This window comes from Rhinolophus sinicus, chromosome 14, assembly GCF_057876585.1.
Source record: "Rhinolophus sinicus isolate RSI-liver-muscle chromosome 14, RSI-T2T, whole genome shotgun sequence".
NCBI classification, from domain to species: Eukaryota; Metazoa; Chordata; class Mammalia; order Chiroptera; family Rhinolophidae; genus Rhinolophus; species Rhinolophus sinicus.
This window is the reverse complement of record NC_142514.1, coordinates 84,092,193-84,236,371: the sequence shown is the minus strand read 5'-3', so window position 1 is coordinate 84,236,371 and position 144,179 is coordinate 84,092,193. Positions and strand designations below refer to the sequence as shown.

Below are 144,179 nucleotides of genomic sequence, written 5' to 3'. Positions count from 1 at the left end.
CTATATGTGTGTTAGTAACTACTGTTACGGACAGTGTAGCATTAGAGTCTGAGCTCTGTGAGAGCAGAGACTACACTATTTTGTTCACTTTTATATATCCAATACCTAGAAATAGTAGATCCTCATATGTGTGTGTGTGTGTGTGGGGGGGGGGGTAAACAAATAAATAAATCAATGAATAAATAAAATATTTTACAGTGGTACAGTAGAGGAAAAGATCTATTTACCACAAACACCAGGCAACTGCTACATGGAGGTACTGGGGAAACTAATTAATAAACTAATTTCTTAATGAATAAAAAGATAATGCAGATAGGTTTCCAATAATGGATATATATCTTCTGTCAGGCCAACCCACTCTCAGATAACAGCTATAAACCCTACCTAAAATACAAAATATGATAATCTCAAGGCATTCTGAAGGAACTGAAAGAAACTGGAAGTAAACCTACATTTGAAAGAAGTAAATGGCACAAGGTAATTTTTTTTTGTTTTGATACAGTTTTTGTTTGAAGCTAGGCCCCAGTTGCAACTTGCTGGTGGCTAACATTCTAATAAAAATCCATAGTCATACTAGCTTGGAGGGCGTAGGACAGAGTTTGGGGAGACCACACAGCTGGAAGGTGAAGGGGGACATCCTGGAAAGGTAAAAGCCATAGGCAGGGTAGAGAGGAAGAGATTCTGTACATAAACTTGCCCAAAATCTTGGGCCGATCCTTGAACTACATATGCATGAGACAGACTACAAATAGTTCAATTAAGTCTAAAGGAACTGAACTGGTTCTTCCACTACAGGAAAAACAGGGCTAGCATTTGAGTTGAAGTCAAATTAACTACCTACTTAAGAACAAACAAACGATGAAAACACACTCTTCAGAGAGACTACTCTTTAGTGTCTCTGCAATGTATCAGGCACAATGTCCAAGTCATGTAAATTTATTAGATTTATACAGAAACAGGGAAATGCAATCTAAACTTGAGACAAAAGGCAATAAGTACAGACTGACGTTGAGATGACCTAGATATTAGCAAATAAGGATTTTAAAACAGCTATTACAACCATCTCAAGGATTTAGAGGAATACATGCTTGTAATGAATGAACAAATGAAAATATTAGCAGATAAATAGAAACTGAAGAGAGGACAAAATGAAAGTTCTAGACATGGAAAATATAGTACTTGAAATTAAAAATTTGCAAAGTGACTTTAACAGCAGTCTGAAATGAGAAAAAAATATGTAAGTGTGAAGACAGACCAATAGAAAGTATCTAAGCTAAAAAAAAAAAAAAAAAAAAAAAAAGACTGGAAAAAAAAAAAAGGCAGTGAACTATGAGAGCACCGAGGAAAGGTCTAATACACAGGGATGACAAAAAGATATATACATATTTAAGAGATTTTATCCTAAAAATGTATATACCTTTTTTTGGCACCTTCAGTATATATGTTGATAATCTCAGAATAAGAAAAGAGAGAAAAAAACTAATTGAGAAAATAATTGTGATAATTTCCCCAAATTTGGTCAAAGGCACAAATTCACACATATAACAGTTGACCCCCAAGCAGGAAAAATAGAAAGAACACTATATCTGGGCACATTGGAGTAAAACTTCTGAAAACAACAGTTTAAAGGAACATTTGAAAGCAACCACAGACTAACCACATTCATGAAGTGGAATGATATGAATTAACAATGATTTCTTGTCAGAAACAATAGACACAACAAAACTGGAATGACATCTCTAAAATGTTGAAAGAAGAAAAAAGTTGACTCACTGCAATGAAAATAACCTTCAAGAATGAAGGCAAAATAAAGACATTCTCAGATAGATGAAAACTAAGAGGATTTTTATCCACCCACTTTCAGTACAAAAAATGCAAAATTCTTCAGGTGACAATAATTAATACTAGGGGGAACACTCAAATCTTCAGAAGTGAATGAAATACCAAGAATGATAAACATGTGGTTAAATATAAAAGATCATTGTCTTCCTGCTAATTCTTTTAGAAATATGCATGACTGTTTAAAGGAAAAATTATAACATTTTTGTGGGATTTATAACATTTTTAGATGAAACACATGTGACAACTAAAAAACAAAGGAAAGGATTTTAAAGATTTATATTCTTTGAAAAGTTATGATTTTTATGTGAAATGGTCCAATATTAAATCTAAGTAGACTGAAAAATTAAGGATGTATATTGGGATTCCTAGAGCAACCACTTGAGGTAATGCAAAATGATATCATTAAAAAGGTAAACCCCATTAAAAGGGAATTCTCAAAAAGATTAAATTAAATTTTTAAAAAATTATGGAATTAGGAACAGAGAATCAAAAAACAAACACACACAAAAAAACAGATGGGACCAATGGAAAACAACCAGTAACATGGTTGGTTTAAACTTAATTATATCAATAAGTGGATTAAATATGAATGGACTATGCATTCCAATTAGAAGCCAGAAATTCTCAAAATAAATGAAAGAGCAAGACCCAATATAGTCTCTTCACAAGAGATAGACTTAAAATATAAATATATAGATGAGTTGAAAGTATATGATAGTAAAATATATATTATGCAAACAATAAACCTAAGAAAGTTAGAGTGGCTATATTAATATAACATATAATAGATGCCAAGGACAAAGAGTATTACCAAAGATAAGCAGAGACATATTAGAACAATAAAAGCACAAATACACAAAAAGACACAAGAATCATACATAAGTACTTATTAGTACGTGCTTAATGAAAAAGGTTCAAAATACATTAGATAAAAAGATAACATAAAATTAAAGAGACAAATCCACAATGATAACTGGAGTGTTCTCTCAGCAATTGATAGAAAAAAATAGACAAAAATCTGAATAATACTGTCAACCTCCTTTATGTAATTGACATCTATAGAACATTACACCCAACAATTGCAGAACAAACATTGTTTTTAAGTGTATATGTCACGTTCACCAAGATAAACCATGTGCTGGGCTGTGAAACAAGTATTAATACATTTAAAATGATTGGAATAATGGACTATGTTTCTCTACCCACAATGGAATTAAATTAGAAGCCAATAACAAGACATGTAGAGGGATAAAATCCAAACATTTGGAAATTAAACACAATAATCCATGGGTCAAAGAAAAAAAAAATCACAAGACACATTAGAAAATATTTCAAACTGAGCTATAATGAAAATATAGTACATCAAAATTTGTGAGATATAGCTAAAGCAGTGCTAAGCTTTTAAATGCTTAGGTAAGGAAAGAATAAAGGAATAAAAGCAATCACCTAAGGTTCTACAGTAAGGCTTAAAGAAAGAAGAGCAAAGCAAATCCATAGTATGTAGAGGAAGGAAATAATAAAGAGAAATCAATGAAATAGAAAACAGATAAATGATAGAGAAAAGTGACACATATAAAGGTGGTTTTTTTAAAAGGATAACCAAATTGTCAAACCCTAGTTAGACTTACCAAGAAAAAATTGAAAGAAATTACCAATATCAGGAAAAAAATGTATGAATATATTACAGGTCCTACAGAAAATATGAACAACTTTTGGCTAATAAATTCTACAATACAACTTACCACAATGGACAAAAGATAAAATAGAAAAATTTACTATCCCTATATCTATTAAAGAAATTGAATTTGTTATCAAAAATCTTTGCTCAGATACAATCTCAGGGTCAGATGGTTTCACTGGTGGACTTATTTACATGAGAAAAGATACCAATTTACACAAATACTTACTCAAACAAAAGAGGAAGACACACTTCCTAATGTGTTTTATGAAGCCAGCATGACCCTCATACTAAATCGTACAAAGACATTTCAAAGAAAGAAAACTAAAACAGTAGTCTTGTCAAACTGGCCACCTAGTTTGATTTTCTTTCCCCACTACCAGCAGTTGCCCTGAATTTGAGGGCAGAGAGGGGAGGGCAGGCTGGCTGGCAGGTGGGCTATACTGTCATACTTTATGACAGCCCCCAACTGAAATGGAAGGCAATGCAATTCAATCTGACCATCTTCAGGTTCTTGCAAGATCTGGACAGAAGCCAGAAGTGGGTGAAGATATGTAGGAAAGCTGACTTAGAAGATACAACACCTAATTAGCTAAGTAAACATTATTACCAAAGACTGGGAGAGCTCTATGTTTTGTAGAACTAGTACTTATAGGAGAGTCTTTGAGACTATGCTGTGCCCGCAATGGTTGATTTTACCAGTCATCTGAATGAACAGTTCACATGGTAGACATTGAAAATGAAAAAAATAATTGAGTGATGAAATCAGGACACAAATAGAAAAGAGTGATGAAACTTCTGAACAGGAACAAACACAAAAATAAACAACAGCAATACTCAGAACTCCAATGCAGAGGAAGAAGGTAAAGAAAAAGGTGAAGATATTTTATCCTTAAACTTTGAAGAGAATGAAAACGTTTACCAAAAGTCTTCATTTGAAGTTTGATTCTTACAAAGCACATGTCTGCAGAACATTAATTAGCCTGACAACAATCTCAAAAGGTCTCTTTTCTTATGGTAATGCCAAACACTGCTGGGGTGCAGGGTACATTCTGATGAGACAGTTTTGAGAAAGTGCTTTGAGAATAGCTGTCAATACATCAATCTGAAAACATTGCAGCAACAGTTGCTTGAGATCTGCAAGAGCTCCATTGGGAAGACACAGGGAAGTGAAAGACTCACCTTTTTCCACCATCACTGATAATATGGTAGACATAGCAAGGGAAAGGTAATCTCCAGTATTGGTGAGGTTCATCGATGAATCCCAAGACCAGAGGGAAATGTGGGCTTTCTACCTTCTGAACCTGATGCAGAAATTTGGCTGTGAAATTTCCCACTAGAGTAACTAAGAAGTGGGGAAAGAACATGGAGCATTGGTGTGGTCTGACTTAGACTATGTCTAGTAGACTTTGTCCCTAAATGCAAATCGTCATAACTAGACTTTTAGAGAAAACAAATCCCAAGATATCTATCTACACATTCTGTTCTTCCTCTGCCTTAAATACATAGTTGTCAAAAGCGGTGACTGCTGTGGGAGTATCTGTGGTTTTGGGAGCAATGGAAGATGTTTGTTCTTTTTTCTGTCGATCACAGCTGCTTTATAACTCAACAATATCATTGAAAAACAATTTAAAAAAAGGCAAACTAACGGAAGGAAATTTGTCTCTCTCAGTGTACAAGATGGTGTGATGCTTTTGAAATGTTTATGAACCCCTGCAAAAACTGATTTTATGCTTAGATGGCTTAAATAATGATTTAAATGTTAGCTAGAATAACTTTATAGCTGGTTGAGCTTTTGTTTTCTGTAGCACATTAACAGATTTTGTTTCAATTATTTCATTGTTGTCCATAAAACAGTGTCTTATTTTTTTAAAAGAACCCTTGGGAAAATTCTCCAGGGCCACACGACTGATGTCTGCTTTGTAGCTGGCAGCTTCACTGCAGAGTTAAATTATGTGATAAGATGGAAAATATTTATGTTTAGCATAAATTTTGATTGGAGAAAGCCATGAATTTGGCACCAAAATTGATATTTAAATGAAACTTCCTGGGAAATTCCTCAGGGCTCAGCAAGACAATCCAGGATCTCAACTAACCACTGAGCACTAGTATAAAGAAATACTTAACATTTGTCATGCGGAGCGGCCTGCGGGGTCTCTGCTCCCCTCCCCACATAAGAACGCAGGACACGGTGAGGCTGAAAAGGAACACCCACGGAGCCATAGGTAGGGAAGCCATACCACTATACTCTCACTGGCAGCTGGGTTGGAGACACAGGAAGCAGGAGCAACACAATCCGCAACCCACCGTCCACTTGTCTCTGCCAACCAACCTCACTTGCTAGCTGCAATCTGCCGTGCTAACTGCAATCCTCGCTTGCCAGCTCAGCCACCATCTTCTTGCTAGGCCCCCATTTTCTGCTAGCATAGCCACAGCAGTTATATTAGTGGCCAATAGCTCACTGGTTACAGCTGATGGCCATCCAACCACAGTTGATGGCCATTTACTACCCGAGTGAGCACCTTTCCACATGAGGCCAAGAGCCTGGAAACTGCACTTCTGGTTCTGTCCTACAATGTTCCAACAATGAAGCACATTATTCAGGATCTTAAAGATGTTTTCTGAGAACAGCACCTCATAGTTATTAAATACTATGGTATTTAATACCTGGTAGACTCATTCATAGAACAGTTCACACTCAAAGCCATGCCAACAGGTACCAATGTGACATATCCAATCCCGGCATACTCTTTGCCAACCTTCTTGGTCAGAAGATTAAGTCAAAACACTGAAAAAAGACATAGAGCTTCCATCCACATGTACAAATCTCCCTTCACATTTTTCTTAACGTCTGTGCATTGCTGATGGTCCTGTATCTTCTTCCTTGATGAAGTTTGAGAATTGGAGCTATGAAATTGGGTGAAAACATCTCAAGCATAACTGAAAAATACTTTAATAGACCAGAAGTCAAGTAGCATAAGTCTGCTTAACATATTTACATAAAATGTGATTTTAATATAATAGTAGATACACGTGTCAAACTATACATACTCGTATAAGCCAGAACTTCCTAAAAGTATTTTAGAAACCACTGAAAATATCTAAGAGAAGGTTTGAAAATAGGTTTTATCCCTATTTTTGATATTTGGAGAAAAAGCTGTAAAGTGTGTATGGGTCACTTAATCACTGAATATTTCCTGTGGGTTTTCCATTGAATGCATTAAACATTAAACACCTGTGAAATGGCCACTGTTTGAACTTTCATTCTTAGATGACCTCTCTTTTCAGGACAGAGCATTGTTGGTGGCACTCTGGGGATAATTTAGTTAAATCATTTTGAATATAACATTATTATTGCCATGAATTGAATTATTAGGTATTAGCTACCAGTTTTTGAAGAAGTAAATGCTGGGGAGGTGTGGGAAGAAGAAACATATTTTTAAAATATTACGATAAAGTTCAGGACTAGCCATTGACTAGGATGTGTTTTAAGTGCTGTTAATAATATCTAATGGGCAGTTAAAGAAATTCCACAGGGTAGAAGAAACTGTGAGCTTACAGAGATTTCAGTGTAAATTTTGTCTCCATGAAGTGAGTGTAAAGAGAAAATTGAAGTTTAAATAGAAAGCAACCCACATTTTGTTGTTATCTACATTCATTTCTTGAATTTACACCTTAACTGAGTCATAAGCTTTCCAGCAGGTGTACGTTGAACACTTCTGTTCCATGGTCAAAACAGAATCGGGGCCAAGAATATTGATTATCTATTTGACTGTTCTCTCTCCATGACCATACCCACTGCATTGTCTTGATTTGTACCTAGAAAAATAGGAATTTTTTAAATATAGGAATAATACAGAAATGATTGCCATTAATTTAGGTTAGAAAAATAAATTTTGTACAATGCATTTTAATCTAAATAATATACAATTTAAAAAAATAAAATTACAAAGAAATATTCTTCATGATCATAGATGCAAAACTCCTTAACAAAATGTCAGCAAACTGAGTCCAGCAATATATTTAAAGAATGATGCACTATGAAAAAGTAGAGTTTATCACAGGAATGCAAGATTGTTTTCACATTCAAAAGTCAATCAATATTATTAATCATATTGACAGAATAAAGGAACAAAATCATAGGATCTTCTCAATAGATGAATAAAAAACACTTGACAAAATTAAAAACACATTCATGATATAAAAAAATAACTCTAAGCAAACTAAGAGTAGAAGAAAGCTTCCTCCACATGATAAAGGATATTTATGAAAACCTTACAGTTAATATAGTGCTCAGTGGTAAAACACTAAGTGTTTTTCCTCTAAGACTGAGTACAGGGCAAAGATAACCCATCTTAATATTGTAATGGAGACCCTAACGGCCACGGGTGTCCAAACTGCAGCCCACGGGCCAACTGAGGCCTGCAATCCATTTTTAATTGGCCTGCAGCAAATTCCAAAATTATATTTAGTTTATTTAAATAAACCAGGTGAGGCAATATGTACTTCACCTCGAGTAAGTGGCCCGGCTGTTTGTGTATTTTACCGCATATGGCCCTTGGTAAAAAACGTTGAAAAAAGTTTGGACACCCCTGCGCCTCGCCAATAGAATAGGACAAGAAAATGAAATAAAGAGGATAATGTTTATGTAGAAAATTCTAGGGAATCTATAAGCAGCTATTAAAACTAATAAGCAATTTTTTGAATGTTGCAGGATACACTGTCCATATTTCCAAAATCAATTTTTTAATGTACTAGCAACAAAACAATTGATTTGCTCCTAATAAAAATTTAAAAAAGCCATTTACAAGAGCAATTAGGAAAAACACAAAATACTTTCATAAATTAAATAAAAATAAATAAAAAAACTCAAGACCTTTACACTAAAAAATTATAAAATATTACTGACAGAAATTAAGGAAAATTCAAATAAATGGACAAATATGCCATGTTAATGGATTAGAAGACACAAGAAATTTTGAAAAAGAAGAACAAATTTATGCTACCTGAACCCAAAATTTACTGAAGCAACATTAATCAAGACAGTGTGATACTGGCATAAGGACTGACAAATATCAATGGAACAGAATAGAAAGCCCAGAATTAGACTTATGCTTAATACAACCAATTAATTTCCAACAAAGGCACCAAAGCAATACATTTGGGGAAAGGAAAATCTTTCCAATGAAAGGTGCTAGAACAATTGGATATTCAACTGGAAAAAGATTATCTAAAAGGAACCTGGATGGTCTTCAGCACTGATTTTGTCCAATACAGCAACCTGTGTTATTTAAGATTTATACGTTAGTAATGTAGTATCAGATAATCAAAGCATCGTTCCACTATTATGGTAATATTCCTACTGCAGAGGTATTCTTGTTTTTATAAAAATAAACTTTTAAAATTATAAAAGTAACAATTTTCATTTATACTTCAACATTAAAGTATAAAGTAAACAAAAATCACCGATGATCATACAACCCAAAAATCACCAAAATTGACATTTTGGGGTGGTCTTTTAAATCTTGTGTAGTTGACGTCATAAAAATTGTATAATTCATTTTTAACCTAGTATTATTTTGTATGTAATTTTCTTTTTTTCGATACTCCTTGAGATTTTATTTTTTTGTTTGCATGTAATATGACAATATTAGCTTTCATTTTAACATATTTTCATGACATTTGTGATCGCATTTCCTGAAGACATAAATTTTAGCAGCAAGCTCTATTCAAATTTCACTTCCAGTAGACATCTATTTCTAGAATATCTGTCAAATTCATAATAACTCTTCTTCTATGGAAATTGCCCATTTCACAATTCCCTATCCAAAATGTAACTTTACTGTTGAACAAGCATGACTCAGGGAAATAATCATGGAACAAATTTATTTTTGTCTTCTACTGTTACTTTAAATGTATTTTGTATGCTTAATTCTTCTCTTGCCCCTGATAAAATTTGGTCACAAAACTGAGCATTTCAAAATGATGTTTAAGTAAACGGTTACAAGAAAAACCACAGAAACAGTCTCCAGGAAGTCAAATTAACAGGAGGTAATCTGTTCCCTGGCCATCATTGATTGTTAAAGTTCTCACAACATGAACCGAATGGCCCAATTATACTCTCACTCAGTCAAGACCAAGAGTTAAGTGTGCCTCTTCATGAGGCCTGCAATTATAGCCCAGTTTGTGGACTGAAGACTAGAGAAAGGAAGTTTTCAGAAAGAAACAAGACAAAAGGAACTGAACAAGGGAGACTCACATATGGACCAACAGAGCTTCCTGGAGTCTGTCAGTTGTTAATTGCTGGTTTCACTTCCTTCCAGAACTCCAGCTGAATCCCAGCCTTTGAATTCTGTGAAACCTCTTGATCATTATAATGCTCAACTCCTAACATATTTTTGTCAAATCAAGTTTCTGTTAAAGAGGTACAAAACACAAAAATGAATATGGCTTGTGGGAGGTTTTCTCCTGCAAACAACCTTCCTCTTCAGATCTGTATATTCTTTGGCTTCGCCTATGGAAGAGAGCCCTTCTCTATTTTAGACCCTCAATCTAAGGGTCAATGTCAGCTGTAAACTTGCACTAAGGTATTGAATGTAGAGTTATCCAGATTATCTCTACTCTTTTGAGGCTCTAATGTTAAATTTTAAGTATATTTTCCTGAGTTGAGAGAGTATATTATCAGAAAATGCATACAATTTGATATTCGGTGATACCTTCAGATTAGTGTTTAATTCTAATCTCTTTGTGTTGTATTTGGAAAGGAAATCAAGTTTTATTTGCCTTACTATTGTTTCCAGTGCAGTCAATAATTTTAATACTGTGAGAATAAAACACTTGAATTTTTTTGGCTTTTGCATGTCAATGACTTCTGTTTTCAGAAATTTGCTTTGGGGTAAGCATGAATTTACATGACATATTTTTAGTGACTAAGGCAAAAGGAATGACATACACTCATACTGCTAAATAAAATTTTTCCAGTATAACCAATATAATTTTTATTGGTTTGTGTAGTTCTGTCTTGAACACCACAGATAGCAGACAGTTAACACAATCCTAAAATGTCCTGATAATTAATTTTTCCACATATGATTGAGAAAATTACCTTTACAATCATATTGCAGATTCTGTTTACCTAGGGTGAAATATTTTTAGCTTAGAAAACCAATTTGCATAACATATTAGGTTTTGGAAACTTGGTTTCTCTGCACTTCTGTAAGAAATCCACTCTCAAACAATTGTGAAACTTCATTAAATTAAGTGAATCAAGCAAAAATTATTCAATAAGTATTAGGTGTTATAGAAAAAAAAAAGATGAGACATGGCCTTTGCCCTCCCTTGCCTTGTAAAACAGTTGGGAGGAGATATAAAGTGGCAGTAATAAAACAGGACAGTGCAGAGTGATGTGTGTGTTGATTTTCAGAAGTTCTGAGATTGAGAAGAAACGGAACAAATGTAAACACGGAAGCTAAGAACAGAGAACACACACACAGAGAACATCTTGCATTTCTGACAACTTTTCTGTCATTTCTTTCTTGGGACTCTACTGAAATGAACTGAAGCTGAAATGGTCAGAGAGACCTTTTTAGAGATATGGGATTTGATTTGGGGCCTGAAGGAAGAGATGGGATTTGAAAGGATAAATGGCTAAGTGAACATTATAAACCAAAGTATGGTGATGAGAGTATACTCAGTTTTGCAGAGAAGCAATTAGTCTTGCTAGAATATAAGTGCATGTTGGAAGCCATGGAGACTAATACTGGGTGAGCATGGTTAGTAAAAAGAAGTCAGAGTATTTAAACATGAAAACATAGCGAATCACTGAGCAGAGGAATAAAGGGATGAAAATTGGGTTTGGGGAGATTAGTTGGGCAAGGTTATGGAAGGTATCCTGGAAGGGTGGAGGCCGGAGCCTGGCAAGCTAACTAGGCCATTGCTGTAGTAACCCTTCCATGAGGCAATGAGGACTTGGACTTGGGCAGTGTCATTACAAAGAGGGAGGATGGATAAGAGCTATTCAAGGAAGAAAGTGTCTGATCTTGAGCAAGCTTAGGTAGAGATGATAGTTGAACCTCTTGCCTAAAACAAGTTGGGAGGTATGTGACTGGGGCTTCGGGAAGAGAACAGCATGGAGAAGTAGACTGACAGATTTAGCACTCAGTGGCATAGAAGTTACAGCTGATGCCAGGAGAATGAGGGAGATTTCTAAAAGAAGGAATGTGAAAGGAAGAGAAATGTGAGCTGGAAAGCACCCACATTTAGGGCATATGATAAGTAAGATGAGCTGATGCAAGAGGGAACACGTGGCCCATAACGTGAGACACAGGCGGTCTTGCCTGAGAATTAAGGGAGCAGAGTGGTTAATGAGAAGGATGTCATCAGTGCTGGAAGAAGCTAAATGGTGAAGAGGATGAGGACCTTTGGGAGCAGAGCTTCAACAGTGATCTGGGACCAGAAACAAGATCACATAGATAAGAAGCGATGAGGGGCTGGGCAATGAACATGGGCAGAATAATGTATCAGTTAGGACAGGCTCTGATGGACCCTCTCCCTAAATACTGGAGCCACCCAGACTGGGCTATTTAACATGCAGAAGTTCACCTAAGTCTCCATGTACTGGATTGAATAATATCCCCCCCCAAATTCACATCCTTCCCAGACTCCCTGAATGTGAGCTTATTTGAAAATAAGGTCATTGCAGATTTAACTAGTGAAGAGGAGGTTATACTGCAGCAGGGAGGGCTCTTAATAAATTATGAATGAATTTCTTATAAAAAGAGGAGAGGACACAGAAAGACACACATATAAGGAAGATCAGCATATTAAGAGGAGGCAAGGACTGGATTTAGGCAGCTGTAAGCCAAGGCAAGCCAAGGATTACTTGGCAACACTAGAGGCCAAGAGAAAGCCACAGAACTGATTCTCCCCTAGAAGCTTAAGAGAATATGACCCCACTGACACATTGATTTTGGACTTCTAGTCTCCAGGACTGTGAGAAAATACATTTTGTTGTGTTAAACCACCCAGTTTGTGGTACTGTTATGGCAGCCCTAGCAAACTAACACACTCAGTTACCTCATCCTTAAAGCGAGGATACTAACACTTTCCTCATAGGCAGGGTTAGCCATATGACATGAAAAATGCTTAACACGGTGTCTACCCCTCAGGGAGAGCTGAGTTACATCTTGTCATATATTATATTATTCTTTGAACAATTTGATGTGGAGGAAAAGAAAAAGTAATCCTAGAAAAACCATACATATAATGAAGTAAATGTTCTTTCTCAATACGACTTATGTGTGCATATTTAAACACAGAAAATAAATAAAATCTCCAGGGAGAGGGACAGACTAAACAATTTGGAGATGATATATATCTTCATGAAAGACCAAATCTAATGCAAATGAAAGATTTCAAGAGATGTGACTATAAAGTAATAGACTATATACTTTAATGATTTACTATCATTTATAGTTCCAAATTAATATGCTTCAGAAAAGACACTCTGAAAGGTTAGATTCTTATTCTAATAACACTGCCATTACTTCAAAAACTTTAAAAATTTTCTTCCAAACCAGGTAGTCCCAAACTATGCAGACAAAGGTTTCACCACCTATGTATGGCACACCTCATTTTCGATGAAAAGAAATATTTTCCCAGGCTGTTCACTTCACTGGCATGACAACAAACAACTTCTGACTATTTCCAAACACCAAATCCACCCTCAAATTATAAACATTAGCACCACTGAGGGCATTTTTAAAAAGTGTGCCAAATATTTATCAAAGTTCATCTTAAGTGCCCAAATACGGAGGAAAACATACTGAGTTCAAATAAAATATTAATCTTGTTGGTATAAATGCTTGATGACTTCAAACCAGGCAAACTTTTTGACATAACTTTATTTTCATTAATTTTAATTTCTTTTCATTATGTATTATGTATCAATTCTTCCCCAGATACTTAATGGTTAGCTCTAACTGGCTACTCACTGATACAATGATGAAATTTTCAGTGGTGTTCTTCCAATTGACGCCCACTAAGCAATTTCAAAGTAAGTAAATTTAAATACATAGATTTATATATTCCTCCCCATATCTTAGACCTCAGTATGCACGAGGATAAAAGGCTTTATTTTTCAAAGACTTACAAAAAATAGAAAGGAATAAACAATGATTTCAAAGTGCTGAATAATCTACTTATATTATGTTCAGAAATTCAGAAAGGAAGGAGGAAAAGCAAAAGGCAGAAAGATCTTCTTTTAATTTGTCCCTACTTTAAGTAATTTTCCCAGAGATTCCAGACAGGGAAAAAAAAGATCATTACCAAAAAGTTACTTTGTTTGAAATGAGATATTTTTAAATGGGCCTCTCATTACATATGTACCAAGATTTTTTCACTTCCTGATCTTCACCTAGGAGTAAATTAAATTCTTTATTTATCCTTCTACTGTACTATGTGCATCATATTTCACAGTAAAATACTAAACTGTATTTTATTTGAGCTTGGAAATCCAGAACAAATATAAGGAGGTCAAAATAAAAGAAGAGTCTCCCTTGGAGAAGCAAGAAATGCTCCCTGTTTGCAGAGAGGAAGTTGCATTTTGTTGTGCAACTTGTTGGTTTCACAGAATCCTTGGCCTAATTCTAAGAGATGACATCTATTACACCATTGTCCAACTCAGTGTCTTGCTCAATCAGCATCTGTTCGTTGGATTTTAAAAACTGTACGTATTCCATTTCTTTGGTCATCAGACAAGGTGGAGAAACTAAGAGAGGCAGCTGAGTGCCCTAGTTGGTACAACCATTTCTCAAACTTGGATTTGGGTCACATGACCTTGGTTATGAGGAAGGCCTTGGTTCACCCAATCTTATTTTTATAATTCCCTTAGCATTTATGAAACATATATATATGTAACTGAGAACACACTTATATTATATATAATGTATTTACTGAGTACACACATATATTATGTAATATATGATATATTTTACATATATAATGCATATATTAAACATATTACACATAATACATAATATAATATTATATCATATGTGTATATAATGATACATGAATTATCCATATATCATATATGTACATATATGAAATACATAATCATTTATACATATGATATATATATATATGTTTCAGATATCTAATATTAGTATGTATTCAGTTCCAGGGTGTTTGTTACCTGTTGACTTATTGTTTCTAATATGTATTCTATTCTCCCTTAAACTGATGTTAAGTTCTTTAAGGGTAGAAACAATGTCTTCTATTTCTTAATACACGTGATTAATATAATAAAAGAAAAATGATGAAAATTGTAAACTTGGGTCCAATTTCATATTTTTTCAATGGGCCAGATGTTCTCATTATATTTCCAGTTACCCCAGATATGTACTCTATGAACTGGAAAAAGTTATATTAGCTAAGATGGTATCAAAAATGGCCATTGGAAAAGTGTACATTCAGAATTTTATTTTTTAAATGCAAAAAACAATTTCCAGCTGAATTCAATCTATGAAAGATTGGTCATGTAACTTAAGTGGACAGAACTTTAAGATGGAGTAGAGTTATAGGGTAACATTCATTCTGCATGTGACATAAAAAAAATGAGACAAAATGGGTGAAGGAAGGTGGTCTGGGTGAGTTCTCCAGGAAATGACCTCTGCTAGCTGCAAGACTTTTTCTTGGACAGCAGCGTTTTGTGGGTAAATTGAGACTTACTTGTATTGTTTGGGTCTGATAGAAAGTTTGGATCACCTAAATCTGATTATTAAATTGAATTCACCAATAGACTTCCAGGAAATAGGATCACTGGAAACATCAATCAAAATAACGTATTCCTATCAGAGCAGCATTGAAATATTAATCAGGTTGGCTAAACTGCTGAAACCAAAGTTTCAAAATACAATAGCTCAACACTGAGAAAGTTCAAAGTGGGTTACAGATCACTGGGGTGCTCTGTGCTGGGTTCCACGCATCCTTACAAAGAACCTGGGCTGATGGCCGCTTTGAAATCTTTAACATGTGGCTTTCAAGGATACTTGGGTAACACCATCCCACTTTTCACCAGAAAAGTGAAAGTATGAAGGAACAGTTGTGAGCGGTTTTTATACATCAGGCTTGGGAGTGGTGCACAGCTGGGCACATTGCATGGCCATGCTTCACTACCATGGAGTCTGGGAAATGTATCTAGTTGGGTGCCCAGGAGGAAGGGAAGAAGAGACTTTGGTGAACAGTTAAAGTCTCTGCCACAAAACTCACTCAACCAGCAGGTTTTCTTCCATAGCCTTTGTGAGTTTTGAGACTCAGAAGTGTTACAAACACAAGAAGGCTGTTTAGGAGAGCAGCAGTTAGTTTTTAGGGATCTGGAGTCAAGCGGCATTAGGCTTGGTGTCCGTGGCAGGGTTTGTCCCACCCTTGTGGGACCACAGCTCTTTCAAGCAGAGAAGAAATTTTCTCCAAGTTTCAACCTCCTGCAGTCCCCTATGGAATGCCATTGCAGCTGCCAAGGCTACAGCACCTTAGGGAATGAACACAAAGGAAAGAAAAAGAAAGCGGGTGATTCTCCCCACTCTCTCTGGGTATAGGGAAACCTTTTTACTTCTCCTGAAGCCCTAACAAGAGGACTTCTCCTGGAGCTCTCTCTGTTGTCACCTATGTCCATGTCCATGCTCTATGCTGTCCCCCCAGGGGACACAGAGGAAAAGACACAAGAAACTAATGGCCTGTTTGATCACACTTTATACTCTCATCTGCTTCCCCAATGCACCTGCTCCTCTTTACTTTCCAAACTCCTCCCTGCATGCTGTGTTCAGTAGCTACATTTCATAGGAGACACTGGATGAAGTTCGTTTACTCCACCTTATCCTGAACTGAGCCCTGACTTCTTAACTTTCTACTTGCTTAAATTTTTGTTCGACTATAAAAAAAAGCAACAACAAAAGTTTCCGTGAGCATTCTTAATGTCGATGATGAAATAATATTGTGTAACTGACAGCAGTTGGGAGGGAAAGGGGAAAGGGGAAGTAGTTTAAATGTGATGATTTCTTCATCTTTCATAGCTTGGGTTAAAAAGATATTTTAAGTGGCTAAAATTCAGGAAAAATCCAAGAAAAGCTAATAATGTTGGTTGCCTGAGGAGCACTAAGTGGTTGGGGAACAGGGGTGTAGGGGGACTTTTCACTGAACACATTTCAAGAAGAGTTTTCAGCCACGTGAATGTATTACATTAAAAAAAAAGTGGGAAAATAGAGGTAGATGCTTGCCTATTAAGAGAGTCCTTCACAAGTCCATTTTGTTTGTTCTTTAGGAGAAATATTCTTTAGAAGGTTGACATTCCCATATATTTTTTTAAATTTATTAATATTTAAGTGAAACAATAATAAAAGTTTGCATTTATTGAGCATTTATAGCTCCAGACTCCATTTTAAAAATATCATACATAAATGAATAATATATATTAAACATATATATTTCCCATTTTATAGATGAGGAAACTGAAGATAAGTGAGGTTAAGTAATTTGCCTAATGTTCACATCTGGTAAAGCAACCAAAGTAGGATTAGACCCACGTAGTTTAGTAGTAGAGGTAAAGGGTGAAAAAAAATACATAATCTACTATAATCTGATGGGAAGAGGAGGAAGAAAAGGTGTGAAGACAGAGAAGTGTATAGTTTAGGACTGCTTAGAGTGGATCAATAGCTACTCTGTTTGGAGGACGAAGTTTATACCAGTTATAATGATAGAGATTACGATAAAAAAAAAGCAGAAACAACCCTTTCAAATTATGAGGGCCAAGCAAAGGCAACACAAACCACACCAATGAAATACCTTTTAAAAAGAAGCAAAAAAAATAGAAAGAATAATATAAATTTGATATAAGTAATACTGTATACCTATTATATCAACAAGTAGAAATAGTTTAAATTCTTCTATTGCGATAAGAATCTCACAGTGCATCATAAAGTAAAACTCAACAGAGAATCCCTGAAACAAAATGATTCAGAAAGGTTGACAAAGAATGGACAAAGATACGCTTGGCAAATACAAACAAAACAAAAGTTGATATTTCTTCTAAAGTCATGACCTTAACATTAGGCAAGATTAAATTAAATTGTAAAAACATTCTGTAATACAAATTGACATTTTTAATTAAAAAAATAAAACCATAATTAAATCTAACATACTTGAATATCTGTGTACCAAAAATATACACTCAAAAGTCGTAAAGCCCAAACTACAAATAGAGAAATAGGCAGAAATACATCATTTGTGGGAGTCTGACCTCAGTCAGCTTGTATTAAAGTGCATTATTTATTCAAATTATTTTTTGTTTCTACTCACCCACCTTTGCCATCCTTCCCTGTAGGCGGTATATATGTTTTTATCTTATTCACTTTGGGTTTGACCATTTCTGCTTTGACCAAAGAAATGTGAGTCGATGTGACATGGACCATATCTGAGCACGAACTTCCAATGGACCTGCATGGTTTGGCCCTGCCTTTCTTGTTCCTTCCAGGACTGGGCTCAGCGTGAGGTGGGGGAGGCAGCGTCACGCAAGTGCAGGGTCAGATACTGTTTTTCTTTTTAAATTTTGATGTTTTGTCCATCATGGATTTTTGTATTCATTTTGATTTTTAAAAATATTGAATTAGAATATTATTTATCTTGATCACTGTGTTTTTTGGAGTCCTCTTAAATTTTGCAGGCAAGGCAAGTCCCTCACTTGTGGCCCTGGTTCCAGCCCCATACATGGGAACAGCATGATGCTAGGGGTGGCTACTCCTTCACCCCACATCTGAGAGAAAAAGACCTGTGGAGCTGGACAGAGCAGAACCAAGCAGATTCCAGGTGAACAGCAACCGATCTGCTGTTCTCATGCACCATGAGCAGGTAATAAGATTTATTGTTTAAATCAATGAGATTTTGAGTTTCTTTGTTATGCAGCATGGGCTACCAAAACCTATGGCAGATCTAGTGAACAAAATTAAGTAAGATTATAGATTTTTAGTAACATAATAAACATGGTACATCTTTTTCATATATACCACACTATTCCCTAACTACAGAGAATATACCTGTTTTTTGTGTATTCAACCAAAATTAACCACATACTGGGCCACAAAGAAAACATCAGTATGTGTCCCAAAGTGAAATAGTGTACATAACATTTTTTGACTCCACTGTAATTAAACTATGAACGGTTAACAAATATAGAACCTCCTCCCCCTGAAAGCTGAAAATTTGAAAAGAACCTCTCTTTTAAATAACTTCAAAATGGAAATAAAAACGAAAATGGCAGAATTTCTAGAAGATAACAATAGAAAATGTTAACAAAACACTATGTATCAAAAGCTACGGGATACAACGAAAGCAGTGCTCAGTGCAAATTCAAACTTAAATACTTATACAGACAGTCCCGGACTTACTATGGCTTAACTTATGATATTTAGACTTTATGATGGTGCAAAAGCGATACGCATTCAATAGAAACCACACTTGGAATTTTGATCCTTTCCCTGGCTAGCAATATGCCATATGATACTCTCTCGTGATGAGGCAGCGAGCTGCAACTGCCAATCAGCTACACGATCATGAGGCTAAACTAACGATACTCTTACAGTGTATTCATGGTGTTTGATGATTTTGTCCAGCTATAGGCTAATGTAAGTGTTTTGAGCACATTTAAGTAGGTTAGGCTAAGCTATGATGTTCGGTAGGTTAGGTATATTAAATGCACTTTCAATTTATGATATTTTCAATTAATGATGGGTTTATTGGAAGGTAACCCCATCATAAGTCGAGGAACATCTGTACTAAGAAACAAGAAAAAATGAAAATAAATGAATGAAGCAACTAACAGAATGTACAGAAAATAACAGAACGATCAAAAGGAAAGCAGAAGAAACTGATAATGATAAAAGGAACAAAAAGTGAATTAATACACAGAAACATGGAGACTGATAAATACATCTAAGACCTAGTTAATTGGGAAAAATATAAAATGATTAGCAAACATAATTAAGATGAAATTAGAAAAAAGTGTCAAAAAGCAAAATAAGCTATGTGATGGAGAAATTAAAAGAATTACAGGAGGTATTGATTAGCACTGCAATTATTTTTTTAATTGTATTAGAAATATAAAAGTAGGTCAAAATGAAAAAAAAGTTATAAAAAGGAACCAGAAGCAGAAAAAAAATATCTAAAAGGACTAATTGCCATAGGAAAAAAATACTGAATATAAAAAATTGACAAAGAGCTGCTTCCCCAAAGTGTCAACAACAGTTTTATAGTTATTTACATTCCACCAAACACTTAAGGAAAAGATAAATCCAAATAAGAAGAGCTTCTAATTATTCTGTATAAAGCCAACATGACATTAATTGGGGGGGGGGGGGGGGAACATAAATTAAACCTGACTCTAAAGAGAAAACTATAGATTAGTCTCATTTACAACATTGATGACGCAATTCTAATAAAATATTAAGATTCAGAATTAAGCAGCATATTAAAAGAGTGAGAGATCATGACCAAATGTCATTAATTCCAGGACTTTAATGAAAATACCTTGTATTTCCTGGTCACAGAAATTTCAGCTTTTTAAATTGCCTAGGTGGGCAATTTGGAATGATTCTAATTTTGGTATGTAGACTAACTATATTTAGAACATGGATTTCCACAATATCGTTTTGCAACATTGTTTTTAGAATCACAGCTTTCACAGAAGGAAAATACTCTTTACCTTTTTAATCTGATTTACTGTGATGGAAATGTCTCCATTCTAGTAGGTGTTCTGAGGAGCATTTCAACATGTAAATTTCGGTGCAATACATAGGCACGGCTCTTTCTTCCTCTTATTTCTGTTATTTCTCTGAACTGAATTTGATTGTCTTCTTCAAAAACAATCAGTAGTGCTCTAATTTCTCTCTCTCTCTCTCTCTCTCTCTCTCTCTCTCTCTCTCTCTCTCTCTCTCTCTCTCTCTCCACAAACAAGATTCCAGCAGAAGTGTAGTTGCATGACATCTGAAAAAAAAATAGTTGAAAAGTGTTGTCAAATTTCAACCTATTTTTGTGAACATTAAATGAGCTAATATGTAGTACTTGGCACAAAGCCTGGCATGAGGAAGAAGCTCTGTGTTATTTAAAGGACACCAAAAATCTGAAGAAAGAGATACTATTATTTCTCCCATTTTAGAACTAGTGTTGGAGCCACTGTTTAAACCATGTTTTCCATATAATGAATCTATTGAACTCACCCCATCACCCAGCATTTAGAACTGCTAAAATGTATAACGAGATGAAATTAGGTTGCCTAGGCCATGTGACTCTATGATATAGTACTGTATGGCGAGAAAGATAATAAAGTGAAGAAAAAAAATGTCCTTGATGATGTTGTTCTCAAAGGATCAATACCATTTTATAATCTAATTGATTTTAAATGCTTTATTCTGGGCCCTATCTGGACAATTAGTAGGATCTAAGACTTATGGGTGGGTGTTCTCTCACTTGTGTGTAAGTAATAAACCAGAAACTGTTTGTGAGTTATTTATTTTAATACTAAGCTCTAAGAGGAAGGCACAGGGTTGAAAGAGACCTCTATAATAGGATTCATTTGGGGTATTTCCTGATTTCTGGCAGGAATGTGGCTAAACCATTCCTTGATTGGTATATTAACTCAATATCAAAAATCTGCAAGGAAAGAAATCACACCACTTTCATTTGCATTAACTCATTTTTGTGTTTCATAACTTTGGCTATTGGGAAAATGTTCAATTCCCTTAAGAATATAGGCTTTCAACACAGCGAGTACCATTAGCTTTATCAAAGCAAACATAAGTTAAATGCAATGAATTAGCCTAAACCTTATTAATCTTCAAATCCTACAGATAATGCCTAGCATAGAACATCACAAATAGTAGATGCCAAATAAATGCTTATTAAATTGAATTGGACTGAAAAGCAGGGGGCAAGTTACTGAGTTATCAAAGTGCATTACCAACTTGAGGCTTCATTGCTGTGTCTTACTTTTTCATTTTCTGAAATCAACACTTAGATTACATTTAAAAAAAATATGTGGAACAAGAAAAATGCTGACTTTCTATGAAGTTCATTCAAGTATTCATTCAACAAATATTTATTGCATATAGTCAATGGTATTGTAATAGCTATGTACGATGTGAGAGGGGTAGTAGACTCGGGGGTTTATCACTTTGTGAGGGGTGTAAATGTCTAATCATTGTTTTGTACACCTGAAGCTAATTTAAAAAATTATTCAAAATATTTTTTGAACACCAAGTGCTAGGCACTGTCCCAGGTTCTGAATATTTAAATGTCTGCTGTTTTAAATAATAGTGTGCAATACTAAGAACTCCAATTGAGTCCATGTAAACTAACTAAAATTTCCTGATGTTAGAGTTTAATGAGCTGCTGCTCAGAGTTTGCTATGAACCCTTCATTGAATGTGGTTACATTCTCTAATACCACTAATTGTATGAAGTCAACTCTCTTAAAACCACCACTAGGTAACCTTCACCTCCTCATCTAGAACCTTAAAGTTAGTAGTGAGTTAAGTAGACCGTGTGGTTGTTAGAAAGAATTAACAGACCAGGAATTAAAAAACTGGTGTCACCACTGTCAAGTCACTTCATTCTGCAGAATCAGTTTCCTCATCTGTAAAATGATTTAGAAAAATGTTAAAGTCTCTTTTAGTTCTGATAGTCTATAATCTTAATTAAAATCTATTTAATACTAAGTTCTAGGAAGAAGATAAACTCTACCTTGAGTTTTGGCTCAATGCCTGTTAGTGATGCAAAAAATTTTGCTTTCCTGTATTGTGACATCAGACAATACATTGACTGTATACATATACATACACACGTATGTATAAATATTATTTTTAAAGTGGTCACTAAGTGTACCATCTTACAGGTGATTCAACCCTTCTAATTTTGCCAAATATACTTGATTTAGCTATAGCGTGAACTTCTTCCCTTTGTAAATTTTCTTTACAAATGGCAGACGGGTTGAAAAAGGATGGAGTTGGGGGTGGGGGTGGATTAGTGCATATTTATGTTATGACCAAAACTTAATTTTTATTTTTCAAGTTAAAAGATTTCAAATTTCAAGGAGGGGCTTCGTTTTCTGCATTATAGTTGGATTTTAGATAGCTCCTCGGGCCAATATTGGATATGAAGAAAGTCAGCAAACCATGGAAAGAAACATCTAGTTAAAGTCCTAGGGGGAAAAATAACGGAGACTTTTTACAATTTAGATAAAAAGAATACTGCAATGAAATAAGAGCTAGATCAGGGGATGGCATTGAATAGGTCACTAGCTAGCCCTACATCAAGGTTATTTTGGATTCTGGAACCGCAGGAGGTCCAAATTCTTGTTGCAAGACGGACTGGGTGAATGGGAAAGAAGGTCTATTTCTGTTTTAGCAGCTTTCAAATAAGTCTGCAAGTAGCGAGCTATTCAAGTCACCTGACTTACTCAGAAAAACAAACACCTCAAATTAATAAATCTAAAATGTTGAGATATTTACGTCTTTCAAAAAATGATGCAAACATCTTTACTAAAAGTATTTCATTCGAAGCCAAAGATCTGAACTATGAAGGAATCCATCTAACGGAGTTTTTAGCACCCCTTGCTCCTTCCACAGCGGGTCAGGATTGCCCCTCAGGCCAGGGCTTCAGCACAGCCTGCTGCCCAGCGCGCCCAGCGCGGCCCCGGGTAAGGGGCTCCAGTTCTCCCAGGGCGCGCGCCCGGGCCCGGGGGCGGGGAGCTGTGGAGGTGGTGGTTCCCTTGGAGCACCCAATCAGCAGCGAGAGCTGGCGGTGGCGCTAGTAACGTAGGCCGCGCTTTCCTCCGCCCCTCTGCGGGCCGACTCTCGGCGGCGCCAGCTTCGCGAGCGCGGCGCTGGGGAGGGAGGCGGGGGCTTTGGGACCCGCCGGCTGTCGGAGGGCGGCGGGTCGCTGGAAGGGGGAGAGTGAGCATGCGCAGCGGCTCCCCTGAAGCAGGGGGAAGAAGGAACCCGTGCGCGCGCGCACGAGCGGCCCGCCGGCGGCCGCGGGTGGAGGGGGCGGTTCCTCGAGTGTCGGCAGCCGGAGGGTGGGCAGGCTGGCGGCAGGTGCCGCTGAGGCCGCCGCCGCTGCCGCCTCCTCCGGGTCCCAGGTCTCCTCGTCCTCCGGCGGTGATGAGCTGGACTCTCTCTGGGGCCGCACCTGCTGGCTGCCCATCACTCCGAGCCTCCCGGCGTGACCTCGGCCTCCTCCTGCCCGATCCCCGCGGCGTGGTTGTGCCCCTGAGAGGCAGGGGCAGCGGCCTCCTCCGCCCCGAGTCTTAGCTCGGGGGCGGCGCGGGGAGAGCGCCGGGTCCCCTCCCCTCCCCCGTCCGCTGTCCTCAATGTCTCCCCGGCGGGGAGGGGGCTGCCTGGGAGACGCGCTGAGCGGCCCCCCCCGGAGGCCCATCGGCCGCAGCAGCAGCGCCCAGCCCGGCGCCCCGCAGCCTTGCCCGGCGGCGGCGGCCTGGAGGAGCTTCGCAGCCGCCGCCGCCCCCGGAGCCTCGCAGCCGCCGCCACCCGGCGCCCGAGGAGAGGGCGGCGGGCGCCCCCCTGGGAAGATGAAGGCGGAGGGGGGCGACCACTCCATGATCAACCTGTCGGTGCAGCAGGTCCTGAGCCTCTGGGCCCACGGGACGGTGCTGAGGAGCCTCACGGGTAATTGATGCGCCCGGGGTGGGACTGGGGATGCGGTGCCGCCCCTTGCCTCCTTTCTCCCACCCGAGCAGAGGAAGCGCTCCTCGCTGCCCCACCTCCCAGTGCGCCCCCTCGGGACTTCGCGGTCCCGGCTCCTGGCGAGGAAGGTGTTAATTAGATCCACTCCGCGCGGGTTCTGGGGGCGCAGACGCCCGCCACACGTTACCGGGACTCTGAGGCTTCTGAATCGCGGGGGGGGGGGTGGGTGGGTAGGAAGCCGCCACCCCCGCCTTCTGTCCTGCCTGCTGTAGTACGCGCAGAATGGCACTGGTGCTAAGACTTGAGCACAGTGAGCTTTTATTTATCCCCTTTACCCCCACGCGTGCACATACACATAGACAGTCGCACACATCCTGTGTTTTGCTGTTTCGATCTTTTTTATATTTAGCCCTTTTTTCCGTCTCTCAAATCTCAAACTGAATGTAGGACTTAAATTTCCTGCTCACAATGATCGATTTGTTTCAACTGTTAATCTTTTTGCAAATATAGATGACAAATTAAGATTATAGTGAGTCAGGGGCTGGGCCAAGGTCTAGTGCATAATAAGCATTTTAGTTTTAACCATATATCTCTTCCCTCTTCTGTTTCCTTTTGTCTCTCTCCCTGTGGCCTCAAGCTGCTGCTTCTGTGACATTTGATAATTTTGTGTATTTCCCTTCATTTGACAAGGTGGTCAGGAGAGAATTGGATTTAACTACATTATAATTAACATCAATTTTCTAGTTGTAAAAGTGAGCAATAATACTCATATTTTTATCGAATTTGTAGGTTTGCTTTGTGAGGAAACATGGTTAAGTTAAAGTGGAAATGCTTATATATTATACTCTTGAGTTCTGAATTTAAAACATACCCTCTAAAGATAAGTGTTTATAAGAAACAGATTTGTTTGCATTTGCAATTTGGTGACTCCTCAGTGCCTGCTCCTCAGAAAAAAAACTTAAAAACATACGCAGGGTTTATTTCTTGAAAATGTATAAGGCAGCCAATTTTGATAGAACATTAGTATTTCAAAATGCATTATGTCAAACTGATTAGAATTAGGAAGACTATATTACAAATATAACCTGCCTTGACAGGATACATACACATATTTGCACATATTTGTGTGTGTGTGTATGTGTGTGTATGTATATGTAATATATAACATCTATATATACATATATACAATGTCAATATATTTTAAAATCTGGCATTATATGGAAATCAGATATTCAGAGATAATTTTTTTTTTTTTTTTTTTTTTTTGGAGTTATATACCCAAAGGATGAGTTTAAAGACACTGGTTTCCTTGAATGCAGAAACTATAAGTAGATTCTAGATTGGTTCATGGTGTCTTCACTTTTAATACATGGTTGGTTAACTTGGAGCAAACTGACCTTACATGGTGGTTTCAGGTCAAGAATATGTTCTTAGTTCTGAAAAACTACATTGACATAAAGACCATTTCATGATTCAATTGAATTTAGAGATAGACTGCTTTATTTTACTTATGGTTTTGCTTGTATTTGTCCACTGTTAATATTTCAAATGTATCAATTATCTTTATTTGAATGAAATGAAAATAAGGACTTAAGAATATGTGTATATAGTTATGTGTTAACAACTGGCTTAGTTCATCAATGGATATTTAGAAAAAATTAGCTTTGGGAGACAGAGTAAATGTAACTTACCTCTCTTGGCCAAATTTAACAATATTTCAAAGTATTTACTTAAAGATTCTATTCATTATATAGTGGCTTCCAGTTCCCTAAGTCAACCATTAGGTTAATAATAGTTTCATCCCAGGGTTAGCTCTAATTATCTCCTGATACTATCTTAATAATTATCAGTTGTTTATCGGACTTTGCCATTTCATAAAGGACATCAGAATCTAGGACTGAGGTGGGAATGAGGGACAACTGAAATAACTAGAGTGTGAGTGTGCAAAATTCTGTTTGTCAGGGTAAAAATGGAGACAGAAATAGAAATACCTTTCACCAGCAGGTGAATGTCTCCCACGTTAGGAACCACATCCCATCCAAAAGTGGACTTTGGAAGTGGTAACACTAATGTGGCTCTTTGTGGTCGTCTGCGTGCTGGTGACATTGGTGATCCCATATGTAGCTTAATCTACCTATAGTGCCATTTAGAACTTAGTCTATTGAAAGCAAATACTATAACTCCTAGAATGAGACAGCTATCATTTGTTGAATTCCTGTGGTGTATCAAGCACTTTTCATATATTCTAATTTTTAGAATAATTCCAAAGTAGATTTTGAAAGACTCTCACTGAGGTAAATTAAGTTGTTCTGAAATCATATAGCTAGTAAATGGCCGAGCTAGGCTTAAAACCCCAGTCTTTGCCTGCAGGACTACTCATTCCCCTTTTCCAGGACGCTTTAAGCTGCTTCCTCTTGTCCCTCTTCAGACAAAATGAATTACTTGCTTCATCCTGCTAATTCTGCTCCTTGTACATGCTTTTAAAATTATATTTTTCAACGACATTGTAATTTTTATTTGTCTCTCCTAGACTGAGGTTTTGAGGGTGGAATCAATGTCTCAATCACTGAATTCTGGAAACCTTGTATTATATAGTACCTGGCACATAGTAAATGCTCAATACATATATCTGGAATTTTTCAAATAATACTGAATAGTTGCGTGATGTAAACATTCTAGTGGTGTTATTTTTCAGCTCCATCTGTTGGCGTGAATATGTTGTTAACTAGGGAATGGGGTGTTTAAGTAACTTTTGTAGATAATTGTCATACCTTTAAAACATACAAATGTTTATTGAATGCACTTTTTCTACTAGTTAACCATACTTTCATGTATTTTATTTAATCTTTTCAACAATCTTGAGAGAGATTGTTTACTCCTATATTACACATTCAGACATTGAAGCAGAGCAACTTGCTTAAATGTAATAGCTAATAACTGAAAATTTATTACCATTTTTTAAATTATGATAACATGTTATTAAGTCAGAAGGCATTTTTGTCATCATAATAAAGTTGAAAGAGAAGCAGGTGATACAGAGGAGCCATAGTGTAGAACCGGACTGATTTGGATGTAAGAAATGAGTGTGAAGGATTTGCAGAAATCTGATTAATAGGAATTTTGGTTAATTAAAACCAATAAAGGGGGAATGTATTATCATCTTTATTTTTTTCTTTATACAGAAAACAAGTGTGATTTATTCTTCTCTTTGTGTCTTATCCCATACGTGAAGTGGGAAAATTTTTATGTTGACCTTTTTATCTTAGAGACCGACCTTTAGAAAGTAGTCTTGTGTATGTATTACTTTGAAAGAAATACATGTTTCACAAATGATAATAATGAGAGCTTAACATTTGAGAGCTAGAAGTTATGTTGTTCAACTCCTTCAGTTTAGAAATCCCGCCTATCACACCACTGAAGTGTCATTGCAGGGATCAAACAGTTATTTAATGAGAGAGGCAGGACTTGGAACTGACCTTCCCTGACCCTTAGTTCTGGGCCTTTTCCTTTTTTTTATTCCATGTAGCCTTAATTTAGCTCAGGCAGGTCTGATAGATGATAAAACTTAATGTATTTAAGGAAAGCTTGGTATTTGTTCCAGTGAGCCCAAGAATGTGTGAGTGGAACTAATTTTTGTCCAGCAAATAAAAGATATTAGAAAATGCAAGATCTTATTGAATAATAATGCTTTCTAAAGATTTAAGTTGCCATTGCCTATGTAAAAGTTAATGATCCCTATTTAGTATATATCCAGTTTTAGAAGTCCTACCAAGTTCAGTCTGCATTTTATTATTTCTCCCTCCTGGAAGACACTAGGATGGGGACTTTTACACACACACACACACACACACACACACACACACACACACACGGCTGACCTTCATTCCAGAGTAGATTATTAATGTCTGGAGACTCCAACTCTGTCACTTAATCACCATTGCCAAAGTTCTCTTCTGTATCCATCGCTTGCCAAAGTGTGTCATTCACAGGACTCCTCAGTTGTTGGTTAGCTGTGCATTGCTTATGTGCTTCTTCAGCTTACTAAAGTAGCGACTTAAATGGCTTCCTTTCGTTCTGAAAGTTTCCCTGAATTGTTCTACAGATCCCTGCCTCCCAATCTAAAGTTAGAGTCAGTATGTATATACTCTCAGTTTTATGGGGAAGTTGACTTTTTTTTTTTTTTTAATGATGTACAGTGAAAAGTATTCTTTTGATTTACCTTAATTTTCTTCAACTACTTTGGCTCCCAACCTAGAGTTCTGACCCAAATTTGGTTGCTAAGGGTTTAGAGAATTTTTTACATAGAAATAGGCAGGATCCCAAAACCCCTGGATAAACACAGATCCAGGCTGGTGTTGAGAAAGGGATAATTGGTCCCTGGGAAAAAGGCAAAGGCTGGCTTTCGGCTTGTCTCCTGTCTGTGTCAGCAGAGAATGTGGGGGCAGGTGCTCCTTTCTTTCTGTTGGGAATAAGCATTGGGATGCTGGGAATTCACACTGGAATGAAGGTCAGTCGTGTGTGTGTGTGTGTGTGTGTGTGTGTAAAATATATGTTTGTTTATTTTTACAATATACATATACACACTATTATAGCTCCATTTTGACCTTTATAATTACTAAGCCACTTTAGTGTTAATATTGTCATCAAAAAGGAGAAAGGGGGAACAAACGTTGGTATCTGCTGTGTGCATTTGGAGTTGTTCACACCTCCTGCGGGTATAGCCAGCGCCTTCGTCTTAGTGCTCCCAAACAGGTGTGCTTTTCTCAGTGTTACTTTGTACCCTAGTTTCCCATTAGGTTAAGTTCCCATTAGGTAAAGTCTCTCGTCTTAAATGCTCTAGTATAGAGGGTGGGTTTATGTAAAGCTATCTTAAATATCACATACAGGTATTTATGTTTTGTAAATGTGTTACTTTTCAGTGTTTGTGCTGCACCCCCAAATTTACTATTGCTGAAATACATGTGAAAAAATCCTGTACTCTTCTGTGGTACAGAGCCAGTTAATAAGGGCTGGTATGATTTGTACTTTATAGGAATTTGCTTTTTGAAAGGCTTATCTATATATTTTATTGAGAATGAAACTACTGTAATTTTTCAAAATCAGAATTGTCATCTTCAGGTTTTTAAAATTCCCATTTCAGTATCTTGAATCATACATCCATAGCCTCTAGCAATACCGAAAATAGGTGACATGTTTTAAATTTAAAGCAATTTCTGGATAAGTTGTGGGACTGTGGAAGCTATGATTTTGACTTTTTAATAGTAAACTATCACAATATAAATTTATCTTTGTTCAGGTGAGAGGCTAATTATGTATTTTTAATGACTAAGTCTTTTAGCAATAAACATTAATCAATCATAGAGTGAACAGTGGCAGTAGAACTATCAAATTTCAGTGACCTTAGCTAAGTAGATTAAGCCTCGAAAGAGAAAGAGATTTTTCACCAAACTTCATGCAAGTAGGAAGAACCAAACTTTTACCTGGATCCAGTTGCTTGTGTTCTTATAATATAAACCTTGGACTATAATCTAGGAGCATGTTACGTACTTATTGTAGTAGGACTGGGAAAAATGAAAATAGATTTGAAGGATATAGATTGCTAGATCAATTAATATTAATTAACATACCCAGTATTGCATTTCATTTGATATGCTATCTGAATACTTGAACATAAATCAGTTTTCTAAATTTATTTCATAATCCTGACGTGGCTTGTAATTAATTCTTATGTTAAAAAATTCACATCCAGGATTCCTTTTTTAGAAGTTTTAGTAATAGTTAACAACATTTAATACTTTTTAGTGTGCTGGGTATTATTATTTTCTTTGATCCTTATAATAATCCCATGAGGTAGAGACCATTATTGACTGCATTTTTAAAAGTCAAGAAACAGACGTAGACAATATCTTGCCCCTGCTTACAAAGCATGTAATACAGGACTTGAAAAATCACCAGTCAATCCAATTCAGCAAACATTTGAGTAACTACAGTGGACATGGTGCTGTCAGAGATACAGAAATAACACATCATGCCTGTTTCTAAGAACCTTATGTTCTAGTGAGTATGAATTTACAAATCTTTCTATTAGTTATTTCTTGCTGAGTAACAAATTACCCCAAAATTCAGTATCTTAAAACAAGACACATTTATTTTCTCACAGTTTTTGATGTCCAGGAATCTGGGAAAGGTTTTGCTTGTTCTGGCTCATGGCCTCACAGTAAGTCGAGCTGTCAAGTCTCTGCAGACCTGACTGCTGCTGGAGGGTGGGCTGGTTTCCAGGCACGTTCATGTGACCATCGGTGGGGGTGCTCTCCATGGGGCTGTGCACTCACAGCTTTGGCCAGATAGAGTGGGGGGAGAAGGGGAGGGGGTAGGGGGAGGGAGAGGGAGAGGGAGAGAGAGAGAGAGGGAGAGGGGGAGAGAGAGAGAGAGAGAGAGAGAGGAGAGAGAGAGAGAGAAACCAAAACAGAAGCCACAGGATCTCTCATCACCTAATCTCGGAAGTGATATATGATTACTTGTGCTGTGCTCTGCTGGTCACACAGACCAACTTGGGTAAGTTGTCGAGGGAATTGTACAGGGTGTATAGACAAGGTGAGGATCACCTTCTAGAGCCTGGCCATCACAGCCAGAAGGCAGGTGTGGGGAGGAGGGAATGAGGCCCTGAAAGAGACACCTAGGGGTACCATAGTGGGCGAGAGGATGGAGGATCTGTAAGAGGAACAGAGGCCTGGAAAAAGCGAAAACTATCTTGATATATTGATGAATCATACTAAAAAGCAGTGTCTAGCCTTTTCAAGACTGAAGGGCTTTTCAGTCTTGCTGGGTATTTCTTGATCATGCGTTATGTGTCAGTCTTTGTGGTCAACACTGATAAGCAGAGATGAAAATGTCATTCATTGTCTGTTAGGGTCTTCAGACACCGACTGACCTTCAGGCTAAGTAGTACTTCTATGGCTTTTTGAGTTCAGGGACAATTAGGTAGGTAGTGGGATTTTGAAGACAGCAGAAGAGGTAGAGTGGAGAAATAACCGGTTTATAGGATGATGGAGAGAGGAGAGGTGAATGGCTTGTAGGATGGTCCTGGACTTGATTAAGTTTAAAAGTATTACACTGCTTTTGAATATCTATATCTAGCTAAGCTGTTTTCATCATTAACGTGAAACTAGATTTTCCTTATAAAATTCTCCTGTCTCTCATCCCCTACCATCAATTACGTTAATCTGACGTGGTTTCTAAACCTTGCTACATATCAGACTCACTAGGGCTGGTAGAAGGTACATCCCATTGGTATTAGGATCTTTGAGAACCGAGTATAGGAAACTATTAGGTTGGTGCAAAAGTAATTGAAGTTTTTGCAATTATTTTTAACCTTTTAAACCACAATTATTTTTTTAATTGTAATTTTACTTATTTTTTATTGGGGAATATTGGGGAACAGTGTGTTTCTCCAAGACCCATCAGCTCCAAGTCATTGTCCTTCAATCTACTTGTGGAGGGCGCAGCTCAGCTCCGAGTCCAGTCACCATTTTTCAATCTTAGTTGCAGGGGGCGCAGCCCACCATCCCATGTGGGAATTGAACCGGCAGCTTTGTTGTTAAGAGCTGGTGCTCTAACCAACTGAGCCATCCAGCTCCCCCTCCGGAAGCTCAGTGGCAGCTCATTGTCTTCAATCTAGCTGTGGAAGGCGCAGCTCACTGGCCCATGTGGGAATCGAACCGGCAACCCTGATGTTCAGATCTCGTGCTCTAACCAACTGAGCCATCCGGCTGCCCCCAAAACCACAATTACTTTTGCACCAATCTAGTAATACATTTTTAACTAGCTCTTCAGGTGATTTTGTTATTGAGAGTTCAAGGATTAGGAACACGTGATCTTAAAACGTTAAATTTTGTGATGAATCTGTAGCTATTTAAAATATATAATGTAAGTTAATATGAAGTATTTAGTATAGCTAAAAACTTATTAAAATTTCAATATAAATGACTTATTTATTTCCAATAGGATGCTATAGCCCAGTTTTTTAAAGTGACTCTCTTTTAACATTAGGATCATATTAGAATTTATTTTTAAAAAATATTTATATGAGCTCTTAGCTGTAGAGAATAATTGCTATTAAACAATAGTATTTTAAAATTTTAAAATTTTTTAATATTAAATCTGAAGTATATGGGAGAATTAAACATTAACAAATATTTATGTAAATACATACATAATGAGCAGTTATTGGAATTTTCCCTCCTCGTATGATTTGGATTCTGCTAGATTTCTGTATGCAAATAAAGAGTCTAAATAAGCATTAGGGTCTTTGAATTTATAAGTCAAGTAACTGAATTTTACCCTTGAAAAGCTGCTAATTAGCATTTGTACTCCAGACAAGCCACATATTTCCAAGGCCTGGGTTTTTTCATCCATAATACAATCTAATGCCAACAATTTTCATATTGATGTTAAGGGAGAGCTGATTTAGATATTTTAATGAGTTGAGAAAAAAGTTTAGAGATTTTACTATGAGTTAAGAGAAACATTTACATTTGCATATAAACTTGTTTCTTTAATCTTTAAAATTAAGAAACTTTCTTTTTTAAAGAGGGACTCCTTCAAGCCTTTAATATGCTATTTTGTAGCATATTACAAAACATGCTAGAAAATCTTTGTTTCTCTTAGGCCTTCCTAAAATTTGGATTAGGAAACTGGTTTTCAATATCTGAACATCCCTTCCAGTTCTGCAATTATCTGGGTGGGTTGGTTGGTTTTAACCCCGGTGTGGTGTAACTGCTCCTTGAGGACTGCTGTCAATAATTAATATCTAAGGTGTGACTGGTCGTCACAGAGTACATTACTTGCTAACTTTTTCTGGTTGTGCTTTTATTTTCTGACTTGGCATTCATTTGGTCTCATTTAATTTTAGGAATTTCTAACATTGGGAGTTTCATTATAAGTTCTGCTCATTGATGTAAAAAATTCATTTTTCATTATTAAGTGTAAATACCTCTTGTAAATACTGTATCATGAGATTGTATAACATATTATCATTTGCTGAGATTTTTTAGGTCAGTGATTGAATCAAACAAATGTGTTACTAACTTACTTGTATAAGATGCTTGAGAGCGTATGAGTAATAACAATTGAACTATTGTATAATTGCTGTTATAATTTTATAATAGATTCAGATTTTGACTTCTAAACCCTATACTTTTATAACTGAGTCATCAGTTATGAGGAAGAACAAATTGAATGGCATCTTTTAGGAAGAGTACTGTGGCTTTATTATAGAGCAATTTTTGAACTATTTTAAATAGCTTAAACTGATTTCTTTAAAGCAAATCATATTCACATTGTTTTAAACTGAAAATCTGTTTTCCTAAGAATTTTATTCAGGGATGAATACTGTAATTTACAGTTTAAAATGATATAATTAGCTAGTAAAAGGGTAATTTACTTTGAGTGGGTAATAAACAGTATTGCCATAAGCTTTAGGAGAGGCAATATATTAAAGTATCTCTTGAAGGTGTCACAATTAAATTTAAAAACTAGTGTTTTTGCTCTCTTAAGAAACAGAAGCAGATAACTATTAAATATCTACAGTAGCTTTAATTTCTGTTAAATTAGGTTTCAAGTGCAAATAGAGCAACTTATTTTTAAATCTGATTAAAATGTTAAGGGTGATTAAAAATAAGAAAACATGTCTATCTTTACCTTCATTTTAACCTTCTCTGTTGCTCATTTCTTTGTGTAGAGTTAACCTTCCATCTAGTATTAGTCCTTTTGTCTGAAGAACTTCCTTTAATATGTCTTGTAGCACAGGTCTGTTGGCAGTTAATTCTCCCAGCGTTTTTCTTTCTGGAAAAAAGTCTTCATTTCACCTGCAGTTTGGAAAGGTATTTCTCTTGAATATGGATTTCTGCCTTTACCATTTGCTTTTTTCCCCCTTTCAGTCTTTTAAAAATGTCACGCTGTTGTTTTCTGGTTTGATAGTTTCAGATGAGAAGTTTGCTGTGTTTTTTATCTTTGTTTCTCTGTGTGTAATGTCTTTATTCCTCTGGCTACCTTCAATATTTTCCCTTTATCTTTGGTGTTCAGTCATTTTACTATGATGTATCTAGGTGTGTGGGCATGGTTTATTGTTTTATTGTTGTTTTTTGGATCTTTTGGGAGGTCTTTATCTTCTTTGGGATTCTTTGAAAATCTTAGATTTGTGGTTTGATATCTTTTTATTTTTAGAAAAATTTCAGCCACTCTCTTCAAATATTTTTCTTCTCCATTTTCTCTTTCTTCGACTCAGATTACGTGATGTTAAACTAACGTTTGGAATTGTTCCATAACTCTTGGATTGTTTCTCTGTTTGCTCCTCCTGTTATATTTCAGTTTGAAAAATTTCTATTGGTCTGTCTTTAAGTTGACTGATTCTTTGCTTAGCTGTGTCAAGTTACTGGTGAACCCATTAAAAGAATTCTTCACCTCTGATATCATGTTTTTGGTGTGTGTGTGTGTGTGTGTTTTAATTTCTAGCATTTTCATTTGACTTTTTCTTGGAGTTTCCATCTTACTGCTGAAATTTCCCATCTGTTCATGTGAGTTGTCTACCTTTTTTGTGAGAGCCTTTAACATGTGAATTATAGTTGTTTTAAAAGTCCCTGTCTGGTTGTTCTAAAATCTGGGTCATCTCTGGGTCTGGTTCTGTTGATTTATTTATTTCTTAACAATGGATTGCTTTTCTAGTTTTTGAGTGTGTCCCATGCATTTTTGTTAAATGCAGTACTTTGTATGTCTAATAGTAGAGACTGATGTACATCGTATTTATGCCAGGAAATGGGCTGCTTCTGCTCCAATGGTAGTGTGAAGAGCTGATTTAATCTACTCAGGAGTGCGCTGAGTTTGAGTTTTGTTGTTACGGTTCCCTTCAGCGTACCACAGGCTTCAAATTCTCTGGAAATTGCTGTTGTGGCCTCGTGCTTAGGGTGGGGACGAGGTGCTGCAGGGTTATTCTCAGGGTTAGTGCTCCATTGTTAGGTGGGAACTGTCTCTGCATGCCTGTGCCACAGAAGGAAGCGTTGTCTGTTGGCGCACTTGCCCCCCCAGCCCCCCCTCCGTTGCTTCTTTCTTAGTGTTAAGCTTATGGTGGGGGCAGGGGGATTTCTGTGCTGCCCTTGTCCACTGTTAGTCTTTAGCCACCCCTGGATCTTAGGGTCTTGGCAGTGGGGCTCTCAGTATTTTTGCCATTCTGAACGATGGTAGCCACATTCTTCCTTCTATGTGATAACCTTGCCTGCTTCTTGGCACTTTCTCTTATTCAAAGCAAAAGCCTTAAGCCATTGGGGGATAATAGCAAATTCTGTCACCCTCAGGGTGACTAGAGCTTTTACAGTTTCATATTCCCCATTGCGTGGAATTCCGATTTGATCATTATGCGTTATAGCAGTTGTTTCTCATTCTTGGCTATGCAGGAGAGTCATCTCCGGAACTTCAAAAAATTCTGATGCCCAATTGAGTCAGAATTTCTGGGGATGGTATTTCTTATAGGCTCTCCCAAGTGACTCTAACACACAACCAAGCCTGAGAACCACTGGCTTACAGTGCTTCACTCCCCATTCCTCACCCTCATTCCATCTCCAATATGTTTATCATTTGGCTAATCCTGTTTACTTTTTAAAAATTCAGGTGTAGCCATGTATTCTCTGGTGATCTTCCTTGCTCAGGACTGTGTACCCCATGGTATCAGCTACATGCTATGCTCTGAAGAACCTGGGGTATTAGAATATATGCCATTGAGGTGTCATTAATTAAACACCAAAAATGTCACCTGTTATTAATATGTGAAACTACCATGACAGTAATTTTCAATGAGGTGTGGGGTGGGGCGAGCCAGCCCCCAGGACACATGTCAAAATCATCTAGACCAGAAGTCAGCGACTTGTTCTGTAAAGGGCACTGCTCCACATACGCAACGCGCAGTAACTGCACTAAGGATTTTTGGCTTTGTGGCCATATGGGCTCTGTCACAGCTACTCAACTCGGCCATTGTGGCATAGCCAGCAACAGTATAATAGCCATCGACAGTGTAAATGAGCATCTCTGTGTTGCAATAACACTTTATAAATAATTAAATTTGAATTTTGTGTAATTTTAATGTGCCTTGAAATATTGTTCTTTTGATTTTTTTCCCCAACCATTTCAAAATGTAAAAATCGTTTTTCATTCACAGACTGTACAGAAACAGGTGGTGGGCCAGACATGGCTCATGAGCCATATCTGAGACGGACCCCTGGTCTGGGGCCTTGTTCCAGATATAAATGCATCATCTTCCTGAGAATCGAGTGAGCCCCTATGTGGGACATATCCCCAGACTGAGAAATCAATGCTGTTAGAAGCTAAGGAGAGCAAGTTCCACATCTTAGATTTGCTAGAGTGAAAAAGAAAGTTTGAGATACTGAGATAACCTAATTTGAACATGGTTATTTAAACATAATATGCACCATTTCTATAAAGAAAGTAGAAAATTATGAACAGTCCCCAAATATATCCTTATCAGTATGTTGTTTTCAGCTTGAGACAGCGTATGTTGAATACATAGTAAGTTTTCAGTATCTACTTGCTAATGATATTAAAGGGTTAGATACGCCACAGAGGATTAAAAATATATATTTAGTGTTTGTCTAATGAGATAAGTTTTCTTGTTTTTTTGACTTTGGATTTTTAAATAAATATCTCTATGTTCCTTTAGCCCAGAGTAGTGATTTCTATCTCTGTTGCATGTCATGATTATTTGATTGAGTTGATAAAAATATAATAGTTTAGGTCCTTGGCCAGAGAGTTTTAGTTGCTCTGTGGGTAATTCTCATGAGTAGCCTGGGTTGAGAACTGTTGGCTTTGATGAATTATAGAGTGAAAAACTGTTTTTTAAAGACAGTATATTTGCAGTAAAATTTTTAAAGCATTTCATACAGATTAAAAAATAAATAGTAAAGATTATATAAAATAGCATTCATCTATCTTATCTTTAAAAGATAGCCACTGTTAAGTCTTTTATTTATACGTTTTATGTACCTATACAAACATGTAATTTTTAAACAAATAGGATCAAACAGTATGTACTGTTCTTTGACTTTTTACTCAATATATTCTAGACATCTAGAGAACTTAATTTCTCATAACTAATTTTTCCAAGGATTAAAAATGAAATCACAGAATATAATTTTTGAGTGACTTGGCAACCAGGGCTGATGAGAGATACAGACTGAGAGCTGAGCTATTTCTAGTATTGTTTGGAGGCTGGAACAAACCACATCTCTCCTGGCTTTTATCTCACTAAAAAGTAAACACACTGCAAAAATCCAGGCGAAACTAGTTTAAAATGAAGATTATGCACAGCCTTGGATAGGGAAAAATAACCAAAAGACTTTATAAGATGTACCTAAGAAGAAAGGATATTTTTTCCATTGAATTAAAGTGATTGTATGGATAGCATGCTTCAAAGATTGTTTTGTGCATTACATTTTTAAAACTTTGTTTCATATTTTGCTTAGCACTAGGCAAGTGTCCCTCTGGCTTCCTCCTTTCATTGCTGCTCAATTGCTAGAAGCTTGGATTAGGTGAGGTATGGAAGCAAAGGGAAAACTGGGGCCTCTGGGTGGTCATGTAGCTTTAGGACGTGGACAGCTTAAGAAAAGATGATATTCTATTTCTGTCCTCTTAGTACCTGTTCCTCCTCGAGGGCTCCTGGGCGTCTGTCCTTGCTGTGCTCTTAGGATCTGTCAGTTCTCGTCACCTGAACTAACCCCGTAGGGTTCCTGTGTTTGCCAGTAGTGAGTAGGACCTCAGAGAGACTTGTTTTTCCAGAGTAGATCAAGATTGTCAGAGGTCCTGCTCTTGAGAGGGTTGTGTTAAGCTATCAGATAATTCAAAATAATAGTAATAACATGACACTTAAATTATTTGTAGATATGTTCAGTGGAGTTTACTTTTTTCCATGATAAATAGTATGATTTATTTTTCTTTTTATAAAGAGAAACATAAAAGAAAATTTGAATTTAGGTAGTTTGTGATCATTTTGCTTAAGGGATAATCCTGGTCATTAGAGGACCATTTAGTGTTCCATTTTAGTTGTATAATTCTTTGATACTTTAGGGTTTGATAAAACATTAAACTTAAAATTCGCTTTTCCTAATTATTAGGTAAATTTATTGTTGAGGTCAATAGCTCTATAACCAGTAGGCAAAGAACATAATGTATAGTGTCAAATAGTCCCTTGTTCATAGTGTTAAATATAGTCAAGAAATTTTTTATTCTACTCGTATGACAAAGACAAAAGTGTTTTGGGGGGAACCGATCTGATGAGCAGTGGCCATAGGACGCAAGGCAAAGTATTGGCGTCTCTTCTTAGGGTTGCACGTGTGTTGCCGAGTCTTTCCTGTCGCCGAGCTCCCTGGATGGACATGCCCTCCCCCATGTTGTTACTCCCTTACATCCTTGTTTCACTAGGTTCACTTTGGACAATCACCTCTTTTAAAATATAAACATCTTCTGAGCAAGTTAAGCTCTTTTGTTTTTAATGTATTTATTACAAGTTGAAGCCATTTGTTTGGGAGTGATAGTATGAGATACTATTGGGAGTGATACTATTTCCCTGAAAGCTTGAAGAGAAAAACCTTTTAGAAGGCAAACTTTGTTCATATTTCCTTAATCACTAGCATCTATCTCCTATGCCGTTGAGAAGCTTGCATGGTACTTTAACTTACATTGGAAAATATATCAGGTGTACCTTCCTTGAAATGATTGTGAATGTTCTGTTTTTGTTTTAATTTAACTTTTTATTTTGAAATAATTCACGTGCAGTTGTAAGAGTAATGCAAAGGCAGCCCATGTGCTCTTTACCCATTTTACCCAATGGGAATATCTTGGAAACCCACAGTATGATACCAAAACCAAGATACTGACATTGGTACAATCCACCGACCTTATTCAAATTCCACCAGTATTACTTGGATACTAGTACTCACTTGTGTGTGTATTTAGTTCTAGTCGGTATATATGTAGCCACCATCATGTCAAAATCCAGAGGACTTTTATTGCCACAAAGATCCCTCGTGTTACCTTTCTTAACCACACTCTCCTTCCTTTCTTAGGAGAGTTTTTTGTTTTGTTTTTAAGTGGATCGTCATTTATGGTCTTGACTGAAAATAGTTATTTTTTTAAATTTCTATCTATACTTTTAACAAATTTTACTTAGTTCATTTTTTTCAAGTGTGGTGAAAATATATAATGTAAACTTTACCATCTTAATCATTTTTAAGAGTACAGTTCAGTAATGTTAAGTTTATTCACATTATTGTGCAATAGCTCTCCATATGTTTTTCATCTTGCAAAACTGAAACTCTGTACCCATTAAACAACTCCCCATTTCCCGTTTCCCAGGCTTGTGGCAACCACCATTGTACTTTCTGTTTCTGTGAGTTTTATTACTCTCGGTACTTCTTATATGTGGAATCAAACAGTATTTGTCCTTTTGTGACTGGCGTATTTCACTTAGCATAAAGTCCTCAAGGTTCATTTATGTTGTAACGTGTGACAGGATTCCCTTCCCTTTTAAGGCTGAATAGTGTTCCATTGTTTGTGTAGACCATATTTTGTTTATTCATTCATTCATCTGTGGACACTTGAATTGCTTCCACCTCTTGGCAATTGTTTATAATACTGCTATGAACATGGATTTGCAAATATTTCCTCACGATCCTGCTATCAGTTATTTTGGATACATACACGCAAGTGGAATTGCTGGATCATGTAGTCGTTGGTTTTTAATTTTTGAGGAAACACTACAGTGTTTTCCATAGCAGCTGTACTATTTGACATTCCCCTCAACAGTGTATAACTGTGCTCTAATGATGTTTGGGTAAGTTAGTTTTAAGGTGTCACTTTTATTTTATGGCTGTTATTGACTTTTATACTTGATAGAGAGAGAATACTAGTACAAATAGCAGATGAGATATTTTCCATTACAGAATGTTTGCATAGCAAAGATGATTCTCGAGGTGACATCTGAACATTCTTGGGTCAGCTCTTTTAGTTATAAGTAACAGAAACCTTACCTGAACTAGTTTAAATAAAAAGAGGGATTTTATTACAAGGAAACTAGGATTGACTCTAAGGACAGTAATGTGGTAGGGCCTTAAAAACGACTGGAAATGGGACTTGGCTGTCCCTTGTCTTCGACAGATTTTTTTTTTTTTTCATTGTGTATCGTCGCTTTCATCATGTGCTGATGAAATGTCTGTTCCCAGATCCTGAGGAACAGCCACCCAAAGACTGAGTTGCTCAGTTGGTCCCAGTCCAGAGTTCCCAGGGGAAGGGGGTGACTGACACAGCTGGGATCACTGGCCTGTCCTGATATGCTCACCACAAGCGTGGTCAGGAAGAGGGAGTCAGTGCAGGGACCTAGCAGTGTCTGTGGGAGCTGTATGTATCGACCAGGAGCCGCAGGTTGCCAGATAGAAAGGGAATGAAAGCTAGAGACAGAATGAAAGGTGTGCTCATCAACGCTGTATAAACGCAACTTCAATTAATAGTAATTGAGGATATATTGAAGAATAATCAAGTGTGAGAAGTTTCCGGTAAAAACTATTAAAGTGATCTGAGGCAAAGAATTCTTAATAAAATTTTTTAAAAATCTGAATGTTTAGTAGTGTTATGTAAAGTTAAAAGCCAAGAGGGGAATTTCCTCAAATTCTTAAAATCATAAAAGATAAAATCATTGACTAATTTCTGGAATGATTTGAATTAAAGGGTAGATTTTTAAATGTCTTAATACTACTATTTAGTGTTGAAAATAGAAAATTATATGTCAGATGGCAATAAATTATATAATTTATTTCAGGAGTTTTAAAAATATATTAGTCTTATCTTAGACAAATTGATGTATTATAGCTATATGATGCAGACATTTAGAGGAAGTTAGAGCTTAGCCTTACCCTAGAGAAGTCGTGGAGGGAATTGTTTTCCCATCAAGCATTGGTGATGACGATAATCATTAAAATGGATTTAGTTCTACTAGGTATGTATCAGGTACTGTGCTAGGCAATTTTGTATCATCTCATTTAACCTTCCCCAAACCATGGGGAAGCTTGTTAAACTGAATTTTCTAAGATGTTTTCAACAGAATTATTAACACTTTGCTTTTCCTTTCAGAGATGTGGTACTGGATCTTTCTCTGGGCTCTCTTCTCCTCTCTGTTTGTCCATGGTGCTGCAGGAGTGTTGATGTTTGTGATGCTGCAGAGACATAGGCACGGGAGAGTAATCTCTGTCATTGCAGTCAGCATTGGATTTCTGGCGTCCGTCACTGGAGCAATGATTACTAGTAAGTTGATTTTGTTTTGTTTAAAGACAGAAGTCTATATGCACATATGGCTTGGGTAACTTTGTTCTTATTATAAGTGTAATATGAGTGTAATCTTTCATGTAGAATATTTTTTCAGGACTAATGGCACTTCACCTAGAAGGTAAAGATCAGTCCATTTATTCATCGAAGTAGTTTTTGTATTTCTACTATGTGAAGACTCATCATGAAAGTTTTTCTTTTTTTCAAGATTTTTTATTGGGGAAGGGGAACAGGACTTTATTGGGGAACAGTGTGCACCTCCAGGACTTTCTTCCAAGTCAAGTTGTTGTCCTTTCAATCTTAGTTGTGGAGGGCGCAGCTCAGTTCCAGGTCCAGTTGCCGTTGCTAGTTGCGGCGGGCGGCCCACCATCCCTTGCGGGAGTCGAACTGGCAACCTTGTGGTTGAGAGGATGCGCTCCAAACAACTGAGCCATCCGGGAGCTCAGCAGTAGTTCAGTTCAAGGTGCCGTGTTCAATCTTAGTTGCAGGGGGTGATGCCCACCATCCCTTGCTGGACTCGAGGAATTGAACTGGTAACATTGTGGTTGAGAGCCCACTGGCCCATGTGGGAATCGAACCGGCAGCCTTCAGAGTTAGGAGCATGGAGCTCTAACTGCCTGAGCCACCAGGCTGGCCCATGAAAGGTTTTATGGGAAATACAAAAACTTGTAAAAATTGGCAAGGGGCAAAGCAATTCATGAGAAAATTTATCTTAGAGTGGATATAGTTTCTGCTTTAAAGGAGCTCACTATATCTGAAGGGAGAAAGGTAGGCACACAAATGGGATGGTGATAATTGTCATTAAAAAGAGTGAAAATATGTCATCTGCCTGTGACTACAAAATAAAACTGGTTCCTTCTTATGTCACAAATTGTGACACAAATCTCCCTTGGCCTACAAGAAATTAGCCACCTCACAGTGTCCTCCAGCTCTTTGCAAGTTTTCTACAATGCTGCCTCCTGTGCATTTCATACAGGTCCTCAGTTCATTCCCTCTGGCCTTCTCTTAACTCTCTCCTTAGGCCCCAACTCCAGCCTCGGGTTCAAAGAGTTAGTTCTGGTTTCCGCTGTGCTCGCTGAGCCACAACTTAGGTGCGTCTTGTTGAGGCTGGAGCGTGCCCCAGCTGCTTCCTTAATGCGGTCCTGCCAGAAATTGGCTGCAGCTTTATGCTGCTGGTGATTCTCTCATTGCGACTGAGTAACAGAGGCTTATACTGCCGCTTGCTTCTGACCAACTTCCAAATGTCTGGGGCAGCTCACTGCTCCCACTCGACCTGTTTCGAGACTCCAAGAAGGACTTTTTCCTGTCTAATTGGTTCTTTGCCTCAGCGATAAGAGGAAGTCCTTTTCTTCTGTAGCTCGAAGGCCTATCCTCTTGTGTCCCACCGTCATCTTTTCCCAGGGTGATTGGCATACTTTGCGCTGTTCTTATTATGTCTCTGGTAAGACGATCATAAAACAGTTGTAGTACTAGTAATGAGTCATCTATTTTCTCATCCTTTCTTAATTTAGTGTTTGGTGTTTCTGTGTTATCTTGTATTAGGTTTTGTTGCGTCTATTGTTGCTGCATTCAGCCTGTAACTTCATATGGTACGTCACCCAGTTTGCCATAGATAAGGTTTAAAACACGTTTCAAACTTGTTTCAGGTTTAGCTGAAGTATAGGATATACATAGTGAAGTCGTAAGAGATGCCACTGGAAAGATAGAATGGAGCCAAATCCTAGAGGATCTTGGAAGGCCAACTGGAAAGTTTGGACTTATTCTGCAGGCTGTGGAAAAGAAACAGATATTTTTGAAAGGAGTTGGCAAGGAGCTAAGCAGTTCAATGGGAAGACGTGTTTTATAGCTGACTATAAAATACATGTGAAGAGCAAAGAGAAAACTTGGCGAGAGCAGGGACCTTGTCTGTCTTCATCACTGCTGTATCCCCAAAATAAAACACATACTCACAAAATACTGGGAGGGCTGGATGTAGTGAGGGAGGAAGAGCGGACCTATGGAAGGGAGAAAGTGAAGGGAACAATGGAGGAAAAGGGGGAAGGAAGAGGAATTAAGAGACGTTAACTGTAATTTGAAGTTGAGGTCGGGATCTGACCTCTAGTAATGGCAGTGAGTTAGAAAAGAAGGAATTAATGTAAGGACTATGGCAAAGGGGGAAACATTCAAATTAGTTATTCTCTGTGCTGACATACAGAGCCGTGACAGGGCTGCCAGTTTCTGATGTGGGCCCTGTTGTAATTGTGGGACAGTGAACAGAGGCAGGAGGAGCAGTTTGTTCAGAAGTCGTAAGTAGTGTGTGTGTGCATGTGTGTGTTTATTGGTATAAATTATTGTAAAACTTAGAGGAGAAGAAATGTCATACTACTTCCATTTATCTCGATGTGTGTGTGTGTGTGTGTGTATACACACACACTGCTTTCAACTCAGTCACGAATAAAACAAGCCAATGATTTTAGAAACTGCAATGTTATATTTTAAAATATTTAAAAATATAAGCTGACACAATTTCAAATAAAAAATCTGCATCCAGGTTAGCAATAAAACATTTAAATTTCTTCTGGCTGATTTTCTGACCTGCAAACACTTGAATTAAGAAAACTAGCCAATGTGAATATTTTAACTATATTTTCTTAATGTATGTGAGTGCCAGCATACTCATAGCTTTATCTTCAGTTCATTAAATTATTCCTGAATATCTATATTGCGTTAGATACTGACTGAATATTGATACATATTATTATATTTTTCCACTTCTTAGATTTTATTTCCAGAATGGAGTGATTTTTTTTTTTTTCATTTTGGTTACCGTGTTTCCCTGAAAATAAGACCTAGCTGGACCATCAGCTCTAATGCGTCTTTTGGAGCGAAAATTAATATAAGACCCGGTATTATATTACATTATATTATAATATATTATATTAACAAAAACAGGTGTCTGCCATTCAGGTCATAATTTGCATACCTTTGTATTTGATATTAGATAGGGTTCCAGGTGCCTTTTTATCCCTCCCATATAGTAAATCAATTTTTACCACACCAGTCACTAAAATACCCATTTCCTTATTGATTTGTAGTGTCACCATTTTTGTGTATTATGTTCTCCAAGTACATAGATATGTCTCTGAACTCTGTTCTGATTTATTAGTCTCTTTATCTGTTCTTGCAGCAAGGCCATATTTTTTTATCCCTATGGTTTTATAGTACAGTCTTACCTCATTTAATTGCACTTCACTTTAGTGTACTTCACAGATGTTGCATTTTTTTTTTTACAAATTGAAGGCAAGACCCTATACGAGCTAAAAGATTATCACTTGCTTTATCGCAATACTTGCTTTATTGTGGTAGTCTGGACCCAAACCCACATATCTCCGAGATATGCCTGTATTGCTTAATGTCTGGTAGGGCTAGGTCCCTCTTCTTTCTGTTCTTTCTCAAAGTTAACGTAGCTATTCGTGGACCTTTATTATTTCATGTGAATTTTTGAGTTCCTCAAAAAGTATGACTGTGATTTCTATTGGGACTTAATTAAATGCAGAGGTTAATTTGGGAAGAATTGGCATATTAAATTAATCCACTCAAGAACATGTAATACATCTCCATTTATTCATATCAACTTCTATTACTTTTGATAGCGTTTAAGAATATTTTTCTCAATAGGAGGGTTGTATATTTTTAATTAAGTTATTTCCTAAGTTCATTACGCTATGGTTGTCATGCATGGTATCTCTTTTGATTACATTGTTTAGTTTTATTAATGTAAAGAAATGCTGTTAAGTTTTCTAAGTTGAGGTTATGAAAGATTAGCAAAGCAAAAAACTGGTTCTTTGGAAAGATAATAAGATGAATAGATTGCTAGCAAACTAATTAAAAATGAATTAAGGCAGAAAAGTAACATATAGAACAAAACAGAAGAAATAACTGCAGACCCAATATTAAAGAGACTAAATAATTATAAAGATAACACTTTTGTGGTCAGCTATATATTCCTAAATATAAAGTATCAAAATTACCGTAAGAAAATAGAGAATATGAATGGGACAATAAGTATTTTTAAACAATTGAAATGTCAAAGACCCCTGCTCCCTAAAGAACTCCTGGCCCAAATGAGTTTACAGATGATCTCTACCATATTTCCAATTTTATCCAAATTATTGCAAAAAAATAGAAAGAGTTAAAACTGGGCATAGCTCAAATATATGGTGATGGAAGGAGAACTGACTGGGCGGTGAACACATAATGTGAGATACAGATGATGTATTACAGAATTGTACACCTAAAATCTACGTTACTTTACTAATAATTGTCACCCCAATAAACTTTAATTTAAAAAAATTATGTATATTAAAAAACAAAAACAAAGCCAAAGTAATCTTGTTGCTAGACAAGATGAAAACTACACAAGAACGGAAATATACAGGCTCATTTACCTTGGAATGCAAAGATAGCTCAGTATCAGAAATGAGTATGGTTATCTGTCAATTAAACGTTTATGGACACTAAAATTTGAATTTTATACAGTTTTCATGTATCATGAAATAGCATTCTTCTTTTGATTTTTTGAACTGTTTAAAAATATAAAAACCGTCCTTCACTTGCATGCTGTGAAAAAAAACAGATGGTGGACCACATTTGACCTGTGGACTATAGTTTCCTGACCCTGTATCTAACTGTACAACGGATAGAATCAACACTCTATTAAAACTAAATCTGCCTTAACCTTTCTATTCGCTTTCTCTCAAGAAATATGGAGGGCAAATCAAATCACTTTAAATTGGTGTACTCCTCTGCAGGCACTTTATGTTGCTGTATCTATATTACTATCTTCTGTCCACTGGTGACTCTTCTCCTAGTCTATCTTGTCCTTATAGTTTTATCTTTTATTCACCTTCAGATCAACTCAGCTGCTTTCTCCACTTTATTTTCAATGTACCAGTCTTCTCTAGCCCCTTAATACCTGGGGGATTTTTCCTGATTCCTAACTGATTCTTCCTGTCATTGCTTGTATTGGAAATTCCTAACCTGTATCATTTATATCAAGTACCCTATTTCCACTTCTGTGTTCTTCATTCTCATATATCTTCATCTCATATTTCACCAAGAAAATAAAGAAGACTATAATGTTTGTACTCCCTCAGCTGGCTGCTTCAGCAAAATATACCTTAAAGCAAGTGAAAACTAAAGCACAAATTGGGGAAAGACATTTGTAAAAAAGATTAATATCCAAGCTATATTAAAAAAAAACGAAAAAAAAACCCTGTGACTCAGATAAGAAAAAGTCCATCCAGTAGAAAAATGGACGAAAGATTTGACAAGCATTTCATGAAAGTAGAAACCTTAATGGCCATTAATGTGAAAAAAAAAAAAGCTCAATCACATTAATTATCAGGGAAATGCAAATTAATCACAGAGATTACATGTTTCACTTACCAGATTTCAAAAATTTTAAACAACAAAGATAACTGAGGATCTGGAATAGTAACGAGTATAAATTAGTACAACTACTTTGGAAAACAATTTGGCATTTTCTAGTAAAGTTGGAAATGCCGGAAATATAGGGATTGAGCAATTCTACTTTTACCTACTCGTATGTATTGTAGAGAAACTCTTGACTGCATGTGTGTGCCAGGTGTCATGTATAAGCGTGTTCACAGAAGCAGTGTATGCCAGTGTGATGGATTGGAACCGATGTCGTCAGCAGTAGAATGAATAAATAAGTTGTGATCTGTTTATACTTGGAATCCTATACAACAATGAAAATGTGTGCATTTTAGCTACATATACAACATGGATAACTTCAAACATCAATATTGAGCCAAAAATTGTAGAATACTTACAGTGTCAATGTATATAAAATTCCTTTATTAAAAAACTAAGTAATGTATATCCTTATTAACATACGCCGATGGTAAAGCTGAAGAAAAATAAAGGAATGATAAAAACCAGGGAGGTAATGGGACACAACTGAGGAGGGTCCGTGGGAATTTCAAAAGAAATAGTAATGTTACTTTCTTCAGTTGGATGATGGGTACTTGGGAATTTGTTATTTTTATAGTCTACATATAATTTTATAAATACTCTTTCACATCTGCTCAATATTTAATTTCCAAAATCATTTCCAAAATCATTTAAGAGGCTCACAAAATTATTTTCTTTCAGACCTTTTAGAATAAGAGTTTCACTGGAACAGGGTTTTCTGACTAGTGCTTCTGGGCTGTGAAATGATACAATGCAATGGGAACTTTTATAAATCTCCTTCTTTGGGAGGGAAGTTATAATTTACAAATTGGTTCCTAACTGATTATCCACTGGGAGGAAATTGGCAATGACTTTATTTTCTGTGTAACACTATTAAAATGTCTCCTTTGATTGTGGAAACTGGAGTTTATCCTGGATTTTCTTCTTTTTTTAAATTCATTTTTCTCCCCTCATCATTATAGACTACACTTGAATTTCTTGCCCTCTGTTCCTTGAAAGATTGTTATAAAGAAAAGGGGAATATTTAGTAGTTTTGTTTATTTTTTCCTCAAACGACAGGGCCTTCCACGGTGAAATCCATTTTATCCTCACCAGAACAGCTGCATAATAAGTAAAGGAGTCAGCTTATTTGGAAAAGAAGATGACAGTGAAGTAGAAATGTTTTCAGTACTCATTCTATTTCTGAAACTCTTCTCTTACTTCCTTCTCACATATCATAGGGTGCTTTTCCATGGCTCCTGGCCTCCAACTAAATTCTAAACCCATATGGGAGATGTCCCAACACTGATTCCCTGGGTCCATAGTGGAGCTTGGATTTTAATCCACAAGTCTAGCTCAGAACCCATGCTCTTAACCTTGTTTAAGCATGAGATGTTTGAATTGACAGATTTGTTTGTTGTTTCCCAGGCAGCCTGAGCTAGTAATTGCTTAGATTTTCTACTTCTTGGATGGATCATTTTTGGAAACTTAGGACTGGAGAGATAGAGACCAAATTGTGGTTTTAAAAATTGAAGATACTCATGGAAATTCAGGGTAAATCCGAATAAAAATAGTATTTTTTCAGGTTTATTTTAACATAATATCTGTCAATGAAGGCATAGGATCTTTAAAAATTTTTTTAAATGCCATTCAGTTCTAAAATTCAATATGAGCAATTATACAACTGAGACTTATTACTTAAGTAAATTTTGGTACTACTAGGAGTTTTATTTATTATTGAGATAATTATCAGTTACTTTATTATTTTCTGACTTCCTTGTACTATATTTCACTTACTGTAATTGTGAAATGATGGAATGATTGGGGGATTTATGGCCAGATAAACCTGGATTGAAATTCCAGCTTCTACTGTGTTTCCTTGGGCTAGTAATTGAACCTCTCTGAACTTCCTTTTTACATCTTTAAATTAGGTAATATTACTCAGGAGTGGTATGATATTTAAATAAGATAATTTTTGTAAAGTTCCTGTCAAGATAGATGATATACAGTAAATACACTATACATTTTAATTTCCTCCTTAAAATATGCATATGAAGGTCCTCAGCTTAGAGTAATAATTTGCTTTTTTTCATTTACAGCTCTTATGGAGGAATACAGTAATTTTTATTTGGGAGGTTTTAAGTGAACTACATTAGCTAATTTTTATGAATAGATTTCTATCTCAATTAATTGTCAGTTGAGTGTCTTTGAATAATTTTGTTCCTATTATTTCTATATATTTGACCATTCTAGGATATGTACACAGTTTTTCTTCTAGAAAAATAGTTTTAAAGCCATCTCAATCTGTGAGATGGACTACTATAATTTAAATGCTGCTTCCTTTATGATTTCCAAATGTGCTTTTAAAATCAGCCACGTAGGGACCACGTCATTGTAGGTACTATATTAATACGGTGAACTGTTGAATCAGAAGGGCTCTGAGGCCCCTCGTGACTCTGAGATTCTCTCGTTCTCAAAAGTGCACATTATCTAAAAAACTTTTCCTAAAACAGACGTCAAGTTCATCTTCCATTTTTATTAAATATCATAATAGTAATCTCCAAATAACCTTACAATTGTATGCTTTATTAAAAAGCTTAAACTATATTTTATATGGTAGATTGTGAAATGAATTTATCAAATATTCTCGATATCTTACATGACATTTAAGAATTAATTTACTGAAAGAAATTTAAAAAGCTCCTTTAATATTAAAATGTCCTTGAATCATTTAGAAGTTACATTAAATTGTGTAGTTTTGTATTCTCATTTATAATTATCAATATATTCTGGTGTATGTTTTATAAAAATGGTAACGAGTTCTTGCCAATTCAGTGCTCAGGTGAGAGATTATGTACACTAATGAATTATTCGTTTTTTATGCACATATTTGGAGTCAAGTAAGCAGCCCTACTATAAACATACATTTTCTGGTTGAATAAAAACCTTTTTTTCAATTAAGTGGTATGGCAAAGTATAACTTTTACCAATCACATAGAAACTCTTTCATAGAAAATTTATGAGACTGAACAATGCCTTACTCTGTTTTTTTTTTGTTTTTTTTGTTTTTTTTAAAGATTTTATTGGGGAAGGGGAACAGGACTTTATTGGGGAACAGTGTGCACTTTCAGGACTTTTTCTCCAAGTCAAGTTGTTGTCCTTTCAATCTTAGCTGTGGAGGGTTCTGTTCATCTTCAAGTTGTTGTTCTTTCAGTCTTAGTTGTGGAGGGCGCAGCTCAGCTCCAGGTCCAGTTGCCGTTGCTAGTTGCAGGGGGCACAGCCCACCATCCCTTGCAGGAGTCGAACCGGCAACCTTGTGGTTGAGAGGACACACTCCAACCAACTGAGCCATTCGGGAGCTCAGTGGCAGCTCAGGTCAAGGTGCCGTGTTCAATCTTAGTTGCAGGGGGCAGAACCCACCATCCCTTGCGGGACTCAAGGAATTGAACTGGCAACCTTGTGGTTGAGAGCCCACTGGCCCATGTGGGAATCGAACCGGCAACCTTCGGAGTTAGGAGCACAGAGCTCTAACCGCCTGAGCCACAGGGTGGGCCCTGCCTTACTCTGTTTTGATAAAATGAAAAGAGATCCTAAGTTGCAACCATGAAGGTATTATAAAATGAACTAACGTGTTACTTTGTTTCTCCCACTCGTTTGTCATTCAGGTGCGGCTGTAGCGGGCATTTACAGAGTAGCAGGGAAGAACATGGCTCCTTTGGAAGCGCTGGTGTGGGGCGTTGGGCAGACTGTTCTGACATTAATCATCTCCTTTTCAAGGATCCTCGCCACACTTTGAGGTTTCTGTGGGAATGTCTTACTTCACGTAAGGAAACAGATGTACAGATTCTCTGAAAATGGCATTGTTAACAGGTGGGAAGGATACTGTACAAGATTTTGGAAGGAGCAGGGCAGAAGTTAAGGCCTTGAGCTGCGTGGAAAGATTGCCCTCTGGTGTTCAAGTGATTGCACTACCGCACTGCACCTCACGTGCCTCCGTCCCAGGCAAGGCCAATGACACTGAGAAGCTGCAAGAAAAAGCACCTTGTTTAGCTGCCAAATCAGGTTAACATTGGTGTTAAATCATCATTTTTAACAGTGTTGAGTTACAGGGACATTTCGAGGAATTGATATATGTGCCAAACTCTCTTCTTTTTTTATAAATTGATCATGTGACAATTTGCAAGTGTAGATGAGTGCTGTGAACATGTTTGACATGAATTCAGGTAACAGTGAGATTTTTGTTTTCTAATGCTAAACCCTGTATGAGTGCTGAGTATGGAATCATTTAATAGGAGATAAATTATTTGATTTTTAATGTTGAACGTTTCTGGGATTAGGGCTTTAACATGCTTAGGCACTATTGTTATTTAATTTATGTGGAAAATAATACTTAATGGAAAACTAGCTAAACTCTTAAAGACTCAAAGTAGATCGGTAGGGTGCATCCTTTTCAGTCATTTAAATAACGCTCTTCTAATAGTCTCCCTCATACGTAAATGTTCTGTTGAGATGAATTCAAAAACTTTACGGATCACACACACTGATTGTAGTTTGTGTGCATAAAAATATAATTTGAAAATAAAAATTTTCTTAAAATTTTGTTAGAAGTCTGAAATGCATGTTGCATTCTTTGACCTTTCTAAAAGTTTTTGCCATGTATGCAATGGAGAAAACATCTTTATAACTAGTATCTCAGTGGGATTATGTTACTTGTTGCATATGTCTTGATTTTTGACAAAATGTAAACAATCTTTCATTCTGGAGTATTAACTATATTTAAAGAGTGGCCTAAATTAGGCTGTGAAAACAAAAAGCCTCATTTATAGATAAGTAGTAAGTTATATAGGAAGAGTAATAAACTCTTTGGATATGTGGTAACATAAGTTCACTAAGTAAAAATTGGGGAATCTAGTAAATTTTAAAATTTGGCAATTCGTCTCAGCGTATCCGAACAGTACTGAACATATATTTGAGTGATTCATCTTAGTTTTCCAGTTTTTCATTTATGCTGTTATTTGAGTTTAATAGAATGTGTGATGACATTTATTAGAAATGAAAAAGTCCTTAGTATAAAACATTTTAAGGGGTTTGGGCAATATATACTTGTTTTTAAGAGTATAGCAATTAAGGCAAACAGAACTTGGTTGAACTTACCTCCTACTGAGATTTTTTTTTTTTGTACCAGGTACAATTATAAATGTACTAACTCAAAGGAAGAGCCACTACAGAGAATATGAAATTAAGTTCAATCCAGAGAAGTAATCCGCACACTCTAGCCTCGCTGTTTTATAACCTGTTTGGTAAAAAGTATGTTTTTATTAGGTCCCCTTTAAACTTAAGACCTTGGTTACCCATGCCACTTTTCCTTCACCAAAATGCAGAATATATCAACAGCTCAATAGTGAAGATTTGAGGGGGGTTACTTTTACCACGGAAAAGCCAGTTTGGGGGGTTTTCTAATGATGTGGCTTGGAAATTTGTTTTGAGGAAAAACAATTAGCGGCTGTACATTCTTAGAGATCGTTGAAGTAAAAAACAATGATTTTTTAAATTATGTATAACCCTGAAATTATTTTTGTGTGTTCTTTATATTCTTGATGTTTTCCCAAATTAAATTTAGGCATACATTTTCCAAGTCGGTTTGATTTCTCTTTTTCTGATAGACTTGAATTGTGTTCTTTCTTTGTCTATTCTGTCACTAATTAAAAGTATTCATAGTCTTTGAGAGGAATTAAGAAAAACATGTTGAAGATGTACAAAATGAATATTTTAACATACGGTTATGTTATGATTTAAGAAACTTATCATGGTAAGGTATTCTGGAGCACCTGATTCAGAATCCAAAATTAACCAGAAAATAACTTGGATACATTAAGTGTATGAATGTGTGGACCAAAGAGATTTAAACTTCTGTTTTTACTCTAGAATGGAAGTACAATTGGATGGTTAATAATTTGTAGAGTGTCCTAATCTCATTATAAAGTTGCTTTACGTTGTGAATTTGTGGGCGTGTGTGTATGTGTGTGTACTTTGGGGGGAATTTTTTATTTCTTTGCTGTTTTCAATTATTTCCATTGGGATTTTGTGTAACTGTCACTCTTTTGATGTTTTGAAATACAGTTAAATAGTGTGAATTGATGAAATTGTCTTAATAGCTATTTCTATGCTGAGATTTTTTTAAAAGTTAGTGGTTTTCCTATAGAGACAAGAACTGTTTAATGATATATATATATCTACATACATATATATCATTATATACATATATATAAAGCTGCTATAGATGAATATAGTCTAATTAGAAAGCTTTTGTTCAGTGAACACGTTCTAGTCGAGAATTTGTTCAGTTCAATGATATTTTAAATAAGTTTAAGGATATTTGAGATTTTTTTTTAATTTGGGGAGATTTTTCTTGGCTCAGTAGTGCTGGAGACCCTTGTTTGTGATGTGACAAAAGCCCTTATTGATGTATTTGTGTTACAACTTCTTAAAATGTGTATGTGATTTAGCTGTAAAATTTCTGTGTGATAAATGCAGAAGGGCAGGGAACTCCTCTGCAGTTTACATTTCTTTATTTAAAAAAATGTTTGGTAATATATTGCTGACAGTGAAATCAGTTCCCCAAAGAAGAGACTCGTATATGCCCAAACTAATTATTTAACGTACTGCTTAGAAAAGTCCGTACATAGATCAGAGTTTAGTCAGGGGGCCTCATCTAAGCTATAATGATGCTTAAAACCTTTAAGTGAAGGATGTGCAAGTAATCTGTGCCATGGAACGATTTTACTGGTTGCCTAGAATAAGGAAAGGGCTAAAGAGTGGCTACCGTATATTCAGTGCTTGCAGCTTAATTATTCTTCCTTTAGATCTTAATGTTTACCAAACAGTGTTATCGTTTATTACCCAATGTACTGTCTTAGTATTTGCTGCATACGTTTCCACTGCCCTAAAAAGAATAAGGGTTTTGTTTGTACTTTAAGTGAGAAATAAAAAAGTGAGCTTCCCTGTATGTCATGTATTTGTGATGTAAGGAATGGGGTAATTCAAAAATCAAAGAACGTTGTTGGAAAAGGTCTTTGGAGAATTTTAATTAAGAGGAGGAGAGTGGGACTGACATGTTAACATGCCCAAGCTGACACTTGCACACCAGCTAATTCAATTTTTTAAAACATTTTTGGTGGATCTACTATGTATAAAGCCCTGTACCAAGTATTTTCTACAGGAATTGCGGATAACTAACAGGATTCCTGCCCAGGATTCCTCTTAGTCCATCAAGAGCTAGCAAGATGATTTCAAATCCTAAAAAGATTGGGACAACATTTTGTTTCCTGATTCCTGTTGAAAGATCAAGTCCTGTTTTTGTGTGGTTTTTTTTTTCCTTCCAAATTCTGATTTCCCCCGTTTATCCACCAAATGGAGTTTCAGTAACTGAAACATAGTCAAGGGAATGCTAGAATCTAAGCCAGTGACATAAATTTGAATCCAGGCCCTGTCACTTGTTGACTTTTTGTTTATGAATGGCAAAGCAGTATATGTTTGACAGTAAATGATCAATAGTCAGTCATTAGAATTATTTTAAATTACATTTTGGAATACCAATTGAATATGTTGTTTTGTAAAATTCATCACTTTTCTTCCATTTCCACATTTTTCTTACATGTACTTTAAGAAGGAAAAACTGAAATATTTCCCGTATACTCTTGCTTCCTTTACCTCCTTTCCACCTCTTTATTTTTAAAATCAGCTGATATTTATCTAAGAGCACTTTGGGGAGTTGGTGGTAGTGGAAATGGCAGAGCAAGCGGGATTAAATTACAGGTTGTGTTTACTGCTCGTTAAAATAGGAAAACGGTAGAGGTAGTTAGCATTTACTCCTTTGCCATATCCTGCCACTTCCCTTGGATTCGTTCAACTGCCATCCACTGAATCTCTACTACGGGCAATTTATTATCCTTGTTAAAGGGTTAGAGAAGTGTCTCCTCCATATGTTCACCTCTCTTCTGCCCTCCGAGGTTGGCTTCACAGTGTCGTGCAAATTCTGTAGGGAGATAGACTGGGCTGCAGGTTCTACCAAATCTTTCTTCCTTGGACCAAGGTGCTTCAGCTGTAAGGGTTAGTTGGTTGGTTGGTTGTTTTCAACTTAAAAAGAAATACAGTTATTTTACATTTATGTCCATTTTATAATTCAAGAATTAAGATGCTGAGTACTTTCTGAAATACTCTCAAATCACTTCCTTTGGCTATTACAAATTTTTCTCTCAGAACATCTTAATCAGAATCTCTTCAAAGAGTTGTTATTTGTTTTTAAGATGTGAAGAATGTGGAAAGTTACTGAAGAAATTCTAGTAGACCTGGGTTGCAGAGAAGTTTGGCAGCACGTGGGTAACTGGGTAAATTGCTGTGTCTTTTAATAATCGGGGTGAGAATCTCAGTGGTTAAAACTGACTAGTAATCAAATGACCTCATAATTTCCCTTAACTCTCTGTCACTTTTATAACATCTGAGGGTGAGACTCTCCAGGATTAAAAGGACATTATTTCATTAAAAATGATAACAATTTTTAAACATGTAGCAGAGAAAGGTTTAAAGACATGAGGAAACATTGGAAGGGTAACAAAAACAAAGGTGTATTGAAGAAGTACCCCCGCACTATGTGAACACCCCCTCCTTCTGTTAAGACTATACACTGTATGAATATGTGTACTGCATGTTTACACAATTCTGTGTTTCTTTATATGTGAGACTTGACTTAACACAAAGCGCTATGAAATCGTATTACGTGTGTGTGTGTGTAGTGGTAGGTTTGCCCTTCTAACTTAGGGATCTCTGTTCATTGCAGGCAATACAATGTTTTTGAGGAGGTTGCTGAGTAAATTATCTAAAAATGTGTCTGTGAATTTGTTTGGAGGAAGTAGTGTTTAATATGTAAAGTATTTTCAGTAAATGTGCAGATGTACCAGTTAATACTTTATTTAATTAATGGAAACACCCAAATTCTGAGTGAACTGAGCTGTGAACTGTAACCATCTTGTCCCGAGTTTAGGGGACTCGTTTTCATATTCTTTATCTTCATTGCACATAGGTTGAAGTTATTTGTAATAACCTTTTTTTGATTTTGAGAACTAATTTAGCATTTTCTTATAAATCTCCCTCCCCCTTCCATACAAATGTCATATATTATAGTTTAAACTTATGTACAATTTGTTGTTGATAGAATTAGGAGTCCTGGGTTAGAAGAGAATGTTCTGAACACCTTCTGGTTATGCAGCTATAATCTTATTGAAAAATAAATACTATAGGCAAGTCGAGAGCATGAACCTCTTACAGATTTTTTTAGATCGATACTGCACCCATATGTATCTTCCCTCAGTGGTAACATGACTGCCCCCTTTTGGGGAATGCATTTAAATATGTAACTGAAACTGGAAAGCAGTGTAATATAAATACACAGAAAGAGGAAGTATAATGCATAATTACCATAACAGTATGTTACTTTTCTCCTAAGTATGTTATGTATTGGTAATTTCTAAAAAGCATCATTTTTTTTAGAGCCCTGTATAAATGAATGTAAACTTGATAGTACTACTGATCATGAAAAGTTTCCTTTGTTTTTAAAGTATTTGCACATCATCACTAAGAATCTTTGGGAAAAAACATTTAAAAAGTTTTCTCCATAGAAAGCAAAAGAGCTACTACACTTGTTTGAATAGTGATAAAAATAATTTACTTTCAATACTGGATGAGTTGATAGTCTAATTGTTGACACTTTCTTAAAACTTGTGATATTGAATGTACTGACGATGGAGGAATTTTTAAAATTCTTGCCCTTTCCCCCCACACCCACACAAACACTCACACGAGCTCTACACATTTATTTACATGAACAACATGAAATTCCACAGTATTTTTCATTTCAGTCATATAACTTGGTAAAATTCATATGATTTTCCCATAAAGTACTAACCCCTGACTCTAGTCATTCTGGGATGAGAGCATCAACTTTATCTTGAAATTAACCAATTAAAATGTATTTATTTAAATAGCAAAAACATAGTTTACTGATAGATATTAAAAGACTCACTTTCAAATTGTGTTAACTTTCAGATCACTGATGAATCATTTAGTAAACCACAGTACAGTTGTTAACACGTTGCGTACGGATCACGAGAATCTTCACGAGGGATTTAAACCCCGCCGTACGCAACGTGTTAAAAGCTAAATGATGTCTTGGTACCTGAAAGTTAAGATAATTTTTTTGCAAAGTGAATTTAGTGAGATTCAGGATCGGTACACCTGTTATTGGGGATTCAAAACTTAGGAACGGTGTCAGAATGAACTCGTTATGGTTTAATAAAAATCAGTTATTTTGCCATTCACGATGACAGATGACAACTACTTTCATTACATTTTCATGGCATGGCATTTGTCTCTTTTCTTTCAAGTATGTTTGAAATGGGGAAAAATATAGTCAGGACAATTAAATGTGTGCTTTTAATTTTTAATTTTGTTGTAAACTAGAGATTCTAGTGTGAACAGTGTTGGTTTTATATTGTAGTACAAGGGCAGACACTTTATGTAACCTTTAGAAATGTGTTTACCATCAGGGATTTATTTTTACTATCGAAATACTTAATGTACTGTGAAGCTTAAAGACAGGAAGACTAAACGTTGGAGGGATAACGCACAAAAACAGAGGCATATCTGATGAAGTACCCTGTGTTATGTGAATACAATTTCCCCCTTCTGTTCAGACTATAAACTACACTGTATGAGTATGTATACTGCATGTTTACATATTACAGTTAATTTTGGAGGATTATTTTAAAAATCTATGTTTATGTATAATACCTAACAAGCTGTAAATATTGTATACTATTGATTTTTAATTTTATATAAGCAATTTTTTAATTTCCCAATTCATGTACAAATCTCATTGTATATATAGCATAATTTCCTGGAGAACACAAATTTTGCAGTGGATTTTAATTATTTTAATTGTGGTAAGCATCAGGTTAATCTTAGGGATACTGATCCTTGTTTTAAATTATTTTTACCGCTCATTTTTTTCACAGGGCAGCAATAAACATATGAAAGTTATTTTTGATTATAGAAAGTTGGTCTGCCAAGATGAGATCTAGGTCCAGTTCATTGCTTTTTAAAAAGATGCACAATTCATATTATCCACTGTCTAATCACAGGACCATTTCTCAGGCCCATATGTGTCTCTCCTCTTTGTAACATACAGGGTGAACTCTTTACTGATACACACAAAACAACTGTTAAAAGTGAATCCAGCACTTAAATGTCATTACACAATTTATTCGATTAAAAATTTGTAATATACAGTATTTTAATAAAGTTTCTGTATTCAATTTCATGCACTTATATTTAAATAAACCTGTCTTTAAAAGCTTTATGGTGGTTTCATTTTTCATGACATGTCTTTTCAACGCATTCACTATATACTCAAATATTTTCTCTGACCCTTTTATCAGTTATTCTGGGCAAGTTTTTCATACGGGTTTTGGAGGTAGTGCTGAAGAAGTAAGCATGAAATTGAAAAGACAAACGTGGTTCAGTTTATAGTTTTATCTAAGGCCAGTCCTCGGCCACATAAGCATCCACTTCTAAGAGTTACTATTTTAAGAAAAAGTATACTATTGCTTTTAATAATAAATGACTACTACTTATTGAGTGCTTATCATCTGTTAGACACTTCCTATGTATTCCTTAACACTTATGGTAATCCTTCAAGTTAAGTTTTTTATCCCCACTTTACAGATGAAGAATTTGAGATTCAGAGAAGGTGAGAAACTTCTCAAGGTCACATAGCTAGTAATGCTGACTCGAGCTGGGGTTTTCTTTCTTACTACCTGTGTTTTCCCCACTATGCTATGTTGGTTTCTTCAGCGTGTTCTGGGAGCACTTACCTGGAGTGAGATAAGATCTCATTATTGAAGATAGGTTGGCATTATGGGGATTTGAAAAATTACCAACTGAGGATTGGTATTGTCAAATTTATGCATATTTTGAATTGTTAGAGATTTCTAAGGGATGGTACCAAGTACCCAACTAGGCTTAAGTATTTTCCTTCCTGAGAACTAAGATTGGGTCTGACAGAACCAGTCAATGTAAATGTTACAGCCCCGTCGGAATAAAAATTTATTAGCTTAATTTTAAAAGTTGGGCAGGCAATATGGAGGTAAACAATTTTTCACATACCCTGACATTTCATGTTATTACTAAATTGAAATATATTTTTTTCTAGGTAACTTTCAACCATAGAATTATAAAATTATTAAATATGTTTCCTTCCTGACCATGAATCTGAAAAAGTTCTTTAACAAAATACAAATTTTGAGGTTAAAAATAAATTTTCTATTTTGATTCTGTTATCTTTGGCTCTTGAAGTAATATTTCTGTAATAGGTAAGCTATCTTGGGGTATTTTGACATTTACTGAGCACTGAAAGAAAGCACTGAATTTCATATTTATTGCCACCTATGTAGAATAAGACCAGAGGGGAAGGTAATCTAGAAGATGCTCAGGCCTTACATTGAGCTTTATGATGGAGAATGAGTCCTAGGCAGACTTGTGGAGGAAGGCTACTTCACACTTAACTGAATAGGTATTTCTGTTGTCTGTGTTTTAAAGTTGAACCTTTGTTAGTTCATAAAACAGTATCTAAAGTTTTAGGGTACAGAGTGAAAAGTAAACAGGACCTATGGCAGATCTTTGAGAAGTAGAGTTTGGGTTCACCTCCATCTTCTAATGGAATCTTAATGGAAGGATCTATCCCATTCCACCGTTCCTGTATATCTGCTCTTAATTTTCCATTGCTCGTCATCAGATTTTTTTTTTTTTTTAGCCAACTTTATGAATATTCTTCAGGTTCAGACTGATTTTCAAAAATTAGATGGGTTTCTTGCAATGCAAGAGTGTTATCACTAGATGGTGCAGTGGTTCTATATTTTTCCCCTCCCTGGTCTTAGTCATTCTTACCTAAGAACCCTAATTAATTCAGTCTGTACTTTGGCAATTCTAACAAAAATCAAGCGATTCTACATGTTACCACTAACATGTAGGAAATTAAATACAAGAAAAATCAAGAGTTTCTACATGTCACCACTAACAAATTTAACTTTCCAAAGAATGTGTGCAAATCAGAAAATTACATTAATTGTATGACTTTGCTAAGTCAATCGGGACTTCGATATGTTTTTCTTAAATCTGTCATTCCAACCAACTCTGAATGCATAGTGGTTTTTATCTAATTTAATAGTTTACACTTTAGTGACATTTAATTACATATTTGGTCAACTTGTTGGGATAAAAGGGAATACACCAACATAACACAATCAGCTTTGTTGTATCATGAGACTTGGTTTTAAATTTCTGCTCTGCCGTTTAGTATTTGAACTTGGCCATGTTATTTTACTTCTGTGATCGTTAGTCTCTCGTCAGTAAATGTGGATAATATCTCATACTGCTTGAAATCGGTGTTCAGCAAATCCTCTATCCCATTGCCTTCTTCCTCGTGTGTATTGTGTACATGGAAAGATGATCTAATTCTAGATTTTGCCATACATTTTGGTAGTAAGTTCAGATACCTCTATTTCAAAGTCAGAGCCAGATTCTGTTTCCACATAGCACACAGTGCATTTTCAGAGAGGATTTGTTTCAGGTTTAAACTGTCCCACTGGCAGCAAAGTCAGCTGAGGGAGTTTTTGTACACACATACCTCAGTGGAAAAGAGCCAGGTTAGAAAACAGAATGGATAAACTTGCTCGGCTAGCAAATTCCTTGCGTTCTCTAAACTTAATATGTACAAGATGAGGAAGCCAAAGCAGCCAACATAAATGAAATCCCCCCAAGACGGTCGTGGCCCGCCTGTCAGGTGTGCAGTCATCACCCAGCTCAGATCTTGTTGCAAGTGGGTTTCTCGGCTTTGTTTATTGTTCTGCAGAGACAGCCTATAGTTCAAACTCAGAGATGTGTTGGTCTTTTCAGCTCCAGAGTTTCTGACCTTAAAAGCACAAGTCTGATTACACAGCATGGTGTGTGGCAACCATGGAGAAAAACATGCCCATGAACTCACGGTCTTAAATCACGACGGAACTTAAGAGACCAGAGAAGAGGACCAGATTTTCATAAAACAACAGCTCTCCTGTTCCTTTGCTTATTTTTTATGGGAATCGGCATTCATGGGTGACTCTAGATGTGATACAAGAAGATATTTGGGTTATCTTTTATGTGGAAAATAGGAGAAGGTACAGAGATGGGTGTGAGACGTTGTAGGGCTAAGGGAACAACAACTTTGAAGACTTTAGACTTTTGAAAGCCTTGTGCATGTTCGCTGAGTGGGGAAGGGGTCAGACTGGGTTTTCTCCCCGGTTCTGACCTCTTGTGCACGTGAGACCTCATATGCAATTTCTTCTGCAATAACACGGAAATGGAATAGCTCCTTTCGTCTTTTCTTAAACGTAGATTTAAACTTTTAATGGGACAACATCAATACAGGTTTATTACCCTTGGACTTTCCTAGACTAGGACCGGTTTGGCATCATGAACTTGACATTTGCTATATCCATTGTAGTTCTCAGTTTTAGTTCATCTTCTGATTTCTTGAAGTTTGTTTAACTTATGGACTTTTTGCAAGATGAATGAAAAGGGATGGAAATTTCAAACCTGAACCATAGCTTCTATTGTTTTATTAGTATCTTTAGGAACTATGTAAAGCCTCTATTATTGACAGGGTAGTCCTTGTAATAATGTTGGTTTTCAGCTTTTACTCTCAAACCTTTTTCATATCTATAATCCCATTTTATTCTCATTTGGGGGAAATGTAAAATATTTTTTTTTTTTAAAATCAAAACCACTTACCTGATTAAACACAGGTCTCTTATGTGACCTGGACAGCTGTTTGGACAAATGCTAATAATTAAGACCAAACCTGAAATGGCCACAGCAGCCTAGTTGCCTGGACTCAGGTAATCCCCAGAGGCCTGAAGACATCCCCTTGGACATTGGTTACTTCCTGGGTAACCCATGACTAGCTGTTTCTCCTACTTTGACTTAAGACTTTTTAAGAAAGGACCCAGAAAGGCCCAAATGCGTTCACACATGATCTTATTAGGGAGTCAATTTGTTTTCTTCTATCAGGAATATTTTACTTGCGATAGATGTCCATAGTCATAAGAGTTACATGCCAGTATTGATAGAATACTCATATCAACAGAAGTGCCACCATATTTTAATTAAGGTTTTCCAAGATTTAGCTTAACTAAGCAGATTATTTCTTTCATAAATAAAACAGCATGATTTTCAGAGACTCTTGCTTTACCTTAACTGGTTCAATGCACACTACCCATTATCTGGACAGGAAAACTTTCCAAGTCAAAAAAAAAACCAAAAAAAAACCCAACAACATTTAAGTGTTCCTGGACATTTGGAGTCCAAAGCCCTTGAAATAGGTTCTGTTACAAAAGCATGGGTCCCATGAGCTAAAATGAGAACAATCAAGCTAAAAATAACTAAAAATTGTTTTTTTTAAAATACCCATTCAGTGTCTTTAATATTGGGAAATATCTGATGTCAACTTGAGAAATGTATCAAATCATTTAGTAGAGTTCCAGTTTTATGATGTAAACCTCAAAGAATGCTGTGGTTATCTTGGCTGTTATTAATCTAGATGGGACTCATTCTTTGGTCCAAAGCTACCAATAACTCTTGCTTTTAACACAGTGATAATTTGGTAAAAGACCCCATCGCTGTAAAATTTCCCAGTCTTACCACTTTGTAAGCCACAATGAAACGTGGGTCAGACTAAATGTAAATAGCGTTTATTAAGTGCGTTCTGAAGATCACTAAGTGTGAGAGGCTCTTGAGAAAAAGAATTCCCTGGACAAATACGTTTGATAAAATGTGCCTTCTATATTTCTTTTATTTTTTTTAAACCTTTATTTATTTAAGTGTGTTTTTCCAGGACCCATCAGCTCCAAGTAAAGTAGTTATTTCAATCTAGTTGTGGAGGGCGCAGCTCACAGTGGCTGATGTGGGAATTGAACAGGCAACCGTGTTATTAAGAGCACGGTGCTCTAACCAACTGAGCTAACCGGCCTCCCCACCTTCTATATTTCTGTCTTAGAGAGTCACAGTTCACAGAGGCGTATTAAGACTTTGAAAAGCTTTGAGTTAAGAATCCTAATTGACTTTGTTTAATTGCCACAAATTCTCTGAAAAAATGTATATTGTACAATGAAAGATCTCGCTGGCTGAGTCTGTGGTCTCTGAAAGCATTTCCAAGCATATTTTTGAGGTTCTATCTGGTGTCCCCATCCCAAAGATCGCTGGCCCATCACACTAAACCTGAGCCAAGGTTTTAATATGTAATTTTTAACTTAAGTTTTAACCATCACTGTCCAGTATCGTTCCTGTCTGGCGTCCAGTGTATGCTGACCTTCTCCGGGCCCTATGATGTCATGTTTGGCAGATCTATGCCAGGCGCTTCCTAACTTCCATGTCCTTCAGGGTCTTCCTGGGCCCAAGCCCCCTGGCTGACATTCACCATTCATGACCCAGGCTCAAGTTAGTCAGATTTAATGGGACCCTCCTATAAAATCCAAGGTTGCATCTGGCAAATGTCAGATGAAAGGTGCAGACAAAATGTCACCGCATTGTAGAAACGGAGGGACCCCTGGGGCTGGGAAGGTCAGGGACAGCTCCACAGATGTCTTGGCAATAGAACAGGTCTTGAAGGATATTCCTAAAGGCAGAAGTGGTGGCCAGCGTTGAAGAGGAAAAGGATAGACGTGGACACTTCCGGTTGGAGAAAAACCGAAACCCAGGCGGGGCGGGGGCGTTGGGATATGCGCAGTGCGTTAGAGACAGGTGAGTCTGAAGGGGTAATAGATACCAGATGTGAGAGCCCTAAACTAGGCACATGCACTTGAATTTTATCCTATAGGCAGAGGAAAAACCACTGAAACTTTTTAAGAAAGAAAAGTCCACCTCCATCTGAAATTAGAGGGAAAGCGAGTGATGGGGTGCCGTTGCCTGCTTTCCCGTCATTTTGGCGTTTGCTTCCTGGTGTTAACGAGGCTTCTGCATCAGAATCCTTGAGATAATCCCACTGTTGTCACTTCTTATTGCCACGTAATGTTATGACCTTGAGAAAGTTACTTAAGCTCTCAGAAGCCTGATTTCCTCATGTATGAAATGATTTCCAAAGCTACCTCACCAGGTTGCTGTGATGGTCGAACAGTGTATACCACTGTGCGTGGGAATAAAGCACGGCTTCGGACAGACTTACTAAAGCCGTGACTTGGGGGAGCATTCTGACCTGCAGAATACGCAGCGCCCTCTTCATGTGGCCTTGACAAGTGTGTCACCTGGTCATCTGCTGGCCCCCCGTAGGATCCCTGAGCCCACGTTGCCCTGACTGCCCACAGCAGAAAGAATCATGCTGCTAAAGGATTTTTCCTTCCTAACTGGAGTTGCTGCATTATTTTGGTTGCTGTTGAGCCCCTTATCTCTCTCTTTTCTTCATTAGCACCGGTATTAGCTGTCAGCAGACAGAAGCAGCCACCTGGGCTGGCTCTGGGAGAATGACTTCTTGAAACCCAATCTACCCAATTACTTACTGCCCATGCAAAGAAGCAGGTCGGAGGAAGGTGAAACCAATTGACCCCAACCAGGCAGTTTTTGCCTAGAGCTGGAAAACTAAAATTCCCTTTGTAGCTTCTCCTTTTCTTCTTTTTAAAGTTAGTTAATTGGGGCAGGGAATGCCTGGTGGGAATTTTCTGTAATCTCTTATCTGGACACTACCTGGGGCCCAAGGTGTTACAAATAAGTAAAAGTAAACTCTTATATGTGAGAGTTTATTTTCAATTGTAAGACACTTAGCAAATAGTTATGACTAGCCAAAAATTCATTTATGTCTTGATATGTTGTTTCTCTCCATATCCAGTCTCTACCTATTGGGGTTTTATACATTTAATTTTAACTTCCTCCCCTCAATCCAGACTCTCTGGACTGAAGGCCTCATCTGACTTTCTTCTTATGTGGTAGCTCCTTCATCACGGGTCCACTCTGCCCTGCTCCCACACATCCCACCTTCCCACAGGCACGACACCCACCATCACAGCCTGCTCCCAGTGACGCTGTACCTGGACTTGGCTCCTGGGGAAAGGCTTGAGTAAGCTCCCAGTCATAAGGAAAAGAGCCAATGGAGAGGGAGGAAAGGGGGGGGGGGAGGGAGGGAAAGAGAGAGAGGAGAAAAGAGGAAAGAGAGAATAGACTCAAGGTCACACATGGTGAGGGAGGGGTGCATGACCTAATAGGACATCTGTTCCAATGATATAGTGGCTGAGGGTAAGATTGAGTGCGTCTGCTGAGGGTAAGTGGGCGGGATTGATACAATATCTATACTACATTACTGTGAAATTCTCTCTCTCTCTCTCTCTCTCTCTCTCTCTCTCTCTCTCTCTCCCTCCCTCCCTCCCTCCCTCCCTCTCCCTCCCTCTCCCTCTCCCTCTCCCCCTCCCTCCCTCCCTCCCTTTCCCTTATGAGAAAGAAGAACATTGGAGCCAGGACCATTCTGTTCTTGTTCAGCGACACTTGCTGTTGGCTCTGGGTATTGACTGTATTTCCTGGTTTTATGGAGACGGGGGTAATTTTTATAACGAACATTTCTCTTTCACATTTTAATTCTCATCTGTCCCAGTAACCCAAATCCTGCTAAAATTTTAAAGGCTGTATTTTACCTCTTCAATTTCCCTACTGATTAATTGCATTTATAATGAAATATCAGATCTTTCAAATCAACTTGATACCAGCAGGATTGCCAGAATATCTGCCTGGATTTACAGAAAGACCTTTAGAGGCTTTCAGAGCTAGGCAAACTGAAAATAGCTAGATCAATAAATAATTTATGGAACAAACAATTTGTTCTTACTATAAATTGGTGGGAAGGTTCTCATGAATTACCTCTGCAGAGAGTAAGACATCTTTCTTTGTTTTATTAAAACCATAAAATAGCTTAAAGCTTTACTAAGACTTTGGGGATACATTATAGCATATGTTATGAGCTATAGATAACAGTATCATATCAATGTTAAATTTCTTGCATTTAATAACTATACTGTGGTTATGTAAGAGGGTATTTTTGTTCTCAGGCAAACACTGGTATATTCAGGGGTAAAAGGGTATAATTGTATGTAACCTTCTCTCAAATAGTTTAGGGGAAAAATATATATCTGTGGAAAGAGAGTGAAGGGAGAGAGAGAGAGAAAGAAAGAAAGGGAGAGAGAATAAATGATAAAATAAATGTGGACCAGTGTATCTGGGTAAAGAGTATATGAGAGTTCTTTGTATTATTTTAGCAACTTTTCTGAACTTTGAAATTATTTCATATAAAAAGTTTAAAAATATACATATATTTATAATACATATACCTGTAGTATGACCACATTATATATAGAATACATCCATTTTTAAAATTGAACCTTTAGACTGAGATCGCTCCAAATGACATTTTCATGAAAACAAGCTGAGCGCGTCAGGTGATTCTAGTTTCGGGTGCACTTGCAATCTGCGTGTGGCCCGGATCTGTACGGGGCAGCTGCTTCCCCACCAGCATGCCAGTGAATGCTGGAGGCTTGAGGGTAACCTGACTTTCTTGCTGGGAGCGGGTTTGGTTTCCTGGCTTTCTGAGCGAACTGATTATCATGGAGAGAGAAAAGCCAGGGCTCCTGCTCCAGGCACTGCAAAGTGCAAGCTGAGGAACATATTTGCAAACCGCCAAAGACAACCCAACCACTAGGCTATTTCTACACAAAACCTCCCGTGTAAACAAGTCTTCAGAACTTGGGATTCAAATGAGTGAACTGATGTGAAAGTCCTTTGACACATGAACAGCTCCTGTTACAGAACCTCTGCTCTGGGGGATGGGGGGAGGGATGGGCGGGGGTGGAGAGCAAGAGTAAGGTGTGGAGATTCCTGTCCTAGCATGTTCCTCCAAAGGGTTGGGACCCTCAGCAAATACCTTCACCTCTATCTCGGCCTCTGTGGCCTTTTTTCTTGTAAAGCTTTGACATGTCAGGGGGAGATTAGATGATTTTACCCAGTTCTGAAAACTCTGAGGAGAATATTATGCTAACAGGAAGCTCCTTATGGGAGGAAATGATCCTGAGGGAATTAGGCTGAAAACAAACAGAACTCTTCAGTTTACTTTCCCTGTCCCCTGGGCACCTCCACTTTCCACCATTTGCTCATGGTCTCTCAAGATTCCTTAATCTTAAAAGACATTCCCATGGGGGCTGCTTTGGGGCTGAAAGTTATTCTCAAAACATCAAAGACCTTGAAAGAAAGAAAAAAAGCAGGTTGCTTTCCATATTTAAATTGAAAACATTTTAATGGCATAAACAAACAAAAACAACCCAACCCTCCTTGAGTGGGAAGTAATACAGGTTGAAAGTTTAGTTGGATGAGAAGAATTTGACCTCTTGAGGACAAGGGTTAGTGGCTGGCACAGTGGCCATGTAGGTGAGAATGACTTCAGGAACCTCTACTTCCTCTCCGTGCCCTGCCCCTCAGGTCCCATTAGGTCCTGGGCCTTATTTTTATGGCATTAATAAGATGGGTCCTGGCCTGGATGGAAGTACTTAGGAACCTAACGGAGAGGGAGTGTGCTGTGGAAAGACATGTGTGCAAACAAATAACGACAAGTGAAGGACTGTAATAGGAGTAGGAGTCAGTTGCTGTGAGAATCTAGAAGACAGAAAAAGCCACCCCGAGGACGTGAACTTTGAGCTGTGTGTTAAAGAATGAGCAGAAGGTTGCCAGGCAGAGAACTAGAGGAAAGTGCACTCCAGGAAGCGAACTTTCTTTTTTTTTTTAAATTGGGGAATATTGGTGTTTTTCGGCGAATATCGAATATTGGTGTTAAATATATTGGATATCGAATATTGGAATATCGAATATTGGTGTTAAATCGGGGAATGCCGATGTTTTTCCAGGACCCATCAGCTCCAAGTCAAGTCGTTGTTTTCACTCTAGTGGTGAAGGGCACAGCTCACTGGCCCATGTGGGAATCGAACCGGTGACCTTGATGTTATGAGCACTGAGCTCTAACCAGTGAGCCAACCGGCCACCCATGGAAGAGAACTTTAAATAAGGACCTACCATGTCTTGTCACAAACTAATGATTCTGCTAGTAGGACTTCCATGTAAGGTTTTAGGGTATCCTAAAACTCACTAGAGTACCCAAGTCACTCTATGTGGTACACGCAATCATCACTTCATGGCACCTGCAGTCGGTGCCCCAAGGAAAACTCATTTTATAACTCACATACAATAGCACCTGCCTTTGCTATTGTAAAAGAATTTACCAAAAAGGAATGTCGGCCCTTTGGCTTTAAATGTCAAAGAAATGTTTTTCTCTTTCTTTGAAAAATAAAATCTTTCTTTTGGTTCTTCTGAAAGTTACTGATAAGACCAAAGGGGGTGAAACAGGAAAGGAAGAAGGAGAAAAGGAACCTTGGCACCAGTGGCTGGAAAACGACTCCCTGTGGGTGGAAAATGTCTCAGTTGTTTCTCATAGGCAAGAATTGAAGCAAAGAAATCCCGCAGAAAGAGCATGGAAAATGCGAGCAAAATATTTTTAGCTGGTTGACCTTTTAGTGAGAGTAATATCTCCTTTAAAAGGAAATATTATCAAAAGAATGTTATGTTACTAATATTTGGAAGGGAGGCAGGAGGTGGGATAAGCCAGAGGTAAAAATATCCACGTCTGTGGTATGCATTTTGGGGGCTTGAGTGTCCGGCAGCTCATCTCCCTGAGCTGGGTGGCACCAGGACTTTGCTTTGCCTCTCATATAACTACACCCTTTGCCTGTTGGAATGTGTCTGTAGAACCATTTCTTGATTCTCAAAATGTTCCCATACAGCTAGCTCTCACCCTCCCTCCCTTTCTCTCTGTTCCACCCTCCCTCCTCCCAGCACCTGGGAGGTGGTATAGCTTCCACCTGTAGCAATAAATCTGTGCTCTTACCACAGATTTATTGTCATATTGGCCTGAATCTGAGTCTGGATTCTACTACTTACTCTACAAGTGACCTTGAACAAGTTGCTTAATTTTTTCTGGGCCTCAGTTTTCTCATCTGTAAGATGGGAAGACTAATAGTACCCGCCTCACAGGGAGGTTGGGATGATTAAGTGAGAGCACATATACCATGCTCAATAAAACCTAATTATCAGGAGAAAGAGAGGAGCTCAGTAGAAACCTGCTGTCCACCTTAGGGGAGATGAATGTAGTAGGATAAGCCAGCGGGTGAGGACACCCACTCCAGAGCTCATTTGATTTGCATAATTTCTGGTTTCACTCCAGTACTCTCTGACTTTATTCTGTTGTGCTTGGGTGGATTGCTTTGCCAGAATACTTTGAGTTCATCCCACTCTGTGTTTTGAAAAATTCTCTGATAAAAGGTCCTTCCTCAAAATACTCTGCTGCCCCCCAAATAGTCAAACTCCAAGGAAAATGATGGGGCATACAGGGTTTTGTTTCGATTGTTGTTCCTCTGTTGTTCCTTTCCATAGGCTGCTCATCTCCATTTCTTTCCCCTCTCCCACACTGAAGTCCCAAGCACCCAGGGGTTTTGTTGTCTAACAGTCTTTACGCAGCAGTCTGTCCACTTACACTGTCTTCCTTATTTTCTAAAGTGGCCTTCTCATTTCCTGGAATAGCTGGTATTGGCTAACGTTTAGGAGCGAGCACAGGGCTTCGCTGATCCACAGCTGGCCACGATGTGTAGCTTTACTGTGCTCTTCTCGTCGGGATTCCAAAGGCACGTCTCTAATAGTGAAATAGGCTCGGTTCCGAGAAGCAGGAACAAATTTCCTATGCACACTCAGTTGTACCTGCTATGCAGGGAATTCTCTGCTCTTCCCTGTGGTTAGGTGGGCTCCAGCCATGCCCGGGGTCATGACTCCCAAGAGACTCACAGTTGCCCGGGGGAGCAGGCTACACGGCTGAAAGCTAGACAGATCACAAAGCAGAGGTGGGGGAGTGGGTAGGCCATCCCTGCAGGCAGTAATTTGGTTGTCCTGGGTGTCTAGAGCGTACTTTGCTGCTTGGAACAATGCTTGGAATGGATACAAAGTCTTTTCCTTTTCTCAGAAAGTCCTGTTATACTCACTTTCCCTTGAACAGTCAAGGTTGGGCTGTTAGAAAGGAGTGTGCCTCCAGGGCCTGCATGATGTTGTTTTAAAGGCTCTGTGGCCTCCAGACCTCCTGTGAATATTAACATTCTTTCCTATTTAACCAGAGAGGAATTTTACTCCTCTTTCCAACCTGTTCACTCCTGCCAAGACCCAGTCCCACCTCTCCTGCCCCTCCTACCTGATGGCCTCGCTCAGCAAATGACCTTGGTTCATCCAAGGTATGTGTGTGGGGGGTCTCCTCAACTTCTCTCACCTGCCTGCTACCTTTACCTGTCCTTTCCTCCTTCCTCCTTCCTCTTTTAAGGAACCATGTATTCTGCTTCCTCTCAAAGGCTAATGCCTTTTGTCTCTGACATTGCTTTTGAGTCCACCTACAAACTCCATTGGGCTATCCCATCACTTGTATCTTCTCTTTCTTGTATTGTGACTCTCCCTAAAAGTTATGAATAGTCTCACATCTCTCTAGTCAACTTGAGTGGAAAAATATATCTAAGCCCCTTTCTTCATTTAAGCTGCCATCTTCCTCTTCCTCTTCCCTTTCAGTGGCATCTTCACTCACAGTCCACGCTTGATAGGTCTCATTCTCATTCTCTCCTCTGACTTCTACCATCACGGGCGTCCTGGATATAGTTCTTTCTTTCTTCCTTCCTTCTCTCTTTCTTTTTTGTTTTTCATAGTAGCCATCTTAATGCGTGTGAGGTGGTTCCAGTATTGAAAAACCTTTATACTCTTTTAAAATTAGTAGATGGTTTCGGTATTTTTGTTTCTTAATGATAAAAACAAGACATATTCATTCATTAGAACAAATTCAAAGTTTCCCTGAGGGGGAAAAAAAAAGGAAAACAATTGGGCAAAAGAATGGGACTTACTCAGAGAGAGCCAAGGAGCAGAAGCTCTCGTCAGGAGAGGAAATGGTTATGGTGAAATCTGGTTTCCTTCTGAGATTATTCCCATCAAATTCCATCCTTAAACCCCATTGAGTTCGAGACCCAAGAATCCTGGTTGGAATTCAAAGCGCCCCGTTTTCAGCTTAGGACCACACATCCACAGTAGCATGTGGGTTGTGAGTGGCCAGGCCTTGAATTCCTCAAATCTTGGAAGGCCCATCTAGGCAGGAATTTGCCTGAGATACATATAGATGAGGGACACTCCAGTATCCTACTCTGGAGAGCTGGGCTAATTAATCAGCTAATTAAGATTGCAGAGCATGGAGTGACAAAGAAAGGTAACAGAATAATCCACAATTCACCCTCCTAAATGGAGGCAGTGGCCAGACCAATGACCTCTAATGTACTGTGGTAGAACTGAAGGCATAGGACAGTCTATCTGGGGTAAGGCAGACTGTCTGCATAAATATGGAGACACGGTCTACACAAGATGATAGCTGATGGCTCAGCTTCAGAATGTCACCCAGTTTGCAGGGGGGGGACTAGCCGTACAGTTGAGATCAGGACTTTCCCACAGGGTAGCCATGAGAGAGAAAGCTTTTATTTGCAGTGCAAAAATGTAGCCCCTGGAAAAAACAATAACATCAGGATGACTTAAGTTAGCTGGGAAAGTGGGAAAGAGAGGGAAAGGAGATGTTGGAAGGGAGAGGATGGATGGCTCAGAATCTGTGCTTTGGTGCTTCCTTTGATTTTTGCTGTGGTTAGAGAACGGCTCAAGGCAGGAGAGCCCCAGTCTCCTTTACTCTTACACTCCCTAGACCTTGCCTTGCCTTGAAAAATTTCATTATGTCTCTTTAGAAAGCTCTGTGGAAGACTATAATAGCATAAAAATCCATGCTGCCTCTGAGCTTAAAGCAATTTTTATCAGCTTCCAGAAGCTTCCTTTTTGAATAATCTGTTAATTGGAATGGATAATATAACTACAAAGGACTCATCAGATAGGACTTCTAGATCAATGGGGAAGATACACATGAACCCCCACTGAAGGCCTTCAGGGGTCTCACTCAGAGCCTTCCAGTAAGGAATCAACTCCTTTTCTTAGCCTTGTTGCCCAGAGGGTGGGGTGCACGGAGCCCTGGGAAAGGAAAAAACCAGAATTGCAACACCACTTGCTCTCCTAACACCTTCCTCTCTTCCCACTCGAGTTTGGGCACTCACAGGCACAATTTGTTCTCATACAAAGGAAAAAATAGCTCTGTTGTGAGTTCCCGTATGCCTGACTTGATTACCTGACATTGGGATGATTTGTTTTCTGGGATCAGCTGAACACGTTCCTTTCTGGGGTGAATGCTTTCTATAGACCTAAACAGCCAACTAGGCTTCAGGGAATAAACCTGTAACTGCCTTTTCTTTCTTTGGAGCTACATTCCTGCAGAGATAAATATACAGAGAGACACACAGATTATAAAGGAGGAAGGACACATTGTCAGCATGAGGGCTCCAAAGAGAACAAAAGGGTTATCGTAGGCAGATGCTGAAAATAGAATATAAAGCTATCAGGACTGGGGAAATAGTCTAGGCCTCCCATAGAACAATCGGCAAAGAAATCCTGAACCTCCCAGGAACACAAGTGCCTGGAGTGGAGCTGGGTGAAACTGAAACTTGAAAATCCGTGTTGAGTAATGATATTGCACAGCGAGGGGAGAAGCCCCTGCCTTCAAGTTTTGCTCTGAGTAAGGCAGCCTGGCCTTGGGCAAAGGACTTGCTTAGAAGCTGCCCCAGTTTAATGCAGTGTAGTGGGGGCAAGTGGGAGAGTGGAGTAGGCCTTTGAAATGAGCCATGCTAACTGGTCAAATGGAAAGATGGCTGTAGAGCTGCTGCCGAGTGCATGTTTCTAACACAAGATATGGTACATTAATTTTACATTTAAGACTCTTTTTCAAAAGCAGATGCTGTCCCCCACCCCTTCAGCTTTTTGGCAAGCTTGCTAGAATCCAGGGAATTCAAGTCAAGGCTATCGCTAGCCCTTATCTTGTGCAGGATCTCTATTCCTTTGCCGATCTAGCAGCTAATGTAAACCATGCGAAAGAAGGGTCATTTCTCCTTTTAGACTTCATTTCAATGGGTAGTTAACCTTTGAGTCAACCAACTTTGTATCCATGTGCAGCTCCACCCTCCCACCCCTCTCACACACACACAGAGGCCCTTGCATTTGCCCTGCTTTAATTAGGGTACATTTTGTTTACAAGCCACAGTCTGGTTTAAGATCCAGTTGGCCACGTGCCCTCTCATGACAGAGACAGACTACTGACCTGTGTTAAGAACAGTCAGCTATGAGTGCAGAGTTGAATAAAAAAAAAAATTAAGGAAAGGAAGCTGCCCTTTAAGAAACCTCAGCCTTCTGGTTAAAGTAGTAATTAAGCCATTATGCCTATTAGGAGCATATTGGGGCTTGCTGTTAACTTACCCAAACAAAAGCTATGAGCTAGAATCAAGCCCAGTACCTCCTCATCAGTGTGCCGGGGTGGATGCCAGGAGTGCTGCCCACGCTGGGGCAAAATGGTTTAAATTTTGAATACCTGTCATCTACCTGCCTCCGCTTCATGTTCATTTTCAAGGTGGGAAGTGCCTCCAACAGGAAGTGGGGCTGCCTCATTCTGAGTTTGCCTCTGAAAGCCAGAAATTACCCTCCTCCTCAAATTTGATTCCAAATTTAATTCCAAGCTATCTCTGACTATAAGTAGATTTGTACTGATTTTATTTGCTGTTAGTGAGGATGATGATTTATGATTTGGTTAAGAGTGGTCCTTATTCTTAACACTACTATCTTAAAGACAAGAACTGTGCAGCCTGTTCTGCCCTACCCAATGTCAAAAGAGGTCCTCCCATGTGTCTTTGTGACAAAAAGAAATCCACATCCACAATCCCACAGAGGAACATCTTATTTAGACAACCCAAAAGTACTTTAAGGACCTCACCGGCCTTATTAAAACAGACAACGTGGAATGGAGAGAAGTGAGGCCAGGCAGCGCATTTTGCATCAGTAATGCGCCAGGCAGGTGGACGAGTAGGACAGGGATTTGCTTAGTAAACTAGTCTCGGCCCAAAAGCCATCCCATCTTGGCCCTCACGGACCCAATCTCATAACCTGGCTCCAGTTCTTGAGTCCTGCAGCTCCCGCATGGCCTCCATCCCTACGTCATAGTCTCCAGAGGAAGCTGCAAAATGAGTTGTGTTGATTTTAGAAATAACCTGAATGTTGCCAGGAAAAGGTTTGCTGAAAGCTCTGCAGAATTAAAGTGCAGCTGGTAGATACCACTGCAAATGAGCAGAACAAAGCCAGCTCTCCCCCGGCTCTTTCCCCAGGCTGTGCCTCTCGGTGTTTGAACTCCACCTTACACTCTGCCATCTTTCCTTGATCCCAGGCTGAGTCCCTTTCACACCAGCCATGTTGCCAGCATTGTCAAGAGATTTGATATGGTGTGAATTCCTATCCCCGGGAAATGGACTGAGAAATTCACAGACTCTTGGAAAAAGAGAGCCTCGGACGCTTAGAAAAAGAGGCTTTCTGTGCAGCTCATGTCTGACAATCAGGCAAAATGGAAATGGTTTCCTCCCGATAACTGAGTCCCACAGCTTTGCTCAGGAACTCAAGACTGTGTTTTGTTCCAGGTGGTCCAGGAGGTTCTTCCATTGGTCCTATTAAAATCTATCCTGTTTGTTTTACACCTACCCCTGACATCTCTTTTGTCAAATCTTAAATAAGTGTCTGTGGGTTTGAGCCATTCATCTGCCAGAAAGTACCCCCCACCCCAATACTAACCCAGCCTTCTATTTAGTGCCACACTCACCAGAGGGTCCATTAATGCCATGTAAATATCTGGTCCTTTTGAATTTTGGAAATGAGGCAGAGCAGATGTCTTCATTCATTCATTCAAAAATTAATTTTGAGTATGTAGTACTTGCCAGTCACTGTTCTGTGAACTTGGGATATATGCGGACAATGAAGTTTGCGAACTTGTTGCAACGATGTTGCTAACCTTTTTTTGATATCAGAGGGATTATTCATTATGAATTTGTACCAACTGGACAAACAGTTAACTAAGTTTACTATTTGGAAGTGCTGAAAAGGCTGTGTGAAAAAGTTAGACGACCTGAACTTTTCACCAATTCATGGCTCTTGCATCACAACAATGCACCAGCTCACACAGCACTGTTTGTGAGGGAGTTTTAACCAGTAAACAAATAACTGTATTGGAACACCCTCCCTACTCACCTGATCTGGCCCCCAGTGACTTCTTTCTTTACCTGAAGATAAAGGAAATATTGAAAGGAAGACATTTTGATGACATTCAGGACATCAAGGGTAATAGGATGACAGCTCTGATGGCCATTCCAGAAAAAGAGTTCCAAAATTGCTTTGAAGGGTGGACTAAGTGCTGGCATTGGTGCATTGCTTCCAAGGAGAATAGTTTGAAGGTGACCATAGTGATATTCAGCAATGAGGTATGTAGCGCTTTTTCTAGGGTGAGATTGCAAACTTAATTGTCATACCTCATACTATAAAGAAACAACGACAAAAATTGTCACCTTGAAAGCTCACCTTATACGGGGAGGGAGGGGAATGTAGAAGCAGATGGTAAACAATAAACAATCAATACATTGCTTGGCAATTAGAAGTCAAAAATGCTATAGAAAAAATAGAGTAGGTAAAGAAGGATCTTGGTGTGCAGGTAGAGTGGGGAAGGGAAGATTGTAATAAAATTTTCAAGGGCAACTTTATTTAACGTGTGAAAAAAATGACAAATGAGAATTTCTATTCCTTCTTATGAAGAATTGGTCTTGCCAATAAACAAGCATTGGGATGTTGAGACACGTTATCACTATCTGCAGAATTAAATTTTATATTTTGCAGCTATTTATATTTATTTATAAAACAATATTCAGAATATTGTTTTATAATTATATGCATTACCTATGCATACACATATACATAATAATGTACAATTTAAGAAAAGGTATGTACCCTAAAGGAGCTTTGATATCTCTTTCAAGTCAGATAGATATATATAGGAAGTTTCTAGTTCCCCACATCATCTTTTAGTTTACTCAGGAAGAAATTTCTAACTTGACTAATTGACATTCGTTGGTAACATGAACCGCAGAAGCATCTCCCTGCCTTTGGGCCATGTCCGGCTAATTAGGCTAAAAGCTACGTGCCCAACATGGCTACTGGGAGCAGAAGGGATTTGGGACAACGGGGCTGGCATGGCAAGAGGAGGCTCCCGCTCCCCATAACGGAGGAAATGCATTGGGGAGCACGGCTATTACAACACATCTGCTTGCACGCTATTCCTGCTCCAAATCCCAAACCAGAACTCTAGTTACTCATTTCTTTGAAAGTACTTGGTGCACAAATAAGCAAATGGGGGATTAGGAATGTCCAGCCATTGTTCGAGGATTTTCTGGAATTTGGAACATTGTGATTTTTGTTGTTTAGAAAAGGCTTTGGTTGCCTGTTTATCATACAGTGCAGGCTCATGAATAACTTCCTGGGGGACTGGCCCACATTCTTGGTCCTGTTGGCGTCTCTTGCCCAGCAAGGCTCATTCAGGGCGTCTTCCCAACATCCTGTCTGAAAATGACCTTCTTTTCTCCCCTTACTAAGCTCTGAGTCCTTATTGAAATGACCTCCTGCACAGGAAGGCCTGCATGGCGCCTGGCAAGAGAATACAGCCCTGGTTTCTAGGAAGTTACACACACACACACACACACACACACACACACACACACACACACACTGGAAGTCTCCTTCAGAAAAGGCAAAATGTTTATGCTTTTCCACAGGATTGATACGGAAAACCAGCAGACATCCCAACAATGTACAGAACAGAGGTGAGGGCAGGTGCAGGGAACATAGTTGGAAACCAGAGAACACAACAAACATCATGTCCACAGGTCGGTACCCCTGTGACCACGTATTGCAGATGTGGGCGCCAAAACAAAGCTGAAGTCGTGTGCATGCATATGTGTGTTTGTGTGTGTGTGTGTGTGTGTGTGTGTGTGTGTGTGACCGTGGGTACACTCAGGCTTAAAAGCACTCAGGCAAAACCCTCAGCATTTAAGAGAAAAATAACCATGGAATTTATCTTAACATCTGGAAAGAATTTTGCTCTTGCCAGATATGTCCTAAAGCTGTCAGGCTTTTTTCACTTTCTAAGTGGCACTAGTAAAGCAGGGCAACCCTAAAGAAAGGGGCAGACATGTTCTTTAAATTCATTTTAGATCTTAAAAAAGACCTGATTGAACATGATAAGGAGCTCTAAGGAGCACGCTCACTCTGGTAGAATGATACAATTTTAGAACTAAGACCTTTGTAAATACTATGTACAAGACAATCATTGCCTAAGGACTCTGATGACCAAATTGTTCAGTGCCCTGCCCTGGTCATCCCATTGGGTAAAACATGGTTGTAATGCAGAATTGTGATTCCCACTTCAGCGGGTTCAAGATGCCAGGTTCCCCTCTCTCTGGGCCTGGTGGTGAGGGCCGGTATCACGGGTGGGTGAACTGTGCCTTTGTACAGGCCCTGCTCTCAGAGTGGGTGCACACCCGATTTTAACACTCTGCTGTTGCCATTTTGAAATCTTTAATAATGTTATCTTTGAACTTGCGTCTTGCAAGTGAGGTCCGACGGGACTGGTGCATGCATGTGAGCTGAGTAGAAGACTCAAAGAAAATGCAAGGTAAGCCTGTCTATGACTGAGTCAGGTGAAGGTGGGGAAGGAGGAGGGGCACTGACAGTTCCAAGAGGACACACTTTCCATTTGAAACAGAACTGGCTGCGAACGAGAAAAAAGGCAATAACCTTCTAAGAAATACAAATGACCAAGGAACCCCATCATGTCCTTTCCTACCCTTGTTATGTCTCTGTGCTAACCAAACACTTATGCTGAAAATAAAGATAGAAGGAAGGGGAAAAATAGGGCAGTCCTTCTTTACTCGTTAGTAAGCCAAACGTAGAGACCTTTGGTTTAATGTGCGTACAACAAGAAGTGAAATAAAAACAGTTGAGTCAGTTTTGTGCAGCATTCCTACTGTTCTGGTAAAACAAAATACACATGTATGCAGGAGCTACAAAATATGAATAACGTAATTTCAGTGACCCTGCATATAATTACGTGCTCTTATATTTGCATTTAAAACTGGCATTGTACAATATAAAGATGAATAGCAATATTCATGTGAATAATTGAAAATTGTAATTTCTCTTTACTTAGAATGACATTAAATAGTAAATTTAAAAAACACCATAAGTTGAGAGACTGCAGATGAAAGGAAAAAGCTTTATATTATAATACCTTTAACAATACTTTTTCCCCTGCTTTTAAATAATTTTATTTCTGCCCTGAGCCCCACAAAATACATAGCCGGTGACAAATACAAGTGTCTACAGGAACACTTACTGTGGTTGTTGGACTCAATCCTGATAACAGATTTGTATAATTCAGGTCTCCTAGTGTTCACATCACATTTAATTGCAATTTCATTTTAGTAATTGTCTTTGTTTAGATACCCCCAGGAGCACACCCCAAGATAAAGATTTCAGTGGAAGTAGTTTTTTGGAAGATGATCCCTAAAAATACCATGGTGGGGGGAGGGAAGAGAGAGAGGGAGAGAGAGGGAAAGAGAGAGAGATGCACTAGGTCAGGTTTCAGGCCAATAGGTGCCGTGCGGGTACCTGGGGTCCTAAGATGTTTCTCGCAATGAGAGGGATCCAAGGAGGAGCAGAGACACTCCAGAGAAGTCGAATTTTGCCTGCAGTGGTGGGAATCACACAGCCTAGTGTGAGCTGGAGTCTGACGTGGCTGGGGTGGTTGGGGCAAGGGCACCTGCTGACTCCTCAGATAAGGCACTGAGCCAGGGTGCCCTGCTGCTCCAAGTGGCACCAGGTATGGCGGGTAGGGTACCAATAGCATCTGGCTGGCCCTAAGAGACTGGTAAGAAGCCAGAGACATATGGAGGCAGAGATTTGCCCCCGTCTTCTCAGGAAGAAGGGAAATCCTCACCAAGGGCAATGATGTTTTTTGGCTGGAATTGGAGAAACAGTGGCACAGACAACATCAGGCGGCCAGTCCTTACTAACATCTTGGTTACAAGAACAAGTCTACGGGGGACTTAAAGGAATCCAGTTGGTACTCCAAGAACCCACAAGTAGAAATCCTTCATGAACTCCCTGGCCACAGAACAGAGAGTCCTAGAACAAAGCCTGTTTTGATCTTCTGTCTTGGTGAGCAGTGATACCGTATCTCTAGCATAAACTACCACGCTTGTATTGTTTGCATGCCAGCAAGAGAAAAGGAAAACACAACCAGGTGGTTTGGTTAGTTTTGGCATGTGCAATTCAGGGTGGGAAATTCCCTCAGATTCTGGCTCGCATTGAATTTTTAAAATAAGTGTGCAAGTTTCAAAATGCCAGAGGTTCTTGCTGAAAGGATTGGGCAGCCAGGTGTTTGGAACAAGCGTCCCAGCTGGTTGGGAAAGCAGGGTGTCAACCTCTGCTTTACTTACAGCCCTTACTGTAATATCAGCAGTAACAACAGTGACCATGCTGCAGTGTAAGGTCCTCAGGGACCTCTCTCAGGAGAAGGCTTTCCATTTATGGTAAAAGCAGTAAAGAAGTGAGGAGCTGATGCTTAAACCTCGGCAGTCTGTGCTGTGGCAGTACTTCCCAGGTGTTCCAGTGCTGAGATCGGTGGGCCTCAAGGAACTGCCTTAAGCCTTGGAGGCCCTGAGACCCCGACCACCACTTATCAGACCTGGTGTTGGGGTCTACTGTCTTGTCTGATCTTAGGCAGACCTTGGTCTTAGCTTTGGGAAGTTTCTGACTTACTGGTTTGAGAACCACACAGTTGTGGAGCCTCTGGGTTTTGATCCCTAAATCAGAACCCATGACCTTGTCTGACAGCGGTCTGGGCTTTTGCAACCCACAGTTGGTACCTCGTTCAGCAGCATCGGCACGCCCTGGAAGCTGATTAGAAATGCACAATCTCCACCCCACCCCGGATGGACCAAACCAGAACCTGCACTTGAACAAGATCCCGGGGTGATTCATTTGTTCATTTCAGTTTGAGAAGCCCTGAGCTAGAATACCTGAAATACAGCTGTACCATCCTGCACATCCATGAGACAGATGAGCCATTCCCTGCTCCAGGATAATTCAGCTTTAAGAAGAAAGGACTTAATTCAGGAAACTCAGTAGGCACAATCAGAACTTCGTCTGTTTTCTACTCTGTGGCGTTACCACTTTTCCAGGCAAAAAGAAAGATTTCTTTTCTATTAAAAAATGTATTTGGAAAAAATAGCTGAAATAATACACGCAAAAAGGAAAAGCACTCTTAATGCCCCCTCTTAAGATCATATGAATGAAAAAAATGTATGTTTCCCTTCTGCTTTCCTAATCCCACCCACAAAAGTATCCATTGGTAGTCAGTTTCATTTGTAGACCACCCAAGACACCAAGATGCTCCTGTGCTTATATGTTTGGGTACACACACGCACGCACGCACACACACACACACACCATTAGATGACCATTCTTACTGAGGTTTTCCCATATGCTTTGTAACCTAGCACAATTAAAAATATTACAGAAAGCCCACTGAAAGGCATTCTGGTTAAAGTCTATTAGCAGCTCTGTTTGGAAAGCATTTTGCTTAAAGAGAGGATCGCAGGGGGCCTTTTGCAAAGTGGGACAACCCAAACTCAATGGGAGGCCAGGGTGTCTGCTTTCCTTTCTGCTTTCTTCAGGTCTCTCTGCCAACTCAATATAGCATGTAGGATACTCTCAAAAGACTCCTCACGGCCTTCTGGGGTTTACAAATGTGGCTCACACATGGTGGGTGGGGCCAGCTGAGACTAAGAGGCTCAGGCTATGCTCCCCTAGTGGGGTCATGAAAGAGCCCCTGACTGCTACAGGGAGGGGATTGTGTCTTAACAAATACTTTCCAATTGCTTTAAAATATCCTTAACATGTTCTAAACTAGAGCTTTCAGTCCTTCTTGGAAAACTAGGCCATAATTCAGTTGAGGTGATCATTTTCCAATTCCTTGATCCACTTATAATGTTATTGCTCTGAATCTTTCTAAAATTAATACACACACACACACAGAGGGTGCCAAAAAATGTATACACATTTTAAGAAAGGAAAACTGTATTAAAATTGTAATACTCAATATATACCGATAACAAAAGATGAATACAAGTCACGTTTGACATCTGCAATGACAAGAGGTGCTCAGAGTGGTTACCATCAGTGTCCAGACACTTCTGATTATGGTGAACTGCTGCTTGAGCAACGCGGACTAAAGTGTCCACTTGTATACATTTTTTTTGGCACCCCCAGTGTGTGTGTGTGTGTGTGTGTGTGTGTGTGTGTGTATATATATATATATATACACACTTGTATATGTGTGTGTATATATGCACTGTGTGTGTGTGTGTACGTGTGTATGACACCTGAGTTCAACAATACTGATGGCTTACAACATTTTTTATATAATTTAATATAATTTTTAATATAATTTTTTATGCACTAAACCTCCACCTGCTTGCCTTCTTCCAGTTAGATTGTTATTGTTGTGATCTTGGAAGGTTTGGGTCCTGTGGTGACCAGTGTTTCCCTGCTCTGAAGAAATCTCATCTGAGGAATTGACATAGTCATAGGCCAAGGAGACTATATCCTTTCTTCTCACATGTGGGATTTGGAGAGAAAGAATTGCCCCCACTTCTGGGACTCATGAATCCCTTTTCTTATTTGTCTATGCATTGGTTTCCTATTGCTGCTGTAGCAAATTACTACCAACTTAGTGGTTTAAAACAACAATCTGTTATCTTGTAGTTCTGGAGGTCAGAAGTCCAAAATCGGTCTCAGAAGTCCAAGTGTGAGCAGGGCTGCTCCTCCTGGAGGTTCTACAGGAGAACCAGTCCATGCCTCGTTCAGCTTCTAGAGGCTGCCAGCATTGCTTGGCTCACACCTGTGTCATTCTTACCTCTCCCTCCATCATCACATCTCCTCTAATTCTGACCCTCCTGTCTCCCTCACATAAGGACCCTACTGACTACATTGGGCTTGCCAGATAACTCAAGATCATCCATCCATCTAACGAATTTTAACTGAATTCACATTCGCAAATGTGAGATAACATAGTCACATAAGATAACATAGTCATAGGTTCTGGAGATTCGGTTGTGGGCATCCTCAGGGGGCTGTTATTCTGTCTACCATAACCTAAAAGGCAAAAATACTGACATTGTGACCTTCAACCTGTACCACCTCCTAAGGTGGAGCGTTACTTACTGCCAATAGGTTGAGCTGCTTGGAATTTCCACATAACAATTCCCAGACGCCTCAGAGATGGGGAGGCAGAACCATACTTTCGATAGACCTCAGAGATGTGTTTTTACTGTTAATAGAATGGAGTTGATATGGAGAGGTGAGAAGGTATAAAAAAAGGAATGTAGGAGGTTAAAGGAATGCAATGATCATAACAGCTATTATTCACTGAACTTCTACTATGTTCCGGGCACAGTGCTAGATACTCTACACACATTATCTCCTTTAATCTGCTCAACTGGCCAGAAAAGCAGGCATTGATGTCTTTGTTTTAAAGACAAGGAAACTGAATTGTACAAGTATTACAGGCTATTTGTACAGCCTCCATTCTAGGTGGGTGTCCAGGGACCACTACTTGTCAATACTAGAGATGATGTTTCTGAACGTGGTTTTAATAACGAGAGTTACCTTCCTTAAAGAAAGTATATTTATAGACTTCCCAGAAACTCTCTGCTGTTGGTAAACTTGGTCTAACCCTAGAATGAGTCCAGCCATCATTACAGAAAATAGTGTTTATCTTGCTTTCTAGTGTATGACTCATTACTTTTCTCCCCACTCAATTGACCAACAGCCTGTGGGATGTTTAACTTTGATCAGAACAGAAACTGTAGAGTGCCCTAATGGTTAGAATGTGAGACCCTGGTGTAGAATACATTCATATTTGAGTACATTTATTGAACACCTATCCTGGGCTGTGGGTTGAGTTGTGTTCCTGGCACATAGCTCAATATGAGTTTGATGAAAGTGGTGCTGTACCCGCATAGCCTACTCCTGTAGTTAAAAGAGCAATTGGCTGAAAGTGATAGGAGAACTTCGTGGTCTGGCTGCTTCCCTCATTCTCTGACCTGTAGGAGAAAAGCCAGATGCCTGCACCTCAACCTGGTTTCAGTATTTTCCCCTCTTATCATCCAATCCCACGGAAGTTCAGTTTCAAAATATATGTCGCTCTATTGTCAAGCTAGACTTACCTGTCACAAATTTTTGTGTGTCTTAAGGAGGAAAAAAAAACCAAAAAACAAATGTAATATAGGAATTTAAAATGATTTCAGCCAATGTGGACATGTTTTAGGTTATATCCAACAGGTGGTTTGCTAGAGCCAGCTTGAACTAGCTCTCAAGAGCCAATTGCATGTGTGTCTTCCAAATCCCTGTTTGGTGGTTCAGTAATGGGAGCTTCTTAGCTTGACATTGCTCATGGTAAGCCCATTTACACCCTGAAAACCTGCAAATGCTACCCATCAGGGCCTTTTTTCTTTCTTTTTTTTTTTTCTGAAGACCCAGTTTGCCAGCATACAATTACATATACATGTCCCCAACCCATCCCTTTTGTGTGACAGTTAATCATAGTTAATTAAAGAACGTAATCAATTAATTAGATCAGAAATATCAATATGTTAATATTTGTTAACAGTAATAGTTTACCAATGCTTACAGGGGCAATATTGTAAAATCATAGATCCGTGTGCTGAAAGAGCTGCTAGGAATCAGGGAAAATATTTTTCCTTTTGACAGATGAGGAAACTAAATTGACCCTGAATAAGAAGAGCTTTGTATCCTTCTTGGATGATCCAAGCCAGATCCTCTTTCTGTGCTTTTACTCCAAGTTGCAGCTCTCAGTCTTCAAAGATAGGAGGTATCTGTAGGGTCAGGTATTCAAATTGTCATTGCAGTCGGGGTTGGAGAGGCAGAATAAGGGAGCAAATTCAGGGTGCAGGGATTTTGATGGACAGGTCAGGGACGGTTTACCTCTGCCTAGACTTGTAATGATTAACAAGAAACACAATTTCTGTTTTTCACAAGTCTCTTATTAATTCCAAACCACCTTTGCATGTCAAATATGGAGATTCTAAGCCCGAGCTGGGGTCAGCCACTGGCCATTGTTGGACTCGGAGCTACAGTAATGTCTATGACTCATGCCTGGACATGGTCTCAGGAAACATCCAGGGCAGAGGTGTTTTCATTATGCCAGTGTTGTTCAGGAAATCGTCCTTCCATGGCTAACCAAACCAAACATATTAATTTGTTTTAAAAATTTACATAAGCAGAAAAATCTGCCACAAGACAGCCTGTAGCAGGGTAGGCTTTTTGTAATTAACATCCAAAGAAGAACATATGAATGTTTCTTCTGTCAACATTCCCCTGCGCAGCTCTTCCTGCTCTGTGTGCTGGCCTCAGCCCCACACTGAGCCTGTTGAAGCATGAAGCTGAGGAGGTCAAGGACCTCATATGGACTAAATCACAGATGTCACTTTTCTTCTCCAGCACACAAGCCACTGAACCATGCAGGGCGAAGGTTAGAATTACAGTTCTTGGCGATCACTCTGTGTTGCTGGGAGCAGTCTTCTCTCCCCATGTCCCTCTGGCCTCCACATGTCGCCTCCCACCCCTAACCCCACCCCATCTTATAACGATCCCTGCAAAAATAAATGAATGGGAAAGACGGTGTAATTAAGTTTACATATGAACTGCAGTATGTTGTAAAAGCTGAGTGCTTATGTCTAAGAGGCTAAGTGAATCTTGTCGTGTGTATCTTATATAGTATCAACTGGAAATGGGGTTTCTGATTCCAGAAGACCCCACAGAAATGGTTGCAGGTTAGTGTAGCAGATATTTTCAGCAATTTGGCTAGCCTTTCACTCTCCCTCCTTCTACGAACTTCTTAGCTTGCTTATAGGCACAAAATGACTAAGACTAACCTTTACTATTGATCCAGGACCCCTAAAAAGAGCTTACAAGGCTTGACAAAGGTGAATCTGGCAGCACAACAAATCTTGCGATGGAGTGAAAAGGTCAGAGGCAGGGAGACCAGTCATGAGCCATGGGCTGGGTTCTGATGGCGATGGGCCTGGAAAGGATGAGATAGGAGAGGCAAGTAAAAGGAAAGCTGGAAAGGAGGTATTACTGATTGGATTTAAGGATTCAAGCATAAGAAAAAATCAGCTATTACTCCAAGGGCTTGAGCACCAGCCACAGGAGCATGGGGGTACCATTGACAGAGTGAGAGGAATGAAATGGGATCAGTGCTGGAGCAATGAGTGCCTAAAGGGAAAAGTCTTGGATGGCACTATATTACTAGCCTGGGTTTTGTGGTACCAGCCCATGGGACAATACTAAGTTACCTTCATGAAAAGAAATACTAATTAAGCATCGATTGGCCTAAGGCTGCTGTGCTGAGGGCCCGAGGAAAGCAGATTGAAAAGGGTTTGGTTCCCTCCCCTCCCCCCAGAGGCTTGTTATCATTGCCAGGTTACTACTGCTATGCATTTATAGCCTCTTGGGACACAGCAGGATTCCTGGCAGCCACTAAGGTAAGATTCTCTAACCCAGTGAGACCACCTGGAAAGTTTTACTCTCAGAAAGGTTTATTTGGAGTATTCACGTCTTCCACAAACACTGACTGGGTATCCTGTAGGCCAGGTACTGGTCTGTGCCCTGGAGCACAGGGTGAATGAGAGAGACACAGCCCTCCACCATGAACACACCAAGGGGCCTCGTAAGACTGGTCTCCTTAGACGGTGTATTAGTCAGCCCCGGCTGCCATAAAATACCACGGACTGCGTGGCTGAAACAGCAGAAATGTATTTCTTCACAGTCTGGAGGCTTCTCACCTCCAATCCAAGATCTTGGTGTCGACAGTGTTAGCTTTTTCTGAGGCCTCTCTCCCTGGCGCAGAGATGTCTGTCTTCTCCCTGTGTCCTCACACCGTTTCATCTCTGTGTGTGTCTGTGTCCTAACCTCTTTTTATAAAAATAACAGTCATTTTTAATTAGGGCTCACCCATATGACCTGATTTTATCTTAAATACCCCTTTAAAAGCCCCATCTCCAAATGCCGTCACATTCTGAGGTCCTGGGGATTAGGATTTCACCATATGAATTTCCGGGAGACACAGTTCAGCTCATAACAGAGTACTGTCTGATTGCTCACCTTGCCAGGAATTATTCTGTGAGATTCTATGTAACCAACAGCCCCATCCCACCTACCGATCCTGGGGAAGGCCATCTCATGGGCACAGGGAAGCCAGCATGTGCAATTGAGCTAGCTATGAAGACCCTCTGACCAAGAAGAAGATCTCATTGCATAGAGATCTATGCCTCTTGTCTCTGTGGAAATTTGTACACAGAACTGAGCTTTCTGTTTACACAAATGAAGTAGTTGTTGTGGTGTGGTGATGTGTATGAAAGAGAAGAACCATGACTTCAAGTGGGACACTTACCCTTAAGGCCCTCTCTCCAACTCAGGGGACACTTGGAGGAGCTCGTCCCACCTCCACGTAAGATCTAAAGGCTTTCTCTATCTCTGATTGGGTCCCTGGTCACTGACACACCACTTGCCAATTTTTGTCCTCTCCAACCATTTCTCTCTTTTTTCTCTGCTTGAGAAAAATCTCAAGGTTGACTGAAACATCCAACTTTTTTTTCAGCTGTTTCCAGTTCTGCTTAGCGTAACAACAAAAATCTTTCTCTTACAACTCTTTTAGACTCCTTTCTGAGACCCAGGTGCTTCTTGTAGTATGTTTTCTCTGTGTCACATTTACCCACGCTGAAACTCAGTGTCTTCTCAGGACTCAGCTCAGGGAATTTCCCGGAACCAAACTCAACTCTCTTCTGATCACATTTCCTATGTTCAAGTTATTTATACTGAACTCACTATAAAGTGTCCTCATCGTCCTCTGAGCTCACAGTTCTTTGTGGAATTCTTAAACATCTTTACAATTCTTTCTTACAACTACCCAGAGCTCCCCGTCCACCTAGGCAGCATGGATTTCAAGTTCATGGCTCCATGACTCAGAAAACTATTGGCACACAATCATTTCATCTAAATTATATGTGATTACTCCAGCCCTAAGCAGAATACATCTGGTCGTGGATACACCTATGACTTTAGGAGCACGGGCACACATGTCTGTGACAGAGTGTAATGCATGGGAATCATTTTCCTCTGGAAGGTTAAGTCCCATGAGTTGACTAGATCTTTTTTCTTTGTTTGCAAATTCCAATATTCATGCCTGAATTGCTGAAAAAACACAGAACAAAACAAATCTTTTCCAGAAAGGTTGGCAACAGTGTTTTAAAGTCCATAAAAGTCAGACAATAGGTTGTTAACATTTACAAGTACGTAGTAAAAAGTTGAAAGAGCACATGATCGGCTAAGAAGTCACTTTGGACCCTTGTTGTCAAGCCAGTATGGATGCTGCTTAAGACCTGGCTTGGTGTTAATGCTGTTTGTACAATACTATTTTATAACTTGATTGTTTAAAAGAAAAAAAAAGTCATTTCCTTGTAAAATTGAGAATAACATAATGTGAGCACTTTAGCCCATCTTAAGTGCCAGCTGAGTTTTCTCCTTAACATTTTGTAATTAGGACAAGTCTTAGCATGTTGTCTCCCCTGGAAGTAGATTCTGAGATGATTTTTCTGCAGGGGTGTGACTGAGGAGTGTTCTCAGGACCATCGCCTGTGGGGACAGAGAGAGAAGTTGGGCTCAATGCGGTCACCACAAGGTCTCAGCAGACCCCAAGGGTGGAGGGGCTCTGCAGCTGAGATGGCTGTTCAGAGATGTCCTGAGCTGGGGAGAGGGGTCAGGCATTTTCACCCTGCATCAGCCACCTATCAGATGTGTGCTGCTCAGGAGGGGGAATGACCACTGGTGAATGGCTCTCTTTAGCAAAGCTAATTCCCTAAGACGACTGACTAGATTGGACAGTAACACTGCATCCATGACAATCCCTTATGCCTTGTGGAAGATTATTGAGGAATTTGCAGATTAAGAAAAAAAAAGATATGGAAAGGAATATGAACATTAAAATAATGGCAGCTATCAGGGCCACAAATAACAGAAAACCTGACTAGAGCAGATTAAACAGAGTGGCTCATCTTGTGCTTTGCAGTAAGAAGTTTGCAGGTAGGTACTCGTAGGCAGGAATGGTCCAACAGGCCATCTGCAGTATCACGGATGTGGGCTTTGTCCATCTTTCCATGTTACCATTCTCTAGCTACCTAACTTTCATGCTCATCCCCTCCTAGTTGCATGACGGCTGCTTCCTTAGAAGCAGGAATGAGGGGAAGGCAAAGGGGCAAAGAACAAAGGTATTTCTTCTAACTGGACCTTGCTTTTTTATTTATTTGAGAAGGGGCATTCTTCTTGAGGACTTCCACTTGTAGCTCATTGGCCAGTAGGTGTAACATGGCTACTCCTAGCTGTGAAGAAGGTTAAGAAATATAATCATTTTAGCTGGATATTTTGCCTTTTCCAAGAAAAGTAATGATTCTGTTGACAAGGAAGAAAGGAAGCATAATTATCAGCCAGGCAATAAGCAGTGTGGCTTCTAAGGCCCCTTGTACAAATTGAGCCTCTGGATAACTCAGAATTTAGTGTTTGAAGCTTTATACCTGACTCCTTCTCCTCTCTCCCTCCTCCCTTTTTTTCTTCCTTTATTCCCTCCTTTAGACATACTCATTTTGTGTCCATTTGATTGGCTAAGAGGGTAAAGGAGAGAAAATTATTGAAGGTGGTTCCTAGATTTTTGCTTTGGGAAAGTGGTCATATGCCGAGGAGAAAGACAAGGAACTCAAATCTGGCCATGTTGACATTGTAGTCCAGTGGGATATCCCTACGGGGATCCAGTAGTGCTATGGTTAACAGGTGCAAAACTGGGAGAAAGCTCTGCGCTAGAGATACAGGTCAGGAAGTCGTCAGCCATATGATCGGGGAGGACATTGCAGAAGCGTGAGAAGAAAAGAGAGTCAAGAACTCTCAGAGAACATTTTCTTCATTAAATCAAATTCTACCTTCCCCATGTCTAAGGTGGTCACTCCCTTCTCATAGTTTCCTCTAGAACTTTCATGTCCAGCCTGTCCATTTGACACTGGCCACAGACTTTCTGGTGTTAGTATGGATTCCTTTTCTCCCCAAGTCATGGGAGATCCGTGGATATGGTAGATTAACATCAACACCTTCACAAAACTTCCTTCCTTGTGCTTCAGTTTCTCTCAGCATTCTCCAAGGTATGTCCATTGTCTCTCAGCAAGGGAATGTGGTGGGAAAGAGTGGAATTTGAGAAGCCTGGGAAGTGCAAAGTGGGGTCCCAGTGAGACATTTTGGAGACCTCTATCGGGTGACAGGACAGGCCTCAGAAAGAGAGTGAAGAGAAGCTCAGTGACCCGAGGTGCAAGGTGGACTCAAGATGAGAAAATTGTGTAAAAAGATTTGGGGACCAGAAAGGGTCATTGTGGTGACACCCGTGGGAAGAAGCTGTAACTAAGGTGACCTGAGGGGCTCAGAGGTTTCCAAGGTTAGACCGAAAGGGAGAGTGAGGTCATTTCCAGGCTTACCAGGTTGGCAGAGGGAAGGAGGGGAAGGATGCAAGGAGGAGTCCGAGTATGCTTGGAACATCCTGTTAGGATTGTTCTGGAACCTGAGGTAGGACAGACAGGTGGCTGGTCAGAAGAGATGAAGAGGCATTACAGGGGAAGTGATAACTTTATTTCCTGCATAGGTTACTGCTGTTTCTGTTTCTCTCACAGCCTCATCTGCTGCTGTGGGAACCAGGTCTCCCTCGTGCAGCTCAGCCTTTGGAGAGGGGTGAGGACTTCTCAGTAACCAAAGACCTACTGGGCCTCCAAAGGAAAACTCAAATTCCCCTTTCCGCAAGAATGTGGACCAGATACCCAGGACCCAGGCCTAAGAGCATTTGAGTAACACTGTTGGGTTTTGTATTGTGGCTCCCAAAAGCTACACCCATTGAAACCTCAGAACATAACCTGATTTAGAATAAGTGTCTTAATGTAATTAAAGTAAGAAACCCAAATTGAGACAATCCTGATTTAGAGAGGACCTAAATCCAATGAGAAGTGTTATTATAAGAGACAGAAAAGGAGACATAGAGACAGAGAGAAGAGAACATGTGACAATGGAAACATAGATCGGAATAATGCTTTTACAAACGATGAACACCTAGGATTGCTGGAAACCACCAGACTCTGGGAGAGAAGCATGGAACAGATTCCCCCTCAGAGTCTCCAGAAGTAACCAACGCTACCAGAACACTTTGATTTTGGACATTTGGCCTCCAGAACAATGAGAGAAATAAATTTCTATTGGCTTAAGCTACCTAGTTTGTGGTAATTTGTTGCAGAAATCCTTGGAAACTAATGTGGGGTTATACCTGAAAACTCCTGATCATTCATGGATCTGTGCTTCTTCTGGAACCCTTAATGGGGTGCCACTGTGATCCCCCCCACACTCTAACCTCCCTTTCAGTTAGGAGTGGCCATGTTACACAATACTGACAAAGCTATAGGTGGAAGTCCCCATAAATGTCGCTTCTCAAATAAAAAAAGCAAGGTCTGGCTAGAAGAAATCCCTTTGTTCTTGGCCCCCTTTGTCTTTCCCTCATTTCTGCTTTGAAGGAAGCAGCCATCATGTAATATGAATTCCTAGTTTCCGTAAATCTTGTTAGTTGACGCTTTACTCTCTTTGGTGCACCACCTCTGGAAAGACTTACAAAAATAGGTGTCCTGGTGGCTTATTCTAGTACCTCAGGGTAGGTGGGCTCTCAGATGAGGCCTGCTGGTTAATAATGTGCAATTTACAGTTTTCAAAATGTTCTCATATACATTATTTTATCCTCAGAACAACTCAATTCGGAGGGAGTCCAAGGACAGTCACCTATGTTACCGAGGAGGAAATTGAAGCTTAGAGAACATATAACTATAATATTATACTTGTTCCATTATTTGCTAATACATTTATGATGGAGTCAGCAGGGAGCAAATTATTTCTTTCTTTTGCACTAGTTAGGAATGTATTTGGCAACAAGTATCAACAATATTGACTAGTGGTGGCTTCAAAAAATAAGGACTCATTCATCTAACAAAGTAATAGCCTGAGGCCAGGCCAGGGTTGATGGGTGGCCCACCCATGCCCCAGGAACTGGGGCCTTCTGTCTTTCCAGTGTGTCATGCTTAACATGCAGGGCCCTTCCTCTTACTTGCCATCTCTTGTTTTCCAGTAAGGTAGCTGCACCTCCTGGCTGTACAGTAGGGAAAATGGGAAGGGAGAAAAAGAGAAGGTAAAGGGGGCCACAGAAATGAAGAACTTTCTCTTTGCAATACTCTGCCTTTTGGTTTTAGAAGGGGCCTCCTACTCAGGGTCTTGTGCCTGCGTATTACCAGCCAGAATTGAGTAACGTGGCAGATGCTTCTCTAACGAGGAAAGTCGGGAAGAGAGGGATTGAGTTTGCCAGTTAGCCATGCTGCCTTAACCCTATTCCAAGCATTGGGCTGAATATAGAACTGGAAGTGCCTCATGGCCTGGAATATCTGGGGAGGACTCATGGGTAGGGATTTGGAGTGAAAAGCTCAACAGGGCCAGCATTTCCAGTGCTCTTTGTTTACTAAACACTTCTTAAGTTGGTACTTGATTAATTAATTCATTTTTCATTTCACTTGTGAGGTCTTAGGGATAGCTGGTTACTATCATTAATAATTAGTATTGGTAATAGTCATGATAACAATAATAATGATGATGATACAGAATTATCAATATCCATCTGCTCATTAGACTATTTTTATTAACCTTTAGCAACTCTGTATGCTAGATGGAAACAAAGGCAATAAATATGTTACTGCCATTAAAGTGAGATGTTTGAACCTCTGACCTTTTTAATTTAAAAAAAATCAAAAACACAAAAGTATTAATAGCAATTAGTTTTGATGTGTTGTTTTAAAATTAATATCTTCTGCGCTTGGCTCATTAGAATAACAACAAAAAGCAATAAGAAAGCTATTTTGTTTCCATCCAGGATTGCAAGTTGCTTTGCTATGAAAATTTCAGAGGCCAAACTGAAACGCTAAAAAAGTTTGTACTCCAAAAATAACACTGAGTCTTTCTGGAGACCCACAGGAGCAGGCAGAGGAAATCCTGTCTGGCACATGTTCCACTCTCTGTCATTGACAACCTGCCACTCTGCCTCTGTAGTTGGGATAACTAAGTAATGGGAGGTGCAGAGGATCCCAATTCTTTCGTCCAGTAAAAGACCATTTGTTGGCCTCTGAGCAAAGGCAGTTTGCACGAAGTACATGAAGCTTCAGCTTTAGGGCCCCTCACTTGCAGTGGCCCCTTTCTGCAAAGGGTCCTACCGATGTATTCATAAGTCATGTGCTTTTGAGAATTTATAGAACAAATTTGTAGGAGGAATCTTTTCAAATTGTTTTTCTTAAAGATGATCCCCCAAATTGTCTAAACTCCAGGGTCCAGAAATCCTGGATCTGCCCTTGCCTCTGAGTTGATATTGCTTTTTTGGGGGGAGGGGGGAGGGTATCCTTTTTTAAAAGATTTTTATTAAAAAATATAGCTAACATACAATATTATATTAGTTTCAGGAGCACACCATAGTTATTCAACATTTATACACCTAAAGAAGTGATCACCATGGTAAGTCCAGCAACCATCTGACACTGTATCATGCTATCACAATATTATTGACTATATTCCCTATGCTTCACATTACATCCCTGCGACTTATTTGTTTTATACCTGGAAATTTGGACCTCTTATTCCCCTCCTTTTTATTTTAATTAAAGTTGACATTCAATATCATTATATATTAATTTCAGTTATACAGCATAATGATCAGACATCTATATAATTTGTGATCCCCCTGACTAGTCTAGTACCCACCTGGCACTATACATAGTTATTACCATATTATTGACTACATTCCTTATGCTTTACTTTACATCCTCATGACTCTTTTGTAACTACAAATTTGTACTTCTTAATCCCTTCACCTTTTTCACCCTGTCCCCCAACCCCCTCCCATCTATCACCCTAACAAATCTAGTACCCATCTGACACCATACAGTTATTACATTATTCACTATACGAGGCCTGACAATTAAGTTTGTGAACTCATCCTGGAAAAAATGCTACATACCTCATTGGTGAATATCACTACGATATTCCTGGTTCCTGGACTTACCATGGTAAGTCACCTTTCAAAGTATTCCCCTTGGGAAGCTATGCATGGATGCCAGTGCCTTGTCTACCTTTCAAAGCAAGTTTGGAACTCTTTTTTTTGGAACGGCCATCAGAGCTGTTGACGTATTACCCTTGATATCCTGAATGCCATTAAAATGTCTTCCTTTCAATATTTCCTTTATCTTTGGGTAAAGAAAGAAGTCATTGGGGGCCAGATGAGGTGAGTAGGGAGGGTGTTCCAACACAGTTAATTGTTTTTTGGCTAAAAACTTCCTCACAGACAGTGCTGTGTGAGCTGGTGCGTTGTCGTGATGCAAGAGCCTGAATTGTTGGCAAAAAGTTCTGGTTGTTTTTGTCTAACCTTTTCACACAGCCTTTTCAGCACTTCCAAATAGTAAACTTGGTTAGCTCTTTGTCCAGTTGGTACAAATTCATAATGAATAATCCCTCCGATAACACAAAAGGTTAGTAGCATCATTGCAACAAGTTCACGAACTTAATTGTCACACATTGTATTCCTTGTGCTATACCCTACATCCCCATAACCACTTTATAACAATCAATTTGTGTTTGTTAATCCCTTCCCCTTTTTTCACCCAAACCCTGAAACCCCCTCCCATCTGGCAACCATTAAATATTTTCTGTATCTATGAAATTTTTTCTGATATTTTTGTTTGTTTTGTTCTTTAGATTTCACATGTAAGTGAAATCACACTGTGTCTGTCTTTCTCTGTCTGACACTCCACTCAGCACAGTACCGTCCAGGTCCATCTATGCTGCCACAGGTGACAAGAATATATTCCTTTCCATGACCAAGCAGTATCCCGTTGTATATATGTACCACCTACTCTTGATCCAGTCTTCCATTGATGCCAGGCTGCCTCCACATCTTGGCCGTTGTAAACAATGCTGCAGTGAACATAAGGACGCACACGTCCCCTCAAAGTAGCATTTTGGGTTTCTGTGATAAATACCCAGAAGTGGTATTACTGGATCCTTCTTTGTCTCTTTGCTATAGCCTTTGTTTTAAAGTCTATTTTGTCTGGTACAAGTGTTGCTACCCCAGTTTTATTATTATTTTTTCATTTCCATTTTTATGAAATAACTTTTTCTATCTCTTTACTTTCCATCTGTGTGTGTCTTTCAATCTGAAGTGAGTCTCTAATAAGTAGCATATGTAAAGGTTTTGTTTTCTTATCCATTCAGCCAACCTATGTCTTTTGATTGGAACATTTAATCCATTTACATTGAAAGTGATTGTTAATAGATATGTAACTATTGCTGTTTTATTATTCATAATTTTAATCTTTTATTTTTTCATCTTAAAAACATCCCTCTAAGATTCCTTGTAATACTGGTTTAGTGGTGATGAGCTCCTTTAGCTTTTTCATGTTTGGGAAGCTCATACTCTGTCCTTCAATTTTAAATGATAACTTTGTTGGGCAGAGTACCCTTGGTTGTAGGTCCTTGTTTTTCACCATGTTGAATATTTTGTGCTGGTTTGCAAAGCTTCTGTTGAGAAATCAGCTGACAAACTTATGGGGGCTCCCTTATAAGTTACTAGTTGTCTTTCTCTTGCTGCTTTTAAGGTTCTCTCTTTGACTTTAACCTCTGCCATTTTAATTATAATGTGTCTTGGTGTGGGCCTGTTTGGGTTCATCTTGTTTGAGACTCTCTGTGGTCCCTGGACTTGTATGTCTATTTCTTTTACCCAGTTAGGAAAGTTTTCAGTCATTATTTCTTCAGATAGATTCTCAAACCCTTGCTTTCTCTCTTCTCCTTCTGTTACCCCTATGATGTGAATGTGTTATGTTTGATGTTGTCCCAGAGGTGCCTTAAACTATCCTCAGTTTTTTGGAGTCTTTTTTCTTTTTTCTGTTCTGATTCAGTGTTTTCTGCTACCTTGTCTTCTGCATAGCTGATTTGATCCTCTGCTTCATCTGGTCTGCTGATGATTCCTTCTAGACCATTCTTCATTCAGTTATTGTATTCTTCACTCCTGACTAGTTCTTTTTCATGGTTTCTATGTCCCTTTTTATGCTTGCTATCTCTTTGTTGAAGTTCTAAGTTCATTGAGCATCCTTATAACCATTGTTTTGAATTTTGTCTCTAGTAGGTTGCTTACCTCCATTTCATTTAGTTCTTTTTCTGGAGTTTTCTCCTGTTTTTTTATTTGAGATGTATTTCTCTGTTTCCTCATTTTGGCTGCCTCTCTGTGTTTGTTTCTATGTATTAGTTAGATCTTGCATGTCTCCCAGTCTTGGCCGGGTGGCCTTATTTCGTAGGTGCTCTGCGGGTCCCAGTGGCACAGTTCCCCTTGTCACCTAAGCTGAGTGCTCCAGTAGTGTCCCTTATGTGGGTTTTGTGTGTCCTCCTGTTATAGTTGAGCCTTTATTGCTATTGGCACATCAATGGTGGCATTGGCCCTCAGGCTGATTGGCTGTGGGGATTGGCCATGTCTACAGCTTACAGGCTGCTGCGCAGAAACCTTACCTCACTAAGTGGGATTCGCCCCAGTGGGCTCTGGGGCCTTTTGAGACCACCCTTTATGTGTGCCACTTGTGGGCCTAATAGGCAGTGCTCTGCAAAGGTCTGAAGCCAACTTCTAAGTATGTTGGTTTTGGGGCCTCTTGAGAGGGGCTCTGGTACAGGCTCAGGTCACCCACTTACTGTGACTGGCTGGGGACTACCTGGTAGGAGCTACAAAGAGATCCATGATTATTTGCTGTCTGTGCTAAATTTGGAGGCATGTGGGAGAGGCCACGTAGCAAACCAAGGATTGCTGCCACCGGGACCGGGCCTGGGGGTAACTCTGAAAATAGCCAGGACACCCCGAGGTCTGCTGCCACATGCCAGCTCCCTTAAGGTTCAGCTGCTGATAGAGCCTCATGCAGTTTGCAAGTTGGGTGAGGCAGGGTCCCAGGGAGTCATTAAAGTGAGAAGAATTGTTGTCACCAGGCTAATGTAAGTTCTGGTTTGGTGCTAGTGCTGAGCCTGAAGATACTCAGCAAAAGTCTCAGAGCACACTGAGGCCAGTGCTGCCCACCTGGGGCCTGTGAGACTCTGACTGTCTTCCAAGAAAGATTGCAATGTGGATGGGGCTGTTTGCTCATGGAGAAAGTGACCGTTGGGGGAGGTGAATCAGCACAGTAGATCAGCAGAGTTCACTAGGCCAATCAGATTCAGATTTAGCCATAGTGGGGGCATGGTCAATTCAGGAAAGATGGTGCTTGCCTGCCAGCTTCACTGGAGGAGGACCTCATTCAAGGAAAATGCTGACTGTCCTCCAGTCTTTCCCCGGAAGCCACACACCCTCTTTCCCCCAGAAGTCTTACCCCCTCTTATGTCTCTGATGCCTCCTGAGTCACTGTCCCTCTGCTGAAACCCAATGTGAGTGCCTGTGAGTGAGTGAGTCTGTGTGCGGGCCCTTTAAGAGGACATCTGGGTTTCCCAAGCCTTCCGTCCCACCTGGGTAGTCGGAATCCTCACTGTTTTCACAGCCAGATGTTGTGGGGGCTCCTCTTCCTGGCACCAATACTCCAGGATGTGGAGCTTGGTGTAGGGGGTTGGGGTCCGTCGTTCCTCTGGGGGAAACCTCCATAGCGGAGCTATCCCTCCTGGTTCTCAACCATCACAGAGAGGTTTGGGGCCCATTCCGTGTCTCTGCCCCTTGTACCAGTCTCAAAGTGTCTTATTCTTTATATTTTTAGTCACAGGACTTCTGTTCAGCTAGACTTCAGATGGTTCTCCAGGTTGACTGTTCTATAATTTCATTTTAATTTTAATGTGTTCACAGAAGGAAGCAGGCATAGTGATTTATTTACTCTGCCATCTTGGATCTCCCTGGGTTGATATTGTTGACAAACGTTTCTGGAGATTCGACAAACATTTGCCTTTCTTCCTCATTACACCTTTGGCTCCCCAATGCACAGCGTTCCTCTCCTTCATGAGCCTGAGGCTCACTGGCCAGGCAAGATAGGCAGTCAACCTCCATGGTTGAATTGGGGTGCTTTCCAGCTACAGAAACATGCATGGATGGCTGCTCTATGAAGAGTGTTGACAGAGGAGAGCCAGGTGGAGGAAATCTTCACCACTAAATTATCAGAAACCAGGCCAAATACATATCTGTAATGTGAGTGAACTTTCCTTGGGAAAATTCTAAAAACCCAGGCTAGGGGGTGGGTAATCCTGTCCATGTGTTCCTTAATCCTGTTGGCTTTGTAAGACTGGGTACATTATGTTGACAGTTTCTGCTTGTATGTTTCATCTCCTGTGCTAGCCCATGAGCTCCTTGAGTGCATTTATCTTTTATCTTCTCTATGCCCAGGGCTCAGCAGAGTGGCATGTAAACAGTAGGCCCTGAAACTATTTGCTAAGTCAGTCTCCACTCCCCACCCTTCTCTTACCCTCTTCTCCTCAAACATGCAGTGGTTTATAGAAAAGGATGCTGACACTCTCCAGCATTTTTCTGGTGAGGCTGCTATAATGGGGACCTTCTTGTACACAGTCCTTCATAGAGAGTGGGGAGGCCATAGCCTCTTAATTAGCTGCTGCAACTAATTACTGCTAGAGTGTGATTTTTAGGGAAATCAGGCAGAGTCCTGGTTTCAACTATTCCATCCTCACAGATTATCTCCCCATCAGAGCTTTAGGGAGGAGAATTTTCCAGATTTGAGTTCTGCTATTAAAATATAAATATCCTCCCTCAGTTATTAATTAATGGAATGAGCCTCTGGACACCAAAGAGATTAGAGACAAAGAAGAGGGGAGGCAGCAGCAAAGACAAATGCCATGTGCGCACACTGGGATCTACCGATCTAGCAGCTTTGGGGGGGCCTAGGCTCATATCCTGAAAATCTCCAACCCTGGCAGGAGCAGCTTTCAATCTTGCCTGCCTGAGATCAGACCTGGAGTTGGGAAAAGCCAGTGGCGGTCAACACATGGACCCCTGTATACCATACTTGCTTTTCTGGTGGACCCAGTTGGAGATGACAACTCAATAACCATTTGACATCTACAGAACCAAGGGGCTCTTTAAGAAAGCCCAAATCAGGAGCCAGAGGGTGAAGTGGGTGGGCTCTCACTTGGCCAATAAGAGTCTCTGGCAAAACATCAGTAATTTAGCAAGTATTTGTTCACCACCTATTATGTGCAAGGCATATGCTAGGTCCTAGTGAATCAGACTGTGATATCACTTTCTCTGGGTCCTACAACTTCTAGATCACAAGATGCCTTGGAGTCAGCCTGATATAGGCCGGAGTCAGATAAGCCAGCATTGGGAAGCTGGGCTGGAGGATAGAAGGGGCTAAAATTTGAGTGTGGCTATTCACCTCCTAAATAATTCACACTTAACTACCTGGCAGCCACGCTCTGGCTGTTACTGGCTTAAGGTCAGATTAACCAGGTTTCTGAAGTTTATTTGATCACAACTGTTTACTCTATGCCTTCACAGTTCTTATTTTCTGCTCACACAGCATTATTGTCTTTCAACTATCACAACACAGAGAAAAAAGAAAAAACTGATTCCCAGGCAACTCTTAAAAAATAACCTGTAACTATATTCATTAGTTATATTGGGAACGCCAGGACATTGTGCATTTGTTTGTCATTCTGTTTGGGGTGCTACCTACATAGCTTGTTTTTATTTCTGTAAAATTGGAATGAACCCTATTCCATAGCATTTTCATGAGGATTAGGTGAGAGAATTGACGGTAAGCACAAAGTTCAGCATATTGTAAACCCTTCATAGAATGTAGTTAATAATATAATCAATAATTTTATTTGATCTGATTACCAATAAAATTTGCAATATGCCCAATGGAGAGCATAGTGAAGAAAAAGGATGCTAGATTTTCTTATTGGGGCCAGATATGACTGGCTTGCCCATTTCAGGGGTTTCCAGAGGTACAAAAATGAGCCAGATACTGAATGACACACTTGCAGGCCATTGTTTTATTTAAGGTGTGTTTAATTTGAATGGACCAAAAAAGCCTTTCTTTTTCATGTTCCCAGAAAACTGAAATGTACAGCGGATCTTGATTGTACAGACAAAGCTCACCTCTTATCCATGCCCAACACTTCTGACTCCACCCCAGAAAGGAATGTCTTCTGAATCCCTTTTCTTTTAGAGAATAAGTTGGAGAGAGCTATTGTCCCCTGCCAGCCCTGCCTGGAGAGCAGTGAACTCCAGAGTCCCCTGGCAGATGGGGTGCCAAGGAGGGCTTCCATGGGTCTTGGCTGAATTCAAAGAATGTCAGGCTCAGACAGGAGCAAAACAGGGCCCCTCCACAGACAGGTGTCTGCTTTCCCCGGGGGCAGGGCCAGCACACTGTGACCTGGCTGTCACTGGCTGACACCACCCAAGCCCCGAAGCCCTGACCCTGGAAAAGAGGGCAAGCATGAAAGGCAGGGCCAACAAGGCCTCTGGCCACCATAAGAGCGTGTCCCATCTTGCAGGCTTTGACCCAAGTGTGAAAGATTTGGCTTTGAACCTGTCTGCCTTTGGCTGTTATGATGATTCTGGCATCCCTTTGCCTTCATGTCAAGTACATGGTTATGGACGTGGAGGCTGAGAATATTTTTAGTTAAAACCTAACCCTGTGCCTTCATTAGAAACAAAGATGAAAAGAAAAAAAAAGGGCATTGAAACCCTCTTTTCTTTGGAATTTCAATAGTGGCAGCCCATCTCTTAGGGGAGGGGCCTTAGCTGGTCCAGACAACTTGTGAGCATGGTATATCGGGATTACCAAGTGGACCTCAATGTTGCCATGATGTTGCCCCATTTCTTCCTTTCTTCAATTATTTTTCCTTTCAGCCTGTATCTGTTAACTGCCAACTGTATGCCAGGCAGTGTGCTGGGCACCAGGGGAGGACAGGCACTGTGGTTGCCTTCCGAGAGCTCACAGTCTGGGCTTCGTGGTCTCCATGACATTTGGCATCTTGTGTGTCCTGATTCCCCAGTGACAGGCCCCACACCTGTATTTTAAAAGATGAATTCTAAAGCAGACCACAAAAACAGTGACTGATTTCCCATGTGGCTGGTAAACTTGTTATAAGCAAAGTTCCAAAAGAGCATTTATGGCTAGAATGAACACATAGTCTTCTGCGATGATTACACAGAAGGACACCATTTATTTGGAGACAAGAGTTCTAATGTGTTGGTGAATAAACAAAATGAAAGTCGAGGCTCATTATCTTACTAGTCAGACCTTGTACAGGTCGAACCCCATGACCTATGTGCCCTGAGAGACATTTCAGTTGAATCAGAAACTTCTTTTGTTAGACAATGTTTCAGTCTGTAACACTGATCATTAACTCGGGCTAAGAAATCTTTGTAATCATATTTTAATATCAGGATTGGGTTTACACAATTTATTTAATCCGTGTCTATAATGTATTCTTCTTTCTTTGATAAGTGATAGATTGAGAACAGAAATAATCTACCATATCTCTTCTTATCTTTGGCATTAAGCGTGCAGTGTCTAGCAACAAGGTGAAAACCACCGTTTATTGAATGAATGAAGCATACCTGAAGGAGAGACTGTGCCTATTTAACTCATTTTTTTACAGATGCTTTAAAAGTAACAAATTTTTACAGTTTGGTAATCAAGTTGAATTAATAATTCAAGTGAACTTGAGAAAAATTTAGGAGAGATAAACAAAGAGAAGAAAATAGAACCACATATAAAGTCATCCTTCCCTGTTGTTTTCTAGGTTTCTTTGCGATGTCTGCACACGTGCGTGAGTTTGTGCCTGGGCCTGTGTGTACACTTTTCTGGGGTCTCAGGTTGAGTTCAAGAGGGATTGACTGAGGCAAGTTTGCCAGGTGCCTGTTTGCATGAGGAACAAAATTGGTGCAGGCTGAAGAGTCATCCTGAAAGAGGACAGGCCCAGGCGCGCTTCTGCCCCACAGTAGCAGTGGTGAGTCAGGGGCTGCTGGACCTGGGTCCATATCCCCTGCTTTGTCTCGCACTCTGTTCCTTACTTTTCTGAGATGGCTTCAACCTCCCAGGAGCAGGGTAGAACCAGCATCTGAGACTTAGTGATGAGCCAGGTGAAAGACACTTTAGGGACTCCAGAACTATTTGGAGGTAGCTTCAGAGGGCTGGGAGTTCCACATTAGCAAAAGGGGCACCAGATAGGCAATTTTAGTACTAACTATTGTTAAAGCAACTCCATTGCTCCTCAGAGGCTGAGGTGGTTTAGGGAAACAAGGGCATTTTTTGTGCATGTAGGTGTGTGAGCATGTGAGTGTGTGTGTGTGTGTGTGTGTGTGTGTGTGTGTGTGTGTGTTTGCTTTTGACAAAGTGGGCTCATACTGCATTTATTGCTCTGTAATAAATTATTTCTATTTGCATAAATTATTACTTTGTAATAAATACAAAGTACAACGTCCTGTGAATGTTCCATGTCATTCTTTCTTCTGTGTTGTGCGCAGTCCAGTGTTACTGAAGAGAAGATGGCCGCCTTTGCTGAGGAGGAATTTAAGAAAATCTCTGTCTGGGTTTGGGCTGCACTGGGCAGGCACCCCTCATTAGGCAGGGCGGGTCTTGATGCTGAGCTCCCTGTCTCTCTGGGCTCTACACTTCCCAGGGTCCTTCGTCACGACTCTGCTCCCAGCAGAAAAATCACTTTACTCCTTCTCTTCTCATTTCTTTATGCTTTTTAAATTCTTCTTTCTAAATTGCAGACCTCAACTAACCTTTCTATTCTGCAGGGAAATCTTACAGGACCTCATTGCCTTTTGTCTCTTTATTACCCGGTAATGAAGCTACTAACTCAACTAAACGTTTGTAACAAAACCCTTCTTTCTTCTCCCCTAAACCCTCTCTGCCAACTGCCCCGCCTCCCTCCATCTTTCTCCTCTCTGTACTGTGGGTCCCCCGGTTTTGGTGCCTGTAGCCTGAGTTGGTATATCCTTTTGTTTTCCAACAGGGTATGTCAGGGCTATGTGGGGAACAGGCCCCAGGCTGGGGAGGCTGCAAGAGATCAGGGCCCCTAAGCAGCGCACAGGGAATGGTGCCTTTGTGTCCTATGAATTAAGATTCGCCAATGAGTGAATGAGAGGTCATGTTCAGAAACATATATGAAATGCAGTAGGCTCCGGTACAGGGGAGAGTGGAGATTATGGGAGGAAAGTGTGGGCTGTCCGCTATGCTGGTAAACCTCCTTCTCTACAGGAAAAGATTCCTCATCTCCTCTGGGCCCTGGAGACCCTGAACACCCGGGCACAGAGAGCTGACGAACAGCCAGCAGGAAGATATGGCTGCATCTACAAAAGAGGCCTCACCAACTAAATGCCTTCAATGTTAAGACACGAACTGGAGTTTTCAGAAAAATCTGGTCCCTGCTACTGCCACCTTTCACTTGGAAGAGTACAAAACACTCAGGTCAACCCCTAAGCCAATAATGGATGTCTCACTTTCAACCCTAACTTTGCTCATTTAATGTCCCCTAAGGCCCCCAAATGGCAACCTTGGGTGAGGTATTTCACCTTATTAGGTCTCAGCTTCCTTGATGGGACTTGCAATACATAGGCTTTATCCTTTCCTCGGGGTAAACTTCTTTTCTCCCCTCAGCTCCCCTTCCCCAAACCCCTCATCATGGTCTAAGCCTCGTTCGTTCTTCATGCAGTTGTCTCGGATGCCATCAGCTGACCAACTGAAATGCATCCCTGGAACCTCGGTCAAAGGGAGAGAAGCCAAAATCTTGGAGGTCTGCCACCCCCACAAAGAATGAAAATAGTGTGTTGTTTGGAAAGAAAGAGAAGAGGAGGAGGAGAGTAATTAAAGCTAATTATGGAAATAACAAGTTAGAAAGATACACTAAGAGGAGAAAAATCCAGGCCTCATTCCTTGGGGGGTGAGGAAGGCATTCTGTTTGAAAGTCCAGCTTCCCTAGAGAGGTTGGGGGTGACCAGTAAGGGTCAGGGTGCAGCCAAGAGTTTGTCATTTTAAGCCACAGTGGTATCACCAATTGTGGAGAGAACTGGAGACCGGGGTAGAATAATATTTATAAAGCAAGCTGGGCAAACCCCATGAGGGTAGCCTCATTGCTCCTAAACCAAGGCCACATCTAGAATTCCCTTTTTCCCAAATACAAGGGAAGAGAGCTAATTTTTATTTGTCACCAGTGAGTTAAAAACACGTTAAACATGACGTGCTAGAGTAGAGTGATTACTGGTCATCGGTTCATTGAGGTCTCACTGCTGAATTGATCCAAACAACAGCTTAGGAATGGGAGGATCTTGGCAAATTACCTACTCTTAATTGTGGAAATTTTTCTTAAAAGAAGATATGGATAGCCATGGAAACACAGATGAAGCAGCTGCGATGGTCCTCAGCACACATTTCCCCAACAGTAGGTCCCAGGGCTTCTCTGAGAAAACCATAGGCCTCAGTAAAGCCCAGTTCAAAAACCACTTGTGTACTCCAAGCCACTTATTTATTCAAAATGTATTTATTGAGCACCGACAATATGCCGTGTTTGGGGCTTCATTGGAAAATTAAATATGAGAAGTCAGTCATCCTTATTGATTTCTCCTTTAACTGTGCTTCCATGTTTGAAGGTTGCTCAGGATGATGGTGGCTCTCCATTAACGGAGGGGGGAGCAGGTGGTTTGCACTATCCATGTTCATTTGCTCAATCTGGCTGACTTTTCCCCCTGATGCCTTCAGAGCTATGACGAGCTTGAACCCTCCCTCCTGACCATTCTCATGGAAGTCTCCTTGGTCTCTACTTCCATCTCATTTCTAATGGTGGGATAATCTGGGTATTTTCTCATCTGTTCATAACTGGGTCACCTTGTTGGAAACTGAATTGCCAGTTAATAGTCAAAGTGAGAGAGATCCTGAGGTGTGATGACAGAGCTGCAAAAAAGTAAGTCCATCTTTCTGCACCACTACTAAGCTGCTTCTGATAACCCAGGAATCTGATTACTTTTAAAACTGATTTCCAAGGTGAGTCAAACTATCACCTTTACCCTCATGACAAGCCAGACTGAAGGTTATTTCTGAGGGGAAAAACAGTGTTCTCCCGCTCTAACCTGGCATGTGTTCTGGTCTCACAAGGTGAGGCCCACTGAGCCTCCAGGCAGGAGACCTGAATGAAACGGAGTTGGGTGTTTTCAGCCCCCTGCAATGGGATGTGGCAGCTGTTTCCAGAAGACTCACGGAACGTGCTGTGGGCACGTGGCCTGCAAGGAGGCAGAAGACCCCAATAGGGGTAATTTAGGAATCAAGGGTACAAGGATGGTCTGGCTCCTTCCTGGCCTCCATCTATGAATCTTCCTTTCTATTCTCACTCCCTAAGTCAGGGCTTCCATGATCAACTCTTATGAGGACTATTGCCACAACCTCCTGCCTGATTTTCCTGTCTCACCTGCCTCCTGTCCTTTCTTCCATTGCTGCCAAAGTTATCCTGCATCAACAAAATCTCCACAAATACACAAATTAATAGTTTATGTGGGGGAGAGAGGGAAGGGGGGGGGAGAGAGAGAGAGAGAGAGAGAGAGAGAGAGAGAGAGAGAGAGAATCCCGTTATGCTGCCATGTTGCCTATGCCACAATATTAAAATTTCTTAGCATGTTGGGCAGTGTCTTTCAAAATCTGACTCACCTCCTAAGCTCCTGAACTCCAACCACATGGGATCTCCTGCTGCCTATTGAACACCCCACTCTCGGTCTCTCTTCTGTTGTCACTTGTGCTCTTCCCTTTGTTCACGAGGCCCTTCCAGCTTTCTTAGTGAACCCCACCTCTTCCTTCTAGATTTCTCCATGTAGAGTTAGTCATTCCTTTATCTGTGTTTCCTCATGTGCTTTTCACATACTACTTCATAGCAAACATTATGGAGTGCCTGCCATAAGTCACTGCCAGTGTTCTATGATGTTGTATCCACAGTGCCTAGAATATTACCAATATTCACCAAAAAATAAAAAATAAAATCATTGAATAAATGAATGGTCATCTCTGTAGGAAGCCAAAAGAGATACCGTCAGAGATTTCAATGTTAAAAAAAAGAAGTATAAAATCATGTTTTAACTTTACAGAACTTTGCTTCTGCAGCAGAATTTAGAAATTACTGGTTTGTCATGGACAAAATACAGAAGGAGCCCATGAAACATGAGCATGGTTATACCAGCCCATTGGGTCCAGATCTATGTGAGTATATGTATGTGTCTATGTGTCCATATATGCATGTGTGTGTGTGCATGTGTGTATGGACGGGGCTGTGTGTGCTCATGCACCTTTTGTTGTCTGAGAATTCCTTTTTTTTGGAGATGCTTTTGTCACTTGGTTCCTTGCAGGGCACTTTCCCTGTTTCTGGTAGTGGAAACTTCCATTTTCCTCTTTGCTTGGACTTATTTTATCCCATGTGGAATGTTTCTCTAAACCTTTATAAACTGAATCATTGGCAGTGAATAACTCGTGGTTATTAGAGAGAATTCTGAATTCTAACAGCAAATATTTGTTTTAAAAATATGAAATCTTGTACATGCTACAGCTTTTTCCAACACGTTCCTCTTATACACAACCATGTACTTAATAGGAAAAAATAAAAAGCTACATTTTTGTTCACAGAAAACAATGAACAAAATGAAGATTCAGCTAGCTGTTTTTCTCCCCCCAGATTATTTTTCATCTTTTCGTCAGAAAAGAGATATGTGGAGGAGTGGATGCTGAGGACTGAATTATGAGCCAAAAATGTTCCTATGTGACTGTAGCTCTATAAAAAGGAAGGGCTAAGATTACCTATTTCTTTTGAGTGTTGCATGAAACTGACAACCTGGATCTCCACTTACGGCTTGTGCGTAGAAACACAGCCCATAGGTTTAAATAAAAACCCAAAGGAATGGTAAAGTGACAGAGACACAGTATCCAGGGAATAGAGGAGAGAAAAGACCAAATAAGCTCCAGGCAGCAGGCCAAGTTTCTGCAGCTAACTACTTTATAGCTCACCCCTCAGTCTTTGTTAGACTCATGATGTTGTTAAAATGATCAGGGATATTCTCACTGAGTTGCCCTTTTCTATGCAGAGGCATTTCAGAGCTGTGCTGGGAGGTCAGGGGCTGTAGTGATGGTTATAGCAGTGTTAATCAACCTACGATCAGGCCAGGAGAAATCATCAGATGACTGGCAACTTTGTCTCCTCACTCCCTGCCCCACCATACTCTCAACCCCAGGACTTAAGGGGCCAGCGGAGCCCTGACTCAATGAACAATGCTTAGGTGGATGCATGTCAAAGATAGCTGAAACAGATCATGGATTTTGTATACTTTTTTTGATTCTAGAAAGGGGAAACTTACCTTGCCTGTGAAACAAGCAAGGATTAAACATACAAGATTAAAAGGGTCCTTCCTGTGTGTGTTTCATCTATGAAACATGTGCTTGTATTCATTTCATTTCACGATGGGATGGACCCAATTGAGATGGCTACTGTTGGATCCGGCCTGGTGAGAAAATTTGGCTTCAACAGTTTTTCAGCTTTGGAATCTAAAGGCAGGAGAATGAGCCCTAATGTCATAGAGGCCCATCAAATCTTTACTCCTCAAAGCTATTTCCAATTACTCAGTGAAAGAGTAGAGCAGGAGCAAATGGAAATATTTTGTTAGCAAAGGGACATTGATGACATCTTAAACTCTGTTTGCAGATTCGTAATATTTTCCTGAAAATCCTTGTGCTCAGAGTAAAATTATAGTTTCCTTTGTTGTGACCTGTTTTGATAAGATTGTAGAAGGTCATGGCTGGAAGAAACCTTGGACAGCAAGCAAATCCCTCATTTACAAATGCGGAAACCAAGGCCTGGAGAGGTCACGCTCCAGTTCACTGAGCTAACTATTAGGCCTTGAGAGAAAGAGTCATTGCCTATTTTTAAAGGGCGTCCTGGTGGCTCCACTTTGTGAGTTCATATTATAAGTGCTTATGTGCGGTGATACAAGAACTTTTTAGTAGAAAAGGGATTCTTTGAAATATGAAGCCAATTCTCTCCCTGCCAAGATACTTAAAAAACAACAGCGATGAGCTAGGACATCTGTCTATCATTGGGAATTTGGGAGGCAAATATTTTCACAGAACCTAAGTGTTCAAACAAACAGGAGTAGCAAATATGGTCTCAACTCCAGCTGAGCCATTAAAACTTGGACAGGGAAGCAAGGGAAAATGAAAATGGGAGGTAGATGGGAAATACAGGGTCCAGAATTTGTAGATGGATTACATTAAAAATGAAATTCATACAGATTCAGGTGTTTTTCAAAAAGATGTGATTGCTTTAGAAGCTTTTGCACCATCACCAGTGGCTTCTAGGATAGTGTATAAACTTGTAAGTTTCTTTTTTGGAATGTAAATTTGTGGTGAGGAATTGGCAGAGCTGGCTGTATGCTGAGAGAACCTGGCAACCGGAGCCAAGCAGAGCCCTGCTCCTCCTGCAGCACTGGGCTGGGCTCAGACTTGTCAGGGAGCATAAGTTACATCTAAAGGTTCTCAAATCCATTCAAACCAACACTTCATTAGGCAAGGTGGATCCTGGGCAAGGGGAGGTTACAGATGGGAAAATGCAGTAGGAGAGCAAGAATGGCAAGGGTCAGGCTGTTAGAAGTCAGATAAGATATTTGGGTGAGGCAAGAGCTGTATCAAGGGGTCTGGGCCTAGATGTGCTAGGTGTGTGTTTGTAGGGTTGAGTGTGAAAGGGCCACGTGGGGGCAGCTAAATGGGTCCCTTGGCTTTGAGTCTTTAATGATTTTCAGGTAAGAGGTGGGGTGAGGGGAGAGTCTTCCATCCCAAAGTGATCCCTTGGTGCTCATACACTTTCCAAGAACATGTGTCATGAGCTCAAGGTCAGGAGGGCTTGCGGCAGGACTAAGAAATGGAAGCCCTTGGGAAAACCAATGTCATCCAACTTGGGTTTTGGCACTACAGGTATTAAAATAGACCCATACTCTTTCTTTTTTAGAGGAAAGCTCTTTCTAGAAAGAGGGGCAGAATTCTTCACTATCCCTTTTGAAATACTCCTGCCTGGATATGGGAGGATCTTCTCAGCTCTTCTAAAAACTTCAAGCCAGTGGCAAACTTAGTCTTCCGGCTTATGAGGGAGATGTGATAGCCTATATGATTGACTTGAGGCTCTTCCTTAAAAATCAGCCTCCTCAGACTGGGGTAATTGTTACTGGAATTTCAATATTAGAGATTCATTCTTTCGCATCACCTCTAGCCCTAACCGTGCAGCTTGCTTTTAAAATGTGAAATACTCCTGAAGACAAACACCACATGAAGTTACAGTGACTTCAGCAGCTCAGGGACTCAGGGCCCTCTGACAGCTCTAGGTCAGTATGGGCAAGGAAGGAAAACTGAGAAGGTAGCAGCAGCAAGGGGCAATGTTTCAAGAGGGGAGAAGACACCCAAGGTGGGATTTACTTACTTCCCATCATTGCAGAGGGCAGTCCTGGGAAACAGGGTTGCTTGCCTCATTCTGATAAAACACAGAAGAGTGTGGGCAGACTCAGTGCCAGATAACATTGTACGTGTCCAGGAAAAGCCTGTCCTCACTATGGGTTGTAATTTCATTAACAGACTCTCCATGCATTTAACAGTAATCCATGATTCCAATGTGCTTCCATAATCTATATTTTGCTTCCTCCTCAGAGTATTGTGATAGGGTAGGATGAAGTACTGTGACAGCAGGTTTTATAAAAGATGAAACTTGGGAGCTCAGGGAAGTTAACTGGGTTTCCTAATGTCATAATGTCAGAGGTGGTCTATTGGCCACCTCAGTGGATTCCTGGGAGACTGATGGATAAAACTGGTAGTGGTGGTGGTAGTGGTGATAATTATGGGGTCTGTAAACTCTCTGAAATGCTTTTTAAAGATTATGTTTTGCATGTGCATACATGCATTTTTATTGAAGAGATTTTTACAACATTCTCAAAGTGCTCCTTGAACCACAGAAGTATAAGACCTTCAGGCTTTCCAGTGTGTAACTAGAGTGGTCCGGAAAAAACTTCGCCAAGCATAACCCTTTTGGTAAGATATTGGGTCCCGCAGGTGAAGTGCAGAGTGCAACTTGGGGAGTCGCAGTCTCTCCACTCCCAAAATTTCTTAAAGGACCCTTCCTGCAGCAGCAGGCTATGTCACCAGGTGGACACCCACCTTCCATCTTCATTACTTATTCAGAGGGCTCTCCATATGCTCACAGGCCTGCCTTGTACAATACCAGCATTTTGTCACATGTAAGCCTTGTCAGAAAACCAGATGTAGGGCAGAACTAGAAAACAGGGAGAAAGTCAACCTCAGGTTTCAGATCTCCCAGACCTGGCTGCCGACCTCGGATCTGCAGAAAGAGGAAGGAGGGAAAATCCAAAACGCTCTGAGGGCCCCAAACCACAAGCAGATCACTGGGGAGGTGGGGGCTGGAGGGTGGTGGGTGGAACTCCTCAAACAGGCCCACTAGCCCCAAGATTACTTCCTAAAGGCTTTCGAGCAATTGTAGGACGGCAGGCGCTGCCACCACGTTTACTAGGGGCGGAAGTTGGGAGGAAAGCGCTCCCGTACAGCACCTGCCATCCTCCTAGGAAAATTGATGGTAATGGTTAGGTCAGTTGACGGTGCCCTCAGTTCATATGATGACCTTAGTTGTTTCACTGACCCGGAATCGGCTCCAGGGAGGCTTCCTGCGTCAGGCAGCAGAGCGTTGGGAAATGATTTCAAATGGGGGCGGTGGAGGGATGAATTGCTGCCTCTCAACCATGGGATTTCGTAGTGGGCCTTGGCACGTAAGGATCAGGTGCAGAGGGCGAGTTGGGGCACACCGTCCCTCGCCCTTCCCCTCTTCCGGCAGAAGCCGACCCCGATGGAGGGAGGGTTGCAGAGCTGGGTGGCTCGGTCAACGGAAATGCCCCTCCTGGGGTGAAGTGGCAGGGCTCACATGGCGTCTGAGGGTGCAGAGCGCTCCTTACTGGGCACGTTTGTCTCCCTGGTGAACTCGTTCGTTGTGGAGAATGAGAGAATTGGGGAGGGTCAGGTGTTCCTCTGTTCTCTTAGCTGCTTTTTGGGTGACGTTTCTACTTGAGGGGATTTCCATCTCAATGTAGTTTTGGACCCAGACTTGAAGAAGGACTCGTTAAGCCGGAATGGATTGACGGCATCACAACCTTTTATTGACCACGGATTCTTACGGTGCCCCAGAATCCACTCCCAGACAACGTGCAGCCTCAAGACTTCAAGACTAGTTTATAGGCTCCACCCCTCTGCAGACAAGGTTAGAATCAATCAGGAAGCAGACGTCATTTGTCCCGACTCCACCTCGAAGGAAAATTGTCCCGTGTTCACAGTTGCCAGAAGATGTTGAGCCTCAAAAGTTTGCATTCCTTCTGCATAAACAGTGAACTTTTATATAGTTTAACTCCCGTGTATAAGTTCTCCTATACTAACATCAAAGCGTATTCTAAACTTCTGAGTGCATTTATGGCTGTTGGAAAGCAAGAAGGGAGAAGATCTCAACATCAAAGTGGTTTTCTCTACTCTCCAAGGAATGGAAGGAACACAAAGAGACGTTGAAGCACTTCTTGTCCAGATTCTGTCAAAACCTCAGTTGCCATCTGAGAACAGAGAAGGTAAAGTCTTGTGGACTGGTTGGTTCTGCTGTATATTTGGAGACGTCTTCTGGATACTGTTTCAGATGAGTTCACCTGTCTACCCTTATTCCTTGCAAATGGAGCAGAGACTAATACAGCCATAATTGGAACCTGTTTTCAGAAAACTTTTGACTGTTATTTCAGTCCCTTAGCAATCAATACATGTAATCTTTCCTGCATGGCTGCTGTGTGGACTACACGTAAAATGGACCATTATACGGCTATTACTGAATTTCTGTGGTCTGTACCCTCTGTCCCTCAAAGTCTGGACATTTTTATGCCATACATCCAGAGGATGCAAACGCTTTGTGGGACACTGTCCACAAAACACCTGGGAAAGTTATCCAGGAGGAAATTGACTTATTCATGGACCGCCTTCATTCACATTTCTGTAGGCATTTCAAAATTCATTAATCAGCCACAAGATTGGTTCGTGTTTCAATATCTGTAGCTCCAGCACATACTGATGGACAAATAAAGATCCCGTCTCATAAATACCTTATTGGAGTATTGGCATATTTGACAGAACTAGTAATATCAAATTGAGTGAGGCCTTGTGGGGACTATAAAGTATGGATTATATACCTTTTTCTCATTGATTATTTGCCTAATTGCTATGCTGAGAGGGACTGCAGAAGAAATGGGCATCCATCTCTGCATCTGTTTTCCTCACAGTGCCTTTGGAGTTCCCGTATGGAAGCCAAGAAGGATCTAGAAGAACAAAGCAGGTGATAGTGGATGAAGCACAGCCAGGTGCTGGGTAAGAGTCATGATCATCTGGGATGCTGGTGTCTAGAAAATGCTGAGTTGTTAATTTGGTGGCCATCTTTCTAAAAAAAATATGTAATGTTTATTATGACAAACTTTTAAGATTCAAATGAGATATAGCTAATATCTGACTTGAGTCTTTAAAAACCTTTAATCCCTTTAAAACACTTTAGACTTGCATTCACAGAGAATTTTTGTCTTCTAAAAACATTTTCCTAGCATCATTTTACTGTAGAGAACTAGCAATCAAAAAAAACTCCTCCAAAGGAAACTAACGATTAATATATATTTTTAAGCCTCTAATATACTTCTGTTTTTAGTATCGTTCAATTCTTATCTCAGTGTTGAATTAAATATTCACTTGTAAAATAAAAAACAGTTTAAAAGTAATTTAAATGATCAGTATGGAGGTGGGGCAATTCTTTACTTTGTGAAATGATGCAAAATGTATTTTCAAAAAGGTTCAATGATAAAATGTTAATGTATAGATTTGTTACGATGCCTGCAAATTAACCAGAAACAGTTGAATAAAAAGTATGTGATATTCTGTATGTGTTGCTTTAGCTTAGATCAACCCCAGGAGCTAATCAAGAATGCCTAGTAAAGATACGGCCAGCCGGAGCATATCAGAAAGGCCAGACACATTGTTTACAAGGCCTCCTTGTTCAACTACCAATGCTTTGCTAATTCTTACACTAGGTATCAACAATGGGGTTTCACTGATGAAAGGAGTATCTTGTTAATTAATTCTCATGGAGAGATTAAAGGGACTTAAAATATGTAAATTAGAGTTCAGAGGTGCTCCTTCTCTAAAAGAACAGGGCCTAAGAATCCACTCAGCCACAGGCCTGTCTTTTGGGGGATATTTTCTTAACTTGAGCCCCAGTTGGTCCTACGTCCAGTCATTGGTTTAAAAAATTAGAGTGTCCATTACAGTGTTTTGAATCTTGCCCAGGAACATTGCTGCATCTGCTAAGCAAACCTTTAATAGGACATGTTTGGAGCACCTAAAGGGACAGAGAGCTGGGACTTCATCACATTTAGAGAACTGGTTGATTAACTGTTCTGAGCCTGCTTTGTTAATAAACTGTTTATCAAATAGATGTTGGTGTGTGTATGAGAATTTGGCCTGAGACTTATTTTCGTTATGACTTGCTAATAAGGCTGTAGAGGAAAGCTAATTATTGCCCTCTCAAATGCTCTTGAAGCCTACTGTGATGTACCAAACCAAACTCTGAAAGTTGTCCATCACCAAATTGAACTAAGTAATTTGCAGTAATCCTGTTTTTCAGGGAGTTGTTAATTATATATGTGATGTAGAATTTACTACATGGATTCTGAACAATTTTATTACTCCAAAAAATAGTGTGAGGAGACAAAGGATACTGTAGAAGAGGATTTAGTGAGACCAAGAAGGGATAAAAAGGCAAGTACGAAGGTCTGACAATTAAGTTCGCACACTCATCCTAGAAAAAGTGCTACATACCTCATTGCTGAATATCACTACAGTCACCTTCGAATTACTCCCCTTGGGAAGCTATGCACCGATGCCAGTGCCTAGTCCACCCTTCAAAGCAATTTTGGAACTCTTTTTCTGGAATGGCCATCAGCACCGTCATCGTGTTACACTTTATATCTTGAATGTCATCAAAGTGTCTTCTTTCAATATTTCCTTTATCTTTGGGTAAAGAAAGAAATCACTGGGGGCCAGATCAGGTGAGTAGGGAGGGTGTTCCAATACAGTTATTTGTTTACTGGCTAAAAACTCCCTCACAGACAGTGCTGTGTGAGCTGGTGCGTTGTCGTGATGCAAGAGCCATGAGTTGTTGGCGAAAAGTTCAGGTCGTCTAACTTTTTCACGCAGCCTTTTCAGCACTTCCAAATAGTAAACTTGATTAACTGTTTGTCCAGTTGATACAAATTCATAATGAATAATCCCTCTGATATCAAAAAAAGGGTTAGCAACATCATTGCAACAAGTTCACGACTTAATTGTCAGAACTTGTACGGAAGATTGCTTAGAGGAGGCCTTCAGAGTACAGATGAAGATCTGTTCTAAAGCACTGGGGAGAGGGGGCACAGATGGATGGAGACCTTATCTTTGAACAGGATGAAAGGACAGAAGCTTTATTCCTCCCTCACCCCCAGTAGATAAATTTGAGAAAGAAAACGATGAGTTCATTATTTCCAGAAAAGAAAAGTTTTAACTGGATTATAAGCAGGGAATGAACAAAATATTTCCGGAAATTTTCTACCTCCATTTTCAGAAATGTGTTTAAGAACTATTAGCATGTTAATTGTCTCCTGATGTTGACACTGACCACATCTTTGTAGGCGTTCTCTTTGACTTCCATTTCTAGCAAAGCCAATTAATAAGTGTTTATGAAATGTCTATTGTGACAGTGCTAGGCACTCAGAGGGAAAGCAGAGAAACATCACTCAGTTCTGACCTCAACAACTGGTTTTGGATGCCAATTTCACAGACATTAATTAGTGACCCATTCTGTGCATTTATGCTCATGACCATTATTATAATGGAGTTTAGAGAAAGAGGAGCTCAGGGAAGATAGACAAGAAGGCTTTAAGGAGAAGCTAGGATTTGAGCCGAAGCTATAGTTTAAAAGCATAAATATGTGTTTTGATGGGAAAGGAGACTCTTTGGAACAGAGCCAAGGGGCTGGCCATGGGAAAGAGGAAAAGCAAACAGTCTCTACATCAGTGCAGCCATGTCCCCCATAAACGTGAAGGCTTGGGACACAAGAGACCCTGTTCCTCATTCTTTGCAGCCAGTCTTGGCTGAATTACATCGTGTCAAGCAGGTATCTGGCCAGTGATTTATGTGGCAGCATGGTGGGGAGAGCGCCTGTGCCTACCTCCATTAAGTCAAAAAAAGTTAAAATGACAACAACAGCACTTACATCCAAAAAGTGTCAGGCCATGAGATGCTTCACCCACAGGCCGTGATTAACTTGTAGGTCTATGTAGTGCTGGGCTAGCGAATTAACAGACTCAAAATCATACAAGGAGAGTACTAAGACATAAGAACTAGCATTGGTGGGACAAGGAGAACGGATGGGTCCTCCCTAGAGGGAGTTGGAAGGGCTTCCCAGGTCCTCAGCTGAGAAACCCCACAGACCCTGATTGGTTCTAAGTGTGCAGATTTCACTAGTCTGCTCCCCAACCCAGTCTGCAGAAAAAGACTGTTATCAGCACATAAACAGAGCATGCTAATTTAAAAACACTTTGCTTTCATTGAAATCAAACACAATTAACTTATTATTTTAACTACCCAGTGGAGTTCATGGTGGAATTTTAAGAACCAAAAGGAAAAACATATAATTTCAGAGAGTTCAAAGAACAGTCAGACAGTTTTATCAGCACAATTGTTGAGGAGGTTACCGTTAAAAGACATAGGGGCAGGAATGTCCTCAGAGAGCATCTGTCCACCTCCTCATTCACAGGTGAGCACAGAGATTGGAAACTAGAAACGTGCCCTGGTTACTTAGCTGTTTCGAGCAGGGGCAATATTAGCACAGGATCTCAGAGATTCGGGGTTTAAGTTCCGTGCTCTTTTAATGAAGTTTGCCAGCACATTATGAGTATTTGATTAATCTTACAGTTTTTTTTTTTTTTTTTAAGTTTTGCTTGAGATATAGTTCACATAACATATAATTCACTCATTTAAAGTATTTAGATTGATGATTTCTAATGGGTTCACAGAGTTGTGAATTCATCACTAAAATCAATTTTAGGACATTGTCATTATTCTAAAAAGAAACCCCAACCCCCTTAGCTCTCAGCCCCAAATATTCCCCTTTGGCCATTTCTTGATTTTCTTTGGAGAAATTTCTATTCAGCTACTTTGCCCCCTCAGCCCTAGGCAACCACCAATCTACTTTCTGTCACTATTGTTTGTCAATTCTGGACATTTAATAAAACAAAATCATAAAATACCATTTTTTGGCAACTGGCTTCTCTCACTTAGTATGTTTTCAAGGTTCATCCGTGTTGCAGCGTGTTCTGTACTGTCATGTGCTGTTTAACAGTGGGGATACAGTCTGAGAAATGCATTGTTAGGGAATTTCATGGCTGTGCAAACATCATAGAGTGCACTTACGCAAATCTAGATGGTGTAACCTACTACACATCTAGGCTATATAGTACACCACCCTCATGTCTGTGCTCTGTCATTGACCAAAACGTCATTATGTGGTCACAACTGTACTTCATTTCACTCCTTTTTTCTCTGTTTTTAAGGAGGGTGCAGCTCACAGTGGCCCATGCGGGGATCGAACCGGCAACCTTGGTACTACCAGCACCACGCTCTAACCAACTGAGCTAACTGGCCACCCCATGTATTTCATTTCTTTTTATTGCTGAATAACATTCCATTGTATGGTTATATTGCATTTTATTTATCTATTCATCAGTATTTGTTGGACATTGGGTTGTTTCCCCTTTTTGGCTATTATAAATAATGCTGCTATACACATTCATGTACAAGTTTTTGTGTGGACAAATGTTTTCATTTCTCTTGGGTATATATCTAGGAGTGCAATTGCTAACTCATATGGTAACTCTATGTTTAAGTGGTTAAGGGACTGCCAGACTGTTTTCCAAAGCAGCTGCACTATTTTACATTTCTATTCACAGTGTATGAGGATTCCAACTTCTCCACGTTCTCACCAGCACTTGTTATTTTCTGTCTTTTTTTATTATAGCCATCCTTGTGGATGTACAATGGTACCATTGTACCTCTGTGGCTCTGATTTGCATTTCTCTGATGGCTGGCGATGTTAAACATCTTTATATGTGCTTGTTGGCCATTTGTAAATCTTTTTGGAGAAATGCGTATTTAGATTCTTGCCCACTTTTAATTGGGTTATTTGTCTTGCGTTGTAATAGTCCCGTGTATTCTAGAAACAAGTCCCTTATCAAATAGATATATGATGTGCAAAACTTTGCTTCCACTCTATGGGTTGTCATTTTAATTTCTTGATGGTGTCTTTTAAAGCACATAAGTTTTAAATTTTGATAACTTCGAAGTTTTTTAAATGGTGATTGTTTTTCCTGCCTTTGGGTCATTTATAAATAGACCTTAATATATATGTGGTCATAAAATATTTACTGTAGAACATCTGTGGATTGATCTATATGAGGTCATTTCAGCTTGATATAAAAGGTAGTAAACGTGGATAGGAGCAAGTAGCGTTAGAGGAAAGAGCAAAAAGTTGGGTGTGGTGCCAGAAGGTGTTGGGTGAAGCGCTCTTACAGCCTTACACATCTAGGAATCACCCAGTTACCTACTACCAAAAGGCCTCTGAAGTGTCACCATGAGGAAGAATCATATCCTTAAGGAACAGAACTCATGTAGATAAGGACACTTGCAAGGGAATATTGTTTATAATGTTCTATGTCCTCCTGTTTAGAAGGAACAGAGCCCCCATAACAATAACTGTTTATTAATGAGTCCAGGTGTCGAATTATTTTATTGCTCACATATAACACAGGATTTTTTGATAGGCCTATGTGTATTTATATTTGGGTGAGCATTTTCATTACAGTGGTGGATAAAGCCAGAGTTTCAGGTTGTTATCATTATAACACAAATAGAATGAAATTGTTTTTTTTTTCCTTGTTATTTTCCTTGTCTCTCTCCCCCAATCCTGCCACTTCCCATCTAAACACAGGAATATACTAATCAGGGAAATATGCACTGCTGTTTAGTAAAGAGGTCAAATCCATTTGGATGGAATTCCAAGCTCACCGTGCTAACAATGGCAGGAAACTGGGTCCTCTAGCTGGCTACAGCCAGAAGCTGTTGAGCGATAGATTGTTGAAAGAGCCGGCCCTGGGGTATGCTGCTTTGGCTCGCTTTGTGTTTGGAATGCTGTGATTGTTCCAGACACAATGAGGGATCTGTCTGTCCACACAGGACAAGTTTTAATTACAGGAACAGAAGCTAAGTTACTGCTCTTAATTGCAAATGATTCCACAGCAATCTGTATGCACCATTCTGTCCTCTGGACTGTATAGGAACAGGCAGGATTTTTAATTCAATATTTTTGGTGATTAGGAGCGTAGACCTGATGCCTTATACTCACTTCCTCCACATGCAGGTGCCACCACGATCCCTTCTGGACTGTCTGTCATGCTGATTGTGATGACTCATTCTAGTATGTGGGATTGTCTATGTGGAGAGGACAAGATGTTGAAAGGCTCTTTGTCTATGGTGTCCTAAAACCTTGATTTGTTGTGATCATAACAGCCTGCAGAGAAATCTCATTGTGTATATTACTTAGGAACAATTTCCTAATTAGGAAAGAAGGTTAAAATCTAGCCTGGCCATCGTATTCTGAAAAAGACAGCTACAACAGATAAGAATTTGTAGCCAAACTTAATCACCAAGTGGATATTCTTTTATTATGAACTAGGATCTTTGTCTATTAGAAAGCACATTAGGAAAATTCACCACTCTGGAAAGCTTATAATAGTATTCGTTCATTCATTCATTCATTCAACAAATGTTATTTGAAGGCCTACTATATGCCAGGTACTGTATTAGGAATGGGATGAAAAGTAACTTAAGAAAAGGTCTACTTACGAGCTTGCAGTCTTAGTAGGGACCAAAACATGTCAATGAATAAGGCTTTGTGCTAATATGACAGAGTTATGCATGTTTCATGACCTACAGATAAGAGTGATGAAGAACATTCACATTCCCAGAAATAGCCAAAATCCTTTCCTCACATGTCATTGACCAGAGCTGAGTGGGGACCAATACTAAACCAGTCACTGGGAAGGCTGATGGGCTGACTCTTAGACCAATTAGACCCCCCAAGGTAATGGGGGCAGGGACAGCTTTCCTCGAGGCACAGGCAAACGTTATGGGTACTTGAATAAAATCCAGGCTCTGTTTGAAAGGAGAGAGGGGAATGATTCTGGGAAACAACTAATAATATCCGCTGCCTTTGATTGACATGTCAGAGAGCTCACTCTGGCTGCAGTGTGGAGAATGAGGCGGCCGGGACCAACTGAAGATGGAAACAGTGAAGAGGTGCTGCAGGCTTTGGGGAGAGGTGATGCGGCCTTGAACTGAAGTGGTCACAGTTACCAAGTGGAAGAGGGAACTTCTGGAAGCTGCAAGGAAGAAGAATGTGTAATAGTGATTCTTAAACGTTTGCAGGGAAATGGGCCCCTTTGAGAATGTTATGCAATCAGTTTTATATTAATTGTCAAGCTTGCTGATTTGCTTCATGCTAACATCAGCGTGACCTTGATGGCAGGGCAGCTGGCTGGTAAGCCCTTTGTATGGGCCACGTTTCTTGTTTGGGGTGGGCACCAGCGAACCCTAACCACAACATGAGGGTTGGAGAGACAAAGAACAAGAAGCAGCCTGCTTGTATCATGCTCTGAGGCCAACCAAACAGATGGGAAAACTGAGACATGACACTGTTCAATGTCCTACCCCTGGAAAATGGCAGTTGTAGGGTTTGATCTTGAGTTTGTCTGAATCACAATACCAAGCAACCTCCTACCATATTTGGTCCAAATGTGAATGACTGTGATTACCAGCTGGTTCTCCCCACCCCCCCCCCACCCCCCCGGGAATCCTTTGGTGGCCTCTGTTTGTGCAGCTGAAGGATACTCACGACCTCATTCCTGACAGTTCGGGGAGCTGACAGCAGAACATTCAAGGAATGACATCAAGTGACTTTCCTCAAGGTCATTTCCTGTCCATGATCTCTGCAAAGATCACATTCCTACAGGATATGTGGGGGTTGGAAACAGACTCTATTCTGTCTGGAGAGAGATGCCTGGGGCAGCTGGAACAGGCAGACAGTGTATGTGTGTACATCCTCTGTGACATGTTTTGTGGTGAACACAGACACCCCACACTTGGCTAAAACCAAACCAGGTCTGCTAGGATGCATGATTCATGCTTGAACTGAAGTCTTCATCCTGAGTCAATAATTCACATTTTAAAAATAAATGCTGACCTCAACAACCACCCAGGTGACATGGCCTGGAGTAGCTCCCGTGTATTAATTTGGCTTATTAGAAACAGCCCCTTTTTAGGTTCTTGGAACAGGACTTACTTAAGTGGATTTTTAGGACCTCTGCCCCTTTTCCTATCCAGGTTTCACGTAAGAATGGGTGCAGTTGTAGAAGGCAGAGAAGGCAGCCTGATGACGCAAACAGACAATGAGGTTTGGAGTGAAGGAGTCCTGGTTTCACATGTGGGTTCTGCCCTTTATTACCACACAACGGCAGGTAATTTACCCATCTGAACATCACTCTGTCTCCTTTGAAATGGACATAATGACGCTGTATTAAATAGTGTTCATGAGACTTGAAGATAGTGTGTGCAAAATACCTGGGCACATAGTAGATGCCCAACAACATCAATATTTGCTTTGCTTCATGCCCTCCGCTTAGCTGAGTTACTGCTTTTTCCCTTACCTTTTTATTTTACATTAATGGCTTTATTTATTTCTTCAAAGGAGAAAGACATCCAGTCTGAGTGACGTAAATTATATATACTCATGTGGCTTTTGCCACTTCTTCCATCACCTTTGTATTTTTCATTACCCTGCAGGAGGACATTGGTTAGAGCAAGCATGGTGATGAGGGAGAAGCAGAAGGTGCAAAATCAGGAGACTTCACATCCATCCATCCATCCATCCATCCATCCATCCATCCATCCATCCATCCATCATCCATCTTCTGTCTGCCTGTCTATCTGTCTATCTATCTATCTATCTATCTATCTATCTATCTATCTATCTATCTATCTATCGATCATCATCTATCCCTCCATCATCTATTTCTCTCTGGCTCAGCTCTAACTCGATAATGGCCCATGAAAAAGTCACCTACACTCTTGCGGCCTCTATTTATTTGTCTGTAAAAAGAGAGGCTTGAACTAAAAGTTCTTGCAGTCACTTCAGGCTCTTGCTGGTCTGTTTCCAGCATCTCTTCTCTCTGAAGTACAAACTTAAATTCTGGTGATAAGCTGGCCAGTGCATGAAACACTACCTTTGCTAAGTCTTGCAGATGTTTTTCTGCACAGGCTGAAACTTGGGACCAAATTTCCTACGGTCAGCATAAATGCGGCCAGCACACTAAGTAATGCTTTCACTGTGAACATTCCTCTGGAGTACGACGCAGATAGGCCTTGTCTCTGTTAATCAACCTACACATTTCCAGGAAAATTACTTTCTCTCCTTGCTATTCATACACATGGCGTGTGCATGTGGAGATTTTCAAACACCGTTGATTTATAAGGGGTGGATTACTCTGAAACATAATTTGTGTTAATTATGTCAGCTAGTTAAAACTGGAATTGTAGCATGTGCTTGTCCAGACATTAAATATCACAGCTCTTGTTTTTCTCATACTCAGGAATGAATGGTAGGTTAAGGAGTACAGCTCCAGTTCATAAAACATCAGAGGAGCTAACTGGGTCTATTTATGTTTTACCCAAGGTTGTGGAATGTGAGACTTTTCTCAAAGTGCAGGCTGACCAACTGGATTAGTTTGCCTGGGCCAAATGTTAGCATCGGAAACATTTTCGAAACTTCTTAGCTTTCTATTAATAGTATGTTAGAGATGGAAGGAGCCTAAGGCCTCTGAGCTCCTCCTTTGTTCTTCTCTCACTGGTCTTTCTTTCAACTTAAAAATGAACTATGCATAAAGTATATTATTTTAAAGAAATTTTTCACTGAAAGAAAGACACCTTTGCAGGAACAAATTGCCCCAAGTGGTAGAATATCTCAGAAGGGAATTTTTCTCAATAAAAAAACGATTAAATTCTCTATATGCTTAGAAATTCACCAAATTAATGATAGTGGGTGTTTTTTTTTTATGTATAATCTTTTGAGAGAGTTATACTCAGTGAATGCTAAGACGTCAGTGTGAATTTTGCCAGCAGGTGGCACTAAGTGTTTTCATTAGAAAAATAACAACGTGAAGGACAACCTCTTTTGCATCCTCTCTGCTAGTAAAAAAGCCTTTTATGGGCGTGTTGGGGTTCATTCACCCAAATTCAGGAAACATGTGCCTTTCTTATTTGGTGGCTCTTTGGCAGCACGGTGTTGCAGTTCAGAGTGAGTTATTTCCTTGAAGTTTGTTAACAGGGAAATATGGTGAGATTAAAGTCTTGAAAGTTTTATTAAAGTCCTGCAGACCAATTAAAATCCAATCTGTCAGCCCGCAAACCCTCCCAATAGTCCCTTCCAGGCTTGTGAGTGAGTATATGGGATGCTGAAGGGCTGCTGAAGCAGAGGGCAGTGAGATGGATGGTGGATGGTTTGACTTTCCCTTTTTATCACTTTCTACACAATCTTATCTTTTTTACAGATCCCAAGCCAGCTTTTATGGTCTGGTTAAAATGTTGTCCTGTTTAGGAAAGAGGGTATCGCAATGCAACCTTATTGATCCAGGCCCTGTCTTGGAGGGGCACACTTACACCTTCAGGTGTGTGTGGGGAGCCGGATGGTATTTTTCTGTCTCTGCTCTCAGTTACCAGACGAAAGTGCTGCCATACTAAAGATCCTGAAAAAGACTGGTCGATTTATGTCAAATTTCAATTCTTATAAGACTTTTTAAAAATAAAAAGGCATATCATTCATTTATCCATTCAGTCATTGGACATATTTACCGAGTGTCCACCATGCCAGGCATTTTACTTAGAAGCCAGAGATAACATGGTGAAGAAACACATGTGGTTCCATCCCTCAGAGAGCTCGTCGTCTTGTGGAAGAAGCAGGTACTAATCAGGTCACGCACGTGAATGTACAGCAACAGACTGAGGAAAGTGATGGAAGGAAAGCAACACTGTTCCATGATGTTGTTGAACCAAGAAGTTGACCTCGATTCCTAGATTCCTGGGGAGATGGGAGTAGGCAATTTTCTCTAAGAAAGTAACCCTGCCTGGAGCTGAAATTCGAAGGATGAGGAGGAATTAATTAGGTGAAGGGGTGAGAAGAGGTAGGAAGAATATTCAGACTGGGGAATAGCCAGTTTAAAGACCTCAGAGTGGGAGGGGGGAATGGAGAGTTTGAGACACCGAGATCCAGGTGAGGAAGGAACTCAGCGATGGAAGGGGAGAATAGGTGCTGTTACATGAATGAACACTCATCATGGTTTTTGCACTATTCTCCATGTTTATTATGTTCCCCTCCAAAAAAAAAAAAAGTCAACACACATTCCAAAATTCTATTAATCACCTGATCTCTACTAGTCCCCTGGTTTTATGAATATTGTTGGCCTAAAGCTAATGACCAAATGTTTCTGAAAAGTTTGGGCACTTTTCTGTTCCCAGTACAGTGACCCATGTCAATGGACACAAGCACCTTTGGGGAAGGCTAGGAGGAAAAATTCACAGAATACACTTGCAATATTAGTAGAAAGTGATTCTGTAAACATTCTCTTTCCGTTTCTAGAATGGGATGTAGATCTCTGAACTAACTGGGATTTAGAAATGGCCTTAACTTTCTGATATGGTGGTAGGTGGCCTGGATTCACCAGACCTGAAATTTTTTCTTAGTTATATTCATCCAGCTAGGCCAGAAACCCCATGATTAATCTATCACACTCTAAATATTCAGCAAGTCAATGTATTCTGATGAGCCTTAAGTACCTACTGAGATAGCCATACCCATTTGTATCTGACTGTTCTGGTGTAAGTACTTGTCCTTTGCCACTTTGGGACTTTCCCTGTTCAACATAATCAAGGAGCCCTCTTCACTGGCAGTATCTTCTACCATTATCCCCGGCCCATAGAGAACAGCCACTATGCTGTTTTCCAAAGATGCTGGTGTTCCCTCACCAGTGTATATCTCAGACCTTGAGGAGCTAAATCTACAGCCACCTTCCTATCTCTCAACATCTTTGAATTCTTTCGTCTACTGAGCCACACCATTTCTGGCATCTGCACTTTCCCCAGACTACACTTCCAATTGAGCCCATTTCTTCCTTGACCAGCAAATGAACCATCAGAACCACTCTCAGCTACTCGAGCTGGCATCACTACATTCAGAATCATTAGTGAGTGTACCCATATTTATCCTGATCAAAGTGATGTTTGTTGCTCTTTGATCAAGAACCCTGAGAATTCCTTTCCTCACACAGTCTGAGATCCTAGCCAATCTACTTGAGTAAAGTCCTATAAGCCTTTTTGTGGGTAAATCTCCTATTGGGTTTGACTTTGTAAATCTCCTTTCTCCCCCAGGAAATGCTGGGTTCTGACTTTAGTTACATGTCTGGAGGAGATACCAAGGATTGATGATATCTTGTGTATAGGTGGTGACGGTGCGCGGGGATAAAGAATGAAGAGAATCTGCCTCCCACCTCCAAGGTAACTAATGGCCTCTGGGAAAAGGTAGCAATGTCCTCAGGACGGGCATGAAGAGCCTAATCAGACAAGGAAGAAGAGGAGGCAAGGGGTGGGGAGTGGGGTTAAGAGTGGGTTGAGGGTTGGGAAAACTGGAGGTCTTTAAATCTTCCCATATATCCCATTCTATTTCTCTTCTAATCAATGTCCTTACACATACAAAAGAAACATCATGATGCTATGAGTTCAACTGGTAGTGTAATTTGGTAACCTCAGGTCAAACTCTGCCTTTGGTTTCCAGCTACCTCAGCCTCATTCTTTTGACATAGTCATAGAAATCCTTAGTTGAAATCCATGATTTGTACTTTTCATCTGTCTTTCAATGTCAGAGTCCTGACCATGTTCCTTTGATCCTTTTCACTTCAGTGCGCACATACCAGACTTCTAGCGGCCAGCGTGTATGTCGCTTTACCACAAGACTTTCTCTGGTCTCCAGAACTGCTCTGTTTCTGCACAGCAGACTAGAAGGGCGGGGAAGTACTAGCATTCAACTACTGGTGGGGATTGGTGTACAATCTCTCCAGCTGCCTTGTCCCTTGGGTTAGGATGTTTCTGGCGTGTGTCTTCCTCTCTTTCCTAGAGCACCCTCATCGGTTCGAGCTCCATGGTGGTAACTGACTTGGTAATGTAACCATTGTTTTGCTCCCTTCTCCTCCCTGTTTCACTTTCCCACTCTCCTGCTGCAGTTTCTTGGGATCACCTCCCAAATAAACAACTTGCACTTAAATCTTTGTCTCAGAGTCTGCTTCCAGGAAAACCCAAACTAAGATAGGATCTTGTTGGAAAAATCCCAAGTAAGTCACAGATGGATAAAGATCCAGGCTGTGAAAATGAGTAGGGGACAAGAGACACTAGAGAATAAGATACGCCGCCATTATCAATTCACAGGGACATCTGGTGGGGATCTCAAAGCTTCTAGACCATGCATTCTCAATAGGGGGATATCACCTCCCTCCAATGGGTAAACATAACATCCATCCTACTTTTTATGTATAAAACATGGACATAAACAGACAGATAGTGTAACTGTTGTCTGAAAATTTCATGGGAGGGCAATATAGGGAAAAATGTCTAAAAAGTCTCCTTAGGAAAACAATAATGATAAAAAGGTTGAGAAGCACAGCTCGAGACACTATTGCCATGAATGCTATATTGCTGTTCCTAATGATGCGACCTTGAATTTTAATCTGAGTACCACTGACTTAAGGAGCATGGTCTGATGGAATATCTGATTGGCAGAACATATGTCACCTGACCCACTCCTAGCTGTAGGGGTGGAAAGAGGGAACATCTGCTTACCTCTCCTTCTGAGTCTAGCTTTCCCTGAAGACTCACAAAATAGGGAAGTTCTTCTCTCCAAATCTGAAGGTGGTCTAAATATAGGGCAGCCCCAAATGATAACTGTTCACTTCTGAACAACTGTGGACATTGAGGGTTTGAGGGCTCCATCTTGGGAACTCCTGGTACTGTCTCCTTCCAGAACATATAATTTACTTAGAGGTGCTTATGGGGAGACATCAAGTATGTCTTGGATTATAAACCAGAGGTTTGTATAAACTATTATTCTGAGCAGCTTTTTAAAAAGGAGGCAGTCTAGTTCGGTCTTCTTGAGTGGAAAATGTGAGATAAGAGAGTTGTCCTTTTTGATGTCCCCTTGGATTTGGACCTCTAAGTGCATGCATGTATACATTTTGGGAATTGGAACTTAGAATGACTAATTATCCAGCTAGATGTGCCCTCATAGGTGTGGTGGAAAGATCACATGACTAAGGAGATCCCAGCATTGCCAATGGCCAACGGTGGGATCATAAGCGACTCTTGCTTCTCTTGCTTATATGAGGAAGGCATTAAACTAAAGGAGTTTAAGTTCTCTTCTGTTTCCACCATTTTATATATCAAGGGAGGTAGAAGGAGAGGATGGAGGAAAAGAAGGAAGAAAGGAAGGGAGGGAGGAACACAAAATTTATTGTGACTTTTTCATGTGTCATGACTCTTTAATTCTTCTAGTAATACCAAAAGGAAAACTATATTATTTTAATTGCATGGTGAGGAAGTATAAGTTCAGAGAGGTTAAGTCATTTGCCCAAGTTTACCCAGAAATGAAACAGCACTCAAACCAGAATCTGCCTGGCTCTGAAAGTCATGTACTTTCCACCAAACCACACTGTCCCATGCTCTAGGGGAAACACAGAGTCACCACCGGTATGCTTTAGGTGTTTTTCCATCCCCTGATTGTGGGTGCCCTGTCTTGGATGCCTGAGCATCTGCCATGTTGCTCAGATCCTAAGCGATCCCATTCTGATTTGCACGTCCTTGCCAGTGCCTCACATTCACGCTCCTTCCTCCTCTGTGTTCATCTTTCCTTGCTCCCACAGAAATGCAGTTACGAGATGGTGAAATGCACTGAATGAACTACCCAGGCTCTCAAGATTGAGTACTGATGATCGCTTGCTAGTCTGATAAATATATGTGCTAATTGGAGAAGGTCTTTTGGCCTTGGAGCTGTGGAGTGAATTAGGTGTTCCTCTCAACCCAATATCTCTAAAGCATGCATCCATTTAAACTGTGAGTATAGGGCTGAACACCACGAATTCACAGTTCAATAGCCTCCTCTTATGCACAACTTCGCTTTGCATTATTTCAGTTACCTGCAGTTAACTGCGGTCTGAAAATATTAAACGGAAAATTCCAAAACTAAACAGTTCATAAGTTTTAAATTGTATGCTGTTCTCAGAAGTGTGATGAAATGTCATGCCGCCCTGCTCTGTCCTGCCCAGGACATGAATCATCCCTTTGTCCAGAGAGCATCCACGCTATACTACACACTTCTCACCTGTTAGTCATTTCGTAGCGGTCTTGGTTATTAGATTGACTGTCGAGGTACTACAGTACTTGTGTTCAAGTAGCCCTTATTTTACTAAATAATGGCCCAAAGGACAAGACTAGTGATACTGGCAATTTGGATAGGCAAAAAAGAAAGAAAGAAAAAAAGCCGTAAAGGGCTTCCTTTAAGTGAAAAGGTTTGTACATACAGGAAAAAAACATAGTATGTGGAGTCTCACAATTAAGTTCATGAACTCATCCTAGAAAAAGTGCTACATAACTCATTGCTGAACATCACTACGGTCACCTTTGAAGTACCCGCCTTGGGAGGCTATGCACCTATGCCAGCGCCTAGTCCACCCTTCAAAGCAATTTTGGAACTCTTTCTGGAATGGCCATCAGAGCTGTCGTCATATTACCCTTTATATCCTGAATGTCATCAAAATGTCTTCCTTTCAATATTTCCTTTACCTTCGGGTAAAGAAAGAAGTCACTGGGGGCCAGATCAGGTGAGCAGGGAGGGTGTTCCAATACAGTTACTTGTTTACTGGCTAAAAACTCCCCCCACAGACAGTGCTATGTGATCTAGTGCATTGTCATGATGCAAGAGCCATGAATTGTTGGCAAAATTTCAGGTCATCTAACTTTTCATGCAGTCTTTTCAGCACTTCCAAATAGTCAACTTGGTTAACTGTCCAGTTGGTACAAATTCATAATGAATAATCCCTCTGATATCAAAAAAGGTTAGCAACATCATTGCAACAAGGTTGCAAATTTAATTGTCTGACCTCTTATGTTAGATTGTTTAATATTATCCCACAAGCCACTAAGGCTCTATTCATTTTCTTTTTCAGTCTTTTCTCTCAGTGCTTTAATTTGGATAATTTCTGTAATTATGTCTTCAAGGTAACTGACCATTATTCAATTTGCTCTTAATCCCATCAAATGGTTTTTAAACAGTTTTTTTAGACATAAGGTTAAAACTTTCCCGGCCTGGTGTCAATCAACTGTATCCTACACAAATACCAATATGACTCCTTACATTAGAATTTTTATGCAGAACCTTTTTAACAGATGGCAGCTAAATTGCAAGTTAGTGTTCAACCAATTTGAAGCATTCATAAGAGATCTTGATAGTCCTAGATCTGACCCTGGTCTTATATTAACGATAAATTGAAGTAATAATAGCTGACCACGGGAACTTGAATTATCTAGATGTTTATCCTGTTTTGGCTTTTCATCAGTTTTGGTCCTTCCTCCATACACAACTTTTACATGTATAGAAGAATTCATAACTTGAAAAATTACATATATTTATCCACTTGCATTATGTTTAGACAATGTTGAGCATTCAGAGCTCTGAATCTTACAACAGATTTCTTTGGAATATGTTTCCGCAATCATATATTCTTTGAATTCTCATATTTATTTGCTCTGATTTCCAATATGTTATGTGTAAAAATACTCTGAAAAATATCTATGTTACTTTGTATATCACTAAAAGAAATTAATGAAGCTTTGCTGAATGATATGCCATATTCTAATTTTAAAAGTAAAATATTATGATTGAAAATATTCTGAATTTATTTTTATTCATAGACATGACTGCCTTGTCTTTATAAGCATCCATTCAAAAACATTTTTACTTTTTACTAACATTTTTATAAAGTAGAAAAAATGTTCTGTCATGAAAATAAAGTTTTATCATATAAGTGTATAATATCAAAGTATACATTTACTACTATAATTTTTGTGAGGTTACTAAAATAAAAATGTTGATTTGGAAAAATGTTTCAAAATCATTTCTGTAACATTTAATGTAGTTGAAGTAATCATTCAATATAAAGTGATAATTATTTTGTTCACTTGAATATAATACTGCATAGACATAAATAAATATATAAAATATGATGGAAAAAGCTTTCATTGATATTATAAAATAAGAACATTGTTTGAATAAAACTATTATAAATTCTTGGTGAATGATGCCAATAAAATCACAAAAATATTTGGAGTTAGCAGGATTTGAAATGACTCATAAATATGTGTAATGATGTGCTACTCTTGAACATAATTATTCAAACACTATCCTATGTTGCATGAATATGTACTGCTTAACACCATTTATTATAATTTTAACTTTATATTATTGCAATTTTAATTTAAGCACTATTGTCAATATTGGGTTTTATTATTTAAAGATGAATACATCTTTAAGTTTTAAAACTTTCATTAAAAATTTGAGTTTAAATTACATACGGAGGAGAAAAAATAATTATTAGGTATTTTATATTTAAATGTTTTCATACAAGAAAAGTATTTCTATTAATGTTAGGGAAAAAAACAACTTAAATAGGAACTATAACATGTTGACATAATTTAGAATTACCTGGCTTATTTTATTAAATAATTATCTTATTAAATATTCTTTCTCAGTTTTCTAGACCTGGTCACTGGGGGACTTCAGTGGAAGATGAAACTATGCATATTATCCTGTTAAATAAAGTTTAAAAATCTAAAATCATGCTATTTCTATAAATGAATTTGAGATATTTGGTAGTTCAGTTTTAGTGGCAAATGTATTAAATTATCAATTGTTTTAGAGAAGAAAGTGTTTCTTCAACTATCTTACATACTATTTCTTAATATAGAAAAAAAAAGAAATCTATCATGATAAATATTAATATTTACATATTTATAAACATATAAATATCATGATATCTAAGAATACCTTTTTATTTTGTTACCAAAAATCTTGCTTGTGTGCATAAGAGTGTTGGTTTTATACACAGATGTAGATAAAATCTGATACCAAAAATAAAATTAAAGGTTAAATGGTACAGAACGCCTAAAATGCAGAGTTTTTTTAACTTGATAAACTACCAAACATGCAAACTGCTATCAACTGCCTTTCGTATATAAAAGCTGTAAAAATAGCTCTCCTTGTAAAAAAAAAAAAAAACCTAAAGTCCTCCTCCTTATTACTAGGGTAAAACACTGAATTAAGACACAGTTAATGTATTAACATTTGACCAATAAAATTTATACTTAGTGTCACTTAATTTTGATGGTGACACGGACGAGCAGGTAAGAAACACAAGAAGCCTGGGATTGTGTTGCCATTTAAATGAGTATTTCTGAAAGGTTAGAGAGTAGAGAGAGAAAGCCCAGGAGAAGGTAACAAAAAGGCGTCCTCTGCACAGTGTGGTACTGTCCTCCCCTGAGCATGTGGAGTCTGACAGACTGCTGAGCGACCATTTCCAGAAAGAGGTGAAGTACTTCCGTTAGTTAACATCCAGACCAGGACACTCAAAGGCCTTCAGTAGAAATGAAATCCTGCATTTCACAGACAGTCAGAGAGCCCACCAGCTCCCCGACACTTGACTCAGGATCACGATGCTGTGATCAGCCTGCCTGCCTACAATATCAAGCTGGGCTGGAGGGATGGAAAAGACACTGTTTCAGGGTACCCATCTATGACACGTGCCATCTCCTACTTCCTGGATGATGCTTTGCACCTGGTGGTCCTGAAAACAGTCCAGGACCCCAGCATTTCCCCAGCCAGAGTCTATACAGAAAGTTTCAGAGGCCTCACCGCAGGCTCTCTGTCTGAGAGCAAAGCGGAGCCTGTGGAGGTGACCTGACTGGTGATCCCAGACGTGGAGAAGAAGGTCACTGGGAAGAGTGCTCCCTACTCCGCCAAGTCCTCCAGATTGTTTTCATGGAGTCTACCCCTGACTTTCTGTACAGGGCAATATATAATGGGGCCTCAACACATGCTTATCACCTGTCCTTTCACAAAAAGTGACTGACACTCCCAAAAGAGTGAGAACAAAGTCAGCACGTCCTACCTCCCTGAGAATGAACACTCATGAGACATTCCACCTCATGCAGGACATGCCGAGAGCACTTGGAGCACCCAGGCAGCAGTGCTGTCCAGACCAAGGCTGACGCTGCACACCTGGCTCTTGGTGCAGGACAGCTGCACAGCTGCAGTAGGACAACATCTGGGCCTTGGTCTCTGGGTTCTGTGTCAATCTGAAGCCCCTCTGTGGGGACAGCCACAGATTCCTGTTGCTGGGCCTGAGGCCTTCATCCCTGAGGAGGACAGTCAGTACTTTAAGATCTTCCTGGTGACTAAAGGTTGAAGGATGCTGCAGCATCATCGAGGTAAGGGCCAGCCTGGGTGCACTGCTGTTCCCATGCACCCGGTTAGTCTTTGTCCTGCCTTCTTGGGAAGAGGTTCCTGGGATATCTATGCTTCTCTACCTGGGCTGGGGGCTGGGTGAGGAACTCCAGGCACAGGTGGCCCTCTTCTGTGAAAAAAGTAATATACACATATATATATATATACACACACACACACACAATATATCAAGTATCACAAAATGATAACTCATTTTTATCACTGAAAAATAAATATATAAATAAATAGAATAAATATGTTTTTAGCTATTAGAGTTTTCATCTCTAGAAGTCCCATTTGATTTTTATATATTTTCTATTTCTCTCATTATATTCATATTTTTCTTTAAATCCTCGAGAACATTTATAATAGCTATGTTAACATTTTTCAAGCAATGTTATCATCTTTGTCATTTCTATGTCTGTTTTGATTTACTGATTTCCTCCTTGATTATTTATCATATTTTCCTGTTTCTTTTTATGTCTAGTGATTATTGATAGGATGATGGAGTATATGAATATTATGTGATGAGGGGCTGGGGTTTTTTTTCCTTCCTTTAAGATTTTGAATTTTTTGTTGGCAGGTATTTATTTTGTAGATGAACGTGGTCCTTTATAGGCTGCTTTTAAGTTTTATTAAGGCAGGCCAAGAGTAGCCTTTACTTTAGGGTCAGTTTAACCCTACTTCTAAGGTATGATTCTTCTGGGGCCTATGCTAATGCCCTGGTGTTTAGTGCGTTCTCTTCACTCTAGCTGGTTGGAATGCAAATGTTCCTATGGCTACAGTGAGTCCTAGGAATTATTCATCTTATAATCGATGGTAGTTATTCTATACCTGGCTTTGTAGAAACTTACCTTATGTATCCACAAGATAATATTCAGCAAAAAATCAAGGCTAGCCCTATGGAAATTTATGAAGCATTTTCTTTGTGTAGCACCCTCTTCTCCAATACTGCCCTATATATTCTAACCACCTCAGCCTCCCTGAAATGAAATGTCTGTATTTTCTATTTACTGAGACTGCCATGCGTTCCTTGGGTTCCCCTGTTATGTGTCAAGGTCCAGAAACTGCCTACAAGAAGAAAGTTGGAAAAATTGTCATACTCACATTACTTGCTTTTGTTCTTTTAATGATTATAGTTTTACACTGCCTATTTTCCAATAACTGAAATAGTTGTTTTATATATTTTGCCTGGGTTTATATTTGTTTACAATTAAAGAACAAGTCTATTACTAGATAATTCAATTTGAATGTAACAGGAAGTCCTTTGAGTCTGTTTTTTATTCAATAAATTGTAGGTTCTAACAATGTTTCCTGGCCTATTTCACTAGTTGGTTAGAAGGTAAAATGAGATAATGTACATGGAAGTGCTCTATAAAACATTATACAAGCCTGAGGTATAATAATAATGTTAACAGCAATAACAATCATAATTAAATAAATCAGCAAGCTCTTCTATAAGATACATTAATGTAGGATCAGAATAGATTAGAGAACCTAGAAATAGGCTCTATACAAATACAGTCACTGACATTTGACAATGTTGCAAAAACAATTCAGTGGAGGAAGAATAGGGGTATTTTTGGTGTGGATTTTTTTTTTTTTTTTCCAACACATGGTGTTGGAGCAATTGGATATCCACAGGCTTAAGAATGAGCCTTGACCTAGACTCCACACCTTCTGTAACAATTAACTTAAAATTCATCATAAATTTAAAAGTAAGACGTAAAACTATAAAACTTTTAGAAGATAATATAGGAGAAAATCTTTGAGACCTAGGGTTTGGTTAAGAATTCTTAGACATGACACTAAAAGAATGATCCACAAAAGAAAAATATCAATGAATTTGACTTCATCAAAATTAAAAACTTTTGCTGTTCAAAAAGCTGTTAGCATGAAAAGACAAACTACAGACTGGGACAAAACATTTGCAAACCACATCTGACAAGGGAATTATATCTAGAACATATAAAGAATTCTCTAAGTGCAACTTCAGAAACAATAGCAAACAATCCAATTAGAAAAATAGGCAAAAGATATGAAGAGACATTGTACCAAAGAAGATGTATGGATGGCAAATAAGCAAATTAAAAATGTTCAACACCACTAGCCATTAGGTAAATGCAAATGAAGACCAAGATGAGCTATCACCATGTGCCCATTAAAACAGCTAAAATAAAAAAATAGTGATGAAAGCAAAAGCTGGCAAGAATGTGGAGAACGTGACTCACTCACACATTGCTAGTAGTAATGAAGAATGATACGGACACTCTGGGAAATGGTTTGGTAGTTCCTTATAAAACCAAATATATGCAAACCATATGACCCAGCAGTTGCTCTCTTAGGCTTTTCAGAGAAATGAAGACTTACGTCCACATTAACACCTGTACACAGTAATTCATTTAAGTCTGATTTATAGTAGCCAGAAACTGGAAACAACCAAAATGAATTATAGAAATTCATTCATCCATAGCATGGATACTACTCAGCAATAAAAAAGAACAAACCATTGATACATTCAACAACTTACATAGATCTCAAAGGCATTATGTTGAGTGAAAAAAGTCTGTCTCAAAAAAGTTACATACTCGATGATATTTTTGTATGTAGAATTATTGAAAAGGCAAAATTGTAGAGATGGAGAACAGATTAGAGGTTGCAGGGGCTAGAGATCGTGGGGTCAGGCAGTGGAGAGAGGTAGATATGACTGACTATAAAGGCGTAGCATGAGGGAAATCTCTGTGGTGATAGAATAGTTCTGTATCTTGATTGTTGTACTGGTGGTAACATCAACTTATTCGTGTGATCAAATGACACAGACCTGTACGTACATCTTGTATCAATATCAAATTCCTGGTTTTGGTATTGTACCATACTTATGTAAGAGGTAACCATTGAAGTAACGATGCTGGGTGCAGAATACATGGATTGTCTCAGTACTCTCTTTTTAACTTCATGTGAATCTGTAATTATTTTAAAACAAAAAGTTAAAAAAAAAAAAAAGAGGCTGCTTTGAATATGTTATGGAAAAGAGACTGCAGAGAAGAAATGGTAGAATGGTGTGGGTGCGGGGGAAGTGACAAGAGACCAATTAGGAAGTGTTCTGCACTCATCCATGAAATTGCTGAAAATGTAGTCTAACCAGGCTACAAGTGGTAGAAATAGAGAAAAGTGAATGGATATGAGAGATTTTTAGGTAGTAAGATAGGAAGTATTTCCTTGGTGTGGATATGGGATGATGGAGAGGAAATTGTCAGCAAAACTCCCAGGTTTGTGGATGGCACAATTACAATGAAGAAAGAACAGGCAGGTGTGCAGGGATTTGGGTGTGGAAAGTGGATTAGTTTTAGACACGTTGAATTTTGGGTGCTTTTGAGACAGCCAAGTAGAACTGTTGAGTTGCTAGTCAGGAATTCAGAGTTCAGTATGTGGAAATTCTGAACATACAAATGATATTTAAAACCACTGGATGAGATTGCTTAGGGAAAGAGTAACAAGTAGAAGAATTGAGATCTTACGATCTAGTCTTAAGAAATTCCAACATTTAATAGGCTGGGTAGCACAGGACAAGTATACAAAGGGTTTTGAGGGGGAGTTGCCAGAGAAATAGGAGAAAAGCCAGAAGAGGATAGTATCAGGGAAACTGAGAACAGAAAGTATTTCAAGGACATAGTTCAAGGTACTCAATGGTCTGAGAAGTCCAGTTAGATTAGAACTGAAAATCACCCTTGGGTTTTATGATATAGAGGTTATTGGTGACTTATTGAGTGTCTTTTCCACTCCCATAGCATGACAGAGTAGATTGAGGAGCCAGAGGATATAGAAAAAAAAAAAAAAAAAAAAAAAAAAAAAAAAAAAAAAAAAAATATATATATATATATATATATATATATATATTTTTTTTTTTTTTTTTTTTTTTTCCCTGAAGTTTGACTGTGAAGGGGTAGAGAGAGCTATGAAGAAAGAGGCTTTTGAAGAAAGGTTTGAAGAAAGGTTTTCTTCAAAGAGGCTGTGAAGAAAGATTTTCATATGTTTATTTGTTTTGAGCTAGAAGAGAAGACACGTAAAGATGCGTAAATGCCAAAGGAAGAGGATTGAAAATACACAAATAAAAGGATATGATACAGTACCTGAAAAGCAAAGCGGACATAGGTCCCAGAGCACACAGGTAGAGACATAACACATTATTTTTCCCTTCGAGAGATAAGTACCTATCATTTAGTAATGCCAAATTTTTGATTGTAATGATATTAATAATTGTGGCAATTGGTTTTGGTTTCTATTCTTTGTTTGAATGAATATTCTTTAATTAAATTATAGGTTATTAAAGTTAGAAGAGACATTGAGAATGACCTAGCTCAGCTGCCTACATGTACCAGTTAGAAAACTGAAGCCTGGGAGGATGAGAGGAGTCACTCCTCTCAGTGGTGTGTTGGGTTTAGGCTTAAATCACCGGGATCGCTTTAATCCCCTTTCATCTTCAGCAAGTCAGTAAGCTCCTTTGAGCCTAGGTTTCTTCATGGACAACATGGATCATAATTGTTTTAAAGAGAAGGATCTTTGGGACAATCTGCTTTTAAAAAATATTTTTATTAAAATATAGCTAACATACAATATTATGTTAGTTTTAGGTACACACAAGTTTTTCAACATTTATATACCTAAAGAAGTGATCAACATAAGTCCAGCAACCATCTGACACTGTACCACCTGACACCATATATAGTTATTACCATATTATTGATTATATTCCCTAATCAACTGTTAATTCCCTCTAACATAGTCTTTATTTCAATTAACTGTATTCTTTATTTCTGATTGGTTCTTTTATATGTTTCCTATCTTCATTGTTGTGTTTCCTATCTCTTTGTTGAAGTCCTGCCTGAGATCACTGAGCATCCTTGTAACCAGTGTTTTGAACTCAGTTTGGTAGATTGCTTGTCTCCATTTTGTTTAGTTATTTTTCTGGAGCTTTGTTCTGTTCTTTTATTTGGAACTTTTTCTTTGTCTCCCCATTGCTGTGTTTGTTTCTCTGTATTAGGTAGGGTTATTACGTCTCCCAGTCTTAGGAGAGTGGCCTTATATAACAGGGGTTCTGTGGGGCTCAGTGGTGCAGTCTCCCATGTCACCTGAATGGGGCACTTCAGGTGTGTTCCTTGTGTGGGTTGTGTGTGTCCTCCTATAATAGTTGAACCTTGGTTGCTTGTTTTCACATCAATGAGAAAGACTGATCCTCAGGCTGATTTGTTGTGAGGACTGGCTATGACTACAGTGGAGGAGCTGTGGAGCAGGGGCTGACCCTGTGGAGCAGGATTCACTTTAGCAGGGCTCTGGTGCCCACCCGGTATAACCTTTGGGTTTGCCCTTTGCGTGATCCTCAGGCTGGGTCTGAAGCTGGCAACTAGGCATGCCAGCCCAAAGGCTTCCTGGGAGGGTACCCACTGTAGGCCAAATTCAGCCACAGCCTGTGCCCTGCCCAGGGCCACCTTTCATGAGCCACAAAGCAATCTGCAGATGGCCACCAGTTGCTCTGGGCTTGGAGGTATCTCAAGAAGGCAAGCCGCAAACAAACACCAACAGTAACTAGTGCCAGGTGTATGGCTGCTCAGCCAGAGGTACAGGACACACCAAAGCCAGATGCTGCTTGTTTGGGTTTGTAAACTTTTGAGAGATTTTAGGACAGTCTGCAGCCTGAGCCAAGACAAGACATTTTTACAGAAAAGCCACTGGAAGCAGGTTGGGTGGGCCCAGAAGTTGGGTGTGGTGGGGAATCAGGCTAATGGTTGATGGACATGGAGATATGGCAGCTGCCTTCATATGCACGCTGTGAGTGGGCGGGCACAACAAAAACAATGGCTTTCGCCAGCTCCTCCGTCCAAGGGAAAGCTGTCCCTCCAGCCCTCATCCTAAAGCCAGACAACTCAATTCCTCCCCACACGTCCCTGGTGCTCCTCTAATCACAGCTCCTGTACTGGAGTTCAGAGTGAGTGAGTCCCTCAGCAAGGAAGTCCATGTGCGGGCCCTGTAAGTGGAGCGCCTGGGAGCACAGCCACTTTCTGTCTCACTCAGCCATATCTCCACTGGTTTTCACAGCCAAGAATTATGGGATCTCCTCCTCTGGCACTGGAACCCTGGACTGGGGAGTGTGGTATGGAGCTGGGACCCCTCACTCCTCCAGGGAGGCCGTCCACAGCTGAGATATCCCTCCTGTGTTTCAATGGTCACACCAAGTGTGGGACCGGCCCGTTCTGCATCTCTGCCCCTCCTACCAGTTGTGAAGTGGCATCTTCTGTATGTCCTTACTTGTAGGGTTTCAGTTCAGCTAGATTTCAGGCAATTCTCAATGATGGTTGTTCTGCAGTTTAGTTGTAATTTTGATATGGTAGTGAGAGGAGGTGAGCACAGCATTTACCTACTCCATCATCATGAACAGATCACACAATCTGCTTTTTTGTTGATACTACTTTGAAAAAAGATTTTATTTCCCCCCTGGTCAGCAGCTTCTCTGTTTGAAGTCTATAGACCTTATAGGTAAAATAGTTCAAATAACTTGATTACAGTACAGCAGTCTGAGTTGTGGAACCAATGCTATATTTGAAATGTCAGCATGTGACTTGTTTTTAGGTGTCTGTTTGAAAACGACTGGTGGTGTACTTGTATTTGGACAGAGCAGACCTGATGCCCAGCCACTTTAGATAAGACTTAGATCTATACTTAATGGGCGCCACTAGAATTAAGGCTTCTGGGTCCTATCTGGAGGGCTGGTACTTGTTCTGTGCTACTACTGTTGCGTCTGCTGAGACCACTGGTGGCGATTTGTTCTTCTTCTGTTGTATAAAGAACTCCATTGTGTTGAGGAGCATAGGCACAATAGGATCCATTCTGTTTTTCTGCTCATCTTGTTTTTGTGCTTTGAACCAACCCTGTCTGAAAACATAAATCTTTATAACTTTCTTTGCATAGAAATTGTCTCCCTCTCATTTTATGTATTTAGGTGTTTGTGTTTTTTGTTTGTCTTTTAATTTATTTAGGGATGTTTTAACATTTTTTTAATGAAATAATTTCAGTCTTATAACTAACTTGTAAAAACAGTCCCAGAAATTTTCATATACTCATCTTCTAGCTTCCACAAATGTAACCATAATACAGTGATCAAAGAAAGTAAAAACAGTACACACCGTACCTTTAATTAGTTGACAGAGCTTATTGAAACTTTGCCAGTTGTCGCACTAATGTTCTTTCTGTGTTCTAGGATCCAAGCCAGCAACCCACAATTGCATTTAGTTGTCATGTCTCCAATCTGGGACAATTCCTCAGTGTCTTTCTGTCTTTTATGACCTTGATACTTTGGAGACCTGTTGCTCAATTTGGGTTTATCTGATGTTTCCTCATGGTTAAATTTGGTTTTGCATGCTTCTCCCTTTTGAGCATTGGGACTTGGAATTTGGGGGAACTGGGGTTTGTATACTACTGATTCATCATCTGATTGTGTTTCAGTGAGAGGAGTGTTCATTGTGAGGAAAAAGAACCTGCTTCTGGCTCCACCTCTGAAACTATAAAATTAGTCCTTAAGGTAACTAATACAACACTTATGGTTCACCTCTAGGTTTTTATGAAATATTTTCTAAGGCACATGAACTTTAAGTGTTATATTTTTTTCTGTGCTATTTAAAAGAGCTAAGTACCTGAGGGTGTCAGTTCTAAATCCTTATCATTAGTCATCATTAATTCATAAAGAATGCAGCTAAATCTTCAAAAACTAATTCTTAGACCAATTATTGAATTAACCAAAATTCCTAAAGACTAGAATTACTCATAAATAACTTCATAGCATAAGAACTCCTTAGGTGAAATGCACCAGTAACAAGTCATGGGCATGGAGGGATGGACTCAAGACCTATGACCCTGAAAACTTACTTTACCTCTCTGTGCCTCAGTCTCCTCATCTGTAAAGCTGATTATAGTAATGGTTTTTACATCATAAATTTGTTTAGAGAATTGAATTAAGTTAATAGAGATAAAATAACTAGAAAAGTACCTGTTACATAGTAAACACACTACACATATGTATATGCATACATACATGTAAACTTACATACATGTATATTCACATATAATATATAAACTTACATTATTACTTTAAGAAGATGTTTAAGTGAAAAAACTGACAAGACTAAGAGAGTATATGAGATAAGGGAGAGGTAGACTATATCTGTTAGAACTCCTATTTGCAAATAATAGATATTCACTCTGTCTTAGCTAAGTTGAAAGGAATTGATAACAAGGGTATTGGCAGACAGAAGTTCTACTTCCAGCCAAAATGGAGTAATAGGGACCAGATTTCACCTCCTGCTTGAAACAACTAAGAAGTTAGACAAAATAAATGAAGCAATAGATTTCAAGGCATTGGACAGTAAGCAATGAACGACAGTTATCCCTAAGAGATGATAAAAAGAAAATATGAGACAAGCCTTACAAATGGCCCAGCTTGTTGCCTTGAGAGAGTTTCTAGCTTTCAGTGCAGGGAGAGTGAACCTGTAAAGAGCCTACTGGGCACCCTGAATTGAGGAGATGGAGTCTCCAGGCAGTTCAAGGAGCTGTAGTTTTCAGGATGCAGTAGCAAAGAGGATAGAGCTACACAGAAATATATGCATAAATGCTCCCTTGAATATTCAGATGAGGACTGAGCAGCCATCACGGATAAGGAAACTCCCTGAGGCCAGAGAATGAACTCCTGAAAGGTTAGAGGGAACAGTGTCTAGAACTCACACAGAGTCACAACTAGTGCCTGTGCTCAGTCTGACTGGAAAACGGATCATTGAATAGATCGCTCAGAAGGATCTTACTTCAGCAGTGGGAAAAATTAGCCCTAGATTAAATTACTAAGAAGTAGACTGCGATAAGTTAGCAATGTATACTATTAAACTATATGAGGTCAGACAATTAAGTTTGCGAACTCATCCAGAAAATGTGCTACATACCCCATTGCTGAATATCACTATGGTCACCTTTAAAGTACTCCCCTTGGAAAGCTATGTACCAATGCCAGACTCTAATCCAGCCTTCAGAGCAATTTTGGAACTCTTTTTCTGGGATGGCCATCAGAGCTGTCGTCGTATTACACTTGATGTCCCGAATGTCATCAAAATGTCTTCCTTTCAATATTTCCTTTATCTTCAGGTAAAGAAAGAAGTCAGTGGGGGCCAGATCAGGTGAGTAGGAAGGGTGTTCCAATGCAGTTATTTGTTTACTGGTTAAAAACTCCCTCACAGACAGTGCCATGTGAGCTGGTGCATTGTCGTAAAGCAAGAGCCATGAATTGTTGGCGAAAAGTTCAGGTCATCTAACTTTTTCACGCAGCCTTTTCAGCACTTCCAAGTAGTAAACTTGATTAAGTGTGTGCCCAGTTGGTACAAATTCATTATGAATAATTCCTCTGATATAAAAAAAAGTTAGCAACATCGTTGCAACAAGTTCACGAACTTAATTGGCAAACCTCATAAAGGCTAAAGCAATGCCAAAGTAACAAAACTAAGAGATCCAGCGAAGAAGTCAACAAAGGAGATAAAGTGGAATCATAAAAGTGTTCAATTAACGCAAAAGAACACAGAAAAAGATGTGATATGTAATAAAGGACAGATAGAAAACAAATAGCGAGATGGTAGCTTTAAACCTAACCATATCAATTATCCCATTAATTGTCAAAATACCTCAGTTTAAAAACAGAAATTATATTCTGCCTACAAGAAATCTACATGAAATATAATGATATAAATAGATTAAAAATAAAAGCATGGAAAGAGATATACCATGCTAACACTAATTAAAAGAAAGCTGGAGTGACAATATTAGATAAAGTAGATTTCAAAGCAAAGAATACTGCAAGGGATAAAAAGTCATTTTATAATGAAAAGGATGTAAATTTAGCAAGAGGACATAATAATCCTAAACTTTTATGCATAATAATAGAGTTTCAAAATACATAAGCAAAAAGAAATAGACAAATCCACATTTTTAGTTGCAGATTTCAATCTCGCTCAATATTTGATGGCACAAGAAGACAGATAATCAATAAGGAGGTAGAAAGTCAGAAAACTGCTATTAATCCACTTGATAATTAACATTGTTAGAACACACTACACAACAACAGTGGAACAGACATTCTTTTTAATGCATATGGAATAAATACCAAGATAGACAATATTCTGGGCTATAAAACAAGTGGTAATAAACTTGAAAGGATTCAAGTCATGCAAAGTATGTTATTTGACCTCAGCAAAGTTAAATTAGGAATCAACAGGAAAACGGTATCTGAAAAGTGCCCAAATATTTGGAAATAAATAATACTTCTAAATGACTCATGAAACAAATGAAAAAATTTAAAGGGAAATTAGAAAGTTTGTTAAACTGTATGAAAATAAAAACAATATATCAAAACTTGTAGGAATCCTCTACAGTAGTACTTGAAGGGAAATTTATAGTACTAAATCCTGTATCAGTAGAGATGAAAGGTCTTTATTTACTTTAAACCTAGAGCAATAAAACTTTGCATAATGATAAATAAAAATGTCAGTGGAACAGAATAGAATCCAGAAATGGACCCACACATATTCATACACTTGATTTTCAATAAAGGTACAAAAAAGAAAGAATGTATTTTCAACAAATCATATTAGAACAATCAAATACCCTAATACGTGCACACACACACACACACAAGAACTTCAAACCATATCTCACACCATATACAAAGATTAAATCAAAATAGATCATAGAGCCAGATGTAAAACCCAAGATTATAAAACTTTTGGAAGAGAATATAGGAAAAATTATTTAAGATCATAAGTTAGGCAAAAATTTCTTGGATGTGGTACTAAAAGCAATTCATAACAGAAAAAATAAATAAATGAAGTAGACTTCATCAATATTAAAAACTGCCTTTTAAAAGACATTCTTAAGAGACTAAAGGTAAGTCACAGTCTGGGAGAAAATGTGAAAATACTTGTGTCCTGACTATGTAAAGAGCTCTCAAAACTCAGTAATAAGAAAGCAAATAGGCCAATTAAAAAAAATGGGCAAATGATTTGAACAGATACTTTAGCAAAGAATATATGCAGATGGCAAATAAACACATGAAAAGATACTCAACATCATTATTCATTAGGCAATGCAAATTAAAACACAATGAAATATCACTTCATAACTATTACTAGAAAGGCAAAAATTTGAGACTTACCATACCAAATGTTGCAGAGAATGTGAAGGAACTGGAACTTTCATATTGCTGGTGGGAATGTGAAATGGTACAATCACTTCGGAAAATTCTTGGCAGTTTCTTAAATTAAACATTACCTACCATGTTATCCAGCCATTCCACACTAAATATTTGCCCAGAAGAAATGAAAGCAGATATCCATATAAAGACTTATACATGAATTTTCATAACAGTTTTATTTGTAATAGCCAAAACCTGGAAAAAACCCAAAGGCCCAATAGATAAATTCCGGTCTATCTATACAATGAAATACTATTAGCAACAAAAGGAATTAACTATTGATACTTGCAACAAGCTTAATCTCAAAATAATTATGCTGGATGAAAAGAAACAGACAAATGCGTATGATTATATTTATATGAAATTTCTGGGAAATGCCAAATAATCTACAATGACAGAAAACAGATCAATTTTGCCTGGGTTGGGAGAGAGTGGGACTATGTGGGAAAGAAGGATTACAAAGGAGCATTAAAAAACTCTTGGAAGTGATGGATGTCATCACTAATGGGATTGTGATGACAGTTTTACAGTTGTAGATGTCTGTCAAAAATGATCAAATTATATAGTTTAAATATTTGCAGTTTATTGAATGTCAATTAAACTTCAATAAATTTTTGAAAAGATGGGGTGTGGCGGTTGGACTATCAGTGGCTCAGACAATCTCCCAGGGGCTACTCCATGTAGAAGCTGCATAACAAAGAACCGTGTCCCAAATTGTCTTGTAAATGTGTCTGGCTAGCACTCCACCGGCTGAGCACTAGATGTGGGGTCTTGTGTCACCAGCACCACCTTCGTTGTACTAGAGACACTTCTTGAATCGCTGTCGTTTCTGCCTCCTGAAACTAGACGCAGCTGCCCTTTCTTTTCTCCAGAACATATCCTGTTCTTTCATTCCTCTAACTTCTGGTTTAAGTCTGGGGCCGGGGCTGTTTCTTAGGTAGGTCCAGGGCCATGTGCCTATGTTGTAGCTGAAATAGGTGCCGAGAACTTGTATGCCTGCTTCATAAGATGCAGCATTCTGCAAATGCTACAAGGGTAATCAGATGCTGGGTATCCGAGAAGAGGAATGACCAACATCGGGAGTCAGGGGGAGTCAGGGATGCCCTTGAGGTTACTCTTCATGTCCTGGTTTCCTTAGCTAAGAAAGGTATTAAGATTTCCGTGACAATAAATGAGATCATGTATGTGGAAATACTTCACAGTTTTCAGTATAACTGTAAAATGTCATTTTAAAAACCTATAAACCTTTAGAACAGAACATGTTTTTGGCCAACTAAAGCCTTAAAGGAATAAGGAAGAGTTAAACAGCTGAGGGAAAAAGGCCCAGCGAACAAACAGCATGAGGAGACAGGGAAAGACCTAGACGTCAGGTTGTGAAACAACCAGCAGAGGGCCCAGAAAAGGGAAAGGACAGGGAGGATTCACTCCCTAAAGGACCTTCTTTCTATAGCTATTTTTGTAGCTTTAAAATGCAATAATGATGGGAATTTTAGCAAAAGCATTAAAGTTAATATATTTATACACTTTGAACT

General features: G+C 39.4%; 1 protein-coding gene, 1 long non-coding RNA gene and 2 pseudogenes across 2 annotated transcripts; all 4 read left to right on the top strand.

Moving 5' to 3' along the window:
* The first annotated feature begins 23,589 nt into the window (after positions 1-23,589).
* TMEM170B (transmembrane protein 170B) lies at positions 23,590-58,504 on the top strand. Its single transcript, XM_019742995.3, has 3 exons — positions 23,590-24,245; positions 41,448-41,618; positions 50,759-58,504. Exons 1-3 carry the CDS (start codon positions 23,933-23,935, stop codon positions 50,887-50,889), a joined length of 615 nt encoding a protein of 204 aa, XP_019598554.3. The 5' UTR covers positions 23,590-23,932; the 3' UTR covers positions 50,890-58,504.
* Positions 58,505-70,442: 11,938 nt separating this feature from the next.
* LOC141572403 (uncharacterized) lies at positions 70,443-112,012 on the top strand. The gene is made up of 3 exons (XR_012497766.1): positions 70,443-70,528; positions 105,622-105,733; positions 111,874-112,012. It is a non-coding gene; the product is annotated as an uncharacterized LOC141572403 (long non-coding RNA).
* On the top strand, positions 108,016-111,878 carry LOC109453341 (centromere protein L pseudogene; annotated as a pseudogene).
* An 8,107-nt stretch (positions 112,013-120,119) lies between the features above and the next one.
* On the top strand, positions 120,120-131,474 carry LOC109453340 (cerebral cavernous malformations protein 2 homolog pseudogene; annotated as a pseudogene).
* Positions 131,475-144,179: the final 12,705 nt, after the last annotated feature.

Coding starts and splice junctions, on each gene's coding strand:
- TMEM170B (XM_019742995.3), top strand. CDS start 23,933: ATGTCTCCCCGGCGGGGAGGGGGCTGCCTGGGAGACGCGCTGAGCGGC. Junction 24,246..41,447: donor GGTGCTGAGGAGCCTCACGG/GTAATTGATGCG, acceptor TTTTCCTTTCAG/AGATGTGGTACTGGATCTTT. Junction 41,619..50,758: donor CACTGGAGCAATGATTACTA/GTAAGTTGATTT, acceptor TTTGTCATTCAG/GTGCGGCTGTAGCGGGCATT.